Raw genomic sequence first — 139,646 nt, forward strand, 5'->3', positions numbered from 1 at the left:
GACAAGGGGTCATGACCTGTTGAACTTGCACTAGTATACTGATTTGTTTATGTCCTGTTTAACCGACTACACCCATACCACAAACACAAATGAGTGGATTCCTGCAGAAAGGAAGTACCAGATGACTCACTTGACAGCTGATCACACACCTGGTGTCGTTTATATGCTGTGATCAACTTTTAGAGTCATGTACCTGTTCTTGATGCGTAGCTGGACTCCTCCTGTTGAGCATGGTCTGCTGCGGTGGGTAGTTTTTTGTTGTTGTTGACGCGGTGGCTGTGATGTGGAAGGAAGCGGAGGAGGTGATGGAGCACAGAAAGAAGGATATGAGGGAGGCGAAGAGCCAAATTCCTCAATGTATCCGGGATCAAACTCCCTGAGGGTGGGAAAGGAAAATTGTTGATATTCGCTGCTTTTGTTTGTTTGTTGTTGTTTTTTACAATGGTATCTGCTTCCATTAGCAAGGAAATGCAAGTGCCATTTATTCATTTAAGGTGTTTTGTTACCAAACAACAAACAACAAACAAACCCACTTATTGTGTTAACATCCTTCTGCACCGGGCATGATGTCTTGCTTTGTTCCCTTTCCTATTTCATTTTTTTTTTTTGTCATCAGTTGAAGGACCCAGACACTCATGTACGGTAAATCATTTTCTCATACAGTATCACACACTCAGCCACTAATTGTCAATTAGTGCGGCGATTACAGTCTAAAAACAGTTGTGTCAAAAGTAACCCAATTGTGGATCAAAAATGAACCGATCCACTTTATTTGACCCAACTTTCTGGGTTGTTTTATACAAAATGACCCTATTGTCCATTCATTTACTTGGTTTGACTTATTTGACAGCAGGTCGATACTGAATGACCATGGGGTAAAATGATAATCTTTCTACTGTTTTCTTTAGATCCATTGTGAGAGATAAGATACAAGTATATTTACACTTGTCTTCATAAACTGCTGATTTAAAGACAGATAAGCCTGCTTTTTTGGTGTCTTGTTATAGACTTTCACCCAGAAAATAATCCAAGCAATTCTGTTGGATCCTAGCAACATTATTATTTTAGCTGCAAAGTTTTTCAATGACAAGTACATTATGTAAAATATTGCCCTTGGGGGGAGAAAAAGAAATAGAAAGCAGCAACATTACGAGTATTGTAGCTTATCAAAATGTTGGTTCTGCTTCCAATTTAAACTAAATGATATATTGTGACACAATTATCAGTTAGTTTGTGAAATAATTTATGCACAAAACATTATCTTATTGTTCGAATATCAGATTTATTTAGTTCTATTCAGTTGAATTGCTATTGACTAGTTATAAAATAAACATTATTGTTATGTGACAACAACGATATCTGTCATTAATTCCAAAGTCAGATAATTTGTGTTCCTCCATCCACGGAGGGCTTTGAATCAACAATTCTTTAAAATGGAAATAAATAATGAACAAAAAGGAGGTGCACGGGAGAAGAGCCTCAACATGAAACCTGTTCAACTGGTGTCAGGAATGTGGAACACCCTGAAATCCTCAACAGGAGGCACCATGTTGTCACATTCCACTCACCATCATGCATAGACACTCATGCACGCACATCCAGAGGTTAAAAGCAGCGTACAGCAGTGCTGTCCACTTTTGATTTGTCAAAATGCTCATGAAAGGCCAAGCAATCTTTACAACAGGAAAATCAGGTCCATTTTAAGAATGTCCTCTTAATGTGTTGTGGAAAATGTTTTGTGATTTATTAATGCGGGATATGTTTTTGCCATAATGTTGAATTAGTTTCAGTCTGCCCTGCGAGAGCATTTGGCAAGCCTTTTCCAACAAGAATGCCAGAAAATTGTGAAGTTGAGCAAGGCTGCAAGAGAAATGGCACAGGAAGGCAAGCTGTGAAATTGCTGTGAGCAATAGTTGAATAAAAAAACAAAACAAAAAAACACCTCTGCACATGTGAACAGTACGTGGCTATTGCTATTTTTATTTTTAAATTAGAATAGGGCGAGAGTTAACCTTTTTTTTTAACAGTTAAACATTAAATACTTAACAACAAGAGAAAAATAAGGCATGAATGAAAAATAAACTATTCATGATCAATTTACCAATTAACGGACTATTAATAACTAATGTCCCTAATCAGTTCACCAAGCCTCATGTACACAAAGACTCGTGTCAGTTGTGTGCCAAGACAACAGGTGAGAAAATGGACAAACAAATTCTGTCAAGCGAGGAGACACACATCAGATAAGATCTCAGATTAGTGCCATACAGTAAAATCATTTGCATCTGCCAAATCAAAACAAATAAAACATTAAAAAAAAAAAAAACACCTTATGCAATCTAAACTACACAAAAGCAGAGACCATTAAGTGCTAAATATGGTAGAGTATGGTATGGTTTCTGTTCTATGTACAGCACTCTCTATACAGCAATGCTTGTTTTAAAGTGCTTTATAATATATAAAATTGAGTTGAGTTGAGTTGAGTCGAGTCACTATGTGTTGGTCATAACATAAGGAAACAAACAGCAACATGCAGAGCAAGGCCAACATTAACTTCAACTAAACAACAATATGAAACATTCATTTGAAAAAAAGAAGTGTATTCTTTATCATTGATCATCCATGCACTTAATAGTGTTGTTAAATGCTCTATAGCCATGCCAAATCTTAGGTTAGTCTAGGATTTCCCTTACCAAAAAGTAGTATAGTTTAAGTACTTAATATAGAGTATACTTAAGTATACTTTAAATTTGCTTTCAATTATACTTATTTTTGTACTAAAAGTAAACTTTAAGTAAACTCCTTGGGACTAAATTGGCCAAATTTAGTACACTATAAGTATACTTAAGTATATCATAAAGTATATTAATAAGTATACTTAACAGTGGTGGGTAGAGTAGCCAAAAATTGTACTCAAGTAAGAGTAGCATTACTTCAAAATAATATTACTCAAGTACAAGTAAAGAAAAAAAAGTATTTGCTGAAAAGAATACTCAAGTACTGGGGGTTTCGGAGGTTTAAACGACTCTCACATTGAAGAGCCGTTCAAAAGACTTGATACGTTCACACTAGGGATGTTAGAAAAAATCGATTCAGCAATATATCGCAATTCTCGAATCGATTCGATATGCGGCCTAATCGATTTTTAAACATACATTTTTTTATGGGAATATTCAACAAAACGTCTTACTTAGGGTTAAGATTCACACGATAAGCATGGAAGAATGTTATATTAATGGAACATTAAGCCTTAATATTTTATTTCAGTCCTGTTCAAACATGAAACAGACTGTAACCTGTTTGGTAAATGCAGTGGCTCAGTTATAAGCCTGAATTTTCAGATAAATAAATACATTTTCATACAAATCTTACAGTGTACATGTAGAAGTTTACTAATTAGTATTTTCAAAAATTGAGTTTAAAAAAATCGCAATAATTAATTTATAGATTTGCATCGGGATTAATCGGTATCGAATCGAATCGTGACCTATGAATCGTGATACGAATCGAATCGCCAGGTACTAGGCAATTCACACCCCTAGTTCACACAGTCAGTCAAGTGAGCGCTTACGTGAAAATACGTTAAATCTGATGTATGAATGGGGCGGCGGGTAACGACTCTAGTGAGCCCAATGTAGCGGAGTAAAAGTAAAAAGTATTGTGTCGTAAAACTACTCTTAGAAGTAATTTTTTTCCAAATACTTACTCAAGTAAAAGTAACTACCCACCTCTGACACTTAAGCATACTTTCAAGTATACTTTAAGTACACTATTAGGTATACTTAAAGTATACTTATGTCCGCAGTAAGCAAACCCAATGGTGAATTGACAGGGACCGAACCAGGGAACTTAGGTATCAAAGGTAACAACCATAATCACTAGGCTTTCCAGCCACTTGGTGCTTTGGGCTTTACAATTCATTTTGGTGGGTAGTCATAAATATTTATTAGCCAATTTGGCTGGTAATGCAGTGCTGCTTCCAGTGGACTGGTTCCACACCGAGTCGGCTTTGGTTGGCCTTCAAAGTTAGCGTTTCAATGTGGCAAGAGCGCGTCGCCGTTCTTCGCCAAAGTCCTAAAAATACAGCATATACAATAAATATAATAATGTTTTACAACAACGCTGAACTATATTTACAATTTATTATGTACTTGTGGATGGATTATTAATGATTGTGGTAAAAAAAATAATAATAATTGCGAGTGCACACCGCTCGCCCGATCATGTGTTCTGAGGTGGCCAGTTTAATGAATGAGGCTGAGCTTTCCATTCAGCTGAACGAGCGCTGGGTGTGGGAATAAGTAAATTAACTTTACAATATGTTTCAGAATCAGTGTATTTAATACGATGCTGCCATATAGACATACTGTTGTTACTTTATGTTTAGAGGCTTCAAAAAGAAAAAAAAAACGGGGAAAATTAGTGTTTGGCTAGTAAAAAAATAATTTAGAGCCCTGCTTACAAGTACACTTAACATTTACTTGAAAAGTAAGTACAAGAAAAGTAAACCAGAAGTATACTTTCCTAATTTGGAGTATACATCAGGTATACTTAAATCTACTTTTTGGGGGTAAGGGTTAGCATGGCTTTTCTGTCTTTTCTCGTCATCCCTTCGTGACTATGACACTTTTTAGAAATGTAGCTTATTCGCCGGCACGCAGGCGGTGATTATTGACGAAGCAGTGAGTCTGAGTGACCTTGCACTGTTTTTAGGCGCTACTAGTAGCCAGCCGAAGCTGTTGCTAGAGAGCTGCTTCTGCCTAAACAGCACAGAGCTTTCCTTGACCTCTGGCCACCCGGGGAAGGTGGTGATGTGAGCGAAATGAAAGTTTTCAGGCCTGTCTCAGTGGTTCTTCTTCTTCTATTTTCTTTTGACAGTTGCCAAGGCATTTGATTCTCATGTGGTAAAATGTATTACAAAATGTGAAACAGCCTATTTCAAGCCTTACTCTAAAACTGTAAAACTTTGCTGTAAACAACCAAGCCAAATTCTGACAGTAATGTATAGTTTTCTACTAAAACACTAAAACACGATGCATTCTGGGAAACATTGTGGGGAGCTTACTGTTTTTCATTAAATACAGTAACATATATATCCTTTTCTTTGTTTAACTATTTACTATTAATATTTCCCATTTATTATTTAGATTTTTAGATGAATCAAAGTCAACATAGTGACTGTATTTCCAGCTTCATTCATTGATGCCTTGGATACACGCCACTCGTCAAAAGTGCTGAAAACAACAATGTCACGCCCTCAGAGGGAATGGGAATTTTAATTTTCCCACAATGCATTTTTTGTGTGCGTGCGATTTTAGTGAGTACTATTGTGTTAGGAATCAAGCTTTAGTTTTACAATACAGACTGAGATGGGCTTTTGTATTGTTTATTAAGTGGTGTCAATTCTGGACTTTTTCATCTCTTCCTCTTTCTATATCTCAGTTGATATCCGCATTTCGGAGCAAGCATGGTCTACAAAGTAACTTAAAGTGCTATTGGAGGAGTGACTGTAGTCAGATTACTCAAGTGGAAAAAGTAAAGCATTACCATTATGATAACTGTTAACTATGGTGATACTGTACAGTATACCATAAATCAAACAGCATTCTGGTTATTAATTTATTGATTTAAATTTTATTTACTTGTATACTTACTTACAATGTTTGGTTTGTTGTTCTTGTTTTACTTATCTTTACTGCATGACTGATTTCTGTTCCCTGTACAGCACTTTGTATACAGCAATGCTTGTTTTAAAGTGCTTTATAAATAAAGTTGAAGCAATGCTTGTTTTAAAGTGATTTATAGTGATAAAATTAGGGGAAAAAACAGTAAAATGCTCAGAAGTAGCTTACAAAAAAAAGCTAAATGTAAATGTGGAGCAGCATAACTCAGTGGTAGAGTCATCGTCTCCGAACCCGACATGTTGTTAGACATGATAGTTGTTGCTGGTAAACTGAGGAATCAGTTTGAAAGCGCTTTGAGTGCCTTATGTAGAAAAGTAAAACATAACACACAGTACAAGTGAAAGTCCATAAAATAATAGTGAAATGTGTGGCAACTCTGGTGACAGTATTTTATTGTAAAAAAAAAATAAAAATACCGCAATATACTGTAATTAGGTAAATAACAGTAATCTATTGTTGAGTTAATAACAGCTAACCTTGCTCTGTAAGGTAAATTCTCGCAGTATTTGTGAGTTCACAAACTCCCGAGAATACCTCTTGTACCGAGCCCGCTGATTTTCATCGATCCGTACACTTTTTGTACGGATCAATCACAAAGCGGTATTGTTTGGGGGTGGGATATGCAGCTATGACAAAACCATGAAGCGGCGACCCCGGGGAAAACAAACAAACCTAAATTAGACGCTGCAAATTAATTCTGTTCTTGCAGAATTACTCGTTTCCTTGTTGAATGTTGAACAACGAGAGGCGCGTCGAGCACTTTTAGCTGGTAACGATGTTCATGCTTTTTTTCCCCCTACGACAATAACAAGAAGATGACATTTTCTTCCATTGCCGTGATTGTTCAAGACAAAGGTGTACAAGATGCCGCATTGACCAATCAACTCGAAATATTGTACAGAATTTCCCGCCTTTAACAAGCAAATCAACGTAGAGTAGTCCCAGATTGATAATGTGGAGAACTCCCTTGAGTGAATCACAATTATCAATCTGGCTATTGCCAGGTTAGATAACAGTCTAAATCAGTTATTACAGTAATTTACTGTCAAGTTAATAACAGTTCCTTGTTTGTAAAGTAAGAGTACCAAGCTGGCAACCCAGCTGTTATTTTACCCTACAGAGTTTTGCAGTGTATGCCTTACTTATTTGTAGGGATGCTCGGTAATAGTGTTTATTTTATCCGCCATTTTAAAAATTTGTGTCAGTTTTAGTCTAGTTTCAATCATTCTTGGTAGTTTTTAACATAATCAGTCAACCTCATCCCGTTTTTATTTAGTCCTTTTTTAGTCGACTATAAATCTAGCATTTTAGTCTTCATTTTAGTCCAAGAAAATATCATTTTATTTGTCCAGTTTTAGTCAACAACAACTGTCAAAGTTCTAGTCTAATTTTCATCAGGACAATCATTTTACCCCTGTATATTTTTTGCCAGCAGATATTGTTGAATACTTCAGATCTAAAACTATTTCACATAAAATTGTCTCACATCTTTTTGATGAAAAACCACTTCACACACAATTACAGTACGGTATATCAACAAGTGGCTACTTATGGCTCCATGCTACAAGCTAGCCAGCATTCGTTAGCGGTCGGATTAACAATATTGTTGGAACATTGCAGCCGTTGGATTAATGCTACGTTATCTTATAAATTGAATTTCCTTTTTTTTTTTTTACCTTTCACCCTGAATCCACCTCATGTCTGTCCCATGTGTTTGTGCATGTCGCACTCGCTAGTTGCAGATTTGAAAGGGGGTGTGTCACTGTGTGTCACATGACAGCGTCACAGTGAGAGATTAGCACAGACAAGATTTTACAAAACCATATAATTTTCGTCTCATTTTTGTTCATGAACTAAAATGTCCAGAGATTTTAGTCCAGTTTTTATTAAGTGAAGTACATTTTCCTCTCGCCTTCATTAGTCGATGAAAATGCATCCTGATTTAGTCCCAGTTATTGTTTATTAATGAGGGCTTTAGTCCAATCTAGTCTAGTTTTAGTGCTGTGAAAAATGTGTGTTGACAAAATTATTTTGTTTATTTTTCATTGACGACTACTTTTTTTCAGACCGATACCAATGCCGATACTCAACTATTGAGTAGTCACAAATAATGATGCCGAATACCAATACCACTACTACATAAAATTCCCCTCCAAAAATGAAAGAAAAAAAACCCTATATATTTCAATTTCCAATATAGTATTTTTCCTTAAAAAGGGTAATTAATGGCAATTTTCTATTCTTTTAATTACTAATTTCTAGTTCCTGATCATAAAGGTACTGGTATCGGCCACCGTCATGAGAATTGATACCTTAAAATAAGGCTGGTATCGATACAGGTACTGATACCTGGTATCGGTACTCGCCCATCCCTACAGTTGTGACTATTGGTGCTGTCCAGTGTTATTCACGTGGATTTGATCTGTGACATCTCTGCTGGTGGGGGCTAAGACTGGACATGCAATGTTCCAGCAGTCCGGGCATTTGGATTACCCAACACACTGGACAACGGGAAGTAGAATGAGCACAGTTCGGATGTCAGACAACACAGGAATGTCTCTTAGTGACACTTCTAAAAATGAATGAATTCAAATAAATGTGCTTAAGTGACAACACATTATTGGGGAGCAATGTTACTTTTCCATTTTATATTCACAAACATATCAAGAACCACAAAGGCCGACAATTGCGGTAAATCTACAAAAAAAAAAAGTGTAATTCTTTTGTTTTTTTGTCACACACTAAAAAGAAAGTTGTCTCTGAACCTAATTAGAGGTTTAACAGAACAGTCCAACAGAAAAGCTCCCTCTGTGAACTGCCTGTCTCCAGAATCTTATTAAAGAACACCCACGGATACACACCCGTGCAGAGTGGTTGTCCTGGAAACGGTTTTGTTGCAGTTGTCCCTGGACTGACTTCTTCCTGTTCGTTTTTGGACCAGAGAAAGTCAAACATTCATTCAGCTTGATTACGACAAGCTGGCACAAAGGAAGGGAGTCAGCGAAAATGATTGAATGCAAGAAGACAAAGAGACTGTCTGAGTGAGGACACAGCTTGGACTTCAAACCTCCAGGAATCAAAGTATCCATTCACCATTTGTTCGTATTTGAGTATGGAGTACTCTCATTTAAAAAAAAAAATATACAGTTTAACCTGTACAGAATGTCAAAAGGGTTTACTCTGACTTGCTATAATTAGACAGTATCACTAGTAATTGACATTAAAAAATAAGGATTTATTTAGAAAATCCAAACTAACTAATATTACAGCCAAAGCAAGAGTTCAGAGTAGTTCAAGCATTTATATTACTTTATTTGTTTTAAACTAATGTAGAACTGTAGATGATTAACTTCATTTATGTTAGTAAACGAGGACTTTCATCTGAATTATCTGATCAAATCTACAGTTAAAAAAAGTTTTAAAACACACCTCAAATCCAATTAAAGCTAATCAAAGCTGAGGTTAGATTAATGACTTAAAATCCTTTAAAGTTTAGAATTTTGACCCAAACCATAACATTTATTTTAGTAAACAAGTTCCATTATGTCATGTTTGGATTGTGGAAGAATTTGCACTGACCCCTATTCTCAAGCCCATCAAATAACTTTGGGATGAGCTACAACAAAGCTTGTGAGGCAGGCCCTCACAAATCTCACACAAACAAAACTCTCAACACAAAATGAACTAAATAGAAGCAGTTTTTGGAATAGCAAATGCAGATGTAAGCATTGTTTTTGAGCATGAGTGGATCACCTCAAACTCCCACTGTGACACACTCCAAGACAATGCCAAAACACACACAAACTCTACTAACATGGTGCACATGTGATGGAGACTGTATCTCAGGCAAAGGCTTGCCGAGTTCATTGTTGGGGGTGCTCAAGCACCCTTAAATCTAATTCTAACTTCTTAATTCTAAATCAACATTTGAGAGTTCTTTGGATTTTAGTACTTGTTTCAGAGCCACATTTTTTCTGCTTTTGTATTTATTTATTTTTTCTGATTTTGATTTCTTTCCCACATAAGAACAACATGGATTTTTATGGGGAGGTTATCTCATGTTTTTATTTGCTATAGTGGACGCCAGGATAATAACACTGTAACGTGTTGTAAACTTACCAAGCGTATATGTAACATTTTTAACAGGAACATCATGCAAATCAACTTGCAATTGTGATTGGTTAGCTAGGATCCAATCATAAACCACAACACACAACACATCATCACAAAAATAAGTTTATTGCAGCTAGAATATGTTGGAACCATCCAATTTATTTTAGCTACAGAAAACTATTATATGATCACTTAAATTTTGACTTCAGTGATGTTTACATTTTTTTTCCGCAGAAAGAATGTTGACATAATTAAATGGTCTTCCCTAAGCATTAAACAATTGTATTGGTCTATTTTAATGTGCTTAATGTGCAACATCATTTATATTGGTTAATGTTTTTTTCATCTACACTAGTGTAAAAAGAGAATAGTTGACCAACTTAATTGAATTGCCTCAATTGGTAACACACACTTGAATTAAGTTAATCCAAAGTTAACATTCAATTGTTCACTGAACTCATAATTAATTAAACCCAGCCACTTAATTCAATTGTGTGTTACCAATTGAAACAATTCAATTAAGTTGGTAACAATTCTCTTTTTACAGTGTACAGAAAAATATGCTCACTTTATATTTTGACTTTACTGATGTCTACATTTATCTACTGTATCTCTTATTGTGCTGGTCCTCACTGAAAATGAAAAAAAAAAAAACAATTTCAATGAAATGAAAATGACAAAAATATTGTTTTCTTAAACCATTAACAATTGTATTGGCCTATTTTAATGTTAGGGTTAGATCAACATAATTTATTGTGGTTAATGGTACTAAATTACTCGGATTGGGTCCAACTTAATTTACTTGGGTTCAATAAACTTAATTTATCCAGGGTAATGCAGTATTTTTAAATACAGGTTTGGTCTATTAAAACTAACCCAGGTAAAATTCACACTTACATACAAATTAGAGTCAAGAAATCTAGAGCATTTTTGGAATGCACTCGGAAAAGCATATTGGCTGCCTGTGTCATTTACTTAGATCTATCATGTAATTGGTGATCAATAACTGATTATTGAAATGATTAAGTCATGTAAAATTAGCATGAAACCTGTTTAATTTCTTATTAGACTCATTCATGCTGAAAAAAACGCAAGGCAATCATGTTTCCATGACGAAATGTCACCGCAACTGTGGGTTGGTGTTGCTTGTGGGATAGTGCATAAGTGGTTTGCACATCTGCCTCACAGTTCTGAGGTCATAGATTCAAATTCAGGCTCTGGCCTTTCTCTGTAGAGATAGCATGTTCTCCCTGTGCCTTTGTGGGTACTCTGGAGCTTGAACATATCCGCAGCAGACTTTGGGAAAGTATTTTCTCCTGTATATGATGCTATGCAGCAGAACAATAATGATAATAATGATATAGGAGTGCTACTAAGTCATTGTATGAGATACAGTTGATTACATTTCACACAGTCAACAAAATTGTTAATAATCATCCAATACGTACTCCGACCTAAACATCGCAGTACTTATACATGTTTGGCTATTAGCTATAATTACACAGGTAAGATTACGATGATGGACTTGGTCAAACCTGCTTAACCTCCTCACATTCCAGTGACTTAATTTGTGTTTTCATATGAACAAACATCCTCACAAATAGAGCTTGTGCTGTGTTTAATATTTTGGTTTAGTAAAGTGCTAAAATATATGCCCATAGACTGCATGTTGTTGTTACACAGGCAGCTACATCGTTACGGCAAACAACAAGCAGATGCCACATATGAAGTTTCTTTCCTTTCTTTTATCTAAAGGGGAAACAAAAGTCAAGTGCAATATAACACCAGTTCAGTGCAGACTGCTTCTAAGGGGGGTATTAAATGACAAAACATCTGCAGAATGTGGAGCAAGGAGCAATACAGGTGACACGCACGCTCAAACACACGCAGACTTCGCAAAGACTGACTGATACTTCCAGACGAATTGACAAATCATCGAACACAAACATGCTCAAGAGACCAAGGAAAGTCTTATCTCACACAAACAGCTATCAAGTGTCGGGTAAAGTTTAATAGAAGGTTCTTGCTACACATTAGCCTCATTTCTGACTTAAGTAAGGTGTAGCGTAATACACTTCATTTTCACACATAAATGTCCCATAGCACAGCAAACATGTTGAATTCGATTAAGGCTGCTATGCAAAAGCAAAACTAAATTAACTTGTTTAATCAAATACATATAAACTATGGATTACACCTGTAGAAGACCATTAGCAGTTAGCAGCATACAGTCGATTTTACTTTCACTTAGGTTTCCATTGTTTGAGTCAAATCTACGTTTGTGTATGAGAATACATACAGCACGCCAAAGACCAAAATAGCACACTTACAACGCTGATGTGAAGATCCTCGGAAAATATGATGCTTTGTTTTAAAGAAGGTGCTAACGGCATACTTGCAGGTGTATGCCTGTCTCTCCCACTCTGGCTTTTCACTTTGCTCTCGTTTTTTTAACCAACCAGGTTTCACTGGAATGCACCAATCAGAAAGGGAGTGTGGCAGGAATGGAGGAGAGACAGGGTGTTGGACAGACAGGTATGGCGAGTGACGTAGCATTTAACAGGTGCGCTCTGAGTTACACACCTTTTGTCTAGAGATAGAGGATGAAGGATTTACTCAAACACCCACGTTGCATTTAAACCACCTGTCAAAATAATGCAGCATGTGTACATACATACGGTACACATGTGCATGCGCTAAGCGCATTATAGTTAACGAAAATTAACAAAATTGGGGGGGATTCTTAGCAAAATAAAATATACATTATATGTTTATATAACTTACTAAAATTACAAAAATGTGTTAATTAATTTCATACGTGAACTTTCTGGATTTATTTAAAGTGTATTCATTTATACAGAATAAAGAAAGCCAACAGTTGTTTGAGAATCATAGTTTAATTTATGTTTTTATACAATACTTTTACTTTTGTTTACAAATGCGTATGTATTTACTTTTATTTTACAATACTTTTTTTTATTATCTTACTCTCTTAAAACTTCTGGGTCAAAAATAATCCAATTTGGTCAAAAATTGGACCGACCTGTTACTTGGGTTAATTTGACCTAACTTGGGGTTGAATTTAGGTCAAATTGACCAATTTCTCTTTGTATAAAAATATCAAAACAACCCAAAGTTGGGCCAAATTGATTTGATAAGTATTTGTCGAGTGTACACCGTTAAAACTGCTAAGTCAAAAATAAATCAATTTTGGTCAAAAATTAGACCGACCCGCTACTTTAGGTAAATTTATTGAAGTATTTGTCATGTATAAACCCTTAAAACTGATGGGTCAAAACTAACCCAATTTAGGTAAAAAAATTGAACCGACCCGCTACTTGGGTCAATTTGACCTAATTTAGGGTTGAATTTGGGTCAAATTGACCAATTTCACTTTGTATAAAAACTGCAAAATAACCCAAAGTTGGGTCAAATTGACCCACGTAGCAGGTCGGTTACGTCAACGTCCATCTCATCCGTGAATAGAAAATGGCTTTATGGATAATATCAGTCTCAGTTGTAGTTTGTATAAAGTTAACAAACAGGCGGGGGGGGGGGAATCCACATGATCCTCAGGTCAGATAATTTCTTTCAGTGAAGTGGTCAGCCACATGGGACAGTACAATAATTAGAGTTTTAGGATTAGGGGCTTCCTAGCATCGTCACCCAATTTATTTTCTAGATATCCTATTGATAAAATAGTGAGTGAACAAGTAAGACAATATAGTCCAAAGGTGAAGGCCGGACAAAGATGAAGCCATAAAGTTTGACCTACTTCACAAGTCTGCTACACTGTACAAAGCGGAAATGCATACCAGAAAGGTCTTGTTCTGAAGACAAACATGTTCCCTAAACTACTGCATGTTTGATATTTATATCACCAAAAGTTATTATTTCACAAAAAACAGACTAATCTACAGGAACCCTACAGTAAGTTCATCAGACACACGCACACTTGAACAGTGATTGTGTGGAGGAAGAGTTCTCGGGAGATTCCTGACACACCTTAACACAATGCCATGTGTGCTACGACATCTGTCGGACTGTGTGTGTGATCTTGTTTTTGTTACATAGTGGGGCCAACATTTCGGGATTTCACAGAGTTGTGGGGCAATGGCGGTTAGCAGTGTTGTAGTCATTTTGCGCAGGCTCCTTAGCTTGCTTGTGCTTTTGCTGCAAAATATTTTGCTTCTTTATTCCCACGTTCAACAAGCGGTGTTTTGATACATGCAAAGCCATGTTTGTTCTGTAGATTGCAATAAAGTTTTTTTTTTAAAGTGTCCGTCTTCTTCGCTGATTCTTCTATGCTTTCCGTTAACTCCTTGTGGCTGCGCTACAGCGCCACTCCAGACTCGGCATATACATTACAGCCATTAAACGTCCTCAGCGTCTTCTTTTGGACACACGCAAGTCTGGAAATGCTTCTGTATGTACGAGATTTGTTTGAGGAACAAAGCTGGCCTCAGACACATATTGTTGGTCTATCTAACCCCACGCATTTCTGTCCTTCTAAACACAACCACACATGCATGAATCCTTACCTGCGGACGGTGATCTGTAGAGTCTTATATGATCCTTTGACAAGGGCGATGGCTTCCTGACGATAACCTGTCAGATCGATGTCATTTATGATGATAATCTCATCCCCCACCTGTAGTGGGCACTCCAAACTGTCTGCCTTACCGCCCTCTTCCACCTGCAAAGACACGTATTTTGTCACTCTTACATCCATGTACAACTCGGAGATTTTAAAGGGCATTGACATTTCATTCTTTTTTCAATGGGAGTCAATAGCTGAGGTTGCACTGCCCTCTGAAATGCGCAAACTACAAATTGCATAATAGCAAACTGGCAATGAAAACACTGAAATTTTGAAAAATACATTTCCACTAGTCATGTGACCCCGTCTGGCCACGTGCGTGGGAAGTAAAGGAAGTCAAGGGCCAATCCATAGCCACTCACTTTCGTGTCGTAACTTCCTCCTGGGGGGATAATAAGTCTTTTTAACCACAAAGTGATATAGCTATAGCGCTATATGAGGATCAGACAACATACACGAGTTGTAAGCGCACGCACACACACACACACACACACGCACACACACACACACACACACACACACACACGCGCACACACACACACACACACACACACACACCACCAACGCCAAATGTCCGTCCCACCCAATCAGGGGAGAGACGTTTTTACAAAAACTCTGGGCGTCCATCTTCCGTAAACAAACCTCTCGTGAGAACATTTCCTGATATTTTACGAAAGTTATGAGATCCAGCCAAAAGGTCTTCAATGGAAACACCTCCAAGTCGAAATTGTACTTTATTAAAAATTTAAGAAATATTGCTTTTATTTTGTTTAAAAAAAAAAAAACTGTAATGGAAACCCAAATAATTATCCATATATCTATCCACCGTGAATTGTGATGGTCCACTGTATAGTTTTAAATTGTAATAACACCATTCACAACTTGATGGCAGACATCACTTAGTTGCACTTGTTGTACTATACTACCATATGAGTAAGCCAAACAATTTGGGGATGTGGAATGCAGGACAAACAAAGTACCGTAATAATATTTTTTATGGATTTTTAGTGAGTTGACTTTTGAGGGAAAAATGCAGCAAATTAGTTTTTTGCGCATAGTGTTGGTTTTCTGTTCAGCAGTTTTTTGCCTCAAATAAGAATTTTTATGCACGAGAGCCTTTTGTCTTAGAGAAGAAGAAAAAATCACAGTGGGCACTATGTGCATTTTTATTGTTCAAACTATTTGTTGTTGAAGGCTGGATCCTTTATACATGCATCAAGCATGAAATATATTATTAAAATACTGTGATTTACATTGGCTGAATAAAAAAATGGATATATTATGTCCCTATTTAAAATGGCTTTTTTTTTTTTAATCATACATTTGGCCAGGAAGTGTGTGGTGCTATGAGGTTGCCAGTAGTGCTGATGAAAAAATTATGGCCTTCTCCATCATTTACGTTGCCCATCAGTGTTCTCGAATATTTAAACCTTGCAGGGCTTCACTTGGTAAACTATGTTAGCTCTAATCAAATATTTCATGAAATATGCAACAGAGACATGAATGACACTTTTGCGGTGATTCATCACACACACGTTACTGTATCAGGATCGCTCCAACGCTTTATCAGCCCTACTGATGACGGCTCTTAGCTGCCTGTGAGTGAGTGAGTGAGCCAGCGGACATCAACATGTGTCGGTCGAGTATGTGTTATGCCATGTCAAGGTCACATTGTTTTGTTTTCTCTGCTTCCCTGTGAGATAAGTGTACTCACACTTTGCCTTGGCCTTCCAAATGTCTGCACATAAGCAATCCAGTCAATTACATTGATGTTAATAGAAATATGTATCGTTAAGTCTGACATTTTCAGACGGAGACAATTCATTGTTCTAATACGATCAAATTCATATTCGTAAAATTTACAGTTCTGTGTAGAAAAGATTTTTTTGTAAAAAAAGAAAGAAAAAAAATCATAATTGATTGACAGTATTTTGGACAAGAACTGCATGAGAAGTCGTGCCGTGCTGATGTCATTGAAGTGCAATGCGTATTATTTAAACAATCCAGACTTAAGTTGTCAAGCATGCAGAAGCACAATTTGGATAGATTTATACGAGTGTGTCACATCATTCAATGGAATGGCATCAATGCAACCACCTAAAATGTTCAGATTGCCAAGTAGCACAACGTATTTTTGTAACATCTTATGTAATTCTCCATTTTTTGCCTTACATTAAAATACCTGTAAAGGGAAATGAACCATGAATTAATATGATAGACAATTTAGCTACTTTAAAAAAAAAAAAATTATTAAGTTAATAGAACCTGTGTTGAACAATACTTGACACAAAGCATTTTCTTCAACACTTTAGTAGTCATGCATGCACTCCACTGTTCATTCAGCTTTAGTTGGTGGAATTGATTTCTTACACTTTACAGTTACAGTCTTTCTGAATACGCAGCACGTATCTCTGATGTCCCTTTGTTGTATTTTCCATGGATAGTCCCAATACAGAGGAGTCATAGGGATGTCAATGTGCAATAGCTTCACAATCTCCTCTTTAACTCATGCCAAAATACTGCATGTGCGCAATCCCCAATCTTTCCACAATATGTTCAACAAAGTAGGAATATTGGATCTTTACAAAATGTCAAAATGACCAAAGGGGTCCTAAAAAACAATTGAATTATTGTTTTCTATTCAATTTATTTCCATAATATACGAGTGATATCTCAATGACAATTCAAATGCGTATTCATATATTCTGTCCTCTATTATCATTATTACATTTTGCTTTGAGTGTGAATTACCAGATATATCACCTGTTAAAATACTTACTAGTTCTTGATTGGTACATTATTTCCAGTTACCATAATGTAGTATTTTTCCACACTTGTAGGGTCTCTTTTAAGCTCCACCCACTCTCTGTGAGTCTGAATATAGTGCCTAATTCTGGGAGAAGGATTTCATTGAGATTCCTCCAAATAAATCATCAGTTGTTCATCACACAATTGCATTCCCGCTGTTTCACCGGCCACCATTTTACATTGCCACCCGCTAACGCCACCTATCTTCAACACATTGATTTCTCTGTGACGTTTTCAAGTTATTTTCTGTGTCTACGGCAAAAATGGTACTGATGAAGCTGGGAAAAGCACTACTTGCACATTTGATCAGTAAGCATGCAATTACACGATGTCGGTTAAATTTGTTCGCCAACTAAAACAACAACACTAGGCCAAAATTCGTAGGAAGTTCCCAAAAGATGTAACTTCTGCTCTTGGCTGATTGGTTCTTTCCACTGTCTGTTTGGGTTGATTTTGCTCCGCCTCAGAAATGCGATTGGTAGCGATTGTGTCGTGGTACAGCAATGAGTCTGGTTTCCAGGCTGTGATTGCGCACCTGCGCATTGCTTTTGTCCAGCTCTGTGTTTAATCATTTAGAATAGAATTTGGCAGCAGCCTGACAACATATTGAAATTTGAAATAGTAATCTCTTCAAGTCGTCACGAGCATTTAAAACAGTGACAGGCGCAAGTCATTTCTCTTGTATATGCTCGTGACTTAAGTTATTGAGCACTGCTTGGAAACAACAGACTCCACCCATCTGGTCCTCTTCACATGTTAAAACAACTGCCAAGAATCTCTCACAAAGCACATCAGACCCCTCGTCTGACTCAAAACACATTTTGCACCTCACACTTGAGATCCTTTAGTTTTAAAGGTCTCAAAATGTGATGCTTTCATACCGTCAAGTGTTGTACGTAAAAGACAAAAACACACACACACAACGGAGGGTGAGATAAAACAACAGTGAGGGTTTCAAAAGGCACATCAGGCAAATATGGGATGTAGTATTGCCACTAATGATAGCATGTACTTTTGACAATTAAAGAAATTAAAATTACAACTGCATCGTAGGAGTTTCACTAACTCAACGGAAATTTAAATTCTGTAAAGGAACACCCTTGAAATGTAAACCATTTCACAACCTGAAAACAAAATGTGCCTGTGTGTGTGTGTGTGTGTGTTGGGGTGGGAGGGTAGATCGCTATGATATTCCAGCTGATATTCATTATCATGCAGACAGCAGATCAGCTCAATATGTTCTCACTGTGACCAAACTAACAAACTTTATCTAATTAATATAGACTGTGATTTAAGAAAACATCTTCAGACAGCAGGAGGATCCTTGGCTGAAATAAACGAGTGATTTATATATATATATCTATATATATATTTACACACACACACACACACACATATATTGCCCAACCAGGTGTCGTTTGATCTTTTACGATAAAAGGAAATATTTTGTAGAGCCTTTTGGAGGCCTGTGCAGTTTTAGCTTGTCAATCTGGTTCACCGGAGGGATTTCAGTAGCACAACTGCAATACATTTTAATTGAATTTAATTCCTTATTAATTGATCCTCAATGTACTGATGACGCTATGCCATAATAAACTGAAATCATGTTTCTCATGCCACTAGGTCAAGGCTGGAAATATTACCCATATTTTTGTGCAAACCACATAAGTATTTATTTTTGTTTGTAATCTTAGTGCTAACTGCCCTACTCATTTGTCCTTGTATCTCCTGAGTCCTTTTTTGCTACGTCACAGTACTGTGACTTTTATCTGATACACAGTACGATCTGCACTGTGCTAATCATTTTTTGTTATTGAAAATAATTAGTTTCAAATTGTCACAATGCTGTTGCCACATTATGCATCAAAGGCTCATTTATCCCTAATTATCAGCCAAAATACGAAATTAGCATCTATGCTACCAAGAGCACAATTTTATGAGTCCGCTCAATTTTATGAGTCCATACATGGCAGCTTTCATCCTATTGATAAAGGATAAATGCACTGTATATGTATCTTGACAATTTGGCTGTGTACAATTGAGGCTTCATGAATCAGTGCTAGAGTGGTCGTCTCCCAACCGTGAGGTTGTGGGTTCGATCCACAGCCCTTGTGACCATGTCGAAGTGTCCTTGAGCAAGACACTGGACACTGATTTGCTCCCAGTGGACCTGCTAACAGCCGACCAATGGTGTATGTGTTTGTGTAAATGGGTGAATGCGAGGCATTGTAAAGTGCTTTGGGCACCATATGGTGTAGATAAAGCGCTACATAGAAAACAGTCCATTTACCAATCACACAGTTCTCGCAGCGATTCATTTGATAAACCAATTAAAAAGTTATTTAACCTTTAAATTCTCATCCCAAGTAATCGCTAGCAGGCGTGATTTGTCGTTGCAGAACTAATACTACTTTTGCTTCCTCTTTAAGAATCATGGGAACTGTAGTCCTATTAGCCTAATGCAAGCTGATCTTTTCTGGCAGCGTATTTCCAATGTTACAACGTGGGGTAAACGCCACAGCCAGCTTCCAATAGCTGCTGGGGCCAAGCAAAAAAACTGTCAATCAATATAATATTTATTTAGCAATAAATCACTTTTTCTCGTGAAGCCCCTTCCCTTCTTTCTTTTTTTTAAATAAGAGCCCCTCGAACGCTTCCACTTTTTCACAGGCATCACAGTGGCTGTGCTAAAGACTTAAGCTAACGCTAGCACTATTGCTATCAACAGTTTTAAACACGGAAACACTTACCGCTATCTCCGGGTGGCGGCAGACCTGTACAGGGCTGTGTGTGACTTTGCAGTCCGTTCCCGAAGCCCATTAGCTGGTGCGAACAATTTTTTTATTTGATTTTTAAACGTTGGTGAATATGTGAATGTGCCGATTTGAAGTGCGCCGCACCTTGTCCTGCGGGACGCATCCGTGCCCGCCTGTCAACTACATTGACTATAAAGTGCAATCGCACCGCCAGAAAATGCTCAACTCTTGTTTGGTGTTTAATGTACCATTATCCAACAAGTCTGCGCTTTGGGCACATTTCAATATATATTGTGCTTTGTTAAAATGTCAATTAATTTTCATTTCGGTGCATCTCTACTTCATATGTGTTAATTTTTTCAACATTTAATGTTGTGAGGACGTCTTCAACATTTTTTGATCCACTGCACATGCTCATCCTCCTCTTTTTCTAAAAAAAAATGACACCAATATTTTGACATAAACAAATATTCTGAATGTCATACTCAAACATTTATTAAATGTTTTACTTTAATGCATGTAGTTATGTTTATTGCTCAAACACAACCTGCACTACCTTTAACGTAACCATCCGCTGTCAGCTAAAGGATCATCTACGGTCAAAATGAATAGTGTGATCAATCCGCGTTAATACATGATTATTGCGATAATTTTCTGTGATTAAGCGATTCCAGTCGTTTAAATTTTAAACTGTTCAGCTCATTTACAAAGTCAAATGTGTGTGCGTGAAAGTGCATTTTTCTTAAAGGGACACTGAGATATTTTTAGTTGATGTTGATTGTGGTTAACTTCCACATTTCTTCACCGATTCCAGTGGTTTAAATTTTACACTGTTCAGCTCATTTACAAGAGTCAGCAGTCCCATTCAAAATTTCCGCGGGAATTTTTCTAGTTAATTAGTTAACGCTTTGACAGAACTAGTAATAACACAACCACTGGTCACCAGATTGACTAGCAATTGAATAGTTCCTGATGAGAATATATTGTATATTTAGTTTTCAGTGAAATTGTAGTGTCTCACCCAATTTTAAATTTTGAAAATCTGGTCACCCTATCTGAAAATGATCGAATTGGATTCAATGATCTGCAAAGGTTGTAACTCAAAAGATAAGACACAATAAATACGTCATCAAAGACATGCAAGTTGTGATAACTTCACAGTTAAGCTTACTAATAGCTAGCCAAACATTAACTAAGCTTCATGCCAGTTATGTATTTAATCGAAAAGACAATTAAGTTATAGACAAATACTGAACAAAGGTTGGTGGGGCACCATTTAAAAACAGTGATTAGGAATGTATTAGTACAGCTTCTGTAAAGAAGATAAGTACTGTACAGACACTGAATGTAAAGTGACTCAACTTGTTTTAATAAATAAATAAATAAATGCCGTGTCACTCTTCAGTCTAGTTAGTTCCATGCAGGTCACAACCTCCAGATTAAAGTCATTAAGACTATTTAGCCTGAGCTGAAATGTGTGGAATAGGTGAACCTGGCGAAGACTAAGAAATGTGCTGATGGTTAACAATTGAGGATAAAAAGTGAAATAAAAGCAGCTTAACGAGAACCAATGTAGATGGGGAATGATTGAATTAGACAGACTTGAGGTTATGTTGGAGTCACACAAAAAGGTCTAGAATTTGACAAACCAGACCCAGGATGCATCACAAAATAAAAGTGTGTTGTTCATTTCTCCACCCCCCCCAAAAAAAGAAAAAACACATAATCCACATTCTTGTTTTATTATACGGCCTTTTGGCTTTCGTCCCAGGAAAACACCCTCGCACATATAATAGCAAGCTTGCCTGCTGATTTGCATTTTAGTAAAATGGGGCCATGGCAGCTCTCAGGGAAATAATTACTTATTAATTCCAATTAAGTTAGGCTGGTGCGTAAAAAGTAAATAAAAACAGAATACAGCAATTTGCAAAACCCATATTCAATTAGGTACAATACAAAGACACATTAATTAATGATCAATTTGATTAACTTGATTGCCTTTTTTTGCCGATATTCATTCATTTAGTATTTAATAACTACAACACATTACAAAAAATCTGGGATACGGGCATGTTTACCACTGTGTTACATACTCTTCCTTTTAACAACAATCAGTGTTTGGGAAGTGGAATTATTTCCCATTCTTGCTAGATGTACACACTTCAATTGCTCAAAGGTCCGGAGTGTCTGTCGTCGTATTTTGCACTTTGTAACGCACCGCATCTTTTTCAATAGGAGACAGGTCTGGACTGCTGGCGGGCCAGTCTAGAACACACACGCTTTTACTACCAAGCTGCACTGTTTAACACATACATGTAATATTCATTGCTCTATGGGTAATTGTTTACCATTGAGTCTTAAGGATGTAGTGGCACAGTATCTAATATTGTCATTTGATTGGAAGATGGGAGTGGGATTAAATACGTTTTCTTCTTCCCACTCCCAATTGGACTTTTGCTGCCAATTTGCTTTTTTTTTGCTTTTGCTATTGTCTGAAACAAATAAAAGTGAAATTAATTCACACATATACAAAAGATGAACTTTTAAAGGAGGCCAATGTTGTGTGGCTAATAAAACGGGTTATCCTTCCTCCCACTGAGCCATTTTTTGTTGGCAGAGAAGAACCACTTGGATAGTGCAATACAGCAATTATAAACATCTCTTTAATAACGCCATTTAATGTGGAACTCTGACCAAACCTTAGGCACAAATGTGCCTAAAAAGCCCCACTAAATTCTGAGATTTCAACATCTTAAACTCTGAGTTTACCTTTCAATCAGCTTGTGGGTGTTAGTCTCATATGCCAATTTTTGCCAAAGAAGGCAGTTATGATTGGGACCCATGAACTCTGCCTAAATACAACAGACATAACACTATTTGAAATAAAGAATCTGAATAACTCTGTTGACATATAACGGTAGTAGCTGCACTTGTTAGATTTTTTTTTTTTACTATATTATTTATTCGTTATGTTTTATAATAAAATAGTTGTGTCTGTACAGTTGCTGTTTCCACTGAAAAAGATATATGAATTAAAAAAGTACACCAGACAGAGTACAAGTAACCTGCAGTGAAAACTACGATCAAATGAATTCTATACTATGACAAGCTATGCTAAATAAATTAACCAAATGCTATGCTAATAAATCACTATCCTAAAAATCGATACAAAGATGTTCACAAACACTACTACTCCAACTCCAACTCTCTAAGAAGGAGTGTGAGGAGGCATATACGAGACTGAGTCGGTGGGTGGCAGAGCAACTACATGAGTTTTACGCAAGTGACATCAGTAGCCCGTGCTCGTCCAATAAGAGGACAAACAGCCAAATTGTGTTTATCCCAGTGTTTAACCTGAAGATGGCGCCACTCAAGCGGGTTTTGCCCCAAATTCAAGATTTCAACAAACATGCACTAAAATGTCAAAATAATGACTAGCATATGTAGACAGTGTTAACAGACACCTGTTTCCACAGTTTATCACCCAAAAAGTTGAGTTACTATTTAAATAGCATTCCATTTTGCCATTTTAATAATTGCTCCCACAGATAATACTGTATATGCATGTACGTTTTGTATGCTCTGTTTCCATGTGCTGATTGCATGTGTTAAAGTAACAGTTGTTTGAAGGTTATAATTAAGTTTACGTCACAAGTCAAAACGGCAGTGTAATGCTGCATTCAAGGACAAGAGCAAGGTGGAAAGTCGGAAAAGCTCAACTTCCCACGCCCCTTTGAACTCAGAGATCCAAGTTGCAAAGTGACATTGGATAAAAAAGGACCCCGACATCACTGACCGGCTTCAATTTGACGTCACTCGACAATAGAGACATATGCTGCATTCGATGAAAGTGGGAAGTTGGGCTTTTCTGACTTCACATCAAGAAGTGAGCACGGGAATGCCCATTTGAATTCATGCATCTAAATTGTGAAGTCAAGAAAAAAAGGAGACCGATTTCACTGATCAACTTCAATCTGACATCTTTTGACAATGGCGAGCCCATGGAGAGACAGACCATGAATGGAAAAACATAATTTACACGATTTTAAACAGATATTTATTTATATTTGTGTATTACTTTAATCATTTGAAATAGGGTCACGTAACACAACATAATTTTGACTGATTGTGTTAAATAGAACAACAAACAATTTAGTAATCGGACATCTTTGTTATTCGCCTCAAATGCATTGAGGTCAGAATTAAGTGGGATGATCAGAGCAGGATCATTATGACTTCCCACCGTCCTCGAATGCAGCATTAACTTGGTGAAAAAAAGGTCTCCCCTCATTGAAAAACATTGGACTTTGGATCGTTGTAATTTGATTTGTGAGGATTATTTTGATTTCCAAATGCGATGAAATGTTGTTTGACTACTATAACAATCTATCTGGTCTGTATGCTAGTCACAGTCATAATCAATACAATACCGTTTGTTTTCACCGTGTAAGGTGCGGAAATAGCAGAAATGCCCGGATGTTCGTTATTACCAATACTGTTAGCTCAACCATGACATACAACATTAGTGTTAAGGCAGTGAACGAAATTACATGGTTCCATAAAATATTTTGTTTACGTTTAAATCTCTTTTGCTTTACATTCGTTTTAATTATAATACTTTCAAATATGTTAAACGTAATGGGGGGAGTTGACTTTTAAAAGTTATTTGGTTTCACTATCCTGAAACGTAGGCAATCTTGCGTGATGAGGGAGCGCTTCACTGTCTGTACTGTAGTTTTGCTCTTATGTTGCCTACAAAAACATGACCCTAACGGTACTTTTGCCATTGGGAAAGACATATTTAAAGCGTACACTGCATTTAGTCTTTCACATATTTCAAATTGTTATACCGGAAGGGTTGCTGCAAAATGAACATTTTCAACATTGTTTGAGGTAATTGACATTATTATACCTTGGAGATGATGAGGGGCTCCCCATGCTCCAGGCCACCCTTAAGTGTAAATCCCCAGGGCGCTCCACCCTGCAGCTGGGCCTCCACAAGCGCCCACCCGCCTCTTCTTCCTCCGCCCGCCGCCTGCTGGAGCCCCGCCCGGTCACCGTCCATGCCCGTAAAGGAAGCGCTCCTACCGGGCTGGCCAGTCCTCAGTCCGGCTGCGACCGGGCGGACCGCGGGGGGGACCAGGCTGACGAAAAGAGTATGTCCTTCACGAGCACATGACCGTCGATCATTTAAAACTCCTGGTCGATGAAAAGCAAAGCAGGAGGTATCCGGGCACCGAGTTGCAAAGTGCACAGTGCATTCCTGAAGCGCAAAGAGTGGCGAAAGGTCCGGTAAAACAACACCAGGACACTCACTGGAAATAGTTTGTAACACTTTGGAAAACGTTTGGAAGCTCACTGAATGGAGAAAGGGATCACACTCCAAGATAAACGGCGGTCAGATCAGATTTGTCCAAACAGAAATCCAAGCCGCTCTTCCTCCCTCTCTCACTGTGTCTGTCCCTCTCTTCCGAAAGTTTAGCATCACAATAGAATTTGGTGCGGCTCACTGAGTAAAGAGAAAGGGAGAGAGAGAGGGGGGGGGGGGGAGACGGAGAGAGACTGAGTGAAAGGACACGGGAAAGTATGAAGTGACGTAAGGAGAAAGGATGGGAAGTGATTGATTCTGACGTCTATATGATTTGGATTTAAATCACATATTAAAGCCAGTGAAGGCTCCACTTTAGCATTTTTCTCGGGTTTTTTTCTTCCAGTTTGATTTAAAAAGTATTCATGTCAGGCATTTTGCAACCTCTGGACACATTCTGGGCCAATTGCACACAAAAACCGACAATGATTTGTGATTATGATTTCTACGTGTGTCAGAAAGATGTCCAACTGGTAGTGAATTTGCAATAATATGAATCCCCAAGTGTGGTTTTATGCTTAAGTAAAATTAAATACAGGTGTAGAGACAGCCTAACACAATGAATATGAATGAGAACATTTAAGATTTAAGAACATTTAATTTAGCTCGTAACCACACCGGCTATATATCTTGTGGTCATACTTTGCAATATTTTTGAAGCAGCAGTTGCTCTGTTCACACTGGACAATTTGAATATTGAGAGCGGTATAAAGCACAGTCACACACAAGAGGCCGATTTTAATTAGTCAATTTTCTTACTGACCATAGCTTTTGATTGATAACATTTGACAGTCTGCTCAAGACAATTACTGTTATTGAACAGTGATGAGTGCAGATTTGGTCAACTGCCTTTTCCTGAAAACTTCCTCTCTGATTTACTGAGAGAAATGCAATACAGTACAGGCCAGTGTATGTAAATATCCCCATCTAGAGGCAGAAAATGTCATATAACCTACACAGTCATCATGTTTTTAAAATAGCGGCACAATTCTGACCATTGAATACATTAAGACTAACAATTTAATTTAAAATGTGAAACATTTAATGCTCTTTTAGATATTTGTACAGTACTGTATACATTTACAAGACCCAGTCGACACAACCTCACACAAAACAGATCCTCATGCAGACTAATAAGCCAACAAGAAAGAACAAGTTCTGATGGCCCAAGTCAAACAAAGTAAAGGATACAGACCTGACCGTGATCCTACAGGAAAGGTTGGATGGAGGTGTTGAAGTCCAGCTGAACCGGTTCGGGGACATCAACAAGACCTGCTGCAGGGATAATTTCAGTGAAGTGCAAAGACTCCAACAATGCTGTAAGAACTGGAAGAAGGCAAGTGAGCCAGAAAGAGAAAGTTTTAAAGCTCTGTGGTAGCAGAAAAACCAAGCCGGCTTCTTCAATGATCCCTTCAAGCATGCCAAACGGCTGGAGGAGAAAAAGTCGGGGAAGCTCAAAACCACCAGGGAGCAAATGTTTGTTGGAAGACAGTACAGCGACCCACTAAGAAACACCTCGTAGGCGCACCCATTATGGAGTGTTTCTTAGGAACACCACGGTATGTGCCTGCACTACCAACAGTTGAGTTCAACATTATGTCCCCATAGCTCAGCGAAATCAAGCAAGCCGTGAAGAGGGGAAGGTTATCAATCAGGCTCCAATGGAGTCCCCTACAAACTCTACAATAACTGCCCCAAGGAACTAGTTTTGCCCTGGCACCTAATGAGAACATCCTGGAAAAAGCAACTGAGTCTTCATTCCCAAGGAGGCAAACTCCAAAGACATTGATCAATTGAGGAGCATCTGCTAGAGAATCCCTATACAGATACCAACTACCAGAAAGCAGGAGTTTCAGTCTTCACAGGATGCCTTGAACCTTCTACAATGATCTGGGACCAGATACAGAAGACCAAGGGATAGAAGACTGACTTACACGCCGACTGGCTCAACCTCACTAACGCTTATGGTTCAGTTTCACACCAGCGGATCAATTACGACTTGGGAGTTTTTCCACATTCCTCCTTGCATTAAGAACATGGTAGTGAGTTACTTAAGTGATTTGCAAATGTCCTTTGCTCTCCAGGACTTCACCACTCGTTGCAAGACGAATGGTTGGAGGAATCAAAACATCTGACCAGAGGTTAACTCCACTGAGAAGCTCCTTCAGACAGTAGCATGTACATGACGACTCCTGAAATGAGTGGACGTGACGATGTCATGGGCCAGAATGAAGGTGAAACCCTTTAAATTCCATAGCTTGTCACTCAGAAAAGGAGTCATTTCTGTCATTGGGGGTGGGAAAATTCCCCTGCTGTCAGACCAACCCATCTGAAGCTGTCTGTCAAACAGATGGGGAGGAGTCAGGACCATCATGAAACCGCTTATGGACAGCGTGGCAAGGACCGATCAGAGCCAGGCTCTCTGGGAAGTATCAGATCTGGTGTAATCAGTGCATACTCTACAGGAGGTTGACGTGACCCTTAAAAGTGAGCAAGATCCCATCTTCCAGTGTGAGTAAGATGGATGGGAAAGCCAACGCATCCATCAAAAAGTAGCTGGGAATGCCACGGTGCCTTTCAAAAACAGACCTCTTTAGGAAGAATGTACTCTACATCCACCGCTGCAGTCCATCAGTCGGGGCTACATACTAGAAGAGTCCAGGCTGGTGTTGGATCTGAGAGATTCTACAGGCTAGTCAATAAGGATCTCCAGTGATAAGGTCCCCACTCCCCACTAGCCGGGGTGGAATGCCCAAACTGAAGTCAACCGTGCAGTCAGCAGGCTGAAGCACCAAGCCATCATGGGCAGGTTGAGTTCAGGCAGGAAGAGCAGGGCTAGGATGGGACAAAGCACCAAGGTTTTGGTCTAAGGCAAGAAGAGGAAGGAGATGGTGGTGGCAGAGATGACGAGGATGGAGGAAGCGCGCTACCGCAAGATCAAGGCTGTGTTGCAAGGCCAACAAGGAAACTGGGCAACTTGGGAGGGAGTGTTCAACCAGAACATACGTTTGGCTGAGCTGTGGTAGAGTCCACGGACAAGGATCAGCTTCCTCATTCATGCAATGTGTGACATGCTTCCCTGTCCCCGTAAATGCCACCAATGGTTCAGGAATGAGGAATTCTGCTCGCCCTGTAAATCTCCGGCACATCTCATTAGGCTGCAAAATTGCACTCTCCAGTCTCGAAAGGACGTATTTACAGGACATGAGTGGGACAAATGGACACCAGGCCAAGAGACATCAAGGTTATTTTCACCTGATTAGGAGTGGAAGATAAAGGGTAGACCTCAACAGGCAGCTCCAGTTGGTCATAAAGAAGTTGGCAGAGGAGGCTGAGAAAGGCAAGGACAGATCCTTGGGAAAGGAAAACTAACCCCCGACAACCTTTGCAGGGTTGAAATGTATCAGCTGCAGGGGGTGACAGGGAAAAATCCCTTCCCTGTCACTGCTCTGCCACGAGTAGACGCTCCAGGATTAAAGGAGCAAAACATCAGTGGATGGCGGTTCCTGGCTGACAATCCTACAGTTAACCCATGGGCACTGGAAGAGGTGCGACAGGCAGCTCAATTCATTTCTGTAAAACATCTGAGTTTGGTAACAAGTCAAATAAAGTATTAAAATCCCTCTGGCCACAAGTGTCAGTGGTCCAAAGTAAAGAGTGAAAGAAAACGTCTCAGGCAAGAATAAACATATCAATAACACACTTGAGCCACTGATCACATGTTTATACAAGCACAGTATATTTGATGTAACTGCCCTTCCCACAAAATTCAAAGTCAGAAATTGAGATCTGCTAAAATGTAGTCCACGTAATTATTATAAGGCACTGAGGTTAATTTTAAACATGTGCAAATACAAAAATGTCTTAACTAAATGAGCAAATTAAACAAATTATAAAAATGCAATGCCACCCTGGAGTTGGTAAACATTAATTACTGAAAATAATTCAATAAAAGCCTATTTGTGCCTTGCGTAGAACTCTTTACACAGACATTTACAGTATTAGTTTTTCGATCTCTGAACAAAGCAGATCCAAATCAGTGTTTCACAACGGGTTTAAACATACAGCTTTTACAATGTAATGCCTTGCAAAAGTAACAGCCCCCCTGGAATTTTTTTTACCTTTTGCTACATTTCAGGATTCAAACATAATTATATAAAATTGTATTTTGGGGGGAGAGGGGTGGGCAAATCAACACCAAGTAGGAAAGAATTGTGAAGTGGAACGAAATTTATATAGAATAGAATAAATCTTTATTGTCCACCAGAGAGATGGAAGTTTGTCTTCGGCTCACCAAACACAGTAATAATAAACTTTCTTCTTTTTTTTAAACGAAGAATAAAAATGCACAGATAATAAGCAGTTCATGCCATAGTTGTGGTTTGCATCCTATCAGTCACTTTGCAGAGTTGAGAAATCTCATGGCCCTAGGGACAAAGGATTTCTTAAATACATACTTCATTGCCAGACTTTGTAACAATATGATATATTGTTGTTATCAGTTACGCCAATAGGGGGCGATCTTGTACCACGAGAGGCAGGTTGAAGCCTGAGTGTAACAAGTGTTGATGTGGAGACGCTGCATGTTGAATAAAAACCGACAGAGTTGAGCAAGAGCAAATAAGATGGACGTGTATTTATTATAAAGATCCACACTTTAACAGAATTGAGAGTCTAACCACAGTTTCAACATGTCGACCATCAGGCGAAACTGTTTCCGTCTTCAATTCTTGTTTAGTACAGATAACTAGCTCCTTTGTTTTAGCCACGTTAATTTCTAGACAACTAGTATGACACCATGTTTGAAGTGTCTGAGTATAGGCTGCTTCACCTACAGAATCAAAATTTTGAAGAAGGCGAACTTGGGCCATGCCATCCACATACTTAAACAATTTAAAATGAGTGTCATTGATCATTAATTCATTTGTAAAAAGTGAGAATAGTACCAGGGAAAGAACACACCCTTGTGGGCTTACAGTGAGCACATCTGACGTGCTGTCCTCAACAGAGAACATTTCTGATCCAAAGCACTAAGGATGAGGTAATACATTTTAAACTTTTTTTTCCCACAAATAAAAATATATATATACTGACACTATACAGTATTACTCATAGGTGGAGTCTATTTATCATTATCAGACATATAGGTCAACATTGGATAATTCAGAAATCATCAGGTAACCTCTGGGTTTAGTTGGCTGCACTGAGAGAAAAGGGGGTGCATGATTTTACAATTTCAGTTATTTATTTGTAAAAATAAATAAATAAATAAAAAATATTGTATAAATTTCATTCCACTTGTTGATTAATTACCCCCCCCCCCCCAAAAAAAAAATCTAATTTTATATCTTTATGTTTTAAGCCTGAAATGTGGCAAAAGGTAAAAAAAATAAAATAAAATAAATCGGGGGGGGGGGGGGATAATACTATCACAAGGCACTGTATATTACCTTCAAGAAGCTACCATGCACAAGAGATGCTCTTCTCCTGCTTGTAAATCACGACCACAGCATTATTATACAGTAGCAGGAAAGATTGACGTTAAATGCTTTCTTGGTCCAACTAAACGTCCTCTGACATGTTGTGGATTGTCTCAATAATTTTCATCTTCATTCGCTTCACTTTGTCCGGAGGTGTCTCATTAAGACATTCCTCCACATACTTGAGGAAACCAGCATGTGGCGACATTATCTGACTTTGATAGAATTTCTTCATGAAGTTCAGCACCTCAATGGTGGCATGTGGCGGCTGTTGGTTTACACGTTTTTGCCCCAACATGCCGCCGTCAGGGTGAGATGAGGATATTGAGGATGAGGACATTGAGTGCTGGGTGTCCAGTGGATGAGGTGAGGATGGGGATTCAAGTGTCTTAATTTTGTTCGATGTTTGATCTGTAGTTTTAAGTAAGTCGTGGCACTGTAAGTCGTGGCACTGTTGTGAGGAGGAGGTGGTGAGAGGGACTTGTTTGTCGGGAGAATGGAGGCTGACGTCCTCCGGTTGTTGAAAGAGGACATCTTCAGGCTGCTGCTCCTCGTCACAAGATTCACACAAAAACATTAGCTCGCGGTAGTGTTTCCACTTGGGCACATAAAAGTCTTCGGAACCACAAGTTTTGTTAGAGTTCACCGCCTTTTGTTCACGTTGGAAAATGGTTCGCAGGTTCCTAAATTTGGTCTTTATGTCTTCCACTATAGAAAGGATAACAAATCACATTGCTCACATTAGATACATCCAAAGCTGTGCATGCATCAGAAGTATTTTATAGTGGAACATCTAAATTAGCACGATCAAGTCAAATCAACTTATTCACAAATTAACAACACACCAAAGCCAAACAAAGCCAGATCTCAGCATATAACGCAAGACCGCAGCAAAACTTGCTGTTGCTTAACGTGAAGTGTATCCGTGATGGCAAAAGTGATAAAAGTGCTTTATGGTTGCCTATAATGTTACCTGTAAATGGGACCTGCTCATTGCATGAGAGTAAGACGCTCAATGTCGCCAACAGACTCTGTCTCATTAGCTTGTTCTTGTACCTCTCTGATTTATAGTTCCACAAACAGTCGTGCTCTGGCGATAAGGGGAAAACAAACAAATGAGAAATTATTGTGATTGTTTTTTTTTTAATTAACTGTTTTCAAACCAAAAAATTCCACATACCCCTCTCATAGTGTAATGACATCAGTTTATAAAATATTACAAAACTCCCCTAAATGCCAGATGATAATACTGTATATTCATTTGTCCCAATATTAGGTACACTTGCACACTATATTACTATGTAATTATGTAAAAAAATCCGCCATGCTCAGTTTTGACTGATAACCTCAGAAACATTATTTAAACATTAAATGCACTTTATACAGTTGTGCTCATAAATTTACATTCCCTAGTGGTATGTAACCAGCACAACTGTATGTCAGCCATCTAGTGATGAATGGTCATATATACAGTTGTGCTCTTAAGTTTATATACCCTCAGGCCAGGCTTCCCCAATCATGGTCCTTGACCGGCAGGTTTGAGATGTTTCTGTCCTCCAACATACAGTACCAGATTCTAAAGATCAGGATTTTTATCAGGCTTCTGCAGACCTTGCTAATGAGCTGATTATATGAATCACGTGTGTTGGAGGACGGAAACATCTAAAACCTGTAACATTCCAGCCCTCGAAAACCAGGGTTGGGGAAGCCTGCCCCAGGCTTTGTAAATTTATGAGCACAACTTTATGTCTGCCCACTAATAGTTAATGGTGATATATATTATATACAGTTGTGCTCATAAGTTTACATACATATATTGCAAACGAGCACAAACACCACTGAGTGGGATGCAGCTCTGTGCAATTAAATACAATGTAAATTACAACCACAAATGCTAAACTGATAATGTAAGAGTGAAAATGTGAAATTTTTGCAAAAAATTCTGCATTTGATCAACTATAGTGTATGATGAGTATAGCTGTCTCTCAGTTACAGAGGCACTCATGGAAGCGCTCAAGTTTTCACCTTTTTCGGTAGCAGGTAGTTTGCTAAGTCGTCAGTTATTCACAGTTTACAACTGATCATAATCACAAACGCGCTATTTTGATGTATGTGCAAGAGAAGTGTCATTCACCCTATCAGATGACAGAAAAAATTGAAACCAAACTAAAACTGCATGAGTATACAGTACACAAGTAAAACTTCCAAGACTGAAAACATCAACATAGGCCATAAATCAATGACATCTTCCACTGTGATGTACATACCGGAGTAAAATGATATGAGCTGGTGAACTTTGGTCTCATTCCACTGACAGCGGGAGTCAGAAATGGGCCCACATTCTAGTTGAACTGGACTGGATAGAAATACTTTTACGGTGGGTTGGTTTGAACAAATGTTGCTATGCAGTGGCGAACTGGATCGTGAATTGGGGCATGTGGAAGCAGTTTTTTGGTTCTGCGGTTGAAGGTCATCTGGAGCGGCAGTGACCATGTGGAAGCGTGCAGAGGTATTGGTGTAGGCATCCGTCTGTTCAATAGTGGAGGCATTGTTAGTTTGGGTGGAGCATGAGGAGCTGCTCGGGGTGGAGAATGCTAATTGGTTTCCAAGTTCCAGCACTTGAGCTTCCTGTGGCATCAAATTCTGCTGCTTGTCTGGGCTCTCTTCATCTTTGCACCACTCGCATAGGAAGAGCAGCCGTTGGTAATGCTTCCATTTGGAGTGGTAGTGCTTATCAGATGTCCTGCTCACTTGGACCACTTTGTATTCACGGTTAAAAACGGTTCGAAGATTCTTGAACTTGCATTTTATATCTTCAACTGCAAGACAAAACACATATAAACATATATGGAGTGTATGTTATATTGTACAGGTTAAAATTGTTTTCTTTCACTAACTTGAAAGGCACTGAGTAGGTACCCTACTGCTGCAAATATTGAAAAATAATGCAAAAAAAAAAAGAAGCATAGATTTCTCCCTCATCAAAATACTGACTTGAGAAAGACGAAGAGTGGTCGGACAACCGTCTCCTCAGAATCTTCAGAAGCTTCAATCTCAGTGGACGATTGTTGTGGTTTTTAGACTTCTTGTTCCACAGACAGCTGTGTTCTGCATAAACACATACAAAGCCAGAAAACATTGTGTGAAGGCTGCAAGTGACATTTATGCATTTGCATACTACTGATACATTGCAGTGGTACCGGGGGGGTTGTCTTTTTCTGCAATTTTGATAAAAACAAGAAGTACTCATAGACACATACACTGGCAGACCTTGATTTATAAGGTCACTCTTGGCATCATTTTGTATAGATCTGAATTGGGGAAGAGAGCATTCAGATTTGATGCCCGCACAGCCTGGAATTCTTTACAGGATGAACTGAAGCTCTCAGAGCTTATTACACTTGGAGCTTTTCGATCTATGCTGATTTATATTCAGTATGAGACCACTGCATAGTGTTTATGATTTGTTATTTAAGCTAAAATGTTTATGCACTCTTTAAGGCCATATGCAATTGCAAAGATTTTACTCCTTAGAACAAAAAAGGGGTTCATTCTATAAAATTAACCAAAATGTTCCCTCTTAATCTCTCAGATGTTCTTCAAATTTTGAGGTGCGGTTAGATAATGGAAAGGGAAAGACAAGAACACAAAACAGTTTTGTTGTTAAACTCTCGATACAACAGTTAAAGGATAACCAACTTTTAGCTAACATCTAAGTATACTCAACAAAAAAATAAACGCAACAATTTGTTTTTGCTTCCATTGTTTATGAGATGAACTCAAAGATCCAAAACCTTTTCCACATACACAATATCACCATTTCTCTCAAATATTGTTGACAAACCAGTCTAAATCTGTGACAGTGAGTACTTCTCCTTTGCCGAGATAATCCATCCCACCTCACAGGTGTACCATATCCAGATGCTGATTAGACACTATGATTAGTGCACAGGTGTGCCTTAGACTGCCCACAATAAAAGGGCACTCTGAACGGTGCAGTTATGTTTTATTGGTGTGGGGGTGAGGGAGGGTGGTGGTGGTGAGGGGTACTGACTGACTGACTGACAGTCAGCACTGAGTTTTCTGAAGCCACTGGACCCCACCCCCAAATAAAACAAAACTGCACCTTTCAGAGTGGCCTTTATTGTGAGCAGTCTAAGGCACACCTGTGCACTAATCATAGTGTCTAATCAGCATCTTGATATGCTGTGAGGTGGGATGGATTATCTTGGCAAAGGAGAAGTGCTCACCATCACAGATTTAGACTGGCTTGTGAACAATATTTGAGAGAAATGGTTAAGAAAATGGATGGGTGGATGGTGATATTGTGTATGTGGAAGAAGCTTTAGATTTTTGAGTTAATCTAATAAAAAATTGGAGCAAAAACAAAAATGTTGTGACTATATTTTTGTTGAGTATATACATTGAAACTTCAAGGCTCTAAATATATATTTTTTTAAATCTTTTTCTTTGTGGAGCAGTTTTGTGAATCGATGACTTCATCTGAGGAACAACTTTCTAATTTTGCTTGTTGCCAGCCTTGGAAGTTTTTATTTATTTATTTTTTGTACATTAATCCAAGGGCCCTGAAGCAAGAGTTTACAGTAAGAATACTTTATGACATTATAACGAATGAACAATTGTTTTATTTATATATATATATAAAACAAACACTATTACTCATATTATAAATATTTGATAGTACGTATATGTCATTCATTCATTCATTTTTTAAACCGCTCATTAGTATACTTTTAAGCTTTTGAGGCCCATTTTGGTTCTGTTTAGCGAGTAGACTTTCTCTCCGGAATGCAAACACTTAATTTGCCTGCTATTTTGCTGTTCAAAGTTGGATGTTCTCCACTTTAATGTGGTTCCAGCCAGAAGTCTGTAAAAAGTGGACTCGATCAATCCAATCACTTATTTTCAGTGTTAAAATGCGCTTTCCGTGTCAGTCTTAGGTTAGCGTAGCAATTAGTATGGCTTCTCCGTCTTTCCTCATCACCACTTTGTGAGAGCAGTAATTGTCAGATGTGTAACTTATTCACCCCCATGGAGGTGATGATTGACTGACTCAGTAATATAAATAAATTAAATAAAATACTCTATCAATCTGTTTCTTCAGCATTTCTTTCATAAGCTCTATGACAATCTCTTAGAATGTATAAGTTGATTAACTCAGACCAAATTGTTTATTACAGTAAATGTGAAATGATTTTGCCTACCTGCGTAGAAATCAATAAGTGCACGTTCCTTCTCTTCAGTCCAAAACGATTTGGCTACCATGTTTGAGAGGATGTAGGATGACGACGAGTTGGTTGTGGTGGAAGATTCAGGAGGAAGGATGGAGATGATGAGCCCTGGGGTGGTGACAACGTGTTGGCTCTCCTCCTGTGAAACAATTAAAGAGGACTGCAGTGGGGCATCGTTGCAGTCATCCAGGCCTGCCGTCTGCAGGAACATCAGCTGCTGATAGTACTTCCACTGCGGCACAAACACATCTGAACCGACCACCTCGCTCGCCTTCACCGCTTTGTACTGCCGTTGGAAGGTGGTACGGAGGTTCTTGAACTTGCTCTTGATGTCTTCCACTGAAGAGAGAAAACAGATCAGTGTAAGATTGGAAGGGTTGGCGGGGAGGCTGATAAGGTCCTTCTGCTACAGAAAACGCAGTGCAATCAGAAGTTTTAACACATACCCGTGAAAGGGGATGGTGGAGGTTGAGCAGACAGAAGAATTCTCAAATGTTCCAGCATTTTCCATCTCAGCTGTCGATTTTTGTAGCTTTCCAATTTATGGTTCCACAGGCAGCTGTTCTCTTAAAAACAAAAACAAAACACACACATTTTGGTCTCACTAGTCATAATCTCCACTAGTACAGAATTGAATTTTTTGTAATCTCAAGTACCCAATTACTTAAAAAAAATGTGTGTGACCTCAGGGAACTTTTTTTTTTTGTTATTGTTGTTGCAGTACTAGAATAAAATCAGGGTTTTTCCTGTGTACAAAATTCTGAGGTGGCCACCTACAGCCTAAGTGACTGATAATGAATGAATGCTTTAACATGATAATAGTCATATTCTTATTGGAACTATTATTCTTATTATTGAAACAAGGAATTATTATATGTTGCCAGTAAAAATGAAAGTTAGTCAGTTGAATTTACAGAATAAATGCGCGTCATGGCGCATTGTCAGGATTAGGTATGTTCGGTACCACTTTTTTTCCCAACCGATACGCAACTCTTGAGTAGTCACCGCGACTGATACCAAATACCGATACCACTAGTGAATAAAATTCTAGTGATGCACCGAATATTCGGCCACCGAAATAAAATTAAAGCCGAAAGAATAAGGCCGAAATAGGTTGTGTTGACGCAAGCGAAAAAACGCTGCAAGCAAGCGTCTGTTTGAATTAAACAGCGAACGCGTGGTGAGTGTCCGCCTCTCTTCTCGCTGGCTTTTCACCGTGTGAGTTTGTGCCGGTCGGTCGCAGCAGCTCCCGTCGCTTAGTGTACAACATTTAAGTGGGTCAAAAAAAGACAGAACTGCCGTGTACAGGTGAGCCCCTCTTTCTCCCGCAGCGCCTTCCCTTCTTTCATCCGTGCCCGCCTGTGCGAACTGCATTCACTATAAGGTGCAATCGCACCGCCAGAAAATGCTCAACCCTCGTTTGGTGCTGAATGTTACCACTAGCCAACATGTCTGCCGTGTGGGCACATTTCAATTTATATTGTGCTTGGTTAAAATGCCAGTGCTAAATAAATATCTTATTATAATATTATAATTTTAATTAATTATAATAAATGCAATGATAGTAAAAATTAGCTTTTTTTTTTTTTCATTTTCGGTTTTGGCCAACCATTTTCATTTCGGTGCACAACTATAAAATTCCCCATCCATAAATGACACTTGATTTTAAAGAAAGACCTATATATCCCAATATATAATTTTTCCTTAAAATTGCATGAAGTTAATGGCAACTTTGTATTCATAAATTTTCTCATTTCTTGTCCCTGATCGTAAAACGGCCCAAGACTGTATTGGCACATATACCAATACCTGGTATCGGTAGTCACCCATACCCATCTTAGTCAGTTATAAGCCTGAATTTTCAGATAAATAAATACATTTTCATACAAATCTTACAGTGTACATGTACAAGTTTACTGATTAGTATTTTCTAAATTTGAGTTAAAAAAAATTGCAATAATCAATTTATAGATTTCTATCGGGATTAATCGGTATCAAATCGTGATACGTATTGAATCGCCAGGTACTAGGCAATTCACACCCCTACTATTTATTGTCTATTTATTTTTTTCTTCCTTTTGGGGGGTAACAAAATATAAAGACATACTGATTTATACGCTATTCACACCTATTTTTTTTTTGTCTTGTTTAAATTTACCCAATAAAAGTACAAGTTTGGTAACCATGACAACTGTGGGTGTCACTCACCCAAATCTAAAATACAAAAAAAAAATCCAACTGCAAACACCATGTAAGTCCATAGAAAGCGAGCATGAATTCTGTTTTCTCTTGTGGAGGCAGCACTTCATCACGCCACCAAATTTCTCATACATTTTTTTTTTTTTTACAAATTAGTGTGTGATGCAGTGTACACTTTAAGCCAATACAATAAAACTGAATCTTACCTTGTCCTTACCTTTTGACTATGGCATGGTATTTCAGAGTTGGTTAAGAGCAATAGTATATTAATTAAAAATAAATAAATGCATACATTCCCTCATAGGCTGCTGAGGTAATTCTGTAGAAATGTATTCTCGACCATCTTTCAAATTCCACAGCATTGTGAAATCCATCTCAATTCGCTATGGTATGACTCGGATTTTTGAATTTCAGTTAACTGTTAATATTTCTTTTCCATATTTGAAGCGGGGTCACATCAAATCAAATGTTTGCAGTTAATTCCGAAACCTAAGAAATTGAAATCACTTCACGTGTTTTTCACAGCAGTCAATTAGTTACAGGTGTAGCCCAAAACTTCCACTTTCAAGACAAGCATTATCCTGTAGTTAAAGGATTGTATACAATAACTATTGAGGGCTAAAATAATTTTGCAACATTTGCTCCTTGTTCCCATTACAATTTCCACCATTAAAAAAAAACAAGAACAAAAAAAACCTCACTATGTCGGCCATTTCAATTCAGCCACGTTATTTCAGAATTCAGTTGTAAAGTCTTCTGTAGCCCGCACGTCATGATAATCTGCCTGGAGTTGCTAGTCGCCATTGCTGTGATCTGCCAGTTGATCATTTCATTCTATGAATTCATACGCAACAATCGGCCGAATCGAGCAACGGTTGCCAAATGCAGCACACTGTCAACGTCGAGGGATTCATTCAAAACTTTGAGAAAAGTACACTTGGTGTAGTGAAGAGGTTTTAATTCATGGCCATATTCACTTACTGGAAAAAAAGGAAATGAGTGTCCTTTCTTTCTCCTCTGTCCAGTATCTCTCTGGCGTGAAGCTCATTGGAGAGTCCTCCATATTCGTTGTTGCTGTTTGGTTCCCTTCCTGCTTGACTCTATGATCACGTGATCGACAATCCAGGCTCTGATTGGACGCCGGTTACACGCGGTTTACCGATAGTACTGCACGTTGCCCAGTAGAAGTCGCCATTTAACGTAAATATATTGTTAAATTAGCTGCATTTCTGTTTAGGATGATACCCTTTATATTTAGTAGTAGTCCCATAATGGGAGATATCTAGAACTAAGGTCTTAATCTTAGAATTACTTGAGTGACAACCAAAGTTAATTTTCTGCACAAAATCATACAGTGCTCTACATATACGCCTGTAAGCACACAGACTATGTTTAAGCAAGGCGCTAATGGATTGGTTTCCCTAGATAATGGCATTTCAATATACATAGCTAAATAATACACCACCTTGTGAATTGCTGAATAGAAATAATTCAAAGAAACAATAACATCTTTAATAGCACAAGAGCAAAAACACAAAACAAACAGAGGGACATAGGACGTGTCAAGTTATGTTCCGTTTTCATTTGTACTGATCAACAATATGGCTGAGCACAGTCAGAACAGACATTTTATTTACAGTCAATTCCATGTACAGTTAATTTAATCACAAACATTTAAATCCAAGGACAGTATTTACAGTACTGAGACATTTTCACCGCTGTAGAATTCTTATTAAAGAGGTTAACAATCAAATGACACTGTGTACATGTGCATCTATACTGGTGATATGGGTTTGGATAATTTTGAGATAAAACACAAACAGCTGTCTTATTTTTTAAATGCCACACTAAATGTATGATATGATAAAATGTCAGTGGTAAGGGTATTGTAATTGTAACATGATGGTCTTTCAAAGGAGGTTTTCACAAGAACGTAATGTTGATGATGAAAACATGACTGTATAAGCCATGAATTTCATTGACCAATGACTTCTGAAAACGTGCACACGTAAATTTCAGTTTCTTCATTAAAAATCCAAACATCAGATTATGGATTTCCTGTAGTATTATTAACCTTTCAGTGTCCGTGGCAGTTGTATAGTCCCAGTTCATATTGTGCCGGTGAGATCCACAGAACACAAAATCTTTAAAATAACCATTTAACCACATCATCATTCACATCTTCATTTACATTAAGTCATAAAGCAAACACTTATGCACACTGTGCCACTTATCTACAGTTAAAACTCTTGGACATCCCTTCCTCAATCTTCTCTCTAAAGCTTTCATCAAGTACACACATACTGTAACAATTGAAGAAATTTGGGTCATGAGAGGCACAAAGTTGCATCTTAAAGTGACAAATAGATTGCTTCTCTGTGAAGCAGATTTTATATATACTGTATAATACAGTATGTAGATAGTAGAACACTGGTGAGGAAAAAGTGTGAGCACATCCAGTGATGATACCGAAATTGGTGTTGAGAATACATTTGTAACATGACGGTAATACAGTATATTGTATGAGTAAGAGTATAATGTTCAGAATATGTCATCTACTGTTGAATTAGCACCAGAATGTATGCAACAATTATGGTCTTTTAAATACAAGTACTCAGAAGTACTTTCACAACTGCGACTTTAAATACATTATAAAACTAATTTCATTGATAAGTAAATAGGTTGAGTGTTATCCGAGGTAGTGTAATGAACATTACATATTCATGTAATGTAATGAACATAAAAACAGACTGAAATTATAGGCAGCTGCTGTTATTACCTATATTAAATCTTATTTAGCTTTTCAATAATTTGTAAAGATAAATATTAATTGAATGCTGGCTTCCTCACAGATTCCAAAAACATGTATTTTAGGATTAGGGCAGTGATTCTTAACCTGGGTTTGGTGAGTCTGTTTCAGGGGTTCGGCCAAGGTTAAGACACACATCAGACTTGCTTGGCCTATTTGTGTTGCAGGGAATTTGGTGCGCTCAGTAGTCGGCTTTTGACTGTTGTGATGGTATGTCGTGTAATTTTTTTTCAATTATTGTAATCCTGCTATGTCGAGCAAAAAAGAAAGTGGTCGGATGAATATGTGCAATATGAATTCACATGTACGGAACATATGGTGTTCCACAGGGTTCAATCCTGGGGCCTCTGCTGCTTTCATTGTATTTGCTGCCCCTGGGTTCTACCTTCAGAATACAACAGTAGTTGTTTTAAAGTGCTCTATAAACAGAGTTGAGTGATTGGAGTCAGCGTCCTAACTGCATGATCTGCAATGTCAAGTTGAGCAATTCTCATCAGTGTTTATTGTTTAAATACTGTACTGTACTATAAATGTAAAAAAACAAACAAATAGAAATTAAAACGGGACTTTTCTGTTTTTGGAGCTTGGGAACAGATTGATTGCATTTGCATTATTTCCTATGGGTAAAAATGTTTTGGAGGTTGAACACTTCGGACTTTAAACACATCGCAGGAACGAATTATGTTCAAACTCTGAGGTACCAGTGTTTATTTTTAATAAATTTTCTTGAAAACTTCTTGGGTGGTGGCCAATTTACTTGGGTGGCCCGCCCAAGTATTAACATTGTACAATTAGCACAATTAAATACCTAGCAAATCTAAAGGGACACTTACTTCAAAATATGGTTTATGAATTCATGGTGAAGAGCCAGATTTGATGAAAAGGTTCCCTGTTCATTTTGTTCACCAGTAAACCCTATTCCTATGTCTTGAATTTGGGGAAAAAAAGTACATTTTATTTTTCAATCAAGAAGAGTTTGGTGAATACACATAGGAAACTGGTGGGGCTCAGTACATCCAACAAGGTTATGAAAAAACACTGTATTTGCAGGGTCAACCAGGCAAACATAGCCGAGGTGATCGACATGACAAAGCACCGCTCAGAAACCCCGTGATGACTAGCCAAAGGTGGCAAATCCAGGTCCCAGTAAGTAAAAACCCTTCCACAGGTACCTTTGAAGCATCTGTGGCTAAAGCCAAACTGTAACAGGGTTTTTATTTCCTGAAACTGGATTTGCCACTTCCGTTGATGACTAACAAAACTGGCCTTTTCCTTGACAGGGCAAGGGGAAACGCATGTTTGTGGCAGAACTTTGATCATGTTTGATTGAGTCCGTGGCTATGTTCTGTGCCTCCATTTTGAAGGCGGCTGACAGGAGGCCATAATCCCTAAATGGGAGTTTGCTCAACCAGACTGTCCTGAGGGAGAAATTCCGAGGGCTGTTCAGTCCCTGTATAATGGACCGCTTTCAAAGTTTGGTCCACATTGCTGGCAGTAAACCAGATTTGTTTCTGGTGAGGGTTGGACTCTGCCAAGGCTGGTCTTTGTCACTGAAGCAGCGGAGTTGAACTCTCCCTTTGATATACAGTAGGGTGAGAACTCTATCACCCAGGAGGCGCTCAGAGTTGAGAGCAGTCAGATGTAGTGGTTCACACAGCTGGTTAGGATGCCTCCCCTGTGAGGTATAATCAGTTACACCCCATCAAAAGGAGGAACTCCCTAGGAGACAATGTCTCTGAGCTGCCCTGGGAGAGCTGGATGAAGTGGCTGGGGAGGAGTCACGTCTGAGCTTCACTACTCAGGATGCTGCTAAGATGAATGTATGGATTGATGGACATTTGATATTGTGTGGCTCATTCATCTTCCAGGATATTATATAGGCTTTGCATATCTTATTCTTGTTCACCAAGTAGAAATTTACAAATCAACACTGATGCTTCATCAGTTGTAAATGTTGCAGACATGTTTCAATTATACTGTACCCATTAAAAAACTTAACATTAGTACAAATTCAGCTTTAAAATGATACGCTGAATATGATGACTTCCTTATATTAAAAAAAAAAAAATCTTACACTTTAAGCATAAAGACAGCAATCCCACCCTGAAAACTTTGCCTTTCAGTTGAGCTTGTTAATCACCAGAAACGTGACACTACTTTTAAAACTCTTGGGAAACAAAAATGTCTTTCCCCTTTCAATCAAATCCAAAGCTGGTGTCGTCATTAACGTGGTCAGTGTTGCTCACGACTTCATTTTTGTCTTTCTTCAGTTGAACACTGGCTTCACAGCTGGCGCACTTTGCACCTGCCACTCTGTTAAACCAACTGCTGGCTCGGCTGCTCAGTCCAGTAAAATGCTTGTACCGCCCTCTGGCAAAGCATCAATGTGATTGAAGCGTCTCGCTGTCAATCACAAACCTCAGACAATCAAGTTACTTTAATTTTACTCACCCAGCAGCAATGGAAATGTGCTCTTCTTTGAAACAAAACGCCAATCAATCAAATGACAATGTTAGTCCCACACGTTGTGGTCCTTCCACTGGTCCGTCAAACGATACTGTCCTGCAGCAGAGGCTCAAAATCCTCATCACTGGTGGTGGGAGGAGTTTCTTCATCACTGCCTGGGAGAGGTGTGTTAATGTGGATGCCTGCCAGTGAGGACAGCGACTCTTTGCTCGCTGGGCGGGGCTTGTCACCGAGAGGCAGCTGAGAGGATAAAGTGGTGGAGGATGGTTTCTCTGGGATGAAGAGAGCAACGAGGAAGGCGACAACCACGGTACATGCCCCCAAGAGGAAAGGGGGGCCAGGGATGAGTGTTTGCTAAAAGAATCAGGAAAAACGATTAAAATGAGAAATATTAATCCTGTGTCTTTAATTTATATATGTGTATGTACCTCAGTGGGACTGTGAAGAGGCAGGGGGTCAAAGTCTCCCTGGATGGGGTCCATGGTGTTGAGCTCCACGTTGAAGAGGAAAAAGATAAACCCATACAGAGCTGGACCTAAACCATTACACAGACCTCGGATCCCTGTTATCATTCCCTGAGCCACTCCTGTGGGGACAGACAAACTCAAGTCAACAATTCGTTAAGCACATAATAGACCGCTCTTAACACATTCCTACTGGCGCAATGACCTATTGTTGTGATGGAGATGACATCACAGCAGAAAAGGGGAGAAATGCTTTTTTTGTCACCTTGTTTATCAGGATCAGCAGACTGCGACACCAGAGCTGAGACGGCAGGGAAGGTTATGGAGGACATGGCTGCAACAGCACCAGCTGCCCACATCATCCTGTTCACAAAACACACAAACAAATGCATAATACAAAATGTGATTATGTGGTTGGGTGGGGGAACTTTCTTAACAGACAGTATGGACAGTGGAGATACAGTTCATGCAAAGAAAAAAGAAGACGAATGAGAGCTCTTACCAAGGCTCTGATCCAAAGCCATACCAGGCCAGCTGAAGAATCTGGAAGCCCAGACCCAACAGTACAGTGTTTTTATTACCCAGAGTCCTCATTAGAAGTGTGAGGACAAGAGTCTGAAGTGGAAAAACAGAGAGACGACTTTAGGTCCCGATGCATTTTGAATGAGGTTTAGAACAAGCTGCATAAAAAAAATATATATTATGCCTGGCTGCACTACCACCAACAGCAACAAAATAGAATATTAATGTGTTGTATGACACTAGTTGAGTTTTCTTATAATTAGGGCTACAGCTAACATTTTTTTAAATAATCGATTAATCGGTTGATTAATTGGATTAAAAACAATTTCCATCCCTTTATTTAAAAAAAAATACATTGTTCAAAACTGGCAGTGCAGGATATGCACAAACATAATTAAATTATGATTCCGTTACTGGTTTGGTTTGTAACATATCAAAAAATTGTATTAACAAATGTTTTATTTTCATTCAACAGAATAATAGATAATCAGTCCGCTTTCATGGAGGAGTACAGAAATCAGATATTACAATTTATATTTACTATTGAGAAGATGAACTTCTTAGCATTTGGACAATTTAAACTAAAAAAGGCATCGCAATGATTAATTTATTATCAAATTAAAATGATCAAATGATTTGATTAATCAAATAATCTTAGCACCTCTACTCATAATTTGGTTTCTTTATATATAGTGGTGTTCCGATCAGGGTTTTATGCTGCCGATTTAAATACCTATCATCCATGAGTGAGATCAGCCGATAAATCACACAGATTAGCTTCACATTTTTCAATTTTAAAGCTGCTCATTAACTCATTCACTCCCAGCCATTTTCATTGAAGAAACCCCCTTCACTCCCGTCTGTTTTACTGGTTTTTGACCGATTTTGCAAGGCCTACAGAATATTGTGTTCTATTGATAGAAAAACTACCAAAAGAAAGATTAGAGTCTCTTCTTTCATCAGGGAAAAAAAACATATATTTCTATCTCTTTCCGTTTTGCAGCAATTAGCATTAAAATAAAGCAAAGTTTCATCAGTATTCACAAGACTGTTTAGAACAGCGGAGAAATTAGCTTTTTTCAATGGCCCTGGCTGATCTCTTATACTCTGCTGCCACCTGCTGGCCGTTTTTGTAATAACTACCATTGCTTCAACCGTTCGCTACAGTTCAGAGACGAGATCAAAGCCTTCTGTATGCAGGAGCATAAAAAAAAAAATATATATATATATATATATATATATATATATATATATATATGCCTTTGGGAGCATAGTAATATTTAAAATAGAACATATTTATACATTTTTGGGAGCAAATGAGTTAACGATTAATTTAATAATCGACTAATTGGTAGCCGATCAATAGGCGCACCATACTTATTTCACTTCATGAACTGTAATGCAAATATCTTCTTGAGTGTTTTTTTTTTTACCTGTGCAACAATGGACAGAATTCCTACAACTCCAATAAAAACTGCAATTGTTGTAGAGGAGAAATTGACGACCTGCGGGGATATTACAAAAGAGAATATGATTAAACATAATGATGAAATAAGGCAAAGGCTTTACAACAAAAATATAGTTATTTTCCCAAAATAATTTTTTCTTTTCAAGTTAACAATTGGGTTAAGTGTTACATTAAAATATCTGAGAAGGAACCTACATTCAGTCCCCTCGATATTTAGTGCAAAACTAATTGATCGGTGTCTCTCAATACTTTTGTTCCTATCGCGTACATGCATATCGGTGCCCACGACCATCAAACTGAATTGTAACAAGTTCTACTGAGGCCATGTCATGACCCCTGAAATCCTCTTGAGGGTGTCATGTCCCTGGCTGAGTGAGACTGCCTTAATTGGGTTGATACGGAACACCTGAGTCCACTTGACATGTGTGGAGCACATTTCCCGCTGTGCTTTTCTCCTCAACGGTCTATGCCTACAAGACAGCCCATCAAGCTGCACTTAGTGCACTGCCTTCATTTGGACCTGGGTTTGATTACCATTTGTTATACTTAGAAAATGTTCACACTTGACAAAGCCCAGGTATACATCTTCCACTCATCCACCAATCCAATACACAACAGACTGTATTGATGATTCACAATCATATATGTATGTGTAAGTACTTTACTTAGACATCCTAATTTGGTTGAATTGCATACCGATTTGATTTATTTATTTGAATAAACCTTTTATTTTATAACCATTTTTGAACAAACATTGTGTGTCCTCGTTTTTGCTGCAGCCTTTGACTGAGGTCATACCAGGCCAATTATTGTATCTTTACTGTAGACTTTTGGGTAGAACATAAGATAAATATGAGACAAGATCAACAGTTCAGCTTTTTTTCCCGACTTCACCGACCTGTTTAAGTCGACAATGGCAAACCCCATAGAGAAAAAGATTGTTAATAGCAAAACATAATTTACACGAATATAAACATACTGTATGTATCTATTGAGTTATAACATTCATTTAGTTATTCGAAAAAAAAGTAACTTTACGCAACCCAACGTGATTTCGACCGACTGTGTTAACCAGAACAACAAACAATTTAGCGGACTCAGCCATCATGGTTGTTTACATTTGCTTTAAAGTCTGGAAGATTCCAAGTGGGATGTGTCCAACAACAGCATTATCTCCATCCTCCTTTTAAAAGTGTCAGATCCTGGTTTCTGTCCAGTCTGTAATACTGTGTGTGTGGTCTCCACCCACAGTCTATCCTGTTTAAGCGGTGTGCGGAGTCCCTGATCTGCAGCACCTGCAATCAACCAGCTGCACCTGTTTGTAATGAGCAGTGTCAGTATTTAAACTCAGCTCCAAATGAAGGATGGTGCCTGAGTATTTCCCTGTATGCTGGCCATTTCTGTGTTGTTCCTGATGCTACAAGTCACGTTGTTCCAGTAGTACTTAAGGTTTGTTTAGTTAAATACTACTGTGATTTTTTTTAAGTATTTAAGTTTTAAGTATTTCAAGTAGTTACTTTTGGGATTTTCTGGGGTTGGGTTGGTTGTGTGTGTGTAAACAAATAATGATGTCACCCTCGAAGCAGTAGCTCAAGAAGTATCACAATAAGTTGTTTTGATGTCTCACTGTATCCAGGGGTAGAATATTCTGACTGCGGAAACAAAGCTTTATGTCACCCTGCAGTGCGTGATTTGTGGATGGTCCCTAACTTGGTCGTTAAACATCCAGCCATCTTTTAATCACTCTGCCAGCTACATTCTGTTGTGCTTACCCCTACGTTGGGAGAATAAGTCATACCCGTGACATAACAGGTAATCTCTGTTCATATTATCAGTGCTTGTATATGGATTTATAAAAGAGATGTATGTCTATTTCCATTTTTTTCCCGTCTGCAATACAGGAAGCCCCTGGACCCTCAACCTAAGAGGCTGACACTGATCATCGGTGAGCTCTTTTTAATTACTGCATTCTTAGAGTGGCTGTACTGACAGATATTGTCATGGTTATTATATATAAATATATATTTGGCCACTGGATGTTTGGGTTTTATTTTATTTTTATTAATCTTTTTAAAATTATTAATATGTGGTCTCTATAAAACATTTTTTGTTTTTTAAATAAAAGATCCTTGAATATATGCCATAAATTTCATGCATTTTTAAGGGGATCCATTTCAGGATCTACATTTTTGTTCATAACACCTACAGAAGGGAGTGTATTTTCAAACAGCAGATATGTTAGTGGACATATTATAGAGAAGTGGTGTGTGCGTGCGTGTCTTACCTGACGCAGGTAGAGGAAGAAGCTGGAGTACTGTCCAGCCTCTGGTAAGTATGAGAGGAACACCGTGATACAAATGAGTAGGACTGTGGGGTCCTGACCCACCTTCCTCAGAGACTGAAAGAGAGACCGGAGAAAAAATTACAAAGGCAGAAAATAGAACAGCAAAGTAGTTAAAAAGTACAGCCACTTGGACGCTGAATGTTAGCAGCCTGTTTCAGCAGCTGACTTACTTTCTCTTTTTTCCTCTTTCTACTTTATTGTATCCCCCCCACACCCATTTTTCATTAATACGCTTCCAAAGTGAGAGAAGCAGATGCAAAAGGAAAGTACCCGTGAAGATGTACACTTTTGATAGTTAAAATTGGCATTTTTAGTTACAGTACTTACAGCGAAGGGGTCAGCTTGCTCCCAAGATATCGGCGCTCCCCAGGTGTTGAGCCTCATTTTGTCCGGCAGAGACTCGGGCACAGCAAGCAGGATGAAACAAATGTCGACGAGGGCAATCAGTGTAGCCACCAGAACAACCAGGTTGTCTCCATACCATGCTGACAAATACGCCCCGATTGCCGGGCTGGTGACCAGGCTAGCTGCGAACGTAGCAGACACCTGGAACGAATAGATGATAGTAAGAATGGAATGTTGAAGGAACGTTCCAAGTATCATCATAAGTATACTGTATTGCACATCAGCAAAGACTTTGTTGCTTTCTATTGTTAATCCAGACCATTAGTAGTATCTCAGGTCATTTAGTTGAAACTGAAGATGTAAAACTGCTCCATAATATCTTGTGTCCCAATGTGGAGTGTAGAATATTGGACTACGATGGGAGCTTTCAAAATATTTATATAGCGGCTATTAAAGGCCATTAGCTGCACTTTTTCATTTTAAGATTCCCTCGCTCAGTATGACTACTTCAACTATACAACAAGTTACGGCTGTGTCTATGTATCACTTTTTATTGTCTTGTCAAAATGGCTATCCTAATGCTAATCCAATAGCCACTACCACAAATACCATACCGAACAGTAAGTTATCAATTTTGGACACTTAATTTCATTTTATTACGATTATTTTTTTTTTTGCTTTAAAAAAATATATACAATTTAACAATAATAATTGCTGCCCATGATGTTCCACGCAAACTTTTCTGAGGACAGATGAAATCAAAATTACAGTTGTCTAGAAAGAACACACAATCTTATGTGTGGAGGGGAAAAAGGCACAGCAATGCACACATCAACAGAACTTAAAGCTCACTATGAAGTGTGGCGTGTCCTCATTTTTAGACCCACCACAACAGGAGATTCTGAGGGGTGAGAATTTTATATTTGCACTCTTTTGCTCCCCCTCAACTTTCACAGTATGGGTCAAAATCCTGCCTAGGCCCACCTTTGTTCTCCTTTTATTGGTTCTCCCTAACTTACCAAAGCTGCATTCAGAAATAGAATCAATTTAAATGATTAATTTGACGTTTCATTCATCGAGCTACTCTGTTGATACAACAGCTCTGCCTCACCCTTAGCAACTATAGTTGATGTCATACACTAAAAGTCATTGGGGAGTAGTACATATATACACATACATAATACAGTATTTTGCTAGGGACCAGGCATCGGCCCTTATTTCACACTGCGGCCGATAAATGAGGAAAAAAAATCACTAGAATCATTGCAATTAAATGAAGAGCGCTTTGAATTACACATGCCAGGTTTGCAAGCAGCCAGATAACCCAGGCCATGATGTTGCGGTGACTCACCGGCTGCCATTTAAAGGAATGACAAATTGCAGCAATGAATCATTCAAACTGAATGTTTTGACAAAAGTCAAGGGTTTGCTGACTTTTAGTGTGTTCTTATGCTCTCATGAAGCCTTAAAAGATTATGCGCTAACAACATGAATTGCAACCTGTTTTTTTCCCTGTAAATGCCACCAGTTCTTACAAAAGCGGTGTGGAAAAAGTAATTCAAATACTTATTACACTACATTTGAGGCACATAACCCAAGTTATTTTTCCAGCCATAGTAATGTATTAAAAAGAAAGAGATTAGCATGCATTTAACAAAACACACTAATTTAAAAAGAAAGGACAATGACATTCCAGTACTTACCAGACCATAAGCTGTACTCCTCTCTCTTTCATCTGTCACATCTGCAACATAGGCAAAGATGACAGAGAAGGTGACAGAGAACGCACCTGACATGGAGATCATGGCAAAGTACCACCTGTGAAAGGAGAGGAAAAAGTCAACTCATCTTTATATAAGTCTCTTAACGATACATTACAAGTTGCGTCATGTATAAAAGTAATACCAATCTTCTCCTTAATCTTTTTTTTTTTAAAGCTTTTTCATCAAAGGTATGATTACTAAAGATTTCAGAAAAACGTTTGACTTTTGTTGTTTTTCAGCAATTGCCATCTGACCAGTTAAATAAAGAATAATTGATGCTTGTCACAGTGTGAGACAGACTTGAAAGTCTTCAAGGAATAGTGGCTAATATGCAGGTACTCTTAATGGAAGCGATGAAAAGTTGGCCATGCGCTTGTGGTTATGGAATGAGCAATGCTGCTTGTTTGATTGCTTAACACAAACTCTTAAACACGCAACACAGAGCCATAAAAACCACATCATAAATCTGATTTAGAGATTTAGCTTAATAGAAATGTACTGTATATACCAGGGGTCAGCAACCTTTGCTGTCAAAGAGCCATTTTAGGCCAAATAAATGTCCAAAAATCTTTCTGGGGCCGCAAAACGTTTGAACATTGTGATGAACAAAACTGAAAGCCCAAGAGTTAATTATTGCTGCACAAAAACAGAAAAATATGCAGCATCCAATACTTTGACGTTCATTTTCTTCTACCCTTCGTCTTCTGTTTATGAATTTCCCCCCAGACTTTGTTTTCATAAGTTTTGAGACTTTTCTGCCTTTCTGTCAAATTTCTGACATTTTTGGCAATGTTATGGCTATTGTTTGACTTTTTTTTTCTGCCTTTTTTTTTTATATATATATAAATTGTCTAATATTTTTGGCAATTTTCTGGACATTTTATTGTAATTTTCTTTGTTTTGGGACATTCAATGGTTACTTTTTTTAACATTTCTCTTTCTGCCTTTTTAAATACTATAATAATTTTGAATACGGTTTATGGTAATTTGGGGGATTTCTTCTTTTGTTTTTGGACATATAACGTTTTCTTTTCTGTTTTTTTTTTAAATTCAATTTTCTGACATTTTTTTCAATTTCATGGACATTTTATTGTAGTTTTCTGCTTTCTTTTTTGTACAGTTTATGGTCACTTTTTGGACATTTTAGGTCATTTTAAAAACACTTTTTTTCTCTTTCTGACAATTTAGAAATTTGGACTGACATATTTTAAATATTTAATTATTCATTTTTTTTAAAAATCCAAATCATTACTTCATATAAAGAATATTTTATGTATGTACATGTAAATATATGATTTAAAAAAAATCTTTTTTTTAGATCAAAAGGCAGAAGGACTAAAGAGTCACGGGTTGCAAACCCCTACTGTATACTGTACAGCATACAAGAGATCCAGTGCAAATTCAAACTGTAATGAACACTGTGAAAAAACAGTAATAGATTAGTTGTTATCCACACCATGACCTACCAGGGGCTGAGTCTCATAAGGGGTATTGGGGCGCAGGTAAAGAAGACAGTGACCAAAAGGAATGAGCGCCTCCCCCACACGTCTGACAACGCACCAATCAGAGGGGCAGACATGAACGACAAAAGACCCTTGACAGGAAGAGAAAAAGCCAGTGATTTTCATGACATTCAGAACAAATGAATTGATATTCATTGAGCGTTGAATAGCAGAACATTTTTAAAACACATTTTTACCTTCACGCCTTGAATGAGTCCATTCATAAGGAACGTGTGCTGTGGAAAGGTTTCATGTAACACCTACGCAGAAAGACAATGAAGATAAATCATATTTTTATGTTTCAATATACATTCACTACAATTGTATCCTATAAATAGTGTGCCACAGCCATTGGTATTTACCAATATATTGTTTTAATTACCAAATCATGCAGCCTTAAATACTCAAACAGCCATTTACTACAGAAGAGAAAACATGGGAGTCACAAAACCCTCTTGACCGCTAAAATGAAAATTGTTTTTCTTTTCCCTGTGTACTATTTTTTTTTTAAATTAAATTATTATTTCCACATTCAACAAAAACATTTATAACTCTGGGGAAAAAAGACACTAGGTTGAAGCTTACTATATAATAATGAATACTCAATGTTTGAGTTTTCATCATATTTATGAAATAAATATCTGAACTTAAAACATCCGCCTGCAGCAAAATAAAAATGCAGTCTGCTCTTGTATACGTCACCATTTGATCACTTTTTGTGGAGTGGGTACCTCAGCGTCTGCACAACTGGGCTGTAAAATGCTTACAAAAATATATATAGATAAGCAGGGTGACCATCTGCGCATCGGCCATACTGATTGTGGCCATAGTATTAGCCATAAAATCTGCAAATTATATCCAGAAAATTGTGTTAATGTTAAATCATGATTCAGTCTTAAACCCAACCTCCTCATTTAAAATCATGTAATCAACATTTTAGCCATCAAGGTTCAAATGGCTCTCATGCTGTGACCTACTCTAAAGTGAAGAGGTGTTCCCGACAGCAGTTAATAAACTGGGCCACAGATGCTGTCACTGTGACGTGTTGATGTGACAGATCTTTAATCATGTCTTTCACCTTCCCTCAGACATAATTTTGTTACTCACCGTGAGCATTGGTGTAGTCAGCAAACCCCAGGCGAAGAACTCCAGGAAAATGACCACAACTGCATGGTACACACTGGGTCGGCCTATACCCTGTTGAAGCTAATTACACACATCATATACAGTACACATTAAAATCACTACTATAGTTCCATGAAGTATACAATACAATTTTGTCACCACAGTTGATTGTGCTCAGTTTCTGACAAGTTGTATAACTTTTTTTGAAAACCTGTGAATCGTGCATTTGGGTCTTTTTTTTTTCCAATCACAATTTAAAGCTACTGGAGGCAGAAATTTTTATTTCGCATCGCTACTGCCGCCTGTTGATGAAAAATGGAACTGCACACACCTTTCTTCGCATACACAATGAACAAATGACATCACAGAGGGCTTGAACCGGAATCCAGTCTGTCGAAGATGTTTCCGTAATAAATGGTCAAATAAAAAGACTATTGCAAAGATATTTTTGGCCAAATTGTTACAGAGAAAGAAAAATTGCACTTAGTTTATTTTTCAAAATGGTTCAACCCTGGTGGTCATAAGACTGTATTGTGGATGGCACACAATTTTTGGGCCAACTTTGTAGAAACGTAGGGCTTACAAGTTATAATCATTATTTTTCAATATTAAAAAAGGTTTTTTTTGTAGGTAGTAATGAAAAACGCAAAATTGTTTATCAATGTTTTTTGAAGAACTTTATGGTTAAAAAATAGAGACAGATAAGACAGAGGCCCAGCCTCTATACTCCTGCGAATAACAAATATATTTAAGTGATAATGTTGCTGTTATTGTAAAGTATGATTTATGGTATTACTATTGCTTTGTAATCAAACAAGGAAAGGGTGCTGGTTTGCCCTATTAAAATGGAATAACCTCTAAATTAGAGCAGCACTCATGAGGACTTAGTAACACAGTTTCTCATGATTAAGGAGGTGACAATGGACGTTCATTTGGATTTCTTGGATAATGAGTTAGATGAGGTGTGTCAGAAAAGTTTCATGATTAGTGCCATCAAATATTTAAAACCCTAACTTAACTACAAACTAAATACCCTGCAAACATCTAAGATCTTCTCAAGCCATCTCTGTCACATCTTCATACACTCCTGGATGATTTCTTCCAGGATACTCCACAGCAACATGATGTCATCTCGGCCATCTTGATGTCATCTACACCTACAAATCAGGTCCCCTTGATGACTCCCTTGAGCTTGGCAAAGAGGGGTGGGGGATCACTCAGAGCAGGTGCATTGTCATTGTGATGTATCCCCTCATTGTCCTGCCATAACATCTTGCCTCCACTCACACGCTAACAAAAGACCACAGGATCTTTTTGTTGACTTGCAGGTTGATCATCTGGTCCACATTACAAGGAAAACTCATAGTGGTGCCAGTCCTTGAACTTTTCTGACAAACCTCATATTCTGTCCTACTCTTCAGTCCTATTAACTTTTACACCAGCAGGAAAGATTCATTTCTGGTGTGATATGTATTCCAGTATGGTGACAGACCTCTTTCAATATGTTCAGAACATGTGTCTCTACTTCTAACACTCATTGTATTGCCCCAATTGTATTTTTTCTAATTACCTGCAAGTCTTTAACCCTATAACCCCTAACGTATCATATTAAATACAAGACATTTTGAGCCCTCTATTTCAGGAGCAGCGTTTCCCACACCATGTTAATACTTGGGCGGGCCACCCAAGTAAATTGGCAACCACTCAAGAAGTTTTCCAGAAAATATATTACAATTATATTTAAAAAGACAAAAAAACAGTGTCGCAATAGGATATACCGCATGTAATTTAGTTCGCCATCACTCACTTGTGTATAGTGAGGCTAGAAGAGAGATAGTAACAGGACTGAGACCCACCTCTCATCCCCCCTTTGATGCCACTACTGTATATCACTGTCACTTTAATCATCCAGTAATGATTCACACATACAGAACAGTACAGTACAATACAGTACAGTATGTTGCTATGGAAACAAATCTAAATTTATTCACATACTAAGCTTAAATAGACACTAGCAGGAGTGTGCTGAAAAAATGTATGCGAGAATATATTGTTGTGGGCCTCTTTACAATACATATATCGATACAAAGTTATCAGAATCAATAATCGGCGTGTCTCTGAAAGCTGCTCCTTGCTGTGCAGTGCACACACATTTCAACCAGGCACGACGCTGGCGGTAAACCGAAAGCACAGTAAAAGAATTTTTTTTTTTGCCATGGTCCAGCATAATAAAAATATAACTTGGGTATACATATGATTGTTTAAAGAAAAATTAGTATGTTATATAAAAAATAGGTATATGTATTGCCTTGAAGGCCATGTATTGTGATACCAATCGTATAATGACACCCGTATCACGGTATGCATTGTATCGTGAGGTTGCTGGCAACACAACATATACGCACTTAACAACGCACGGTTAACAAATAAAGAGCTGAATACCCAGATGACTCTAATAATACCTCAATGGCCATACACCAAAAAGGTTGGACAAAAACCTTGAAGATAAACGTTAGAATATGCGATGTTAGAATATGGCCCAAGCTTTCAGCTCAGAATAAAATAATTATCTGTGAGTGTTTTTTCTTTTTCTTTGGGTTTTTATGTTGGGAGTATAATAGGGCTGCGTATTGCCAACAACCTCACGATACAATGCATATCACAATACAGGGGTCACAATACGATATGTATCCCGATACATGGCCTTCAAGTCGATATGTATCCTGATATTTTATATGACTTACATACATTTTTATGAAAACAGTCATATGTATACCCAAATGATATTTTTATTATGCTGGATGGCAAAAATGCTTTCTTCATTACCGCCAGCAACCCGTGCCTGAGCAAAATGTGTGCACACTGCATAGCAAAGAGAAGCTTAAGAGACGCGCCGGGAAACATTACGAATGAAAGTGCATTATCCACTAATACATTTATCCAATATTATTGTTATTATTATTATTATTATTAATAAAAATAATACATTATTATTATTATTATTATTATTATACACATCTGTATCGATATGTGTATTTTAAAGAGACCCACAACGATATATTTCCATATCGATTTTTTGAGCACACCCTTAGAGTTAACCTGACCAGCAAGCTGAATTCTTGCGGTATTTGTTGACAAACACTACAAGAAATACATCTTGTACCGCTCCCGCTGATACTTTTGCAACCGACCTTTTTTAGGCCATTACAACAATAATTTAAATTTATTTCCAACCATGAGTGTACCGTGAGAGATCATCAGATGGGCTGCAAGCGTATGATATGATGATATGGATTATACAGTATAATTTTCTTATCCAACCAGCTCCACACAAAATTATTTTATACAATCACTCAAGGGACAAGTCAAATACAAAAAGATTTATTTAGCAAGCAAGCAAGCGTTTGCTACTGTAAATGCAATGGTGTGTCAGTGTTTAGAAATTCCAGTGCGGTAGGCTGAGTTCAGTGGAGATGTTAAAATGGACGCTTGAGCATGCAAAGGGTGCAGACTGTGCAGTCAGACTGCCGCTGAACACTGTGTGTTCCAGGCAGCGCTGTTATGTAACAGATAATGGCTCCATCCTCAGCACATCACCATTGCTCTGATCTCAGCCGACTGATCGATTACAACACACACAAATATGGGCCTATCTATAAGCTTTCGTTTGTTTGTTTGTTTATTTTAAATAACGCGCACTATGATATTATTTGATTTTATATTGTATTCAAACTTACGATCAGAAACTCTAATTGAATGCTTCTTTAAGAAGCTATAGAGGACATATTTTTTTTGTACACAGTGAAAAACAAATATCTCATATAACGTTCAATCACAAATCCTTTAATACACGTGAATGTTAAACGTTGATCTGCTTTAGCCCAGATAATCACATTTACAATATAACACGTGCAGGGTGACTTAAGGACATTATTAATCAGCTTGTTGTTGCAAAATGATGTAAAAATGGCGGTTCATCTACCCACCGCGGTTCCGTCCTTCATGATGATCTTCTTGACAAGAACCACGCGGCCGGTGCCCGCCGGCGGCTCCCCCGCCATCTCTTCACACCTGCCGCCGGTGACGAAGCATCCTTGCCGCGTTGATATCCGCGGTTCTCCGGGTGCTTCCAGGATGTCACCTTAACGAGAGCCCCGAAGAGGCTAGACCGAGCAAGCGAATGGATTAATAGCAGAATATAAGCAGTAATGAGACAATCTCTCCACAACGTCTCAGTGCGGATAGTTATCTATCAGATCAGTCAGCACTCAGCAGTTCACTACGATGAGGATGGCGCATTCACGGACACAGACAAGTTGGACATAGGGAGCACATGACTTCCGGTTTGGTTTTCCTTTCGTTTTGGCACAAAAGCGAAAGCAATCATTAACTTTGCTGTATTTATTGATTGCAGTTGTTGTTCAGTTCACGTACCTCTGTTACTCATTGTGTAAACACATACTATGACACATTTAACCGGCTTAAACATCTAAACAAAACTGATTAATAATAGGTCTTCTCTGTTTCTGTATTTTGTTCAATCAATAAACCAATTAAACTGATCAAATTGAATTCATGTTGTTGCTAAGTTTCCAGTTTCAAACGAAAGATTTCGATCGTGAACCAATGTGTGTCACGCGCATTTGGTATAGAGATTCTTTTACTTTGGAATTAAACTTACATTCTGGTTGGTAGGGCAGTAACAGACGGAGACACACTGGCGGTCTTTAATCTGATCACGTGTAAATGGCAGTGGTCGTGTGCCTTCTAGTGAGCAGGAAAACGTGACCGCCTCTTATCAATCAGCAGAGAGAATGGAGGAGGCAATTTTCAGCAATGCGCTAACTAAATCATATGAGTCACAGTCATTACCATTAATAATGCTAGTCCCGTACCCTTCACCAAATTGCCACCGTTGTCTGAAGTGATCACCATACTGGAAAAGTAATTAACCAGTAGCAGGACAGAGTTTAATTTCTACCTTTCTTTTTTTTTTTCCTGTATATCAATTAATTGATATGTATGGATATGAACAAATTTCCAACCACATTTTTATGGTAAACATCTTCTTTTCTACTTGTTCTTATCCATGTGTCTGTGGAATTGACTCCTATAAAAAAATTTTATGTGACATTTTTACTGATTTCGATGAGATTAGTTGACAAAGTGTACACAGCAAAAATTGGAGAGTTAAAACTGTAGTTATATTTGTGTTCATTTTAACTCCCAAAGTGTAATTTTCATATTTTCAGAGTTAAATGGTGTTCAGAATAGGTGTTATTTCACAGAGTTGATCACCTAGAGCATAGGTGTCAAACTCCGGTCCTGGAGGGCCGTAGTCCTGCAGGTTTTGGAGGTTTTCCTCTTCCAACACAAGCTGATTTCAATCAGCAGGATCATTATCAGGCTTATGTAGAACTTGCTGATGAGCTGATCATATATCAGCTGTGTTGGAGAACGGAAACATCCAAAACCTGCAGGACTGCAGCCCTCCAGGACCGGAGTTTGACTCCTATGACCTAGAGTTAGATCAACTCAAAAGAATGTTAAACTAAGTCCGCCATGCACCTGCGCGTCTCTAGTTTGAAAGACAAGTCAGCGCCATTCCTCGTCCTCCTTTCCTCTTTGCTTATCACTGACAAACAGTTAGTGGCCATGTTTACATGGAGACTTTTTTGTCATTCCGATTGAAGATCTTTGGTCACCTGTTTACATGAGACATGATCCATTCCGATCTGCCGTTGATATGTTCTGCTCTGTTAGTAATTTCAGCCCTGCTGCAGCTGTGAAACACGTTGACATGAATTCAATTTAAAAAACAAACAAACATATATCTGTAATTTGTCATTTAAAGCTGGTACCTTTCCATCATATATGAAAACTGCTTAAGTCATTCCCATTTATAAAAACGGAGATAGACATTTATTCACTAACTATAGACCAATATCACTTTTGCCACAGTTCTCAAAAATGTTACAGAAACTTTTTTTCACATAGACTGGACACTTTCATCAAGAAACACAAGCTCTAAAAGAATCCGTTAAAAGTAAAGGACGGGAGCTTAGAGGGACCTCATTTGGAATGAACGACCAATTCCCGAGAGAGATTAATGAGCGGCGAAAGGTACTGTTTCCTATAATGAAACAAAATAGGCAGGAGGGTAAACGGACTGCGATGGTCGTCGATAAGTTATACATCGATGGCCAACTATTCCGGAACCCCAACTCCACTCCCTGGCTGTTCTAAATGGCATTGGTGGAACTAAACTTTGTTTGATTATTAGATGTATACATATACTGTATATGTGGTTATAAAACCTAAAATATGAATACTCATTATGTTTAGGCTATATTATAAATATATTATTAAATACATAACTATATCTAAAGTATATTTAAACAAAAAATCTCGCTTAGGTTACCAGTTACTGGTGTATTTTTATGTTTAATCCCCCGCTAACTTCCTTCACTTTCACCTCCCTACCCGTTTTTTCACTGTTATATTTACTTACACGTCACCTCATATTTTACACAAATTACATAAACCACCTAACCACTTTGATTCTATCCTATAACATGCCAATATTGACAAATGGCCTATGCAGATATATACACAGGACTGAGTCCATATTGTTTGTATGCATAAATTAGTTCTGGTTTCCTGGAATGTTTGTGGCGCTCGCTCACAAGCAAAAAGAATAAAAACTTTAGACCATCTCTTAAAATTAAAAGCAGATATTTGCCTCCTACAAGAAACCCACCTACAAAAATCTGAAGAAAAATTACTTATTGATAAGAATTTTAGCCAAGCGTACTCTGCCCCTTATAACAGTAGACAAAGAGGAGTCTGTATACTCATACATAAGAATTTACTCTTTATTCTAAATAATACAATAACAGACCCAGAGGGCCGATACATTATTATTCAGGTGACTATATTTAATAAAATATATACACTTGGTAATTTATATGCCCCTAATAATGATGATCCGGCCTTTTTCCATGAATTTTTCTCTCAGCTGTTTGATTTAGCAGTGAACTCTACTATTATTATTGGAGGAGACTTGAACATAGTCTTAAATTCATTAATTGACCGTTCTAATAATACAACATGTATAAGGCGATTACAATCTACTAAAGTAATAGGGGAATATATGGATGATTTTGGCCTCGTCGACAGCTGGAGACTTAAAAATCCAAATAAGAAGGAATTTACCTTATTTTCCGCTGTGCACAGGTCTTTTTCAAGAATCGATTATTTTCTTACAAATAACTCTATTGCTGATAAAACTGTTACAAAAATAAATCCTATTATTATTAGTGACCATGCACCAGTCTCCCTTTGCCTACAAGTTGATTATACCTTTAAACCACCACCGACATGGCATTTTAACATCTCACTGCTAAACGACGCAGAGTTTGATAAAATTATAAGAAAAGAATGGGCAGACTTTTTGGAAATAAATGATTCTCCAGACCTATCCCCATCTCTTCTCTGGGAAGCTGGGAAAGCAGTAATTAGAGGTAAAATTATATCATATTCATCTTATAAAAAGAAACAGGAGCAAAAATTAGAAAAAGACTTGGAAGATAAAATTAAACAACTGATGGATGAGTACGCAATAAACCCAAATAACCAAATATGGACTGACTTACATAATACAAAAACTACAATTAGACGATATGCTAACTAAAAAGACAGAATTTATAATACAACAATTGAGATACAACAACTTTGAATATAATAACAAATCAGGTAAATTTCTTGCAAACCAACTTCAACGCAATCGGAAAAAATCTCTTATAACGGCTATTAAAGGGACAACTGGTGAATGCACACAATCACCAGAAGAAATTAATCAATTTTTTTATAACTATTATCGCAACCTATACTCAGAAACTAATAAGCCTAACCCTGAGCATATTGAGGCATTCCTCAGTAGCTTAAATATACCTCAGTTAACTACTGAATATAAAGACATGTTAGATGCGCCACTTACTATAAACGAGTTGTACAGTGCTCTAGATAGTATGCCTAATGGCAAAGCACCTGGCCCGGATGGTTATCCGACTATATTTTTTAAGCACTTCTGGTTAATGCTTGTTCCACTATTCTTAAGAGTAGTAACAGAAATCAAAACTAATGGTTACATACGCCCACACATGAATACAGCAGCAATTAAACTTTTATTAAAGCCAGAAAAAGACCCCACCCTTCCATCAAGTTACCGTCCGATTTCACTAATTAACACTGATATTAAAATTATCACTAAGGCTTTCACATCTAGACTAGAAACAGTAATCTCGACAATCATTCATAGCGACCAAACAGGCTTTATTAAAGATCGTCACTCTACTTAATAATATTAGGAGACTCTTTAACCTTATTAGCATGTCACAGCAGCATGATAAAAAGGCAGTTATTATATCATTGGATGCAGAAAAAGCTTTCGACAAAGTTAACTGGTCCTTCCTCTTTGCTGTTTTAAATAAATTTGGCTTTGGGAAATCATTTATCCACTGGGTATCAGTATTATATGATTCTCCTAAAGATACAGTTACTACTAATGGGATTATATCTCAGAGCTTTATTTTACAGAGAGGCACAAGACAGGGATGCCCACTATCCCCTTTATTATTTGCAATATTTATTGAGCCACTTGCATTAGCCATACGCCAGGAAAGAAGGATTCAAGGAATTCACTCTGGGTAACAGAACATAAAATTAATCTATATGCCGATGATATCTTACTTTATTTAGAAAAGCCGGCTACTTCGTTAGGGGAAGTATTTAACTTAATAATTAAATTCTCACAGTATCAGATTATTCTATTAACTGGACAAAATCAACACTTCTACCTATTACAGAAAATTCATGGAACCCTGCAAGCCAGGACCCACACTGCTCATTTCCTATAGGTAATTTAAAATACTTAGGCATAAAAATCTCACCTAAATTAACTGATTTAATTCATTTAAACTTTTCTCCACTTCTGGATAACATTTATAGTGACTTGGAGCGCTGGAATAATCTTCCTATTTCTCTAATAGGACGAATAGCCACCATTAAAATGAAAATTTTACCCAAAATAAAGTATTTTTTTCTCAATGATTCCATTTAAACCTACGGCTAAATGGTTCCAGTTGTTGGACTCAGCCGTTACAAAATTTTACTGGAATAAAAAAAAAAGCAAAGATTAGTCTATCTACTCTTCAGGAAAATAAATCCAAAGGTGGTCTAGAGGCACCAAATTTGATGTACTACTATATAGCTAACCAGCTACAATATATTGTTCTATGGGCACAACCCAACAGAGACACTAACTGTTGGCTGGACCTAGAACAGCAGGATTGTAATAACCTCAGACTTCTAGATTTACTCTTTATTACTACATCGATTAAGTGACATAATTGTTTTAAAAACCCAATGATTTCCGCCACCCTGACTGCCTGGTGGAAGGCACTAGAAATTACAAAAGCCCAAGTGGAGCCCTGTGGGCTTTCTCCCCTTTGGCATAACCCCGACTTTCAACTTAACAACCAACCGTTTTATTTAGGTGTGTGGGAGCAGAAAGGAATTACACATCTCCACCATCTCTTCTTAGATAATATGTTTATATCATATACATCCTTGCTCCAAAAATACAAAACAAAAAACTGAATTTTTTTTACATTATCTACAAGTTAAAAATATGATAAAGAAAAAAATTCCAACACTTCGGGGTACGCTCCAACCGCCTGTTTTAGCTAAAGATATTAACAAGCTTTCTCCGACAACAACAAAAAAACTTTCAAAAATATATAAGTTCCTTTCATATACTGATAAAATGTCTTTACCCATCTCGAAATGGGAGACAGACTTGTCTATAGCACCGGAATCTGACTTTTGGATTCAAGTTTGTGAAAACGCATTTAAAATGACAAAACACACAAATTTACAACTTATCCAATATAAAATTATTCACAGAACATACATTACTCAATATATGATGAAGAAAATGGGACTCTCAGACTCCGACATTTGTCTCCAATGTTTACAAAACACTACAGACACTTATGTTCATGCTTTATGGTTATGTACTCCGGTTATGTATTTTTGGACTAAAGTCTTACAAAAACTTTCCGCTATTTTGGACTGTAGGATACCTTTATCTCCAAACTTGTGTTTGCTAGGTGACCTAACAACAATTGACTTACCACATAAACAATTTCAATCTACACTTGTAGCCCTTACTATCGCAAAAAAAACAATTGTTGTTAACTGGAAAAATAAACAAACTCTGAATATCGACCAATGGTCTAACCTCCTCATAAATCACATTTTAATGGAAAAAATATCTGCCTCAAATAAAAACCAAATATCAAAATTTATAGAAACATGGTCTACGTATATAGAATTTTTTAACCTAATTCTGGTTACTTAATTCTGTCTGTTAGCGAGAGCCACCTCATCGTGATAACTTACATTGATGTTTCTGCATTTGGCAATTTATTATTATATTATATTATTAGTATGGGATTTTTTTTTAATAGGCTTTAGGTGAACTGATGAATACACACACGCTCGCACGCACGCACACACACACGCACATACACATACTCATCCACATACAAAAAAAAAATATATATATATATATATATATATATATATATGTATAAAAAAAAAATTTAAATGTATTTTTTTTATTATTATTATTTTTTATTATTATTTTTTTTAATTAAAAAAAAAAAGGAGAGCAATGATGATGTCAAATCGAATGAACAATACTGAGCTTTCCTGAAAGAAAAAAAGAAAAAAGAAAAAAAAGAAAAAAAAAGAAACACAAGCTCTTAAGTGAAAATCAATATGGATTCAGAGAAAAACGATCAACCTCGACAGTCATGGAACTTATAGAAGCTATAGCTACAAGTATAGATAATAAATCATTTACTATTTTATATATTTAAAAAAAAAACATTGGATACTATAGATCATAGTATATTATTGGATAAATTAGAGAGATACGGCATAAGAGGCTTAGCATGTAAATTGATTCAAAGTTACCTAGATAACAGACAACAACATACAATCAAAACAATTGATGATCTCTCACGGCGTTCCCCAAGGGTCAATGCTTGGCCCTAAGTTATTTATATAATATATAAACAATATCTGCTGTGTCTCCAAAATACTTAAAAGTGTTTTGTTTGCTGATGACACAACTCTCTATTGCTCTGGAGAAAATCTGAAACAACTTGTGATTACGGTGGAAAATGAATTAAAAGCATTAAAAAAATCGGTTTGACACCAACAAAGTATCTCTAAATTTAAACAAAACAAAGTTTATATTTTTTGGCACGAGACAGGTCAAGCACCAAGTCACAATTAGAGTAGATTCTAATGAAAAAGAAAGAGTGTATGAAAATAAATGTCTTGGTGTAGTTATCGATGAAAGATTAAGCTGGAAGTCCCACATAGACAATGTCAAAAGGAAAGTGTCCAAAATTATAGGGATCCTTTACAAAACAAAGGATGTTTTGAATAAGAAGTCATTATATACATTTTATTGCTCATTATTATTACCATTTCTAACCTATTGTGTGGAAATATGGGGAAATGCTTACAAAACAAATACTTACCCTCTTTTCAAAAAAAGAGCAATAAGAATTATTAACAAAATGTACACAGCCAACAAATTCACCATTTTTCAAATTAGACACAATTAAATTTTATGATCTAGTTGATTTTAAAATTGCTCTAATAATGTACAAGGACACAACGAACTACTTTGCCACAATATTCAGAAGCTGTTTGAAATTAGAGACAGTGACTATGATTTGAGGGGTATAAGTGTCTATAAAAAAATTCAAAACAAGAACAAATATTAAGCAAAGGTGTGTTACAATTATAGGTGTAAATTTGTGGAATAATTTTGGAATTAACCTGAAAAGGTGTGAATTACTGGTTGTGTTTAAAAGGATGTATAAAAACAAAGTACAACAACAAATGTAGAAAATAGTTTGCAATAAAAATGTATGTGTAAGCCTTTGTGCTGATTTATATATGTGTAAAAATATTTGCTTATCAACTAAATATACAATATTGTTGGCATATCTATGCACGTACAAGTGCAGCTGTTCATGTGTAAGTTTGTGTTTGTTGTTGTTTTTTCTTTTGTAAGGGGGTAGAACTCGATACGTTTTTAAGTAAGTAAGTAGTATTGTATTTTCTGCAATTATATGTTTTTGATTAGTAGGACTGTTTTGAACAAAGATGGCTGATTCAGATTGTTTTTTCCTGCAGATGACTGAAAAAAAGGTTTCTTGTGCACTCCAATTATGCCATAATAGCTTCAAGACAAATTAATAAATACATTTGTAATCAATGCCACATAATCAAAAATAAAATTAATTTATTATTTGATTAATACACCCAGTCCTAAGATAAGTGACCATTGCTAATCAAAAGTGATATGTGTAGTTTCTCCAGATGATGTAACATGGGAGGAGATTCCTCAGAGTGGAGACGTACCCCCAGCCAGACAAGGGCACACTCTCTGGTAAACTACATTTACACATCAAAGTCATTGATGAAATTAGTTGACTGTGAGTTTATATTTACTTTTTTTTTTTTACGTGTGCTAATGTAGGCTAGCAGGCTACTTGTGATAATGATGTGAACCCCCCCCCCCTAACTCATCTTACTGATTTTCATTGTCAGTGTTGTTAAAGGGAAGGTGTATGTGTTTGGAGGAGTTTCAAATCCCAAGGCTGCTGAATGTCTCCCAGGAATGTTCAATTTTGACATAGGTGAGGGCTTATGTATGTATGGACCGGCTCAGATTATGGAAACGAGCCACATCCTTGTATGCAAGTTGCTGATGCTTTGCTGTCTTTATTTTGAAGAGTAGAACCAACATTTTCATTGTCTATCAGTGTCTCTGACCTGGGATTGCCTAACAGTCGGAAGTGTGACACTCCGAACCCTGGGACACAGCTCTATTGCCGTCAAAGATAACATCTATGTATATGGAGGAACTCTCGGGGGTACACCAACTGATGACCTCATGGTCTTCAACACAGGTGTAGATTGTGGAAGTACTGTTGCGGTCATCTTTTCTTTTTTTCATGTGCGATGACTTTCTCATTATCATGATTCAGTGTCTTATACCTGGACACCAGTTAAGACAAGCGGTTCATCACCTCCTGCCATGTGAGATGTTCTCCTCAGTTCAGTTGTATTTTTTATTTGTATTTTTTGCTGAGGTAAATGTACATTCAAATGCATTTTTGTGTGTGTAGGTTTGGACAGGGTTTTGGTCTGGTTGGTGACCAGCTTTTCATGTTTGGGGGTTATGGAGCCAGTAGAGAATTCTGTAAGGACCTTCATGTCCTTAATATTGGTAAGTAAGTTGATTTGAATAAAACTGATTATGTAATCAAAACATACATAAAGAAAAACATTTTGTGTGTTGGAACTTGCGATGTGAATGAAGTGTATCTACCTATCCATTTATCCATCCATCCATCCATCCATTTACTACCGCTTATTTGAGGTTGGGACACAGGGGCAGCAGCTTTAGCAGGGAAGCCAAGATTTCCCTCTCCCCAGCCACCTCGTCTAGCTCCTCCGGCGGGAATCCCCAGGCTTTCCCAGGTCAGCCAAACACCTTACCAGGGAGGCGTCAAGGAGGCACCTAACCAGATGCCCGAGCCACCTCTCAACATGGAGGAGGAGTGGCTCGACTCTGAGTCCCTACCAGATGTCCAAGCTTTTCACCCTATCTCTAAGGGAGAGCCCGGACGCCCTGCAGAGGAAACTCATTTCGGCTCGTGAATTTGCGACCATAGGTGACATGCTGGCAAACAGGGCCTAGGTGAGGGACCAGACAAAGCATGGATCTTGGACCCTTTACGATGTATAAAAACTTTGGATCTTGATTTCCCTTGCCTGGACGCGGGTCACCGGGGCCCCCCTCTGAAGACAGGCCTGGAGGTAGGTTTCATTGGCGAGTACCTTGTGGCCGGGCACAGCCCCAAGAGGCAATGTGGATCCCCCTTCCCATGGGCTCAATAGCTGTACGAGGGGCCAAAGGAGTCGGGTGCATAGAGAGCTGGGCGACTGCCAAGGGCGGGGACCTTGGTGATTTTTGGTACATGAACAACGTGTATGTACCTGGGATTAAAAGTTACATTCATGTGGGGCCACATGGTGTGATAGTGGTTAGAACACCTGCTTTACGGTGGAGTGGTACATTCGAACAAATCAATTAACCGAAAAAAGTATGGGCTGAAGCACCAGATTTATTATTGTCTATCCTATACAGTCTCATGAGTCCAGCTTTAGCAGGGAAGCTAAGATGTCCCTCATTCACAGTGCATACAGTATGTATGCCTCCCACTCGCTTAAAGTCAGCTGAGATTGGCTCCATCTCACCCACGGCCCTATTGAGGACAAGCAGTGTAAAAGAAACAGAAGAAATTAATTTCATATAATATTTAATTAACAACCGTCTCCTTTTTTTTAAAATAGAAAATCTGGTATGGCAGAAATGGGAGTCAAAGGGAGAGTTTCCTGCTGCGTGCAGTGGACATACCTTGACTGCACACCATGACAAAGTAAACATGCAGACACACACAAAAACACACTGGTTTTATAATTTAAAAATTACCAATCATATATTATTTACTATTTTACATAAACTACTTCTATAACAAAATTGTAAAAGCATTATTATTTGTGTTTAATAATACAGCTTTATTGCAATATGTTTGTTACATGAATGGATTTTATGTTCCTCCACATATTAGGATATTTACCTGTTTGGAGGCAAAATCACTAATGATGACCACACAGTTATATCATCTAATGAGATTCACAAATTCAGTATTGGTGAGTGAAGATTCCAAATGAAACAACAGATACAGTATATATCCTTCAACATAGTTACTTTGTAGCTTGCTGTTTGTGTCCTTAGCCAAGATGAAGTGGAAAGTCCCTTTGTATGTTGGCCTTCCTCCAGCCCGACGAAATGGACACACTGCCTTTATCGTTCACAGCCATGTGAGTGTGCTGTACACTAATCAGGATGATAATAGTATGGGATTTTTCATTATAGTTACTTTTTTTATTTTGTTCTGATTCTTGTGTTTTAAATTCGGTTTGTTTTAGTTTGTTTTTATAGTGGGTTTGTTAGTTTAAATTTTTTCCAAAATACATACTATTATTAGGGGTGGGAATCTTTGAATGTCTCACGATTCGATTCGATTATGATTTTTGGGTGTGCGATTCAATTCAGAATCGATTTTCAATTAAGAACGCTTTTTGATTCAAAATGATTTTTGCTTCAATTTATAGATGTTCAAGAAATCGTAATGATCTACTCCAGTCTGACTTGCTAATGCTAATTAGTGCTCTACTCGCGGCACTTTTATCACTCAAAAGAACGGCTCCACGCAATAAAGGCACACACAAACACAGGGAAGACAGTATAAAATAATTTAAATAAAATCAATTTTGGGACATTTAAAATAGATTCTGAATCTAACTAAATGAGAATCGTGATTCTTATGAGAATCGATTTTTTGGCACACCCCTAACTATTATAGTTTTATTTATTTATTTATTTTTATACATGCAATATTTCTGGAGTGCAAGAAAAAAATGGCCAGAAAAGTACTGTGGAATAAAGTAATGTAAATTATAATTCCCAAGCAATTTATTTCTTCTTTACAGCTGAAAAATACAAACCCAATTCCAATGAAGTTGGGACAACCTTTATTTAAATGAATACACTGCAAAAACAAAATAGTTCAAAGTTCAAACTGAATAACTTTATTGTTTTTAGCATATATTCATTAACTTGGAATTTTATAGTTGAAACATGTTCCAAAAAAGCTGGGACGGGGGTCATGTTTACCACTGTGTTTCATCACCTTTTCTTTTAACATTCAATAGACGTTTGGGAACTGAGGACCCGAATTGTTGAAGCTTTGTAGGTGGAATTCTTTCCCATCCTTGCTTGATGAACAACAGGCTTCCCCAATCCTGGTCCTCAAGGGCTGGAGTCCTGCAGGTTTTTAGATGTTTCCAATATGCCTGATTCCTATAATTAGCTCATCAGCAAGCTCTACAGAAGCTTGATCCGGATCCGGGGTCTCCGTTGTCGTATTTTACGCTTCATAATGCGCCACACAATTTCAATGGGAGCTAGGTCTGGACTGCAGGCAGACTATCTTCATGTTGGTGATGTGGACCCAAGCGCAGGGAAGCAGGGCGTGGAGGCAGAGGTGCTCAAAAAAGTTTGAACATATAATCTGGACATTTTCACTATTATCATAGTCAATTTTAATATGTTTAATGTTTTATTAACTTTCCCCCCTCAATTTTAGTGTTAGTTAACCCAGATTTGTCAGGAAATGTCATCATATCATCATGAAAATCACTTGTAGGCCAAATATGCTAAACAATCGAACAAAAAAATAGTAGAGTAAAGTATAGTAGTACAGTCAACAGTAACTCAATGTGCCTTCAGCAACTTATTTTTCTGTTTTTAACCTTGAAATGTAATACGTGGGGATTATTGTAAACTGAAGACAGTGAGTTTGTGGTATGTTTGTATGCTCATTAAAGTGGTGTTTGTGTGGTTGACAGTTGTACATATTTGGAGGAAAGAATGAAGAACAAGAATTTAATGACCTGAAAGTGATGAAACTTGTCAACCCCTCAGAGAGGCAACCAGGTACTACCCACCAATCTATCTTAACACATCGGGCTTTATTTTTATACAGAGGTGGGTTAGACCTGCTGTTGGTAATTTTGCAGATATCTCGGAGAAGGAGGGCTGCGCCGCTGTAGGAGTGATCAATTTCAAATATGTCCAATCAAAGTGGCTTATTTCATTCCCTACAAATGTGGCATGCACTAGAAGCACATCTGTGCCATGAAGTGGGCACTTTGAAACTTCCTCAATCCCCCAATGCGTCATGTGTGCCCCCCCCCCCCCATCCCTCATAGCTGTTCTGCCCAGTGGGATGATTAAAACGTATATATATATATATATATATATATATATACTATATCCCTAATTCTGAAGGTTAGATGCCTGCTGTCAACATATTTATGAAGAAATATGTCATCTTGTAAACCTTGAAGACACTTGCTGCTCCGACCGGTCTGCCAAATTGGCAAACACATCCAGTGATCCTTGCGTTGATTCAAAAATCAGGATCCTCCAGCATTTGCGCAGATGCACTGTCTACAGAAATCGAGTCCAATATGGGATGTGAAATTGGTGTGTCAAAGCTGAATCATAACTTCTCACCCGCAGTTATGAAGGAGATTCTGTCTGAGTTTGGTCTTCAAGCAATCAGTCACAGGTGTGTTTGCTTGTGTGGGTACAATTGATATTCTCTGCATGATGCTCATACTTCACTTTTTTTCACTTTCCATTCTGGTTTGATCAACCAACAGTTTTACTCCCACAAAAATTCCCAATGTTCGCTACGATGTGAGTGAATTTTCTCCAGCCAACCAGTCCAAGAGTACAACACATGGACAGGTAATCAACACATACAGTTTTAAGAAGAAAAAAAAATACAATTTATTTTCCAAAATTGTTCATCCCTAATATTCACATTTCACAATAAGTACTATACTATAAGTAATTTAGGAATAGGGACATGAAAGAATGAAAGGGTCCAGATATTTATAAGAATGTACAAACCCAATTATACAAACTGTACAAATTGTGAATAAAAACTGAATGCAATTATGTAGAAGTGCAAAATTTTAATATTTTATTCAGAATAGAACATAGAGAACAGGTCAAAAGTTTAAACTGAGAAAATGTATCATTTTAAGGGAAAACTATGTTGATTTTAAATTCCATGGTGCCAACAAATCTCAAAAAAGTTGGGACAAGGCCATGTTCACCACTGTGAGGCATCCTCTCTTCTTCTTACAACAGTCTGCAAACGTCTGGGGATCGAGGAGACATGTTTCTCAAGTTTATAAATAGGAATGCTGTCCCATTCTTATCTAACGCGTCTCTCTAACTGTTCAACTGTATTGGGCTTTCTTTGTTGCACCTTCCCCTTTATGATGCGCCAAATGTGCTCTATGAGTGAAAGAAGTGGACTGCAGGCTGGCCATTTCACTACCCGGCCGGATCCTTTTCCTACGCAGCCATGATGTTGTAGTTGGTGCTGCATGTGGTCTGGCATTATTGTGTTGAGAAATGCAAGATCTTCTCTGAAAGTGATGATGCCTGAGGTTGTCCTTGTCCTCTTTAGTCAGTATGATACAGCGCCCCAGTTTTCCACAAGGAACTTCGACAGGTTTCCACTTTGCCACACTCCATTTTAAATAACCCCTGGCTCAGAGAAACGCTTGCGCTTCGTGGTCTGCTTTAGAAAGGGCTTTTTCTTTGTACTGTCGAGTTTCATCTGGCAACGGCGGCCGGCATGGTGGATTGTGTTCATCCACAAAGTTGTCTGGAAGTATTGCTGAGCCCCTTCTGTGATTTCCCTTACAGTAAGCATTCCTGTTTGCGATCATGGGGCATCCAGTATGATTTTTCGGCCTTGACCCTTACACACAGAGATTGTTCCAGATTCTCTGAATCTTTGGATGATTTTATGCACTGTAGATGATGATTACTTCAACCTTTTTGCAATTTTTCGCTGGTAAACACCTTTCTGATATTTCTCCACTATCTTTCTGCGCAACATTGGAGGAATTAGTGATTCTCTACCCATCTTTGCTTCTGAGAGACACTGCCATTCCGAGAAGCTCTTTTTATACTCCAATCAAGTTGCCAATGGACCTCATTAGTGGTAGCTGGTCTTCCAGTTTCTGTTTTTTTATAAGTCCAGTTGACTTTTCCAGCCTCTTATTGCTACCTGTCCCAACTTTTTTGAGATTTGTTGGCACCATAAAATTTACAATCAACATATTTTTCCCTTAAAATTATTCATTTTCTCAGTTTAAACTTTTGACCTGTCATCTATGTTCTATTCTGAACAAAATATTGAAATTTGGCACTTCCACATAATTGCATTCAGTTTTTATTCACAATTTGTATAGTGTCCCAACTTTTTGGGAATTGGGTTTGTATTTGTTATCCAATTGTCCTCACATTTAGTAGATCCATAACCACTCAGAAAATGTTCTCACGCTGATATTCAGTGGGAGTACCTAAGGTTTCAAAGTAAAAATAAAAATTAACATACAACATGTCAAGTCATATCTCATTCAAAAATCCTTTGTATGGCTCTTCCAGATTTGTAATTATGCTATTGATATATCCTGATTTTAAGATGACTTAAGTGTTATTATGGGGGCCACAATTATCAATAAATTACACAGTACTGACTTTGCTCGATATTTTTGATGCTACTGTACTCTATTGACACAGCACTTAGCGCGCTCCCAATCCGTAGTCTTGAATGGCACCCTTAGCGAATTTTCATTTGTGATGAACACGATTGGGGAATCTAGGTCCAAAAAGTAAAAACCCTGCCACAGATTGGCTTTAACCACAGGTGCTTCTACTCAACTGACATGCAAAAGAGCTCATCTCCACCTGTTGAGTATTAATTTGAATTATTTTAGGGTTTTTACTTTCTGGACCTGGCTTCCTCAACCCTGGTGATCAGTTTGTAACATGTATAATCCAGTTTCTGGTTAAGCCACAGGGGTAGGGAATCCTGGTCCCCAAGAGCTGCTGTCCCGCCTGGTTTCCATTTCTCCCTCCTCCAACACGGCTGACTCATATTATCAGCTCATCAGCAAGCTCTGTAGAAGCCCGATAATGATCCTGTTCATCAAATCAGCTGTGTTGGTGGAGGTAGACATGGAAGACAGGCTCTCGAGGATATCAGGTTACCTACCCTTGAAGTAAGCCATTTTAAGATGAAAAAGAAAGACTTCAGCAGCAGATCGGTTTTTAATCTACATTATGCATGATAAAAGTTAAGTTAATTAAGTGTAACAACACACAAGCACACATATGTGATTAATACAGAACCACTATATATATTTTTTATGTTAATGTACCTCAATTTTACAAATAGCCTACCATTTGACTTGAGGGCTAATACAATGGCCACACCCAATATGGCTGACATGCTGAAATACCCCTCAGAACGTACCACCTGACTCAAGGTGGTGTCTGCAGAAGAAATAAAAAGGAAAAAAATAAATTTGATTTTCACTTTCGATGTCCAAAGGATTTGTGGCCCCCGTGATTTATTTTATGAAACGAGTTCAAATAGCTCTTTAGTTGTTGTCGCCAATATAATATGTCCCTCCTTACTTGCTGTACTGTGATTATGCCAGGGATTTAGGGTCCTGAATGCGTAATATATTAAAGCGTTACATTGCTTAATGTCAAAAAGCTGTGATCAATTGCTACCAATATTTTTTCATTTATTAATTTATGCTGACATTACTGATGCTTACAGAATTATCATTGCTTCTTCAAATCATGTCCAGCTTAATGAGACAACAAAGAAAAAGTAAATTGATTATTTAATACAGACATGACAGTGACAATGTGGGCTGAAAACCCATTCCTACGAATCCTACATATAAGGTGATGTTAATAGTATGTTTTTGAATGGTTAAAAATGCATGTCAGGGAGCGAGCAAAGACTGATGTAAATGATCACCTCACCCCACCCAACTTAACCTAACCTTATGTCACATGTAAGTTTCATTCATGCATTATGTGTCGCGTAGCTATTATTAAGGCTCTATATTCTGCTGCAGATATTTGTCCACAGAGACTTCAGTGCAGTACGAGACAAGGCCATGTCAATGATCCAGACAGCATTCACTCTACTGGAACAGGAGTTCCAGAAAATGGATCAGTATGTTTGTTAAGCATTAAAATGGAGGGAAAAAGTCACAAGTTATGTGAAAACAAATCATTGAGTTTAACTTGCATAACTTGTTTAATGTGTAGCCTAAATTATACGGTGAATTGTAAATTTTCTTGGACTTGTAAACAATGCACATCTTTTCATTCTCTTTTTTCCCTTTTCACAATGAAAACACCTTTCCATTAACTATAATTTTCAGTGGCTGAAGTTAATAAGTTTTCTTATATTCTATATTGTCCAAATGCATTTAATTCTGACAGACCCATATCCTTATTTTTGCTAGCTGTCATTTTGCAATTTGCATTGTATTGCATTGCATTAGAATGTTTAATGCTTCATGATCAATGGTTGACAATAGTCCAACAGTTTTGCATACAGTATTTTCCCAGTACAATTTCTTTGCTCTGCATAAATATTAGCATTAGATAGTGTATGCAGAGCAGCCCTGCAGGCACCTCTGCGCCATTAATATTAAATGTTTTAACTGTGCTTTTTGTAGGTAATACAAGTGAAAGCCATTTATTAAACAGGCTTTTTCTTTACCAACTATTTTCTGACCCACCTTCCCTGTAACTGAGTCTATGCCTGCCATACATAACCTAATTTCAGAGAGAAGAAAGAGTTGTCAAAATCTGCTGCTGCTCTGCAAATAGCGAGAGAAGACCATGAGGCCCTGAAGCAACAACACAAACAGGTTCATTATTTCAAAGCGCTGTTTTAATCCAACCATCAGTGTTTGCTATGCTTCAGAATCCAACGCTTGTTGTTACTCATATTACTGTGTGTGATATATTGTGGTTATATGTGTGTGTGTATCAGGAGCTGCAGGAGATGCTGGACAGACATCGTTCTCAAAATGAGGCATGGCTTCGAGCCAGAGCTGAGGAGAATGACCGAGAAAGGAGGGAGCTCTGCAGACTGAGGGTCTGCAAAACTCACACGCGCACACACACACACACACACACACAAACTGCCATTTCACAGGACTCGTTGAGTCCTCAGTGAGATTGGTCCAAATATGGATTATTGTATTGCGCCACTCCTTTGTTCTCTGGCATTATGTTTTGGGTCGTTGACGATTAATGGAAATGCTCAGCTCTGATTAAAAGCATATTCCTGTATATGTGCACTACAGTATATATACCAGCAGTAATGATTGCAGATCAAAGGGTGGCAGTAATGCACTATTATCCATCCATTTTCAGTTAAACACAACAAAGATGAATCTTTACCGTTTAATATCTCAAGGACTTCCGTCAGCGTCACTCACTAACTCCCCGTCAGCGTCACTCACTAACTCCCCATCTCTGATGTTCTAACACAAACCTAACTAACTGGGGAAAAAGAAACACACCATGTGGGAGAGACCCTTTGCCATTGCTGCCCCATCCCTTCTGGAACTTTTTTTTTTCCCCACAGAGTTTGCCGCTCTAATTCTCTCCATTCATTTAAAATCCAATGAAAAACACCTCTCTTTATAAAAACCTGATTGTAAATGTATTCTTTCTTAACTTGTTGTAAAAGCCCAATAAAATAACCCTCTTTATTATTTCAGGAGGAGGTGCTGCAAGATCAAGACAGACTGAAGGAGGAACACAGCAGCATCCAGAAACGTAGTGAACATCTTCTCTCAATTATGCAGCAGTTTAAAGGGATGTAAATGTTTAGACAGACATGCGGGGGCATAGGTTATTTGGTAACTATAAGACTTACATGACACACATTTCTAAACACATTTTGACACCTCTGTCGATAATAGTGGTCACCACCCTTGTTGAAACTGAGCGCCTCCTTGGGTACTGATTAATGTGAAGTGCTAATAATTAAATGGATGTTTTTCATTTATATTAACACACTGATCATGTTAATAATTTCTCACAATACAGTAATTAGGGGAGAGATAAATATTAATATGCAAAATTTTATTTCAATAACTCACTGCCATTGTTTACATTTTCAAATGATCACTTCTACGACATTGTTAGACAAATCACAATTTTACATCATTGGTGGGTTATTTTGAGAACAGAGGACTTTACCTTGGTGACCTCTGGTCTACACAACGCTTTAACTGGCACAAACAACACTGAGAATATACATGCAGATTAAACAGACAAGTAACACATACATATGCTAAATTATCATATTGTGTTTTAATCATTCAATACATGTATTATAACAGTATTTACTTTTAGGCTCTAATACTCCCGCAACCCTAACGAGGATAAGCAGTGGATGGATATTTACTTTTAACTTGTTTTCATTATATTGTTCGCTAGCTTAGTCATCCATATTAATATATATTTTTGGAAATTAAAAATTGCAACAAAGAGAAATGAATAAATCTAATAAAACTACCCCCCGGCATACACACATCCATGCACATGTGCACACTTACACACACATGCGAGTCATTGTAAAATCAATGTTTTTTTGATGTTGGATGACAGAAGATTCATGTATGGATTTAATGCCGTTTGAACTCATATACAATAAAATGATGTCTTCAATAATTATAAATAACTACTTAACTACCAGAAATGTTATTGTTTATTTAAATGGGCTCTTCTCTTCCATTCGTCTCATTTATCAGACTCACGAGCACTCACCGTCTTTCCTCCTTCTTCACCTCCGCCTCTTCTCCGCATTCTCCAGAAGGCTGGAACACAATTTGGCAAGAAGAAAAGCGTTATGCGCCATGCTTTTCTTCTAGGTTGCACTATTTGGCAGAGTGAGACCTGGGTGGGGAGAGAAAGTGAATATGATGAAGCCGCGACTCTACAGCCGGAACAGAGTCTGTAAAGAAAATAAAAGCTTGTTTGGGCGACATTAAAATGTTTGTTTTTTTTGTTCGTTTATCTGATATTTCAATAAAGCTTTTAATTTTTTATTTCAAAATTTCAATTATATTTCAATGTTATGGCGTAGGCCACTAATCACACCAAACTCACAGACATGTATACTAAATGTTATTAGGCAATAATTAGTAAGATGAACAAAAAACAACAACATAGCTGTTATTCGTAGAGGTGGTCAAAGGTCAAATAAGTAATGGAATTATTAATGTGCTTAAGTAAAACTAAAGTAGAAAATTAAAAATAAGGATTTTTAAATTTATTTATTTTTTACTGTCAATTATATTTAAAAATGCTCTTGATCACTTAACTTAATGGCACAAAACTATTTATTACAATAACCCAATCAATTAATCAATCAAACTCACATGTTTTTGTTTTACATTATGCCATAATCTGTGGAGGTTGAAAAAAAAAAAAACAATACTATTTGAGAAGGTAAAGACTAGCAAGTACAAATAGCTGCTTTTAAAAAGTCATCAGAAAGACTCAAGTTAAGGGATGCAGATACTTGAAAAATGTACTTCAGTTCAGAATTTGTACTTGTTTGGTTATTTACTTACTTCCCACCGCTGATGGTCTTTAGTTCTGTAACTCAGATTTTGACAGATTGAAACAAAAGTATCATCAAAAGTATTTCAGTGAAATAGAAAATAACCCAAAATTGACATAAAATACAATATTCTTTTCAATCAATTTTAGGTTCAATTTCATAAACATAAGTCACATTTCCTCGTCTTCCATCGTGTTGTACGCATTATTTTATTTTGAAAGGCTTTGACGGAACTTTCCCTTAACTTTCCATAGTGAGATGGCCGTGCAGTAGCTGCGCGTTCCCGTGAATTCGAAACGGATTCTGTGGACGGGCAGCCAAAGGCGAGACAACTTACTGCAGTCCTATTCCGGACCCCCTGGTGAAAAATAAGAACGGTAAGACAGAATCGAACACGCACCTGGCGCTCTACTAGCGTGTCATGCTGCGCGTAATCCGCCAAAAACAAAAACAGTGCGTTCGATTTGTCAAGAAGCGTCCTCGCGCAGTCGGTTGGTGTGGCGGCTGGCGGGGGAGGGGCCGTGGGCAGCAGCAGCAGCAGCGGCAGCAACAGCAGCAGCAGCAGCAGCAGCAGGAGCAGGCAGCCAGAGACAGAAACCCGTCAGCTGCTTTCTTTCTTCATGCAGTATTTATGCCTTCCCCCATTTGGACAGCCCCTCTGTCCTGCCACCCCTTTTATCTGGTTGGTATATGTGTGTCTAAACAATCGAGAGTAAATCAAGCGAGCAACATGGCTGACGCTGGCCCCGCAGAACCTGCTTGCTCGTTTCTCAGTCACTGGGGATGATGATGTCTGTATATTTATCATTTTCTCAGCCTCGTTGCTTTGCATTGGTAAATTTCACCCAAGGGGTAAAAAAAAAGAAGAAGAAAAAAGAAACTTTGCCTTAAAACAGAACAAGATGTTTACTGCATGGGCGTTATGTTATTGTCTGAGCAAAACGTGCTGTTGTATTTTGTTTTTGATAAAAGCATTGCAAACCTCCAATGTTGTTCAGTATGTTTGCTCATAGCCATCTTTCAAACTAATTTGAAGGAAAGATCAACTACTTGAAATGGGGTCCTGCAGTACACCAATTCCAGCTGCTGCCCAACAAGCACACCAGTAAAAACAGACATTATCGCCTCAGTATTTTGTCATACCAACTGACCATATTGTAAATCACAACACACTCTTCATCTTCATCCATTTATTTCAAGATTAGTCTTTGTTTTTGCTGAGTTTTTCTTTTTATAATCATCCATTGTTTTTATATTCTGGGTTATTGTCATAGTCTTCAGCAAGGTCATAACAAAGAAGCAGCCATTGATAGAACAGTTTGCAGAATTATTGTATTTTAATTTAAGTAAAGAAAAAGTGGGTTGAAATAACCTGTATTAGTAATTCTACCCATCAGTTGGACTTTGGATGTCACAGTCTGAAAATCCTGAGCAGCCATAATGACATAGCTTCAGTATCAATGGTTAATAAGTCGAATGTTAAATCATTTTTATAATAAGGTTTTTTTCATGCAACCTTACCTGTTTCACTCTCATGCTATGTCAGAAGGCTAAACTGTTCACCAAGATAGATTTGGATTCAGTATTTGGAGTATTTTTGTTAGTGTGTTGTCTAGCATTGTGAACTGTGGACCAGAAGTTCTTTAGTGAACAAGGGCTATAGAAATAAACTTGATTTGACTTAATTTGCAGATAACATAATTCATGAATTGTTGTGGATTCTCTAAAGTCATACACATTCTATTTTGTGATGCTGGTTAACGTTTACATCTTATTTGTAATTGCAAACAATTTTCTTCGCAGGAACTACAATGAATGACTTTGTTGTAGTAAGGCTGTAACTGTCATCATTGTAAAATATCTATTAACCACACAGGAAATGATTAAAATAAGATAAGCTCTAGTCTGTATATTAAAACAAGAACTACTTAACCCCTGTCAGCCATGTAATAGAGAGAGAAAATGATGGTATTTACAGAGTGATACTGTCACCTTGTGGCGTCTTATACACACTGCTGGACATGGAATTCCTGGATGCTTTGTACAGTACGATATTGTTCTGTAATATGTGTATTTTGTTATATATATACACACACAATATATATGTATGCATATATATATATATATATATATACACACACAGTATATATGTATGTATATATATATATATATATATATATATATATATATACACACAGTATATATGTGTGTGTGTATATATATATATATATATATATATATATATATATATATATATATATATACGGGGGGGGGGGAAGTAGATTCGGCAATATATCACGATATTACAGCGCGTAATTCTCGAATCGATTCGATATGCAGCCGAATCGCTTTTTAAACATACATTTTTTATGGGAATATATAACAAAACGTCTTACTTAGGATTAGGATTCACACATTAAGCATGGAAGAATGTTATATTAATGCAACATTAAGCCTTAATATTTAATTTCAGTGCTGTTCAAACATGAAACAGACTGCAACTTGTTTGTTAAATGCAGTGGCTCAGTTATAAGCCTGAATTTTCAGATAAATAAATACATTTTCATACAAATCTTACAGTGTACATGTACAAGTTTACTGATTAGTATTTTCTAAATTTGAGTAAAATAAAAAATCAATTATCAATTTATAGATTTGCATCCGGATTAATCGGTATTGAATCGAATCGTGACCTATGAATTGTGATACGAATCAAATCGCCAGGTACTAGGCAATTCACACCCCTAATATATACATATATATATATATATATATATATATATATATATATATATAATATATGTATGTATGTGTGTGTGTGTGTGTGTGTGTGCACCCAAACACGTGTGATTATTGAGGTTTGCTCTATGTTAGAATGCCCCCCCCCCTCCTTTCTAGTTTCAATGCTGCCCAGGATGGCACTGACCCGTTTCTGTCCAAAACAACTATGCCCCATGACAACAGATGACTAATCGCGCGTTGCCTGGGGCAACAGGAGAGAAATCGCCATCAGTTGCAGCCAAACTGCAAAATGTCTTTTGCCTTTCTCGAAGGTTGGTTGCCTCTACAGGTAACCAGCTGAAAAAAGCATGCTTCAGTCTAAAATGTCTGCTAATGCTAATGGCAAGTTTCTGCTTCACTGCTGCTACTGCTGTTGTCTGGTTATGAGTCAAGACTCATAAGGTCTTTATGACACCATGTCACCTAGTTCAAAGTCATATCCTGTTTTTGTTTTCCTGTCCCAATTTACATCCCCCTTGGCAGAAAAACAACTTTGAGGAATTAATACATGTGTAATGTAATCGTACTTGTTTGTGGTGATGTTTTAGTCTTCCAGCTTGCCATATAAGCACTGGGACATTCTAATAACAACTTTAACAAACTAATGCTTTCCATGTGACATTTGCCCCTTGAATGGCTTTGCAAATCCCCTAAATCTTCTGGGGACACCTGAGAAAAAGGCATACCAATATTTCTTGTCTACTTGATTTGACTGTCACTGCACTTGTACGTCTCCTGGTCACTCTAATCAACCACTTTCATCATGTTTCTTTTCTCTTTTAGCTCATTTTAAGTGTTAGATATGTTACGTAAGACCCTGCCTGTATATAAATAATACACAGGGGACTCCCTCTCTGGCTTAAGTCTCATATTCCAGACGTGGAAACTTTATGAAGCAGTTGCAGGCTCTAACTAGAATAGTTCTTTCCACCACTTTTGCCACTCATCCTTGATGATGTTCATACCAGGCAGGGCACAGCAGACTTTTTGGTTGAGTTATGTTTGATACACACATTTAAGCAAAGCTAGCTAGCGTTTGTAATTGTTTGCCATTCAAGTTGTAAATTAAGGTAAAAGTAGGTCAAAAGGTCATTTTGCCGCTAGTCATTGACTCTCTGTATTTTGTTTTACTGTCGCATTTCTGTTGTTCTCAACTTCTGGTTTATGGGCTAGCAATTTGTTTTACTGTCACAGGTCTGGTCCGGATTTATGTGCAGTTGAAGAGCAGCCTGAATCCTGGAAACCCAGAACACGGCTTAACATCTAATGACAGAAGAATGTAAGTACTGCCAAATCGTTTAGAACAATTTAATCAATCATTTTACTCTGTGCAGTTTGATGGTGGAACAGGATCCCTTTTCACACTGCCTATTAAAAGTTTGGAATTTTTCACTCTCCATCCATCCATCCATTTTCTTTACCGCTTAGTCCTCACAAGGGTCGCGGGGGGCGCTGGAGCCTATCCCAGCTGGCTTTGGGCAGTAGGCAGGGTACACCCTGAACTGGTTGCCAGCCAATCGCAGGGCATTTTTCACTTTGCTATCTAATCTGGCACGTATTGTATTCACCTTATTCCTCGACCCCATGACCCTTTATGTAAATTATAGGTGCGATGTCGGGTATGAACGATTTGGTAATAATGGTAACTGGTCCATTTTCTATGGCAGTTACGCCCGTATCCTGTCGAGGGACAAACATTTGCAACGCTACTGAATGTTGATTTGATGTCAGGGTTTGTTCAAGGTCGCAAACGTTCGCTAAACGTTCGCTAAACCTTCACTTAGAGTTTTAATGGCTGTTTGCGAACTTGAACGACTTTATACTTCCTACAATCTCATCATAAGTCACGTTTTCAGCACGTTGACATCTTACAAGTACATAGCAAAGAAGGGAAGGAGCGATGTTTGAAGAAGCATTTGGAGTCGCGGCACGGTACATTAAAGCTTACAAAGTCCCAACGACTTGTGTGAAGCACAGCGAGTAGAAGGTTCCAGAATTTTCTAGTTGTCTACAAAATTCTAGTAGAAGTGAAGTTTTCTTTCTTTCTTTCCTTCTTTCTTTCTTTCTTTCTTTCTTTCTTTCTTTCTTTCTTTCTTTCTTTCTTTCTTTCTTTCTTTCTTTCTTTTTTAATAAAACCAAACAGGCCATTTATGTTCAGTGAAATTTTTTTTTTAATAAAAAACTTTTTTTTTCTTTTAATTGTTTTAGTAAAATCCTTATCCCTAAACATTTACTGTTAAAAATGCACTTCCGATAAAAGTATTTGCAAAACCAGTTGTCATTTTTATTACGTGAAGTCTGTGTCTGCTGAAAGTGACTAATAAATGAACATGTAATCTAACTTGGTTACTTTGAAATTGAAAATCAAGTAATCAGTAAAGTAGGTAAATTACTTTTCAAGGTAACGGCGGCAAAACTGCTTGTGACACGTCTCGATTTTTAAGTGACACCTGGTGAATCCTATCCTGCTGTTGTAACACAAGCACAACGTTGATAACAAGTTTCCCAAGCTGTTGCACCCATAATTGTTTCTACATGAGAGCTCTCAGGAATACGGTTAAACACGACACTGGCGGCAGGGCTTTTTTGATACCATGTGAACGCGCTGGCAACATGGCAATGTGGCTTTTCTTTGAATTCTCTGTGAAAGACACTGGTGAATAATTGCCAACTCTACTGTTATAACAACAATGAATGAATTGGTTCTTCAAAGTAACTTTTTTGTGTGTGAGACGAAGAAACCCCAATAAAAGTGGATTTATAGGAGCATTTCTTTTATTGCTTAAAATAAATATTTTCCTTTTATAATTAGATTTTTTTTCTGTAGGTCATATTTTTACATTAGGGAAAAACAGATTTATGCATACCGTAATACTTTGCAGACTGTCCTTTTCATTTCCCTTTCACGTCCCGGCTTTTTTGTGATGTATAATGCTACATATTGTTCCAGAATATGTATTTGGCTATGTTTTACTATTAGCTATAATAAATTGTACTACCTGAAAGCTGCAATGACTGCTGAATTTTTAAATACTGTTCCTTTGATGTTTTCTAAAAAATATTGTGATACAATATAATTTTGAGGCTTTATAATATCGCCCACCGCTAGTAAGAAAGATTGACATTTAAAATTGTTGTAAAATGCAAAATCACATTTGTGATATTTTGTTTGTGGAGCCAGCTCGCACTCTAGAGGCCCTGTATATGTGGAACAAGCTTAGTAGGAAGACTACTGGTTGGTAGGCAGTCGTGTGCTAATTTGTTCTGTTCAGGTCACCAACATTCCAGATTTTATCTTCGATGCTCGTATTGTGATAAATAGAGCTATTAACATGTATGTTTTGTTTTGCTTTTTTTGTTTTCCAGCCTTGAAGAGTTTAGCGTTGTAGCTGCGTAGCTTGGGCAGCCTGGCTGCCTCCCTGCCTCCAGATGAATGAAGAGCACTCCGGATCACAGAGACACTGCTGATACAGGTCCTATCTTATTCCAATTTTCCTTTTGTGCCACGGTATCTATACTATTCAATCATTTATGATGCTAACAATTATGGCGTATATATGATTGTTTTGCACACCAAACAACCACCGTGATGGTAACTTCCCTGTAATTCTATTATTTTGTTTTGCTTGTTGACTCTGATGTGATGTTGCTTCCCCTCAGGGCATGCAGGTGTTTCTGCAAATATGATGAAGAAAAAAAATCCCAATAAGTGAGTCACCAGGCTTTTATTCCTACTTGAGGGTATTTAAATGACTGATATTGACAGTGAGTTTTGCTTCTTATCTCCCTGAAGGAAACATAAGAGCAATCTGGGCCCAACCACCAAAGTTCTGTCCCAGCCACGACGCAACATTGTCGGCTGCAGGATCCAACACATCTGGAAGGATGGAAGTGGGCATGTAGTATGGAAAGGGACAGTGCTTGACCAGGTAAGAAATTCTGCTTCAACTAGTGTGACTAGTGAGGTTTTTGGTGACTATTTCTAATAGTACAACTTCTGAATGATATGTCTGCAACCAGTGTGAATAGAGGGAACATCACTTGTAATGCTTGTAGGGTGCTCACTTTTGATTTAACTAGTACAGATACTGAGCATTTGGCACTCAAATTTCCAGTAAGTCCATCAAATAAAATTAGTCAATTAGGCATGAGACGATTACCGTTTTGATGATTTGCCGTAGTTTTAAAAAGTTAGGGTTTCAATAACCCCTAATACTTGCTGTCACCAGTAATAAGCTCTTCTTTTGTTTTTATTTTGGGTTGGCGTCCATTGCCTTCCAAAAATCAAAAATAGAAATGGCGGTAGTTAGCACCAAGGACAACATGAGTAGCCCACAGATATGTTCTAAAAAGTTGCTCAAGTATGCGTATTAAGAAGAAATTATTATTTTTAATATCTGCGCTGTCGTCCTGACTTGAGCTATTATTGAAGTGTGTTACATCTTTTTCAACCAACCAGGTGCCTGTGAATCCATCTCTTTATTTGATCAAATATGATGGCTTTGACTGCGTGTATGGTTTGGAGCTCCACAAGGATGAGAGAGTTCAAGGATTGGAGGTGCTCCCTGACCGACTGGGTAAGTGTGAGATGAGATCAGGCATGCAGTCTATTGCTACATCTAAAACTTTTACCCTCCACATACAGTAACTCCCTGTGAAACATGTCATGTCTTATTTTTGTTTTTCATTTGATGCAGCCAAATCCCGCCTGACCGACGTCAATCTAGCTGATACAATGATCGGCAAAGCGGTGGAACATATGTTTGAAACGGAGGAAGGTCCAAAGGAGGAATGGCGGGGAATGGTGCTGGCCCGGGCTCCCATCATGACCACTTGGTTTTATATCACCTATGAGAAAGACCCTGTATTGTACATGTACCAACTGCTGGATGACTTTAAAGAAGGAGACCTGCGCATCATGCCTGACTCAAGTGAGTGCAATTTAGTGTGTGTGGGGTGTGTGTGTGTGGGGGGGGGGGGGCAAGTTGGTTAATGTTCACTGCAGGCGTACAGATGGAATGCCAGCAGTTGCTTGAGCTCAGTAAATTGCGTAATGTCATAGAAGCAGGGAAATCAAGTCAAAAATATATTTACAGTCTTAAGTTAATAGACAAGAAACACAACACTCTTACTAATTTATGTTGTACTCTAGTGCATAAAGAAAAATCAAGGAAATATCCATCCATCTTTTAAGGTGGATCGACTGGGGCTTATCCGAGCTGACTTTAAGTTAAAAGTGGGGTTACACTATGGCATGATGATTCCCCCCTATTATCTTGTTGAAATTAGTCCGTTTTAAATGAATCGGCTATTTGTCATGCATGTGAGACCAACTACATGCACAGTGAATGTGTGTGTGTGTATGTGGGGGGGGGGGGGGGGGGGGGGCATTGTTACTGTGATAACTTCATTATTTTTCATGAACAAACTAATTTTGTCTTTTACTGTCGACTGAAGATGACATCACCTGTGCTGAGGAAACCGGTAACAACCAATCATGGCTCACCTGTTTTCTGGAGTTGGTCAGTAAACTGAGCCATTATTGGTCGTGTGGAGCTCCAACCCTCTGTACAGGTGTTGTCATCTTCAGTCGACAGCAAGTGGCAAAATTAGCTTTTAAAGGTATTAATTGTTCATGAAAAATAATGTCACAGTAATTATGGACAAAAGTTTATCTTCTCACTGTTGAAAATGGCTCAATGAGCCAAGTATCCCTTTAACTTTGCATTCCATGCCCATTAGGAAGGACACCGTTGTTGACTGGTTGACTGACACTCACTTGGCAAATGGACCGTGTTAATTTGAAATTAAAACTGGATTTTGTCGGATTTTGAGTAAACAGTTTCTTAGCGCTCTTTTACACAAATAGGAAAAATGTTGTCACTCCCTGCCAGATGATTGTGAGGACGTTTGGAGTCTGTCTTAACAATTTTCCTTCTTTTTTTTTTTTTTTTAAATAGATGACACTGTCCCAGCTGAGAGGGAACCAGGTGAAGTGGTGGACAGCCTGGTGGGCAAACAGGTGGAGTATGCCAAAGAGGACGGAGGCAAACGAACAGGCATGGTCATCCACCAGGTGGAGGCCAAGCCTTCCGTATACTTCATCAAGTTCGACGACGACCACCTCATTTATGTCTACGACTTGGTGAAAACTTCATAAGACTTTGCAGACATCCTGACGCCCTTCTCCCTGGACACAAACCAAATGGGACATACACATTGACACATCTGAAACACGCCTGATCCTGTACATACTCTGCAGATCTTTAGCGACTAAAGCCCCGGGGGATCTTTTAAAGGCACAAAGTCATTGTTTGGAAACTAGATAAAAAGACAGCAAAGCAAGTCGTCAGTTATGTCAACATGTAAATCAGATCGAAAAACTATTTGATTGAGAAACAAAGTCATAGAACTCAATTGATATCCATATGGTTAGGTAGCAATGTAGCAACATGGTAAAGTCATTTTTTGTCAATTTACAAGAACACAAAATGATATTGCTTGTTGGTATGAAAGTCATTAAAAAATAGACTACACACTCTGAATACGAGCACACGAAGCTTGTATGATTTCAGAATCTTGACACAAAGAGACATCCTTTCATCCTTTTCTGTCACAGACTTGTATTATGACCATATGGGCGGCCATTTTCTAATTTGAAGGCCATGAAAAGAACACAAACGGTGTGTTACACCAAAACATTGACAATTGATAACATGCGTTATCAAGGTCCATGTTCTCATTTTCACCATTTTGAAAGCACTTAATTGAATGAAGAAGCATTTGTACAGACGCTCCCCACCTTACGAACGAGTTACGTTCGTAAGGTGAATTTGTTCGTAAGTTGCTTCAGTGCTATATTTTGTATTATAATTTATGTTTAAAGCCTATATAAGTATATTGAAGGTTTATATAAGTATGTTTAAGGCTTGTACAAGTAACCTGCATTGGTTTGTACTGAAAAAAACTTTTAATAAAATGGAGAGAATATGTACAGTACTGTACTGTACTACGTATGTTAGAGAGAGAGAGCGAAAGACACACACACAGTATGTACATGTACGTAATAAGATAAATAAAATGAAGTTTAACTTACTTTTGGAAGATGTACTCGATGCTTAAGGAGATGATGGAGGAGGAGGAAGAGGAGGATTTTATATCATGAGAGATTCTTCGTCGTCGCTGGAATCGGCTTCAAAAGTTATTTCCTGCTTCATGGGGACCGGCGTTTCTTCCTCCTCCTCCTCGCCACGTTGCTCAGCCTCCAATGAGCTCTCACAGCGCCAATCGTCGGTATTAGCGGCGGAAAGAAGCACTACGCGCAATACAAAATCTAACTTACAGCATTTCTTTCCGAACATTTTTCGACATACTGTACGCGCAGAAATGTTCGTATGTACCGTTGTTTGTAACTCGAATGTTCGTAAGTAGGGGAGCGTCTGTACATTGACAATTGTGCCACCTAATGGTGGAACAATCACTGTTCATTGTTGTCATTTTATTTTTTTCTTATAGAATCTTTATTTGTACCCACCATTCCATAATTTCAGGATGTCCTTAGACTTTCAAGCATATTTTACATTTGATCAAAAAAGTAATTTGGATATACGTATCACATTGCATTTTCCTAGCAACCCAAAAATGTTCTTTACTATATGTTCTATTCAACCCCACTAGTATAAACACAGTATTGATTAATTTTGTGTCTGTGGAAATGAGTTAGGCCGCAAAATCCAACCGTTTTTATCGCCATTTTGTAACCTGCTGTCGACACAATCACAGTTGCTCAGGGCTCAGGAAATGACCAATCACGGCTCACCTGTATGCAGAAGCTGAGTTGTGATTGGTTACCTGAGCCATGACATGGATAAGAACGGGTGGATTTTGCTGCTTAATTCATGTCCCGCGAGAGCAATACTAATCAGAATGCCGTGTCTAGACTAGTTGGGGCGTAATACAACATATTGTAAATCATTTTTTTGGATTGACTTCTACCTGAGGTTCAGTAGTTACACACACAAGGGGACAGGAACTTATTTTAACTGGAAAACTCTCAGACAACAAAGCAGGGTTTTGTATAGAACAAGCAAAGAGGCATTGTATTACATCTGACTAAAAAAAACCAACTTAATTTCACAACTGAAGGTTTATTCAAGAAATGAAACTCTCAAGATGTCTGCATATGAAAACTGTGATTTAAAAAAAAACATGGGAATTTTTTTCCTGATTTTATATTGCCAAACTGCTTCTTGATGTGGATTCTTTTCAAGTGTTGCAGACAGTGTTTATGATTTCACTTAAGATTTTGCATAATGCTTTTGTGTACTTGCTGAAACTTCGATGGACTTTAACAACAGAAACAAAAGCAAGAAGTTGTATTTGTGTAGGATAGTTTGTGACTTACACACACCTATTATGACACTATGATTATTGTTATATCTGCGCTTCCTCCAGTTAATCTTGTTTGAAAACAGTTATGCATTCTCGGTGGTGAAATGCAAGGAAAACAATTGTGTTGTAGTTTAAATCTGAAAGAAGGGGTTAAGAAGATGAGACAGCTAATATTCTCTGCAGGGACAATTCTTGTCAGAAGTTGAGTGGTGCAAGAAGAAAACTGACATCCAGTTGAGTGTAAATGTGAAAATTTTTTGAGTACATTAATTGAAACCGGATTCCACCTCATGTCCATGTCTGCTTTTGAACTGTCTTTCAGTTTGTTTTTATTTGCAACATGGAAAATGAGACTTTCAGTGATGTTGGTGTGATGTTGTGTTGGTCAGCTCCACAGCATGGATACATGGTTGCTTGTATGTACAGTATGTTTGTGACATGATCCTCCAGGAAATGTTTCTTTACATTTCATTTTGCTGTGTTTACTCACAACTGAAGATTTCCATTAAAACTGGACGACAGTTTTTGTACTTCAGTCCATCATTTCTACTACCAATAATGTTGTATAGCTGAAAGTCTCAAGAAGTCTGAATAGTTGTTTGCATCTGTAATTACTAAACAAGGCAACCTAACATTCTACTGTAGATACAGTAAGGTTGTGGGATATGTTTTGTTGTCTTTCTGATCCAAAATGTATACTGGATATTGGAGAATCAAATGAGAGGCAAAGGAAATAATGTTGGATGCCATTTGGGATGTTTTGGTTGAATGCATGTAGAAATGAGATGCAAATGTCAAACTTTTCAGTTTGTGTACTTCGTGTGATGTAGATGGTTGTCAAAGCAGATTAGATGACAGCTATTATTCATAATTGCACAACAAAAGAGACTCACCCAGACATTTCTGTGCATACAAGTATGTTTTTCAATACAGAGAAGTACGATCATCTCAACACGCACTGTTTAAGTTGGTGACTGTGGCGACAACACAATTTGTCCGCAAAGTTGTGTCCATAACAGTCGGTTATTTCATTTGGCAGTTACTGATTATTGTTGTTGATGGAATGACATGGCTTTTTCTATCATCCTGCCTTGTATATTGTTTTTTTATTATTAAACATGTATGTTAATTTTTATTGTTCATGAAAGGCTGTGATTTGTGTTCTTTCCAGTGTGATGCACTGTGGAATGTTAACCTTATCTCTGTTTCCTGGAGTAGAGCCCTTAACTTTATATTCTTGTTTTTTTCCTTCACCAATCATTACGTTGCCATCAATGACATTGGTGGCGGTTAAATGGAACAAATTATAGACTGAAATAAATAGAAATTGCATTTCCTTTTTTGCATGTGAACGATATGCTTTGAGGACTTAATGCAAATATGTCACAGCATATCTAGCAATCCCCATATCATGCAAATGTACCAGGGACTGAAGTATGGGGAGAGCAATCTGATTGGATGCTTTGTAACCTCACGTGACATCATGTCTGAATTCATGTATCGTCATAACAATGTTAAGTTTTAATTGACACACTTTCAAGTATGAATTATACCTGTAGCTGTATTAATTAGGGCCTGAGCAGAGGCGGCAGTGGTGCCATTTTTGTCTGTGTGCGTGAATTATTATTATTTTTAAATGACAAAGTGACACGCGCCGCAAAATAGTGCAAATCTTAGCATCAGACCAAAAACAATTTCAAGCTGCCATGGCCCCAAACGGCCTTTGAATCTCTTCAGCCTGAAATGGAAAACTTCCTGGGAATTTTCAAGATCGTGAGACATTTTCATGGGTCATATTAAAAAATCTGTTTAGGGGCACGAAAAAAATCCACGGTACAAGGATCAGCGGAAATAATATCTAAAATGGCCACTTTGCAACAAAACAGCACCTGTTTCTTTTTGGGCTCGACTTCTTGAGACGACATGGGTACCAAATTTTATGCTGCCAAATCAAAGTGGCCTCAGGGACTGAATTTTCTAATCCTACCAGTGCACTATAGTTTGCATACAGGTGAAGGAGGGGGCGGGCTTTGAGTGTCAGCCAATCATGTTGCTGCTAATCCGGGAGCAGGGAACTCAGTGGATCCGCTTCATCTTCCTGGCGGGGATCGCAGGTGACAGTACAGCAACCGCAGTGCGTTAAGCTGTTAACTGTCAGACGGTCGCCTAGGGCGCCAGCTAGTGGAGGGGGCGCCAAATTGCAGGGCAAAAAAAAAAGATAAAAAATATTTTCTCCCCTCAGGTCATCTAAAAAAATATATGTAAATGACCCTGCTATTATTTTTGTTTTTGCATTTTTGTATTGCAGAATTGTGTTGTTTTATTGTGCTATTATAATATAGTTGATACTTTTATTTTGAAGGATACAGGAAAAGGTCTTATAAACCGGTATAGTGCAGAGAGAACGTGTGCGCGCCACAGGAAATCAGAGAAAACTGAAGTTTCCAACTAATTCAGTGAACAATTCTTTAGCACCTGGCTGAGAAGGGAACGAGGTTCGTATTGGAGCAATAATTCATTGTTTAACTAATGTTGCTATATTTCATGTTCATTTTGTAATTTACTGTATCGTAAAACGTTACCGTTTTCGTCCACTGGAGTGTGCTAACGCTCCTTGGTAAATATTTAGCAATGCTATTGCTCAAGTTTCTGTTTTATTGACTAAGAATCTGTATTTCTGTATGGTTTATTTTGGTTTCAAGGTATTTATAAAGGCATCAGGCAAGGTTAAAATGTTTATTTACAATATAAAATGTACTCAAGAGATTGTCAAGACTATAAAAGGTAATAATTTAAGGCAATTCATTTATAGTATATGGTAGGGTGACCAAATGTGTCAAATTTTGGGAGGACAGACCATTTTCTTACGTCGTGTTGGGGCGTCCGGGGTTTTTATAAATTCATGAAAATGTCCTAAATTCATGAAAATGTCCGGTTGGCATTGCGTGACTAATAGGAGGTGAAGTACACTGTGTAAGTGCGACTGGTACCACAATTTCAAGGCCAGAGACACAGATAATGCTGTTCTTGTTCATCCCTACTGGACCTCTGATAGACCCAGAGCGAGATTATGCTGTTCTTGTTTATCCCTACTGGACCTCTGATAGACCCAGAGCGAGATTAGGTGGCGGTGGTAAAGATGCCCACTTGATGCCCTTGAGTCCGTCCAGATCAAGCCTCCAGATTGTCTCTTTTGCCTCCTCAAATATCTATTCAGTAAAGTGTTTGCCCCAATTTGCTGCCACCATGTCATCGATCTTCTGAATCAGCTTCACCACCTGAGCTCTGTTGCAGGTTTCCTTGTTATTGAGGACACGGAAGCGGACCCAACATCTGTTGATGACCTCTTGGAGGTTTGAGTAGCCATTTGTAATATATTTCTGTATTTTTATTCCCTGTTGTTTGTCGCCATGGGTAAATAAAACAATCATGTGGCGGGGTGCCTCAAGACCAAACAGTTTCTCCAAAGCTTCTACGCTCTTTTCCTCTTCCTCCGTAAACCTTCCTATCTGCACGACCAGCAGGAAGACGTGGGGGCCGGGAGAAGTCATCTGGATGCATTTCGCAATCTCTCTTTTGATACTCTCATGATCACTAAACGTGTTCAGAACCCCGGGGGTATCCATGACATGAATCTTTCGCATGCACTTGATCCGCTCCACCTCACAATATATTTTATCGGACTGTGCACCAGTTGAAGAAGAGAAGACATTTTCGCCAATAATGGTGTTGCCCACAGCACTTATTCTAGCTCCTGTTTTACCAATCAACATGATCCTCAGGGGATCACCTGCTGACAGAAATATACTCAGTTACATTGTGAGAATAACACAAATGAGAGAAAAATGCAGAAAGTCTTGAAAATGGTCAACTTCACCATCAAGGATTGAGTACATGTTCCCCATCTTGCTCTGAAAGCTCTGACAGAGAAGCTGACTTTTATATTCTTTAAAACAACTTGCTAAACAGGCTCTTCACACCCACAAACAACAACAACCTGTTTCAGTCTTATTTTAGCAAGCTAGTTATATCACTCTTCACCCCTGAAATAACAGCATCGGCACATGTTTGTTGTTACAGCTCTTTATAATGTCACATGAAATGACAGATGACTAGAGTGAGTGTGTATGTGTGAGTGGCTAAGCATATGATCTATGGCCATTATAACTGGAGGTCAGGCAGTTATCATCCAGCTGACAGCTTTTCCAGCGACCTTGCATGATGGCCGTAATTGAGAAACCACAACCCATTTGGATATTAAACACACACGCGCGCGCACACACACACACACACACACACACACACACACACACACACACACACACACACACACAAAAAACTAAACACACACTGATCAAAATCTTAAAAGGATTACATCACGGTATTTTAAGCCCTTCCGCAGTTAACTATAGGCATATAATGATTAAATCTTACCTTTGACACCATGGCGATGTAATTTATTTTATGAAATATTAGGTGTTTTGCTGCAGTAAGAGGTCCGGTTTGGTAAAACCCCGCCTCTCCCCGTCATACCGTTTGAGTTATTACTGGCAATTTTTGTTTATTTGTATTGCAGCTCTTACAGTGTGTTCACACAAAGGAAGGTTTAATAAAAGTTGTGAACCATCAGTTGGAGAGACCACCTTTATTTTAACCGAGGATGCTACAAAATGTTATTATATATATATATATATATATATAATATATTATATATACACTATATACATATATATATATATAGTGTGTGTGTGTATGTATATATATATATATAGAGTGTGTATATATATATATATATATATATATATATATATATATATATAGAGTGTGTGTATATATATATATATATTTATATATTCAAAATGTTATTTAAATCAGTTGCCAATGCTGTTGTTTCACCGAATTTTACATGATCGCGTTTGGATTTGTGCCCCCCCTTCATGTCCAGATAGTCCTTGAAAAAGAAAACTTCATCTCATGTTTTTTGCAGTTTTTAAAGTTCTGGTTAAAGGGGTACTTGACTCATTGAGCCATTTTCAGCAGTAAAAAGTGAATATTTTGTCTATAATTAATGTGATAACTTTATCATTTTTCATGTACAGTACAAGTAATACCTTTAAAAACTATTTTTCCATTTGCTGTTGACTGAAGATGACATCTGTATTCAGGAAACAGGTAATGACCAATCATGGCTCAGTGAGTCGTGATTGGTCGTTACCCATTTCCTCAGCACGGGTGATCTCATCTTCAGTCTAGTGGAAAAAAGTTTTTTTTAAATTGTTCATGAAAAATGAACGTATCAAATTAAAAATATATTATCTTCTTGCTTCTTAAAACTAAAATCTAAAACTACCGTAAAAAAAAAAGAAAAGAAAAAAAGTTTGAGTCATCAGTCTTGATCCAAGATCATTACGGATTATCCACCAAATTTCTTGGAATGGCTGCCCTTGCAGAAACTATAGCATATTGTGCCTCCTCTTCCCTAAATTTATTAAAGTTCACGTGTCTTAAAATAATTTCTTATAATCTTCAGTCAAAACTTGACACTTTGCATCCTGTTGTAATGGTCCTCTTGAAATTAGTTGGTGTGTGGAATTGATTCAATATCCCCTTGCATTCTTTTTTTACTGTAAGGATTGGGGTTGAAGCTAAGGTGTTACAATAAGTAATCAGGAACTTGTGAACTTGCTGTCAAACAGCCCAGTCTGATAATTAAGATGAGTCGACACAAAAGAACAAAGACTTACATATGATAAGAGTATTTATATTGAACTCTAGATTCATGTTTTGGAATGTGGGAGGCTGCCATAGTATCTGGAGAAAATGCATGCAAGCACGATTACTCCGGACAGAAAGGCCAGAGACGAGTTTCAAACCCTAAACCTTAAGAACTGTGGGACAAAAGTACTCGCACACGCACGTTTGGAAGATATGGATGAGAATTAAAACCACGTCAAAACTTTATTTGAAAAATGCAAAATACATCATAAAAATTTTCAATTTAAAAATCTGAGTAAAGGTGGTGGTATATTCTACAAATACAGATAAATCATTGAAATGCTGATTACAGTGTGACTTGCTGCCTATCATTCATAGTAAAAAGGAAAAGTTCTTCTGAGCAGACAGCAAAAACAGTTTGATGAGAACTGCCAGTCGCTATTTATAGAAATTTGCAAAGATGACTTTGGCTTATCATGTAAACAATATCTGAAGAGGCCTAAGCCTTTACCATTTAACTCGTTTGTTTTGGTGTTGGGCTTGTGCAAAAATATATATATACGGATTTAATGCTCTTGCAAAGACAAACTTGTAACATTGTTCATTTTAAAAGTAAACCCTCAACAGTTCAGGTGTTTAGCGTGCACTGGAGAATGAAAGACTGTGTGTAAGAAGGATGCAGTTCACTGGCAGCTGTGTCACACTTCAACTTCCTATGTGACATTTATTTCAGATCATGTATGCTTTTGACTTGGATAAAAAAAAAATGGACGCGTATAGCACATAACGACGGAAGCGTGTAACTGCCAATGTGGAGTAAACATTTTGGACTGGCAAATACATTCAAATGTACTTGGGCTAAATGCTAAAGAGATAGCATCCCCCCCATAGTGACACATTGTATTGGCAAGTAATAAAAAAAATATATATATATATATATATATATATATATATATATATATATATATATATATATATATGTATATAGATAATTTGGCCTACATTATACCAATACATTCATAAGTTCAATACATAAACATTGTTTATTCATAATTTAAAAAAACATATATGTCTGCAGTGCATGATTTCCATTTGGCAGGTTTTCCCTAATGCGACAGGAACAGGGTATACTTAAATGGATTTGCCAGTCAAAAAAGTATACTCCACATTGGCAGTGCCACCCTTCCGTATAGAACACTGAAGTTAAATTACTTATATTGAAAGAAAATGTAAACATTGCCTCTGTAGCTCGCTGTTTATTCCATTTTGTTGCCCTCTTGCATGAGGCCTCATTCCTATGAAAATATTTCTCACAACAGTTTGTATATATGTCCACACATGTCACTTGCATGTGATCCATGCGTGTTGGCACTGAGGCACGTGTGCACGTCACAACTTGTGGTTGCTGTCAGTCGTCGATGAACGTCAGCCGACCCGGTCCTTCGTTCTTCCGCCAGCGTCTGTACCTCTTCATCTTCGGGTCGGTGGCCATTTTCACCTTCATCTCCTCTTCCTGTTCTGCTCTGTAAAGCTGAAGGAGGCACAAGAGGAATGTTTACGTTTATTGCAGGCGATGCGTTTCAGTATTGATGGCAGTTTGACACTGAAGCTTCAGCACTGCTTCGAAGCATGTGACATTTTGACGTATGAAGCAGAAACTGCTTCATTTCCCGACCGAGTGAACCACCTGACGGGTTTGCGGTCCAATCAGATGAAAAAGTGGTGTCATTAACAGAGCTAGCAACTTGTTTTGATTTACAATTGGTGTACAGTATATCAGAGAAAACTTAACAGATTTTGGCTAGCTCAGTAGGTCAAAAATTCGGCTTGAGTATCCCAAGTCCTAGTTTTCAATACCCCGACGACACTTGTTTTTTTTTGTTACTCATATTTACATTTATACTGGGTTAGGATAACCACCGTAATTCACCCATCCATTCTCTGAACCACTTTTCCTCATTCGTCTCATTTCAAATTGCAAACATTTTCATGCACTACATTACAGCATAATTTGTTCCTTGTGTTGAAGACAATTTTTTACTAATGTGGAGAAGTTAAGATAAAAAAAGAAAAAAAAAAGACTCAATTCGGAGTGTCGGGGAAAAAAATTATTCTTCATTCGAGTGTTCCCCACCCCACATAATGGCCATAGTCACACAGTCAGGCACACAAACAAAACACACGTTCATCACTATTTGCTTGTTTAAAAAATAAAAAATTGTATTTTGATTTTATGTTGAGAGAGAGAGAGAGAGAGAGAGAGAGAGGGGGGGGGGGTGCGTGGTCATCAAAAGTTACAAGCATTTAAAATTTCAGTGCAGTCTTGCTTTTCGCCAGGAGAGGGCACTATCACTCAAGCTTCAAGAGCTGAACCCATTTTCAAACCAATAGTCCAACTGGTTCAATGTGTCACAAAAGCTTCATTTGATCAGCACTACGATTCTAACAAATCCATTATAGGATATATTAAAAAAAAGAAGAAAAAAAAAAATATATATATATAAATACATTTTGCAATATGGAACTCATGAGGATACTGGGCCACGTCATTTTTTCTATTTTTTTTCAATCAGAAAAAAAAACAACTAAATACTGAATCATCCGTCCATCCATATGAAAATATATTCATGAACAATGTTGATCATTTTTGATGAGCTGTTCAACTGTTGGCAATTTTAGCACAGGTGGCCAGCATCATGAGATGATAAAGGCTAAAACAATAAAAAACTGACATAAGCCATTATTTTAGCAAGATATCGAACCCCTCCCACACACTTTAAACACATTTTGACTCATCAAAACACTTAAAATTATTAAAACACACTTTTTAACATTACTTGATGCCGTTCTCGCTCTCGCTAACACAGTTGTCCAAATAAGAAGCAAAGAATTGCTTCAAGCTGTTTAGTTGTCACTCTCACTTGAATTTTACGATAAACCCTACACGCACACACACAGAACTAATCATTTCATATTTAAACACCAAATTGCTCAACCAAACCATATAATTTTATCTAATGAAAGTCAGCTATCTTAATGCTACCATATAATGTGAAACACCATAGTTGGGCTTACGGAAATGAGGATGATGTCACGTAGCTCTAAACGTTCAAACAACTGCTATTCTTAACATACAACAAAAGAAAATTCACCATTCTATATTGAAAATACCAAAACGCCAACCAAACTCTATAATTTCATGTAATGAAAGTCCATTAGCTTAATGATAACATAGCATATAATGTGAACCATTATTGACAGGCTAACATACATTTGCATTAATGTTACTGCATGTTGAACCGCAAGTATGCAGGTGTTATGGAAAAATTCCTAAAAGATATTTACTTGTCATAAACTAAGTTGAGCTCGAAGGCGATTTGATTTGTCACAAACCTCGTAATTTTCTTTGATCCAGAGCCGTTTTTCCAGGAAGGAATGCCTGGTGACTTCGTCCAGACTGTCAAATTGAGACTGCGAGATCTTCATGTACCTCCTGAGGTTGACAAAAATAGACACGGGCATAAAAACAGAAGTTGGTTGTCTTGTTCATTTACATTAGTGATGACCTTCCATAAGCAACTGACCTGATTATGTAAAGCTTCTCCTGGTCACCGTACTCCTCCCTGCAGATGGTGAATTGGTAAACCCAGGACACGTACCAGACCACGTAGTTGATCAGGTAGCAGGGAAACAACACTATCTGGCACAGCAGGATGTCTGACAGGTTGGGCTTCTGGTAGCCACCTTTGATGTCGATCTTGGTTTTGATGATGTCACGGATCACCTCCTCCTCCTGCTCCCGGATCTCCTCTTTGGAGCGCCGGTTCTTGCCCTTCTCCTTGGTGCGGTTCAGGAGGCCCTGCTCCTTGGCGATCAGAGTGGCCTGGATCCGGTATTTGGGCACGTTGGCCAGGCAGTTTATAGCTTCGTTGTAGCTGCTGTGCCAACTGTAATACTGGAGACGGGAGAGCAGGACATCACGTTGTGTATCTCACTAGAGGGCCAGTTTACCAAATGCTACGATTATTGCATGTTTCGGCAGAAGCGGACAATCTAATTCCTTGGAAATTCATCGCTACACAGTACCTGGAAAAGAGAAATGGCACATATGGTGACGAGGATCACGATCCTGACGTCCACTTTGGGGGTGAGCTGTCGGCGGTAGTAGGTGTAGTAGTGCTGGTAGTACTCCTCGGGGTGGTCCAGCATGTAGTCATAATCCCTTCGAGTGTCCTCATCCTGCACACATTTTAGGTTTGCTTTAGTGCAGGTTGTAAAAGCTCGGCCAAAACAAGTGTCAACCCTCCCACCCGAGAAAAGAATATAGGGATGGGCGAATACCGATACCAGCCATATTTCAAGGTATCGGTACTTGTAACGGTGGATGAAGCAGTATCGACAGCCCCCTATTAAGGATTTTTTTTTTTTAAGAATACAGCATTTTTTAAGGAAAATAATATATTGTAATATAGTGGTATTTCTGTGAAATTAGGGAAGAAATTTCATGTAGCAAACTAGTTAGTTAGTATTATTTCTATTTTTTTTGTGAAATGGCAAAACACCCAGGGTTGGAGTGAAAGTACTCCAAAATTGTAAGTTCTATAGTGGGCTTTCTCTACTGAATTTTCAATTTTATTATTGTGCTGCAAATATGGCTAAAATTACATTTTGGCTCAGGATGATTGATGTATCTTGGTGTCACTTGGAGGCGCAGTCATGTTCCCCATTTTCTCCTGTTGCTTTGTTGACTGGTCCAGGTACCACGAACCCCTCTGGCCTTACCAGCAACCCCGTGGTTGTCGCAACCCATAAGATATGGTTTCAACTTTGTTAAATTTTTTGGCTCCCACGGTGTTGACTCCACTGTTAAAGAATCTAGTGTGTAAACCCGCACTTACTGACATCATCTTTGTCACGTGGCAAGAGACGGACGGGACTTACCGGTAAATGTTTCAAAGATCTTTATAAGGATGGGGCCTTTCAGTCTTTCACTGACCTGGTTACTGAGTTTGACCTTCTATTCTCTCATCTTTTTCAATATTTTCAGGTGAGGAAATGTGCTAAGCTTTTGTTTCCTAACTTCCCTCAACTTCCACCTGAACAACCGTGGGGTGAACTTTTACAACATGCCCCATCACGAAAAGCTTTAATTTCTAAAATGTATGATTCTATCCAATCTTTTAATCGGAAGCATTACAACATGAATTGGGTTTGTTTTTTGATGAGCACTGGTAGGACTGTGCACTGAGGGTTATTCATACAACTTCTACCTGTGCTCGTTTGACACTGATTCAATTTAAAGTTGTAGATGTCATTATTCTTATCCAGACCAGGCTGTCACGATTTTTCCTATTACAGATGTTGGTGATAAGGACACCTCCTCCTCAACTGGAAATCTACAACTGCCCCCTCACACACCCAGTGGGTCAACGATGTCATATCCTTTTTGAACGTTGAGAAAATAAGATATTCAAAAAGTGGTACTTTGACCAAATTCTTTAACAAGTGGCAACCTTTTATGGACTTCTTCAAGGCAGGTTAATCCTCAACCACCCCCTCCCCATTTATGTTGTACTTATTTAAAATGTGTGTGTAGTTACAGTTTTATTATTATTGTTGTATTTTTTTTGTTTAATTGGTAAATTAGCAAGTTAAAAAAATGTTAAGTGTATATGACTGTTGTATTGTAAGCCTTTACATATGTCTGGAATGTTTTGCTTTTGATACACACGCCAATAAAAATATTTAAAAAGGAAAAGTACTAGTGGTATCAGTAGTAGGGATCGATACCAGCGACTATTCAAGAGTTCAGTATTCGTATAGGTATCGGTGTGTGTGTGTGTGTGTGTGGGGGGGGGGGGTGCAGTATCAAACATCCTTACTCTTAACAGTAAATATTATCAGATTTTGTATAACCAAAATAAGACATTTGCAAACATTGTCTTTTACTTTGGAAAACAAGAATCAACATTTTTGCCTATTTACTGACATGTTGCAGACCAAACCACTATCTCAATCCTAATCAATTAATATTTTAAAATTTAATATAATTGTCTGCACCCATACACTATTAGACATAATGACCTGTCTTTGAATTAACGGGTGGAAATTAAAAAGTTGTATTTATCCAATTCATCGAAAAATATATATTGACAGTGTAATTAATTATTAAAATAATATATATTTGCAGCCCTATTAATGTGTCTCATTACATATGCCGGAGGTAGAAATAATGTGGCTGGTGTCTACCAGAGATTAAAAACTATATATTAAAAAAAATCCACATCATGATTAGTGACCAGTTCTCACAGTTATTGGTAGAATTACTATTATCATAATATTGCTGAAAGCATCCTGATGCACGTTTCACTCATTATTAGTTGCAAGAACGATCGAACTACAATGAATTCAATTTTCATGCACGCAAGATCCAAAACTGTCACAACAAACCACCTGACAATGAGCTATTTTCTCATTGGTCACAAGACTGTAAACAGGAAGTAGGTTGGCTATACAGACTCATGATAAAATAGCGCAGCACAAATAACATAAAAATGAGCAAAGTTGCCATTTGTTCATAATTGTAACAATTACTTTGATGCTAAACACATCAGCAACTGGCTATGTATCAGTAAACTGCTTCATCCCTAGTGTTAAGTATAATGTAGTGTAGACACGTATACATTTGGTCTAGACACTTTGATTTGAGTAATTTAACAACAGGTAATAAAAAAATAAAATGTTACTTTATTTGACGATTTGTGATATAACAAGTGTTTCTGTTGACCAACTTAGAATAATTGATGGTGACATCTTGGTACAAAATTAAAACAAATCAGGGAGGAAGATAGTTCACATTGTGTTACGTTTGCAAAGGGAATTTATTTCAAATAGTGTATGTAGTAGTAGTAATGTTATGTTCAGGTCCCTGCCACATGTACTGTAAGCTAGTCTGCCCATCTGGCACTTTCCTACTGGACAGGCATCGAACTGAATCCAGTTTTGCAACTACTGTGTTGCCAAACAAACACACATCTACGATCAACTGACTGTTTGATTCTAGATTGCCTTTTTCACATCATTCATCTTTTTCTTTGCAAATAACACGTGACTATTGTTATACATTATTAACATTTTTAATACTTTATTTCATATATTAACCATTGTTATACATGATTAACATTTTAATTCTTTATATTAACCATGTTGAAATGTTTTATAGATGTGAAGTAGGTAAAGTAGTTTTGAACTCAGTATAATTTGACCTTAAGGTGGGACACATTGTTTGGTCTAGAAGTTCCTTCTCTGTGCGAAAACACATTTCTGTTCGTGAGAGAGAGCGCACACTCATATAACTATGTTACATTAGGAGCTGTTGAGTTCAACTTGTTTGTGAGATTTTGTTATGGGAGAAAGTACTGAAAAGTGCCTTGAAAGTATATTTTGACTAGAGACGAATACAGCTGTATCTGTGTGCTGAGAATTCTGTTTTTCAACCTGTATTTTTCCATTATATAACACATTTACTTATTCATGAGGGGCGGAGTTGGAGACACTGTTCTTGCAATTTGATTGTAATAAAGTGTGGGCTCTTCGAAAGAGGAGTGGCATTATTGATCTGAAACTGTTGGAGTTTGATTCAGTGATGTAACGGAGATCTCCGGAATAAATCATCCTGCGCAGGAACTCTGTTCATTTCTTATCCCATAATTTGATTTATTGGACACGCAAAAGTATGGATTTTTAATATACCTTCTTCACTATCTTCCTGTTCCCACGTTAAAATATTTAAACAAATCACAGCTGCTTACAGTCACTAAACTTTCAGTCAACGTTTCACTTGTACACCAACGAGATCCAACATAGATAATGACAAACAAAACAATGGCAATGCAAACCAAACTAACTAACTGAGCATTGCTATTTTAATATATTATTCGGAAGAAGCATCCCATATTATGACACGTGTTGCGGTTGAGCCAAACTACAGCTAAAAAAAAAAAATCAAACCAATTGTAATATCTCTGAAAACATGTCGGCCGAGGCGAAGTGAGGCGACTGAACATGTGTTGCAAAATAACGGAAGAAATGAACCGACCTTTAAAGTCTCGTACGCTGTAGCAACGAGCAGGAACTTCTGATGGATTGACTCCAGAGTCTCTCCCTCCGACCCTGGATCTCCAGGTCTGAACCGGTCCGGGTGGTAGCGACGGGCCAGCTGCCGGTAAGCCCGAGCGATCTCGGTCTTGGAGGCCTCCCGTGTGACCCCGAGCACATCATAGCAGACCTCCGTGCCGCAGTACAGACCCTCTACAAGCGCCCAGGCCGCCGGCAGTGAGGACGTGGACAACAATAGCGCAGAGAGCCACCACCAACACCGCACTGCGGACCCACCACCACTTTCACGGTAGAGCTCCGCTGGCGTAGCCATCTCCACGACCACCAGTGGCTGTCAAGGCACTATCTGCGGTGCATGCGCACGGCGCATGCGCAACAGGTCAGCCATATTTGATAGTTAGCTACGGCAACTACACTAGGACAACCATAGATAGTTATGCCTCGGACGATATACGTAGGGTGCCAGCGCGCAGATTGTACAGTACGTCAGTGGTACTCAGTTTGATTCTGCAATTATTTATGTCAAGTCTCAAACAACTACTGTATATAAAAAAGTAGCGAATTATACTGGGCATTTACCAGTGTTTGCTTTTTTACACTCATATAGAAAATAGTAGCCACAAAAGCAAACATTTTAATTTTTAATCATGATATTTTATTGGTGTACATTGTTTTCACATACATACAGCAAATCACAGATTAGTTGAAACGTTAACCTTATCTAAAATGTCCATCAGTTCTTAGCGGTGACTGTTTACCATTCACTGGAATCTAGCTGGCTCCAAATATAGATGACATCATTTACCAAATACTGTATAACCTTTCAGGACATATTTAAACTATTGATTATAAAGCAGTCTGGCACATTCAACTGATGCCTTTCTAGACTTCACTGAACTACTATACAGTTTAAAAATCATTTGTAAAATAAAAAGTGTCTTTTTTTTGGTACTGTGTTTAATGTACATTGCTCATAACATATAACGATTACATTTGGGGACATTCTGCAGTCAAACAATCTGGTGTGACTTTAAATGCGTATTGTGTACTCTCCCTACAAATATAAAGCAACGGCATGTTGGTACGCACATGAAAATTACATCTACCAACCTGCATCTATTAAATGCTAAACAGGTTTGTACGAATACTGTAGCTGGCCAAAGCTGACACTCTAGAGGAAGGCTTGCCATTGCATACTGTATAAACCAAGTTTAGCTCATCAAAAGTGCACTACCAGGTTTTTGCCAATGATACACCTTAACAAATAGCTTGTCTTCAGAATACAGATGAATAAATGAATTTATTTTACCCTCAGCTACTCTCTCAAGTAAAACAGTGGATAGTGTTTGTTAAGAGCAATTAATTTATTCCATCTCTATGCTAAAGTCGAGGGCTGCAGTCCGGCTTAATTCAGAGGTTTCCCTCTCCTAACACATCTGAATAAAATAATCTGGATCATTATCAGATTTGTGCAGTTTACTAATGAGCTGATCATTTGAATCAGGAGTAGTGGATGTGGGGAAGCTTGTGTTGGAACAGGATAACCTTCAAAACCTGCAGGATTACGGAGCTCGAGGACCGGAGTTTGAGACCTATGCTTCTAAACCCTGGTACACGCGGCAAGATTTTAAAATTGTCGGCCGACTTCCAAACTCTGAGACACACCACACGTGAAGAGACACACCACACGTGAAGAGAAAAAATTACGGGAATAACTATGGAGGTAAATATGGTGCAAAACTGATTTGTACTTGTAGAGCGCGGTGATTTGTACTCTTAGAAGAAGAGGGCGGGCTCTAGAAGATTTGGGCGGGCTAAAGCTCAACCTCATTGGTTGAGCGAACGACAGTGGGTTGAACTCAAATGACGCCCATGCACAAGTCCGCAATTCCAAACAAACAGAATAGCCACACCAGTTTACGCGTCATTTTGGAAGAAGAGGACATCCCAGGCGTGAAAATTTCAACATTGTTCAATATACAAACATCGTGTGGAACAGCCTAAACGTTGGTTGACATGCAGAGCACTCCAAGTGGGCAGAAAGAAAGAAGTTTTAGTATGAAGGTAAGATTTATTGTACGAACAAAGCTCGTAATCCGGTGCTAGCTAGCTAGCTCATCTCATGTTGCTGTCACGAAAACTGAACACATTGAAGTCACAATTTTTATTTCAAGATTTGAAGCCTACCAGTGTAAACATACGGTAAAAAAAAAAAAATTCTAAAAAAAATACCTCATCAACTGCTGCTTAGTGCTTAGATGTGAAAATTACTATAGAGCTACAGAACCCTATATAATGTTTTACAAGATAACCTAAACTTATAACCAAAAGTGGACAGTACTCAGCTACTTGTATTTAAGCATCTGTACTCTTACTATCATAATAAAATGAAAACAAAATGTTTTTACTGCGAGTGAATCTTTAAGCCGCTACAGGTATTTTAACCTCAACCCTTTAGCCTCTGTATTTAATCATTTTATTTTAAATATTACAATTTCTTGATAAATGTCAGTATTTTGTGGAAAACACTACTTCACCTTTATATTTTTATGCAGGAACGTGAGTGGTCGGCGGCAACAATGAATACACAGAGACTTGATATGCTTTGCTAGAATAACCGTGTCTTTTATTCCCTGCAAACAGCAATCAACATTTATACTGTGCTAGGATAATCGTACGTTTTATCCCCTGCAAACAGTAATCAACACCTGCGCTATGCTAGAATGATTATCCCTTTCATTCCCCGCAAACAGCAACAGTCACAACACGATTTGCTAGAATTTACCTTTTATTCCCCGCAAACAGAAATACTCACAACTTGCTTTGCTAGAATTATTGTACATTTTATTCCCCGCAAACAGCAATCAATACACTACAACGTTAAGCAGCATAATATGATGATCATCAGCGCTTACCTTGACACTAGACCGGAGAGCCTACGGTCCGGGTAGAACGAACTGCAAAACGGCTGGGCAATCGTACGCGTTCCGCAGCTGACTCTGTCCGGACCGCATGCTGCTCCGTCTTTTAACTAGTTAGCGTGGGAAACCGGGCTAGCCAAGCCCTTTCTCAGACACTTTCAAAATCATGTTTTGCAAAGCAGGGAAAATTGTAGTATAAACAAGGAAGAGTTCCCAGGCTGATCCCGCCCTTTATTTACAAATTGTTGGGCACCTGGATTCACACAACAGTTCAGGACAACAACATATCCTTATATAAGAGGTTACATGAGGACATATCAAACCATGTTTTTTTTCCCCTTCAGAGGGCTTTCTTTTTCTTGGGAGGTGGTCCCAAGAAACCTGAACCATACCACACACAACTAATGCTTAGTTGAAATAAAGCAATTTGCATGCCTAGTTTTTGTTTTATTTTGTTTAACTTCTTTATATTTGACAAAGTGTCAGGTCAGGTTTCTCTCTTCCTCAATTATGGCCATCTTGCAAGGTTGCTGTCAGCTGGATGATAACTGCCTGACCTCCAGTTATAATGGCCATAGACCATATGCTTAGCCACTCACACATACACACTCACTCTAGTCATCTGTCATTTCATGTGACATTATAAAGAGCTGTTACAAACGTGCTAAAATGAGACTGAAACCGGTTGAATAAGGATACAAACCATGCAAACGTACCCTTGTTGTTGTTTGTGGGTTTAAATGTGGTTTCATTTTGAAGAGCCTGTTTAGCAGGTTGTTTTAAAGAATATAAAAGTCAGCTTCTCTGTCAGAGCTTTCAGAGCAAGATGGGGAACCTGTACTCAATCCCTGATGGTGATAGATAGAATATTTTAGTCCAGAAATACATAACCGGAGTACATAACCATAAAGCATGAAAATAAGTGTCTGTAGTGTTTTGTAAACACTGGAGACAAATGTCGGAGTCTGAGAGTCCCATTTTCTTCATCATATATTGAGTAATGTATGTTCTATGAATAATTTTATAATGGATAAGTTGTAAATTTGTGTGTTTTGTCATTTTAAATGTGTTTTCACGAACTTGAATCCAAAAGTCAGACCATATGTTTAGCCACTCACACATACACACTCTCACATGTGCCGTTGCTGTTATTTCAGGGGGTGAAGACTGATAGAACAAGTTTGCTAAAAAAAACAAAAAACAATGCAAACGTATCCTTGTTGTTGTTTGTGGGTTTAAATGTGGTTTCATTTTCAAGAGCCTGTTAAGCAGTTTTTTTTCACGAACTTGAATCCAAAAGTCAGACCATATGTTTAGCCACTCACACATACACACTCTCACATGTGCCATTGCTGTTATTTCAGGGGGTGAAGACTGATAGAACTAGTTTGCTAAAAAACAATGCAAACGTATCCTTGTTGTTGTTTGTGGGTTTAAATGTGGTTTCATTTTCAAGAGCCTGTTTAGCAGGTTTTTTTTCACGAACTTGAATCCAAAAGTCAGACGATCTGTTTAGCCACTCACACATACACACTCTCACATGTGCCGTTGCTGTTATTTCAGGGGGTGAAGACTGATAGAACTAGTTAGCTAAAAAACAAAAAAACAATGCAAACGTATCCTTGTTGTTGTTTGTGGGTTGAAATGTGGTTTCATTTTCAAGAGCCTGTTTAGCAGGTTTTTTTCACGAACTTGAATCCAAAAGTCAGACCATATGTTTAGCCACTCACACATACACACTCTCACATGTGCCGTTGCTGTTATTTCAGGGGGTGAAGACTGATAGAACAAGTTTGCTAAAAAAAACAAAAAACAATGCAAACGTATCCTTGTTGTTGTTTGTGGGTTTAAATGTGGTTTCATTTTCAAGAGCCTGTTAAGCAGGTTTTTTTCACGAACTTGAATCCAAAAGTCAGACCATATGTTTAGCCACTCACACATACACACTCTCACATGTGCCATTGCTGTTATTTCAGGGGGTGAAGACTGATAGAACTAGTTTGCTAAAAAACAATGCAAACGTATCCTTGTTGTTGTTTGTGGGTTTAAATGTGGTTTCATTTTCAAGAGCTTGTTTAGCAGGTTTTTTTTCACGAACTTGAATCCAAAAGTCAGACGATATGTTTAGCCACTCACACATACACACTCTCACATGTGCCGTTGCTGTTATTTCAGGGGGTGAAGACTGATAGAACTAGTTTGCTAAAAAACAAAAAAACAATGCAAACGTATCCTTGTTGTTGTTTGTGGGTTTAAATGTGGTTTCATTTTCAAGAGCCTGTTTAGCAGTTTTTTTTTTTAAAGAATATAAAAGTCAGCTTCTCTGTCAGAGATTTCAGAGCAAGATGGGGCACCTGTACTCAATCCCTGATGGTGCAGGCTGCAGCCGCCTCGCTGGGGGCATGGCAGCCACACGGGGAGAGGCGGGGTTTTACCGAACTGGACCTCTTACTTCCGCGTAAAAAAAGAGAGTGATAGAACTAGTTTGTTAAAATGAGACAGAAACAGGTTGAATAAGGATACAAACAATGCAAACGTGCCCTTATTGTTGTTTGTGGGTTTAAATGTGGTTTAATTTTGAAGAGCCTGTTTAGCAGGTTGTTTTAAAGAATATAAAAGTCAGCTTCTCTGTCAGAGATTTCAGAGCAAAATGGGGCACCTATACTCAATCCCTGATGGTGAAGTTGACCATTTTCAAGACTTTCTGAACTTTTCTCTTTTGTGTTCTTCTCACAGCGTAACAAGTGTATTTCTGTCAGCAGGTGGTCCCCTGAGGATCGTGATGATTGGAAGAACTGGAGTTGGAAAGAGCGCGGTCGGGAACACCATCGTGGGGAAAAAAGTCTTCCGCTCCTGAAGACATTTAACATTTTCAACTTGATGTTTTACTGTTTTTGAGTTTTCTTATAGACATAACAATGTGATATAATCATGAGTGTTTAAAATAATACAGTGGAATAATGATTTTGTGAACTTTATTTTATCCTTGTGTCTTTAGAGGCCTCTAAATAAATTCTTGCAAGAAAACTTCTTCATCAGATCCTGAATACAATTATTTTGGACACGCAAAGATTACACTTAATATAGTAATCAAAATATTCCTTCAAAATGGTGACGCCGACGTGGACTTATTGAGACGTTTTTCAACAGCTGTGATTGATCCTGAACACCGGATTTCTAAAGCGCAAAAATATTAACAAGGTGAGTGGACATTTTATCCACGTAGAGAAATTCTGGTTGTTTAGGATCAATGCAGTTGCATTTCGTCTGTGCTAAGTTGTATTTGGGATCTGTGAACAAGTTAGGGGGGTTGTAGTAGTATTTTTTACGGTGGGACGGAAAGTCCTCGATTTTGAAAATTACTACGACATTGAACCATGCATGGGAGTTTTTTCCGCGGTGGAATAGGTTGTGTTTTTTATTTTTTCGTATGAATAAGCCGTCAGTAAATTTCTACTGGGCGTGCGGAGTGGATTAGCCGCCTGTGTGGTATCAAGGTGTGTGCTGTGTGGAATTACTAAACCGAGGGACATAATTCCTCGGTGTGTGTGTGTTGTGTTAAATAAGAAGCCGCGAAAATATTAAGTCGCGCAAAAGGTATTTCCGGGAAAATATTAAGTCGCGCATAAAAATGCCCCGTGTTTACGGAAGTGACGTCAAGTCGGAGCGCTCCGCCGTTTGAAACGGCATAAGACATTGAGTACCACGGAGGAATAGGCTGTTGCTGATGTGTGTTGTGAAATAAGCAGCTCGCGTTGATCACGCGTAGTGTTTGCTGAGTTAAACGCCCGTATGTCGCGTAGATCGCTACGGTGCGTGGAGTGATATAAAAGGAAGCCTGCCGTTTTTTCGGTTCAGAGCTGTGTGATATAAGCCGCCCGTGAAGATCCTGGATATATTTGTTGAAGTCGCGCAAAAGGTATTTAATATCTGTTTCATTTTCGTCTTGTTTGTGTTTGTCTGAAAAAAAAAAAAAAAAAAATTTGGGGGGGGGGATTAGTGAGAATAGTTTTGATCTGTTATATCGTAGTATCATACGTGAGACGTCACTGACTTTATAAATATTAAAAACGACTAATTACTACATATTATGGACGAAAAAATTCGACCGTAACTAAGGAGGTTCGATTTGCATAGACTTCCGGTCGTGAGTCAGAATTGGTCGCTAAGCGAACAGTGAGTTCATGATGCTGGACGCATTTCCACCACAGCGTCAACGTAAGTATGAAACTCTTTTAAATGTATGAATGCGCACTAATTGTGATAGTGGTTGGTTCTCACCGTTGTAAAATGTGGTGTGTTTGTGGAATTTGATTGTGTAAACAGCGCCAGACGCTGATTACCTCCGTGAAAAACACTTCTATAAGTTTCTTCGAATGGAAGAAAAGTTAGACGGTGTGGGGTCGTGGGCCAAACGTTGGTTTGTGCTAGAATGTTAGCGTTGGGTAGCTCTGTGAAAGTTGCGCGGATGGCGGTGTTAAGTGATTTTGAGAATGAGGAGGCTGATGCTAAGCTAGCGGCTCTGCCAGTGTACAGTTGCCATGCACGGGAGATTCGTTTTTGGTAAGACGCTACCGCACAAATCTGTTTTTAAGGCTAAGGATGAGGTAGCTGCGGGCAGCCGCATCTGTTAAGAAATTGGAACATAAATTGGATGAAGTGTTGACTGTGAAAGATGACCCGCGGGGAAAATTTGAACCAAGCGAGAGCTCTTGGCTTAGAAATGAATTGTTGAGTGTACGCGTTTGTTTGTTTGTTAAGCTCCATGGTGTGTTGTGGCCACGCGTTTTTTTCGTTGTTTGTCTTACAATGTGCGCGACGTGTCTGTGTTGCAGCCGTAACGTTGCGATGGATTGTGCGCGAATAAGTCGACATTTGAGCTATAAGTACGTGGTGAAGTTATTATTAGACGAATAAACGGTGTATTTTACAAATGAGTGCGCACTTCGGAGAGGTTTGTGTTCGTCTGTGGTTCAACAACTGAGACGCCACTGAATTAAGTTTAAGGAGTTTGTGTTGTGTTGTTTGTGTTGTGTGTGAGTGTTTGTTGAGCCCAGTTGGTGAAATGTTTGGAGCATGTGTGGATTGTGTGATTTTTTCCTTGTTTGTGTGCCTGCAGGGAGTTTGTGACTGTTTGTGTGACTCTGACAATGGGAAAGGTGTGTTGTGTGATGTTCTAGCGAGATTTTAGAAATCAAAATGGCCGTTTGGTCTGTTTCTCCTCACTGCCTTTGTGGAGATGAGAAAAGTGCAGAAGTTAAGTGAATGGAAGTATAAGTTTGTTTGAGACAGTGATTTTTTAAGTGTAGGAAAGAAAGAAAAGACGGGTGGGAAGTAATTTTTTCCCTCCAAAATCCTTTGTCCTCAAAAAAAGGGTGAAAAAGAATGATAAGCAGGAAATCTGCATATTTTGAAAGTAGGGGAGAAGTCTGCCTTTGTCTGTCTCCATTTGGGAGACTTGTAGTCTGTTGTGTGTGTGAATAGCAGAGGTCTTCTAATGCTAATCTGTTAAAATCAAATTGTTCCTGTTATGCGGAAGGATATAGAGGTCTAGGTGTTAACTACAGGCCGCTATCATATTATTTTTAAAATCAGATCTGTGTTTTTTTATAGTTGAATGAGTAATAAAACCAAATTTTAATATAGTTAAATAAGTAATAAAACCAAATTTTAAATGAAATAGACTTTTCATTTTTGATTTTTTATATTTCCCCTGCATCTCTGATAATTTATTCGTAGGTGCGAAAATGATTTAACCTTTGTCCTTATCTGAGTCCCATTCTAGAAGTCTGGAGAGGACTTTCCTCCAAGTGGCCAGGGTGACTGACAGCTGTCACATTTTCTTAAATTTGAGGTAACACGTAATGAAGATGTCTATGGTAGACATATGCGTAAATATAGTACTACTACTTGCTATAGTGTAGTGATCAAATTCAAATAAAACCACAAAATAAATAAATGAATAAATTAAAAATAGTTTGAAAAACAAAAGATTTGGGGGGAATTTTTTATTTATTTTTTCTTGGAAATTGAATGACAACAAGCAGTGTTCTCTTGCTATGATCTCATCTTCCTCTGTCTGTTCCGAGTGTATAAATGTTTCAGGCAGGTTCAATCTTTGACTGAAAGGTGTTTCACTTGGGTGACTCAACCAAAAAGTGCTGGAAATGGAATGAACAGCATTCTCCTGCTATGCTTGATGTTCAGAGTGGACGGCGAACTGAACAATGGTCACTTTCGGGGGGGAAGTGACCACACGGACTGCAAAAAGGATGGTACACTGTAAATCCGCTCGTCCTGTGACTGTTCAATGACTCTTATGCATTGTTTGAGCATAATGTCCAGCAACCTTTTGAGCAGACAGGATTATCATCGATTCTGCCATGATGAACTTTTCCTGAGAACTCCAGTGCACAAAGCCCAGTGCCCGCTTTGAACTTTGCCCTGCATAAACTGCTATCGACAAGGACAGGAAGGAATATGAACTCCAGTTGTGGACTCAAAGTTCTGGAATCATCTGAGTTTGGTGCCTGAGGTCGTATGTTGTATTCTGTTTGTAGACATTTGCACTCTGTACTATGTCAGAAAGGAGATGTGATCTATAGCAACGCAGTTTCGGAAATTGAGAACACCTTATGTGAATTAGGGTAGTATAAAATTTATTTTAATCTGTAATACTATATTTTCCATTGTTTGATGCTTGTTGAATTTGGCCTTCTATTTTTTTCCCATTTCTCTTTTATAACTTTGGCTTCTCAGAGTGGATTCAGATATGGAACACTTACGGCGAATTTGCTGGTTAAAGTTTTAATTTTTGATTTAGGTCGCAGCACTGATTTAATTGGGTCATGATCTGCAAAGTTCCCTGCTGTGTTTTTACAAGCCCCCACTACTCTGTAGAAGAGGTGAGGTTAGTTAGCATTTTAAGAATACTTTTTGGTTGGTTTAAAGTAGGGATTTTGTTTTGTTTTTCTGATTATAACTCGTTTCTTTTATTAGTTGAGATGGCAGATATTTGGAAGAGTCGTGACTTGCAATAGATTAATGGGGTTATTTTAAATCTTTTTCTCTTCTCTTCCTGACCCTAAAAGTCCTCCGCTGCAGTATCTTAATTTACATCTTCTTAAGTTGTTTGTTTTTCTCACTTTAAGTTGCCTGAACAGGATTCAAATTTACATTACAAACTATTGCCTCAAAGGCTTTTGTTTTGATGGCTCATGGCTAGCTCAGCTGGAGATCTTTTTATAGTTCTGGTGTTGGCCAAATTGTCACAATTTGGTTGTTTTTTAATCTACAGGACACAAGGTGTCTGTTTTTCCTCTTTGAAGCAGCAATTTGGAAGCGGCTGCAGTTTTCACATTCAGGTCTGAAATGATCAAAATTGATCTTTATCAGATGGGGGAATGATTGGTCTGTCTGAGTTTGTTGAAAAGGAAGTCTGATGTGAGAATGATTGGTCTGTCTGATGTGAGAATGACTGGTCTGTCTGTGTATCAAAAGGAAGTCTGATGTGAGAATGAAGTTTGGTGTGAGGAATTTACAGGCGAAGAATGGAGCGGAGAATGGAGAGGATTTGACTTGGAGGAAAGTAAGTTCTACAAAGATGACAAAAGACGACCCTTATAGCAGAAATACGGTAAGTATGTTCCATCTCAGAAACAATTGAAAAGTATAATTTCTAGAGCCCATGGAATATGCCATTTAGGTGTGGAAGGAACATTGACACACCTGGGTGACATTTTTTCATGAGACAAGTTGTTAAAAATGAACTGCAGTGTTTATTTAAGGTATAAGTATAAATCTCTTCTCAGACTGTTCATGGCCCGGCCGGACATGAATAGTTCTGAGTTAAGATGATGTTGTTTTTAAATGATTTACACTGCTATAATAAGAAACCAGCGTTAAAAATACAGAAATTTGATGTACGACAAAGAGCACATTTATGCTAAATCTACAACAGTAAATATCATGGTAAAATATTTTATTAATCATTATCTACCATCATAAGGGTTTCCTAGGAACACTTCATAAGATATAGAAACAATTAACATTTGCTAACAAAAAAAACAGGTGCTCTTTTCAAAGTAAAGAATGAAGACTATATGTTATAAGTGACTAATTGATAATGATTTTGCTTTCAGATATGGTGAAAAAATGGTCGATCTGGTTTGCTGATCATAATAGTGGGAGCCACACGAGGTCCCAGGCTCATCAAATCACATCAATTGAAACCAATCGAGGGGGTTGACTAAGCTGCTGATCTGCACCCACACCAATTGGAGCCATCTAACGGATCCCACCACACCCGGTTCCAGTGTCTACCTGACAAGCTGCCCAAGGACGCGGAGGAAAGAAGATTCATTGGAGTGCCTTTTCCCTGGGCACGGATTGAGTCACACTGGGAATGAAGTCCCGTGACCTTTCCTGTGATCTCTGGCTGTGAGCCAGGGTTCGTAAAGAGGCTGACAAACTGCTCTTTTTAAAAAAAAAATTTTGACCAACTGTCGAACGCACTTTTCATCTTCGAGGGACGGACACATCTGCTATTGCGTCGTGACACTTAACCACTTAACCACATCACATAGTGTTATGCCTCACATTTATTATGCCCCTTCCACCGAATTTTTTAATGAATCAAACTGAATTTTGACTGCTAAGCCCATCTATCTTTCTCTCTCTCTCTCTCTCTCTTTCTCTCTCTCTCTCTCTCTCTCTCTCTCTCTCTCTCTCTCTCTCACCTGCTATTCTTATTTTCTGAACTCCACACATAAACATTGCTTCATTTTTGCGACGATCAAGATTCGCGCTGGACTTTCTCCCTAGACTATTGTGGGATTAAATGTCCAGTTTTTGAATTTATAGAAGTTCAATGGTAGGACTGAAGACATTTAACATTTTCAACTTGATGTTTTACTGTTTTTGAGTTTTCTTATAGACATAACAATGTGATATAATCATGAGTGTTTAAAATAATACAGTGGAATAATGATTTTGTGAACTTTATTTTATCCTCTCACCCTCAAAGCTATTGAAGATAGGAATGTGCATGATGTTATTTAGAGCCTTTTGGCATTGGAGTCTAAAAGTCTGGGGTTAGATCCTAATTGCATTTTTCCCCCAGTCAAGAAGGGGAACTGTATGTAAATGTCTGTTTACTAATAAGATTACACCTTTGTTCAACCTGGAATCAACATGTCTGTATGTAAACTTCTGCTTACTAATAACATCACGTCTGCTTACTAATAACATCACACATTTGGTCACTAGGAGTCGACATGTCTGTCCTTTAATCAACTTAGGAGGGGAAGAGGAACCTCTTATCTTTTTTGTATAAATGAGTCGATGTTCTGTAAATTGTCACACACTTGGGGTCATCACGTTGCATTCTGAAGTGGTGTCCTGACTGTGTCTTTAGAGGCCTCTAAATAAATTCTTGCAAGAAAACTTCTTCATCAGATCCTGAATACAATTATTTTGGACACGCAAAGATTACACTTAATATAGTAATCAAAATATTCCTTCACTCCTCAAAAGGAACACAGTCAGTGACAAAACACTGTGAGGTGGAGCGGGTTCAGTGTCGGCGAAAGATTCATATTGTGGATACTCCCGGGATTCTGGACACATCTAAAGATCCTGAAAATGTTGGGAGAGAGATTGCCAAATGCATCCAGATGACTTCTCCCGGCCCCCACGTCTTCCTGCTGGTCGTGCAGATAGGAAGGTTTACAAAAGAAGAAGAAAAGAGCGTAGAAGCTTTGGAGAAATTATTTGGTCCTAAGGCATCCTGCTACATGATCGTTTTATTCACACGTGGCGACGAGCTGAAAAGAAAAACCATAGAGCAATATGTGACAAATGCCCATCCAAAACTCCAAGAGGTGATCTACAGATGTGGTGGCCGCTACCATGTCTTCAACAACAAGGAAAAATGCAAGACAGATCAGGTGGTGCAGCTGATTCAGAAGATTGATGACATGGTGACAGCTAACGGAGGTCGACACTTTACTGAAGAGATGTTTGAGGACGCAGAAGAGACAATCAAGAGGCTGAATCTAGACAGAGATGTTGCAGGTGGGCAACCTTACAAGTTCGCTTTCATGGGGCAACTGTTGCAGAGAATCAACGAGATGCAACACTTGCTCATCTTGCTACGAAAAGCAACCTTATGCCTGGACCAGGGTTCTATATTACAAGATCGTTACAATGTGTTGGGTAAAATGCTCATGTGGGGGATTGGGGGGGGGGGGGGTACTATAAAAAACAAGTAAATAATTTGTGGACAGCAAATCAATAATTTGTAGTCATGAGTTAGCTGTGGCTCCCTACTGGATAATTGTATGAGTAAATTCTCCAGAAACGGTAAGGTGGTGGTCAGCTAATAAAAATTGACAGATAGTATGATTGAATTTGTTTTTGGGCCGGAGAAAAGCAGGAAAGACATTCTGGAAAGTGATGAGCCTAACTGAACATATAGTCTAGTGGTTAGTGTTAGAAAACAATCCTCAAGTTTTCCGCTTGTTCATTATGTTGATTTTCTGAATACAGACTGGAGATCGGTGAACAGTTCCTTCGAAGGATTTATTTTACAGAAATTTCTGGACACAGACAAGATACAGACAAAATCGCTGTGGTTCAACATTCCCCTTGTGTGTGTCCCTATTCCTCCCACTTGTAGTTGTCTTATACTCTCAGCATAGCGGCCCCCCAAAAAAACCCTCCACTTGCTCTTCCTCCTTTGCTGCCCTTAAGCCCCGCTCCTCTCCAGTGCTGCCCCTAAGTCCCAAGATAGACAGTACTCAATACACATGGACAGATGGCCGATTGATGTGGAAATATAGTAGGTCAGACAACCTGGCACCCCGACAGCTGGCCAACCGGGCGGAAACACAGTAGGCCAGACAACCTGGCACCCCCAAAGCAAACACAACTTTACAAAGGGATACTTTTTAACACATTTTCTCCCCCAAAACAGATGGCTAATGTGGTAAATGGCAGGATTTTTACCATTTGCGTGTTCATGCCGTTGATTAATAAACATACATGAGATCAGTGAATTCAGGCATTATCTTCACATTTATTCACGACATAGCCGGACAGGAGATGAGATGAGCCTCCTTTGCGTCATCTTGTCCCTCTCACTGTAAAGTTCCTTTTCCCCGCTCGTAGCTAATATCCTTTGTCCTTCAAAATGTCACCTCCCAAAGTCACATGACTGCACCCCCAATCGTCACACTGTCTCAATACATTTGGTCAACCATGCTCCCCCCTCTCTGACCCACGATGGAAAAACACAGTTTTCAGCCTTTCCGAACAAAGGGTCTAATTAACACACATTCACCTCCCCCCATCTCATCTGTCCTGTTGGAGACTCACCCTCTAAACATTTGAATTGTCACATCAAAACTATACTGAGTAAATTAAAGCAATTTTGTCCAATTCTAAATAGTCATATCTAAATCAAAACAGTTATAATTAAATAGAAATAAATATTCTGTTTCAATTCCCTAATTTGGGCTCTTGAAAAAAAGAGTCCAACACAGAAGATAAACATTAAAAAACACTTCAGAGAGAAAGTCCAGCGTGGATCTTGATTGTCGCAAAATTAAGCAATGTTTGTGTGTGGAGTTCAGAAATAAGAATAGCAGAGAGAGAGAGAGAGGGGGAGAAAGAGAGTGAGAGAAGTTTAGCAGTCATATGGCATTAAAGAACAATTTGATTCATTAAGAAATTTTCAGTGTAAGGGGCATATCATAGATAATGCATAACCCGTTGTGACGTGGTTATATTCAACAAAATGTGTCACGACGCAATAGCAGATGTGTTTGTGCAGCGAAGTCATCTCCTGATGAAGGTCTTTTATGGAACAGTGCCTCGGAAAGCACTTCGCATCATCCCCCTGGAATAGACAGCCGGGGCATCTGGGTCAGCAGCTTGGTTAACCCCCGGTCGGGGTCAATTGATGTGATTGATGAGCCTGGGACCACATGTGGACCACATGTGGAGGATGTGCTCCCCCATTTATGAGCAGCAAACCAGATCGACCTCTCCTTCACCAATCTGTATGCAAAACCATTTTCATTTAATCACTTATAACATACATATTCTCCATTCTTTACTTTGGAAAGAGCACCTGGTAGTTTTTGTTAGTTGGGAGTTAGTAAATGTTAATTGTTTAAGTTGTAGGACTTGGAACGTGCTGTTGGACCAGGAAAAAGTTCTGTTTGTTGTGGCATTCAAACAGAATCCGTTTAATGACATTTGCACATTCAATGATACAACAATGAAAATCTTGTAGCCAATTAAAACTTTATGAGGCCAATTGTTTAATATTTCTATTTTTCTTTAATCTGTCCTTGTGATCAGAGATAATATACTATAGCAAATATGTTTTAATCTCAATGCCTTTTCTATATCTTATAAAGTTTTGTTTTTAAAATGGGTTCATCTAATCCAATATTCCTAGGAAACCCTTATGATGGTAGATAATGATTAATCAAATATTTTACCATGATATTTACTGTTGTAGATTTAGCATAAATGTGCTTTTAGTCGTAACCAGCAAATTTCTGTATTTTTGATGCTGGTTTTTATTATCAGTGTAAACCATATAAAAAACAATCTCTCTGAGGAGTGCCCACGTCCGGCCGGGGCCATGAACACTCCAGGAAGAGATCTATACATATATATGCTTATACCTTTAATAAACACTGCAGTCCTGCAGTTCATTTTTAACAACTTGTCTCATGAAATAATGTCACCCAGGTGTGTCTCAATGTTCCTTCCACACCTAAATGGCATATTCAATGGGCTCTAGAAATTATACTTTTCAATTGTTTCTGAAATTGAATATACTTACCTTATTTTCGCCATGAGTGTCATCTTTGCAGCACTTACTTTCCTCCATGGTCAAAGTCCGATCACCTCAATTCTCCTCCTATGAATTCATTCATTCTCACAGACTGTAGAATTATCACATTCAGACTAACTTATAGTTCTACATTTATTTAATTCAACATGAACTGTTTGTGTGCATATCTTCCTTCTTGACAATACACACAGACAGACCAGTGACTGACTCCCCCATCTGATAAAGATCAACTTTGATCATTTCAGACCAGTATGTAAAAACTACAGCAGCGAACAAATTGCTGCTTCAAAGAGGGAAAAAACAGACACCTTGTGTCCTGTAGATAAGAAAAACCAAATTGGGGCAATTTGGCCAACACCAAAATTACAGGGGCAGATCCGGCTTAACTTGCAACAACAAGTCATAAAAACAAAAGCCTTTGAGGCAAGCGTTTGAGATGTAAATTTGAATCCTGTTCAGGCAACACAAAGTGACTGAGTAAAACTGTAAATTAGGATAAAAGATCAGAGGGAAAACAAGGCAAAATTCCTACTTTAAACAAACCAAAAAGTAATCTTAAAATGCTAATTAACCTCACCTCTTCTACAGAATAGTGGGGCTTGTAAAACACAGCAGGGAACTTTGCAGAGAGTATCCCCCGTAGGATCCAAAGATCACAGTGCTGTGAGCTTAATTAAAAATAAAAAAATTAACCAGCAAATTCGCCGTAAGTATTCCACATCTGAGTCCAAATTCAGAAGCTAAAGTTATATAAAAAAAAGGGAAAAATATTAGAAGACCAGATTCAACAAGCATCAAATAACGGAAATTAGAGTAATCAAGATTGAAATAAATTTTATCCTACCCTTATTCACATAAGCCGTTTTCAATTTCCAAAACTGCGTTGCTATAGATCACATCTCCTGTTCCGACATAGTACAGAGTGCAAATGTACACAAACAGACCAAAATATGACCCAAGGAGCTAATCTCAGATGATTCGAGAGCTTTGAGTCTACAACTGGAGTCCATATTCCTTCCTATCCAGCAGATGGCAGCAGCTGTGCAGGGCAAAGTTCAAAGCAGATCTGGGCTTTCACTGGAGACCCCTGACAGGTCATCGAGACGGCTGTGATGAGAGTTTGAGATGTCTGCTCAAAAAGTTGATGGACATTATGCTCAGACAATGCATAAGAGTCATTGAACAGTCATATGGCGAGCGGATATACAGTGTACCATCCTTGTCGCAGTCTGTGTGGCCACTTCCCTCCCGAAAGTGGCCTTCTGTGCAGCTTGCCGTTCATTCTGTACACCAAGCAGAGCAGGAGAACGCTGTCCATATTCGTAGCTCAACAGCCAGGTTATTCCAGCACGTTTTTTGAATCACCCAAGAGAAACACCTCTCGTCAAAGATTGAACCCGCCTGAAACATTGTACACTCGGAACAGACAGAGGGAGATGAGAACGTAGCAAGAGAGCACTATCTGCTTGTTGTAATTCATTTTTTAAAATTTATTCCAAAAATTTATTTTGTAGTTTTATTTAAATTTGTTCACTACACTATAGCAAGTAGTATTACTATATTTACGCATATGTCCACCATAGACTTCTTCTTCATTACATGTGTTATACATTATTAACATTTTTACTACTTTATTTCATATATTAACCATTGTTATACATTATTAACATTTTAATTCTTTATATTAACCATGTTGAAATGTTTTATAGATGTGAAGTAGTTAAAGTAGTGTTGAACTCAGTATAATTTGACCTTAAGCTGGTACACATTGTTTGGTCTAGAAGTTCCTTCTCTGTGCGAAAACACATTTCTGTTCGTGAGAGAGTGCGCGCACTTATACCACTATACTACATTAGGAGCTGTCGAGTTCAACTTGTTTGTGAGATTTTTGTTATGGGAGAAAGTACGAGAAGTGCCTTGAAAGTATATTTTGTCTAGAGACGAATACAGCTGTAATTGTGTGCTGAGAATTCTGTTTTTCAATCAGTTTTTTTCCATTATATAACATATTTACTTATTCATGAGGGGAGGAGTAGGAGGCATTGTTCTTTCAAATTTGATTGTAATAAAAACCTGGCTCTTCGAAAGAGGAGGCGCATTATTGATCTGAAACTGTTTGAGTTTTTATTCAATGATGTGACTGGAGATCTCCGGAATAAATCATCCTGCACAGGGACTCTGTTCATGTCTTATCTCTCTTTTATTTATTGGACACGCAAAAGTATGGATTTTTAACATACCTCCTTCACGTTACCTCAAATTATGCTTAAAATGTGACAACTCCCAGTCGTTGCCCTCATGGGAAGTTCTCTCAAGTCTCAGGACATGCATGCAAAATGGCCGACTTCAAATTCTGAAATGGGGCTCAGAGACAGAACAAAGGTTAAATCATTTTTACACCTACGAATGAGTCATCAGAGATGCAGGGAAATTTTTTTAAAAAAAAGTGAAAATTTCTTTATCAAAACAAAACAAAAACAAAACAATTATTACTCATTCAACTATAAAAGCAGATCTGATTAATAAAATAATACGGATAGTGGCTTGTAGTTATAATCTAGACCTCTATATCCTTCCTTTTAACAAGAACAATTTGATCTAACAGATTAGCATCAGAAGATCCCTGCTATTCACACACACACACACACAAAGGATTGCAACCAGATGTTGCTTGTCCCAAAAAATTACACCTCTACCTCCTAAAACAATAGTAGACTCCCCCATCCGCACAGACATGTCTTTAAACAAGCATGGGGGAAGGGCTTTAAAAATTGTCACAGACAAAGGAGGAATTCTCCCCCACCTTCAAAATATGCAGAACTCCTGCCACCTACCAATTTCACCCTGTTTTCATTGAAACCTGCTCTTTTACCACTTTCTGCAAACCCCATTCATATACATCGTATCTTATCTGCCTCATTTTTGGAGACACAAAATACCTGTCTCCAACAAACTGTGTCCTCCTTTCACTTAACTTCTGTTCTCCTCAATTTTCATAAAGGCATTGAGGAGAAAAAACACAAAAACTGCCCTCCTACTTCAACACTCCCCCAGGATATTACGCAATCCACTTTTCCATTGTCAGGGTCACACAAACAAGAAAAATCAAATCCCCCCTTTAAACACACAATTCACACATGCTCCACACATATCTCACACAGTCTCATCTCACCAAACTAGGCCCAGCATACACTCAAACGCAACACAAACTCCGCAAATTAATTCAGTGACGTCTCACTTGTTGAACCAATCCAGAAGCCATAATTCTCACTACAACATTGCTCAATTCTCCTCCAAAAAATAAAATCACCACAGACGAACACAAATATCTCCAAAGTGCACGGACCCACAAAATAAAATACACCGTTACTTCGTCGAATAATAACTTACATCTAGATCTATCGCGAAATGGCTAAATACACATAATTTAGCCGTTCACTTCTATCTGTCCATGCTGGCTTAAATCACAGCAGCGCCGAATCCAATGTGACGGTAAACAAGACCGTCACCACGTACGTATAGTTCAAATGTCGACATATCCGCGCACAATCCATCGTAACGTTACGTTCCAAACTCAACCTAGGGAGCCGCGACAGACACGTCGCGCACATTGTAGAAGACAAACAACGAAAAACCGCGTGGCCAACACCACCACCACGGAGCTTAACTAACAAACGTGTACACTCAACAATTCAATCCTAAGCCAAGAGCTCTCGCTTGGTTAAATTTTTCCTGCGGGTCATCTCTCATAGTCGCGCGGTAGCGTCTTATCAAGATCGCCTCCGTCCCACTGAACATCGAGATTACCTGAATTTACAGTCAATATAGGTGCCTGCAAATCGTGCAGCATCTGAACAGCAGTACTATATGGAGATTCAGTAAACGGGTTCATAGGGGCAACTCATCTCCAGCGCGTGGCAACTCGTACGCCGGCAGAGCCGCTAGCTTAGCATCAGCCTCCTTGTTCTCAAAATCACTTAACACCGCCATCCGGGCAACTTTCACAGAGCTACCCAACGCTAACATTCTAGCATAAACCATCAGACAATACCTTTTCACTCAGATCTCACGTACAACGTAGCTAAATTTAACCGACGAAACCCGTCGCAGAGTCCACGACAAACAGAATTCATCTAACAACAAGACTAAAAAGTCCTCTTACCATATTAACTCGGCGCCATGGAATTCTGTTCGCCCGGACCCCGCCACGAAACACGTAAAACGGCAGAGCTCGAACGTCGAGGGTCACCAATTGTTGTAAATGGCAGGATTCTTACCATTTGCGTGTTCATGCCGTTGATTAATAAACATACATGAGATCAGTGAATTCAGGCATTATCTTCACATTTATTCACGACATGAGCCTCCTTGCGTCATCTTGTCCCTCTCACTGTAAAGTTCCTTTTCCCCGCCCGTAGCTAATATCCTTTGTCCTTCAAAATGTCACCTCCCAAAGTCACTTGACTGCACCCCCATTCGTCACACTGTCTCAATACATTTGGTCAACCATGCGCCCCCCTCTCTGACCCACGATGGAAAAACACAGTTTTCAGCCTTTCCGAACAAAGGGTCTAATTAACACACATTCACCTCCCCCCATCTCATCTGTAGGAGACTCACCCTCTAAACATTTGAATTGTCACATCAAAACTATACTGAGTAAATTAAAGCAATTTTGTCCAATTCTAAATAGTCATATCTAAATCAAAACAGTTATAATTAAATAGAAAGAAATATTCAGTTTCACTAATTACGTGGGAAAAGGAAGAAAGAATCTTCAAACGTTCCGTCACATTATTACACTCATCAAGCTTTACTGAGGAAATGAAAACAGTTATGACTAAATCTAAACAGTTATAACTAAAATCAAAACAGTTACAATTAAATTGAAACAGCACAATGTCAACATTCCCTCATTCGGACTCAAAAGAGTCCGACATAAGCAGATAAACATTTCAGGGAAAAATCCCAGCGGGATCTTCGTCCTCTTCGTCGGATGCCGCAACAGTTGGCTCCTTTGGGGGAGCGATAGACTTAATCATCATATAAGAAGACTTATTTTGTATGTCCTGTTTTTCAATAGCAGTGGTAATAATTATTTGGCTAAGGGAACGAATACATGGAATACAGCAACACCCGCATATGGTTAGCAAAGCAGCAAATACAGCGATAGATATCAAAATAGAGGAAACTAAAGTTTTATAGTGCCCAAACACATCCATCCAATTATCCCATACAGAAGTATCCACACCTGAATGTTCTTTCATTTTCTTATTGAGTGTACGCAGCCCTTCAATTCCAATAGTCGAACTTCCATCGGGTGCAGTGTTGTTAGAAATGAAGGTGCAACACTGATCTCCAAACATTGAGCAGACTCCGCCCTTCTCTGCCAGCAACATATCTAGTGCAATTCGGTTTTGGAATGCAATCAAAGATGTGGCAGCCAGCTGGCCGTGTACAGCCTCAAAACCACTTTGAGTCCAATTTCCCAGCCTCTGTACATTATAATGTACATAATTAATTCTGTCTACATTTTTGTTAATGGTGCACCACCAGCAAATTGTAGATTCGACCCCTGAGAGTACTTGATAAACTAATTTGTGCTCATCTGGCACACCTCTTGGTACTCCAATTGCATCAATGTAAGTGGGAACATTCTGCTCTTGCCAAGAGGACCGTTTGGTTTTTCGAAAAGAAGGAGGAAATTTGGGTTCCCAATTATCAATCAGTTTTAGAAGGTTATCAACAGAGGTGGGGTAGATTTGTACTGGCAGTAGGAGGGTGATGAGAGCACAATATCCTGTTTTATTCAAAGGCAACGTATCAAATATTCTGTTATCGCCACACCACCACCATATGTCCCCTCTAGATTGAGGTTGGAACATTTGTCCCACGTCTATTGCCGAAATGCAGTGAGTGATGTGATTTAGTTCTCCCAATTGTTCTCCTGTTCCTGACATTTTAATACATGACAAATTACCATCCGCAACTTTGTTTGAAAATATTGGTTTGTTTTTCTGCCATTTTACGAGGGGATACACTTATCCAATTTAGAGCAATTGACATCGGGGACAGTTTTATTCATGAATTCATTACACATTGATCCTGTATTTAAGCCGGGATTACTCGTATTAGAGGTCGTGGTCCTACGCATATCACACAGTTTTCGTTAGTGGCACGGGCCACTTCATTAACAAGCAGTAGCCAATTGTTACTGCTGCCGGACAACCCTGTCGTAACACGGAACCACTCATCTACACCATCGAGCGGTACGCTAACAGCTCTCATCCCGGTCACCTTCATGTAATTAGTCATCTTTGGTTGTTGTAAGTTACCCATAGTCTTATTGACACAAACTACAATGGGAAAATAGGGGTCCGCTCCGGTGAACCATGCCCATAGTAATAATCCCCAACATTAAAAAAATAAAAAAGTAATAATCCCCAACAGGAGGTGTTATATAGAGTTGCATTAGGCGGCCGTATTTTTCCATCGGGAAGAGCAAAGGTCAATTCGAGTTGACCTCCCAATTTACTCAGTGTTACCCTTTTGCTAAAGAAAATAGCCTCCTCACTAGTTCCCGGTGGACAGTGACTTCCGTCCTGGGTAGTTATAAAAGTACTCCAGTCTATCTGAAAAACATGTCCTGTCAAATACCACCAGTATTCTACCCAGTCTTCCCCTTTAGTCTGCATAGTGTTCCTAAATCTCTTCAAAGACCTAATGGGAATTCTAACAGAGGTGTTCGTGTTTGGGGCCACTGTCACTGTTATTGAGTTATTATAAGTCCAGGATATGAGCCAGGTAGTGGGTGGAGAATCAATACTTCGCTTAATACGATGTGTTGTGGTTACGTTCAAGGTTGTACTGAGGGGCTTCCAGAGATACCAGATTGGCATAAAAATCAATATGAGAAAGAGTGTCGCGATGTAGCAGCAGATGGAGATGCATTCCCACTTTGAAGCCATCTCGAGATGATGTTCTTTGTTGAATGAAAAAAGGGCGTTGTCAGCTTCTTTAGGACCCCAGGGTTGACTACCCGAGGCCCTAGGATTGGTCACCGGGATTATTCTGCCCGTATATGTGACTCAACCTTAATGGAATGATGTCCTCAATAGGGAGCAGCTGACTCAATCTTTGTTGAATGATGTCCTAAATGGGGGCAGCTGGACACTGGATCAGTAGACGTGGTTTTCCGGTCAGGTCATCAGGTGGTGGGATTGCTGAGCCTGGGTTTTCCGGTGGTGGGATCGCTGAGCCTGAGGCGGATCTGGCGGGCCATGTAGACGAGATGTGGAACCACGTGCAGGCGAACTGCACAAGATGTCCTCTCCGTCACCTTGTGGGGTCCAGTCCACCTGGGTGCAGACAATTTTTGTTTAGTCACTTTTAACCATACATATTCACAATCATTTATTTTTGAAGGAGCATCTGGTTGTTTTTTTGTTAGCTTGGAGAACGTAGATGCTAGCTGTTTGAGTTCTGGAGGTCCTGCAAGGTGCGTCTCTTCCAGTGGTGCCGCTGGAGCCGGAAATGGTCTGTTGGTGTGACATTCAAATGGAGTCTAGGCTTTGGCTGAGTTTAGTGACATTCGCACATTCATTAATGCAACAGGAAGAGCTTGTAGCCAATTCAAATTTGATGAAGCCAGTGCTTTAGACAATTTTTCTTTAATATTTCTATTCATTCGCTCAACCTGTCTTTGGGATTGGGGATGATACACTGAACCAAATGTATGTTTTAGCCCCAATGCTTTTTCTACTGCTTGTAGATGTTTGTTTTTGAAATGGGTTCCATTGTCTGATCTAATTTTTCTGGGAAACCCATGTGATGGTATGTAATGATTAATCAAATGTTTTACCACGACATTTGCTGTTTCAGATTTGCAGTGATATGCCTCAGGCCATCTTGAAAAGGAATCCACTATTACCAACAAATATCTGTATCCTGCCACTGGTTTTATCATGTCAGTGAAATCCATTGAAACCACCTGTCCTGGAGCTGTCACGTACGGATCGTGAGTGCCCTGGGGAGGTTTAGATGTAGGAATACTATTATATCTGTTGCAAACACTGCAGTCCTGCAGTTCACTTTTAACAATTTGGTTCATGAAAGGGTGCCAGCAGGTGTGTACTCTTCTTACTGTTTCCTCTACACCAACATGGCATATTCCATGGGCTTCAGAAATTCGATTTTTCAATTGTTTCTGAGATGGAATTGTTGGAATGAAGGATTCTTACCATTTGCGTGTTCATGCCGTTGATTAATAAACATAAAATGATTGGCTACAATGATGTCGCAATACATTTGGTCAACAACGCTCCCCCCTCTGTCCTGCAGGAGAATCAACACCCTTTAAACATTTGAATTGTCACATCAAAACTATACTGAGTAAATCAAAGCAATTTTGTCCAATTCTAAATGGTCATAACTAAATCAAAACAGTTATAATCAAATTGAAACAGAATATTTCTTTCAGAATACATTTACCTTCTTTTTGCCATATACCTACTTCATCTTTTTGTCCCCCTTTAGACATCCACACACTTTTTTCTTCTGGACTTGCCTTTTCCTGCCACAGCTTAATTGTTTCTGTGGTTATTTCTTGTCCTTCTCCTAATTCACCTTGGCTCACCATCAATTGTAGTGTTGGGCTGTAGCCCGCCGCTTCCTTTGCCGCCTTCTTTGCCGAATCATTTCCTACTGACACAAAATCATTATTTCTTGAATGTCCTTTACATTTTATCACAGCTACTGCTTTATGCAGTAGTAAGGCGTCTTTCAAAGCAAAGATGTCTTGATTGTGTTTAATAGGTGTCCCTGTTACAGTCATGAAGTTATTTCTTTGCCATTCTGCCATGGCGGTGTGCACAACCACGTGCATACGCAGAGTCAGTGTACATGTGTAGTCTTTCCTTGTGCTATCTTTAGTGCAGCTGTTACAGCCACTATTTCTGCTCGTTGAGCTGACTGTGGCACTGTGAGTCTCTCTGCCACTATCAGGTCAAAAGTTGTTCCTATCATTTGTGTTACAGCAAAACCTGATTGGAGTCCTTTATTGCCTTCAAAACAACAGCCGTCCGTAAATAACGTCAAGTCGGGGTCGTCCAGTGGGGTGTCGTAAAGGTCATTTCTCAGTGAGTTCTCTTCCAAAATTCGCTGAGTGCAGCAGTGGGGTTTTTCCTCCAACATGCCCTCTGCCATGTTAATTCCTTCATGTATTAACAAAATGTGACGTTGTGTCAGGACTGATTCAATCTTTCTCTGTCGACCCCCTGTCATAGTAAATGCTTGGCTGGTGTCAGGTTCAGATGTAGACATTTATCAAATAAAGAGAGAGAAAGCATCTGGTTCCAATTTATTACTCATGATTACTCATGAGGAAGAGAAAACTGCAGCCTTAGTTTGATCGGTACAGAGTCTCTCTTGGTTCATCATTCAAACAGTCCCCTTATATGTACTAATCGGGGCATCTGATTACATGACAGAAAGAGAAAAACAACTCCTATCTCACTTCACACTCTCTAGGTACGGCATGCAAGTCCAGGGGGCCCTGGCGTTCACGTGCGTCACGTCTTCTTATCAGTTGTCCCCACTCGGCAGCTGAGTCGTCCACTTGCAACTTCACCAAATACAATAACACTCCTTTGCAATACATAGCAATCATAAACAGAAATTACTACACTATTACGTTGACTTGTGTTTCCCAAGAGGCAATTCACTTCAACACGGAAAATGTATAATAATCCTCCAAAATAATTCCTACATGTCCCTCTTGTTTATTCTACATTTGCCTCCAAAAATTTTGTCATCAAAAGAACTTTCATAAAGGCTTTATTCAGTTGAATCATTTACTGGATGACAAACTTAAACATTCCATCATGTCCCCTTTTTATGTTTTAAGTTTTAAGGTGTGTAAAATAGGACGGCAGGAGAAATTATCTCATCATTGGTTTGGTCATTAGTGTCCCCTCCATCACCATTATTTGCAGAAATAAGCAAAGGGTACATCTCTTGTAATTTAGAATTTGTGGGAGCGACGACGGTTGAGATAAGTCGGACGAGTAATGCGCGAATGCAGGGAATACAACAACATCCACACAGCACAAGAATTGAGGTGAACAGAGTCACAGAAATCATGACAGAAAATACCAAACTTTTATATTTTCCAAACGTTTTTTCCCCACCACTCGTCCCATGCTGAGGTGGACACACCTGAGTGTTCTTTCATCTTTCGATTCAGGGTGCGCAGGCCTTCAATGGCTCTAGTGAGGGACCCATCCGGAGATGTGTTGTTTGGTATAAATGTACAACACTGGTCCCCAAACATAGCGCAAACGCCACCTCACTCTGCCAGTAGCATGTCGACCGCAATGCGGTTCTGGAACGCCATAAGTGATGTTGCAGCCAATTGTTCTCTGACAGCTATAAATCCTTCTTCAGTATAATTCCCCAATTTTTGTACATTGTAATGGATGTAGTTGATTCGGTCTACATTTTTATTGGGTGTTACCCATATGAAAATCCTCTATTATTGTTTATCAGTGCGTGATTTGGTGAATGAATAGCCTTCACGGTCACAAAGACCACACAACATAGTACCGCAAATCTTATCCACGCAATAGCCATGTCGACCGAGAACCCCTAATTATGTTAGGCGTCTTGGAAAACTTCACTGACCGCAGGTATTTTCAGATTCTATATATCTGCTCCCACCTTTGAATCAGACTTTCGCTCACCCTCCCTGTTGGGTTTGTCGGTTGAGATGACCTTTTTACAATGCGTAAGATGTATCCAAGTGCTCCTTGCTTCAATCTTTATGGCCGTCGGCGTGGTCAGCAGCACTTGATGAGGGCCTTCCCACTTTGGAGAATTCCAGTGCTTCTTTTTGAGGCTTCGGATCAGTACCCAGTCTCCTGGAGCTACTAGTTCTTCCTGTTGGAGAGAAGCACAATCGCCTTCTGGTAGTTTCAATTCATCTCTTTTCTCTAATGTTTTTCGCATGTAATCGGCCAAACTGGCTTCGTTGCCACTGTTAATGATAATAAATAATAATAATAATAAAAATTTTGAGAATAAATTAAAGCCATATCTCGTATACATTCTGTGTATCCGTCCTACCATTCCCCCTGTTGACACATGGGTCACACCATGTGTCAATATAGCGGCCCACTTATAAAGATTTTTATTTAATTTAATGTCACATTTTCTTCGATGGCTTTTTGTTTGTCATCCTGTTGGGAAGCTGATTTTTCTAGTCGTGCATTATTCCTATTGTGGGGACAGTGCCTCAAAAAATGCCCTGTCTCCCCACAACACCAACAGGCGACTTCTTTTGGGCCTGTGGCGTAGCCGCGCCCCTTGCCGGCGGGTCCTATTTTAAATTGAGGTCTACCCCTTCCTCGGCCCCTGTTCTGGTAAAAACCTTTTCCTCGTCTTTGAAAGTAGAATTCGTTCCCCTCGTTCTCAATAATAAATGTGTCTGTCTTTATTTTATCTTGCAAGTTAAATATTTTTTGTATATTAAGCTGGCCAGCAAATTCATATTTCGTTATCCACAAATTTAAATGTTTTGTTTTAGAAGGACATTGGTTTTCTACAAACTTGCAGTCCTTACATGTTAACTGTTGTTTCGGGTCTTTCTTGTTGGCTTTTTTGCTATTTGTTTTCTCCATGTTGGAGTCAGCGATTCTCTTAAGGAGATTAAACTGACTTTAAATCCCCGAACAAACAATAATGAGGTAGCGAACCTCCACTCACACCAAGGTAGCGAACCTCCACTCACACCCCCTCTTTATTTACGCGCGTAGGACACCGTTGCCCTCTTTTATAGACTCTCTCTGTCTCTCTTTTATAGACTCTCTGTCTCTTTACGCAACATTGACTAGTATTCTTACGGTTTTGATTCACCCCACTTTTATAGACTCCCTCTGTCTATTTCTCAGTCCCCTCTTCCCAGTTTCATAGACTCCCTCTGTCTATTTTTCAGTCCCCTCTTCCCAGTTTCATAGACTCCCTCTGTCTATTTTTCAGTCCCCTCTTCCCAGTTTCCCCTCTTTCTTTTCCTCAGTTTTATAGACTCACTCTGTCTGCTTCCCTGTTTTATAGACTCTCTCGCTGTCTTTTCTGTTTTATAGACTCACTCTGTCTTTTTTAGTTTTAAGTACGTACAGGACACCGTCGCCCTCTTCTCCACGGAGTTTAAACGCGCGTAGGACACCGTCGCCCTTAACTTTAAACGGACACTTATTTACCAAAAATCCGCCAATGAAAATATAAGTGTCCTACCAGTGTTGCCTTCTCTCTTCCTGGCTTGCTTCAACCTTTATTCCCCAGAAACAGGGCCGAGGTCCAGTCCCCTAAAATGGGACAGCTGCCGTGGCCACGGTCTTTCTTGGTCGTCGGCTCTGCCTCTGGGCACCTACGGTATGTTGCAATCCGGCTACGAAGGACCAATTTAAATGTCAGGTTCAGATGTAGACATTTATCAAATAAAGAGAGAGAAAGCATCTGGTTCCAATTTATTACTCATGATTACTCATGAGGAAGAGAAAACTGCAGCCTTAGTTTGATCGGTACAGAGTCTCTCTTGGTTCATCATTCAAACAGTCCCCTTATATGTACTAATCGGGGCATCTGATTACATGACAGAAAGAGAAAAACAACTCCTATCTCACTTCACACTCTCTAGATACGGCATGCAAGTCCACGGGGCCCTGGCGTTCACGTGCGTCACGTCTTCTTATCAGTTGTCCCCACTCGGCAGCTGAGTCGTCCACTTGCAACTTCACCAAATACAATAACACTCCTTTGCAATACATAGCAATCATAAACAGAAATTACTACACTATTACGTTGACTTGTGTTTCCCAAGAGGCAATTCACTTCAACACGGCAAATGTATAATAATCCTCCAAAATAATTCCTACAGCTGGTTACGTACTGCACTGTACTATGCGATGTACGTACTGTCAGCGGGTGATTAACACAATTTGAGATGTTTTCTGAATCAGGCGAGCTAATGCTGAAGCAAAGGCTGCACAAAGAGGATGACGTTGTTCATATTTTTCAAGAGGCGTTGATGCATAAAGGCATGTCTCTTACCATTTTCCCCTTTCTGATAAAGAACAGCAGACACACTGATGTTTTTTTCAGAAACATCCAGAAAGAACATTTTGTTGTAATCAGGGATGACAAGAGCCGCAGCTGATGACAAGAACTGTTTAAGCAGAACAAAAGAGTTTTCTGCAGCTGGAGTCCAAAAAAGAATATGTGATAGGTTTCTCATCCCTTTTTTATTCACTAATTGTCTGAGAGAATGAGTCAGTTCCGCAAAACCCGGAACATGATGTCTGGAGTAGGTGCAAAGACCCAGAAAAGCCAACATTTGTTTGACATTTGTCGGTTTGGGATGGTGCAAGATGTCATCTTTGTGTGACGGAGACATACCTGTACCATGTCTCGAGACCAGATGACCCAAGAAAGAAACCTGATGTCGGGCAATTTGGGGTTTGCCTTTGGAGCACTTCAAACCCACCAAAGCCAGATGGCTCAAACGGAGCTGTGTAGCTTGAAGGCAGGGCGCCTTGGATGGTGCAGCTAGGAGTAGATCGTCCACATACTGCACCAAAAGAACATCCAGAGGAAGTTGGAGAGGTGACAGCAACTGTCGAAGGGAAGCATTGAAAAGTCCAGGAGACAACACAAAACCTTGAGGAAGCCTGGTGTAGGAGTAACACTCATTATTCCACGTAAATGCAAAATACTTATGCATAGACAGATCAAGAGGGATACAAAAGAATGCATTAGCAGGATCAATGCAGGTAAAATGAGTGTGTAATGGAGTGATCTGCGACAGAGTCGAGTGAGGATTGGGCACCGGCAGTGTAGGGGTCAAAATTACAGCATTAATGGCTCTCAGATCATGTACCATTCAAAATGTACCATTATTTTTCTTTTCAACCGGGAGAATAGGAGTATTGTAGTTAGACCTATCAATTTTGCAAAGAACCCCCGCTTTTAGCAAACCATCAATTGTTACTGAGATGCCAAGTCGTCCTTCCTCCTTCATGGGGTACTGTGGTACCCAAATGGAGTCGGGTTTCAATTTAAAAGTTACTGGAGTAACATTACATAGGCCCACATCAGTCGGGTCAGTAGACCACAGTGCAGCAGGCAAGGATTGTAACATGTCACCAGCAAGCTCGCTGTCAGATGTCTCTCTTCCATGATGTCGGTCTAAAAGTTGATGATCTAAAACAGACATAGATACAAACAAATCAGATTTAATCCAATAGGCATCAAGAGATTTGGAATACAGTAAGTCTGTATGTAAAGAGTGTTGCCAATCAGTTGCTTTTGTGCAGGCCAGGACAAAAGGACCCAAATCTTTCGCTGTGTGCTGGGATGACACCATCAGTGAAACACGAGAATGGCACGGAGGCATAGATAATCAGGTGGATTCGCCATCCTATACCATCGTGATTGTTCTTCAGTCAGAGTAACAGAATAAGCCACACCGGGTTTGCCTGCAAACAGATCACCCACACGCAACTCCCAGGCGTTGCCATCAATTGTTCGGAACGCTTCACTGTATATCTCATCACCACATCTGTCATAGAAAAGAGTGCAATGCATACAGTCAGATACCATATCATATGACCTGAGAGTACGAACCCAAGACGACCAAAGTGTCCAAAAAGTTTCAGCATCCCTTCAGCCGGAGGAATCAGTGTCAATCTTTGCCCAGTAGATGTCAGCAGGGGTGCATGTCATGGCGTGTTGAGGCACCACTGGAAATTGGGTGGAGACGTTGGAGGCGGAGTCACCAGAGCAGTAATAAGTATGTCCATCTGGAAACTGAAGAGTGAGCCCGTCTGGCCCAGACTGGATCAATGCAGCAGTTCTTATGAGAAGATCCCTTCCCAAAAGATTCACTGGACAGTTCGATGCGAACACAAAGGAGTGCAACAAAGTTTGTGTGAAACACTGGGTGTGTATAGGAGTCGTCATATGCAGGATCGTTTCATCTCCCTTGAATCCAACCAACGAAATGCCTTCGGCGGTGAGGGAACTTTCAGGTGGCAATGTCATAATGGTAGAGTGACGAGCTCCAGTGTCGACCATAAATGATAAAGAAGTTCCTCCTACCGTCAGTTCAATCATAGGTTCCTGCAGACCTTGGCATGTGAATTCAGGGTCCAATCATTGCGGAAACTGTCCACCAGGGGGTGGCAGGAACTGCTGGTTTGGCACAGGCGGATACTGCTGCTGGGGTGGAGCCGGGCGGGGTGGAGCGTTCTGTGACTCACGTCCCCTCGGCTGGTTGTAGCCGCGCCCTCTCTGTTGACACCTGCCCCCTCTGCTTCTCCAGCCTTGTGGGCATTGACGACAGTCATTAGCCCAATGTCCAGTGCGGCCACAGTTGTAGCACTGGTCCCGGCCCATGAATGGACCTGACTAATACATAATACACTCAGACATAACAGTAGGTGATGAGTCAACAGTAGAAGCCGGGGGAGCAATATTTTCCTCTTTTTTCTTCAAAGTTTGTAATTTGCTTAATTGCTAATTGTAATTCAGTATTCCTATGTTTTTCAGTTTTTGACTCTATATCTTTAGCATACCTCCTTGGGTGGTGTTTCAGATGAGATAGCCATCTGGTGTGGTCTGCACCAGGAAGATCAGGATTCACTTCCATGGCCTGCACAACAGACTTAGGGACACCTTTCAGCACCGCTGCTCTAAAAACTTGCGAATATAATGCAGAGTCAGTCCGCAAGTGTCCAGTTTTCAACAAATATTCCACAAGGGCACGGTCAATGAATGCCGCAGCCTCCTCGTCAGCTTTTGGAGCGAACACCAAGTCAGAAATGACAACCTCAGGAATAGGAAACAGTCCGCCAAGCACTGAAAACAGTGTCTGATAATTATCACGTGATAGAGCTTCTTTTTTTTTTTTTTTTTTTTTTCTTACTTAGAGCTCAGTATTGTTCATTCGATTTGACATCATCATTGCTCTCCTTTTTTTTATTTTTATTTTTTAAAAACCCAACAAATCAATTAAAAAAAATTTAATAAATGTTTTTTTTTTTTTTTTTCTTCATTAGTTTCATTAGTCATTTCTCGCTCTCGTTGTCTAAACAATTCATCTTGTTCAGCCTTCAATATACGGTTTTGTTCTGTCAGTTCATTGTCTGCAGCTTTTTCAAAGCGGGCAAGAATTGTACGCCATTTGCTGCAAATTAGCTGGGGCACTTCAGAGTGTCTAGTCAGTTCCAAGCTGAAAGCTTTGACTTGGGTCAGTTTCTCCTGCGGCCCATCATTCATATGCAACACTTTGCCCAATTTTTCCTCCAATTGTCTCACAGAGGCGGTTACGCCAGCTGCCAAACCGTCAGCCGCGGCTTGCACTACAGATTCACGCAGCCGAGGGTTACTGTCAGCACTTTCACCATTCCAGTCAACATTGAGACTTTCCCCATTCACAGTTAACAGGGGAGCTTGCAAATTTTGCAGCATCTGAATAGCATTAGCATAGCATAATCAATAAACAGGTTAATGGGCTCAAACACATTTTCCGTGGGCGGCTCAGCATGTCGTGGCGGCACAGTTGGCGACACAAACACATTCAAATTAGCCCCTTTCTCATTCCTCGCTTCTATCAAACTCATCCTAGAAAGTTTCAATGAACTACCCTTAGCCAACATTCTAGCATTAACCATCATCTGATCCACTTTTCTACAGTTTTGTCTGACTTTTGTCCTTCTCGGAGACAACCCATATGTCCCCCGTACTTCTTTGTCTAACAACTGTCGTTTCTTCACACATGCTAGCTCTACCTCTTTAATCAAAGATACCAAACAAACAGCGGTTGATAACGACGGAAACCATCCTTCCTCACAACAAGTTCTCATCCAATCATTCAACAATACTTTCATTCCATCTCTATCTTTTGCAAGCATAATTCCCACACAAACTTCACACGCATTTTTAACCTGAGTACTCAACAACAAGCTCCGACCATGGTTTGGAAGAACACGTAGGTCAAACCATTCAGTATTGCGGTCAAATTCACCCTCCATTTCTATATTATTTACTCACTCCCTTATTTATTATTATATTCAATTCTTATTCATTTTTAATTCAGTGACGTCTCACCTGTGGTACCACAGTTCAATAGGTTATATGTAGTCAAAAACGTTACTCATTACCCCTCCAAGAAATAAAATAATAATAACAAACAAGCATGTAATGCCTCAGAAATGCAAGGACTTACTATTCCTTCAGATTCCAAAACGGAACGGAAATGCCATGTGTTTTCGTCGAATAAATATGTCCGGACCTCTCGATTCCTTCACAGTGGCCGAAACTCTAACTTCTTATCCCAAAAATAAATGCCTCAGAAATGCAAGGACTTACGTTTTCTTCAGATTCCGTCACGGAATGAAAATGCCATGTGTTTTCCTCGAACAAATATGTAATACCTTAGAAATGCAAGGGTTTACGGTCCCTCAGATTCAAACAAGAACGGGACTGCCATGTGATGTCCGTAATTTAATAAAACCACTGCTTCAATCTGTACTCACATATATCTCTCATTGCTTCTTCACTCAGCTGCGCACAATCCAACGTAACGTCACTTCCGTAAACAAAGACCTAGGTTCCCACAATACAAAACCGTCGTGTATAGTTCAATGTCGTAGTAAAATCCAAAATCAAGGACTTCGTGCCTCTGAAATTCCGCAATGGAATGAAACAAACTTGTATTTTAAACTTTACTGATACCTGTTCACGTAGATCTCATGTACAATTTAGTCAAAATTTAGATGACGTGAAAACTGGTCGCAGAGTTCACAACAGACAGAATTTCCTTACGAGGAAAATTGTCCTCTTACCGCACAATTAATCTGGCGCCAGAAGTTCCGTCTGTTGAAAACCCTTCAACCAGCAACGTCGGACTTCGGGAGTCACCAATTTGTTGGAAAACGTTCCTTGTTTACCGCGTTTTCGGCCAAACACCGTGGATTTTCCCCTGTGTGTGTCCTTACAGCGGACTCACAGCATTCTTATACTATCTTGAAAAAGTATTACAAAGCCTCCTTCGCTCCCCTCACAGGAAACAGCCCCCACTTTCTTAAGCCCCTCAGTCAATACACATGGCGACAAAGGAAGCAGATAAGACTTTTTACACTGCATATCATCAAATGCACATTTAGTTCAAACCCAGATACTGGCCCATTGATGTGAAACCAGACAAAGTCCTTTAGACCTGATGAGCAGAAATTCTGACAGCACTTAAACAGACACATCCACAGATCAAACACAGGAAACCTTTTTAACACATTCTCTTCCCAGATAAGAGGAAGGAAGAATCTTCAAACGTTTTCGTCACATTAGTACACTCATCAAGCTTAACTGAGTGAGTTAAAACAGTTATATCTAAATCTAAACAGCTATAACTAAAATCAAAACAGTTATAATTAAATTGAAAATGTCAACATTCCCCTTGTGTGTGTCCCTATTCCTCCCACTCGTAGTTGTCTTATACTCTTAGCATAGCGGTCCCCCCAAAAAACCATCCCCTTGCTCTTCCTCCTTTGCTGCCCTTAAGCCCCGCCCCTCTCCAGTGCCGCCCCTAATTCCCAAGACAGACAGTACTCAATACACATGGATAGATGGCCGATTGATGTGGAAATATAGTAGGTCAGACAACCTGGCACCCCGACAGCTGGCCAACCGGGCGGAAACACAGTAGGCCAGACAACCTGGCACCCCCAAAGCAAACACAACTTTACAAAGGGATACTTTTTAACACATTTGCTCCCCCAAAACAGATGGCTAATTACGTGGGAAAAGGAAGGAAGAATCTTCAAATGTTCTGTCACATTATTACACTCATCAAGCTTTACTGAGGAAATTAAAACAGTTATGACTAAATCTATAGTTAATATAGTAATTATATATAGTTATTAAATCAAAACAGTTATAATTAAATTGAAACAACAGAATGTCAACATTAGTGAGTTCGCCCTGAGAGCAGCAGGTCCCCTGTTCAGTACCGGCCTTAGGTGATTTTGTGCCCTAGGCGAAAGTGTAGATTGTAGCCCCTCCCGACAACTACAAGTAATACAAATAAATAGCACAAGTACAGTGCAATACAATTGTTTAGTGCAATTTGTGCTGACATTAACTACACAATGTTTTCAAACTATGTACAATATATTTGTGTAAGATGCATATGAAAAGTAATAATAATTAGGTCAATGACGGACGCCCATTTTGTTAACAATTGATGGGAAACTTTGAAAAATTGACGACTGCAACCACACGGGGAGAGGCGGGGTTTTACCGAACCGGACCTCTTACTTCCGCGTTAAAAAAAAACAACAACCATACTTCCGCGTTAAAAAACCCCAACAAGGACTGAGCCTATACAGGACTGAGCCTATACAGGACTGAGCCTATATTGTTTGTATGCATAAATTAGTTCTGGTTTCCTGGAATGTTTGTGGCGCTCGCTCACAGGCAAAAAGAATAAAAACTTTAGACCATCTCTTAAAATTAAAAGCAAATATTTGCCTCCTGCAAGAAACCCACCTACAAAAATCTGAAGAAAAATTACTTATTGATAAGAATTTTAGCCAAGCATACTCTGCCCCTTATAACAGTAGACAAAGAGGAGTCTGTATACTCATAAATAAGAATTTACTCTTTACTCTAAATAATACAATAACAGACCCAGAGGGCCGATACATTATTATTCAGGTAACTATATTTAATAAAATATATACATTTGGCAATTTATATGCCCCTAATAATGATGATCCGGCCTTTTTCCATGAATTTTTCTCTCAGCTGTTTGATTTAGCAGCGAACTCTACTATTATTATTGGAGGAGACTTTAACACAGTCTTAAATCCATTAATAGACCGTTCTAATAACACAACATATATAAGGTGATTACAATCTACTAAAGTAATAGGGGAATATATGGATGATTTTGGCCTCGTCGACAGCTGGAGACTTAAAAACCCAAATAAGAAGGAATTTACTTTCTTTTCCGCTGTGCACCGATCTTTTTCAAGAATTGATTATTTTCTTACAAATAACTCTATTGCTGATAAAACTGTTACAAAAATACATCCTATTATTATTAGCGACCATACACCAGTCTCCCTTTCCCTACAAGTTGATTATACCTTTAAACCACCACCAACATGGCGTTTTAACGTCTCACTGCTAAACGATGCAGAGTTTGATAAAATTATAAGGAAAGAGTGGGCAGACTTTTTGGAAATAAATGACTCTCCAGGTCTATCGCCATCTCTTCTCTGGGAAGCTGGGAAAGCAGTAATTAGAGGTAAAATTATATCATATTCATCTTATAAAAAGAAACAGGATCAAAAATTAGAAAATGACTTGGAAGATAAAATTAAACAACTGACGGATGAGTACGTAATAAACCCAAATGACCAAATATGGACTGACTTACAAAATACAAAAATACAGTTAGACGATATGCTAACTAAAAAGACAGAGTTTATAATACAACAATTGAGATACAACAACTTGAATATAATAACAAATCAGGTAAATTTCTTGCAAACCAACTTCAACGCAATCGGGAAAAATCTCTTATAACGGCTATCAAAGGGACAACTGGTGAATGTACACAGTCACCAGAAGAAATTAATCAAATTTTTTATAACTATTATCGCAACAGAAACTAACAAGCCTAACCCTGAGCATATTGAGGCATTCCTCAGTAGCTTAAATATGCCTCAGTTAACTACTGAATATAAAGATATGTTAGAGGCACCACTTACTATAAACGAGTTGTACAGTGCTCTAGATAGTATGCCTAATGGCAAGGCACCTGGCCCAGATGGCTATCCGGCTATATTTTTTAAGCACTACTGGTTAATGCTTGCTCCGCTATTCTTAAGAGTAGTAACAGAAATTAAAACTAATGGTTACATACGTCCACACATGAATACAGCAGTAATTAAACTTTTATTAAAGCCAGAAAAAGACCCCACCCTTCCATCAAGTTACCGTCCGATTTCACAAATTAACACTGATATTAAAATTATTACTAAGGCTTTCACATCTAGACTAGAAACAGTAATCTTGACAATTATTCATAGCGACCAAACAGGCTTTATTAAAGATCGTCACTCAACTAATAATATTAGGAGGCTCTTTAACCTTATTAGCATGTCACAGCGGCATGATAAGAAGGCAGTTATTATATCGTTGGATGCAGAAAAAGCTTTCGACAAAGTTAACTGGTCCTTCCTCTTTGCTGTTTTAAATAAATTTGGCTTTGGGAAATCATTTATCCACTGGGTGTCAGTATTATATGATTCTCCCAAAGCTACAGTTACTACTAATGGGATTATATCTCAGAGCTTTATTTTACAGAGAGGCACAAGACAGGGATGCCCACTATCCCCTTTATTATTTGCAATATTTATTGAGCCACTTGCAATAGCCATACGCCAGGA

The 139,646-nt window shown here is 38.5% G+C and overlaps 7 protein-coding genes, 1 long non-coding RNA gene and 1 pseudogene across 12 annotated transcripts in view; 4 read left to right on the forward strand and 5 right to left on the reverse strand.

The window, feature by feature from the left end:
* Positions 1 to 25,339, reverse strand: part of shroom3 (shroom family member 3) — a 61,471-nt gene extending 36,132 nt beyond the window's left edge. Inside the window, 4 exon segments of the mRNA XM_077542771.1 lie at positions 194 to 376; positions 14,339 to 14,493; positions 24,874 to 25,103; positions 25,106 to 25,339. Of these exon segments, the coding sequence (XP_077398897.1) occupies positions 194 to 376; positions 14,339 to 14,493; positions 24,874 to 25,103; positions 25,106 to 25,151 (614 nt within the window). The 5' untranslated portion in view covers positions 25,152 to 25,339.
* Positions 25,340 to 29,044: 3,705 nt separating this feature from the next.
* On the reverse strand, positions 29,045 to 39,371 carry LOC144063594 (uncharacterized). Of its 2 annotated transcripts, none has more exons than XM_077585300.1 (7): positions 39,242 to 39,371; positions 36,508 to 36,627; positions 36,035 to 36,400; positions 33,804 to 33,917; positions 33,077 to 33,628; positions 31,783 to 31,899; positions 29,045 to 31,517 (listed from the first exon to the last, which is right to left on the reverse strand). In XM_077585300.1, the coding sequence occupies exons 1-7, from the start codon at positions 39,321 to 39,323 to the stop codon at positions 30,892 to 30,894; spliced, it is 1,977 nt and encodes a 658-aa protein (XP_077441426.1). In that variant the 5' UTR covers positions 39,324 to 39,371; the 3' UTR covers positions 29,045 to 30,891. The 2 variants fall into 2 exon arrangements, with proteins under 2 accessions (XP_077441426.1, XP_077441427.1); XM_077585301.1 differs by lacking the exon at positions 39,242 to 39,371 and adding an exon at positions 38,962 to 39,219.
* A 451-nt stretch (positions 39,372 to 39,822) lies between these two features.
* On the reverse strand, positions 39,823 to 57,378 carry slc71a2a (solute carrier family 71 member 2a). Of its 2 annotated transcripts, XM_077542569.1 has the most exons (13): positions 57,055 to 57,378; positions 53,051 to 53,149; positions 52,141 to 52,203; positions 51,908 to 52,035; positions 50,382 to 50,496; positions 48,661 to 48,879; positions 48,274 to 48,387; positions 45,955 to 46,026; positions 44,502 to 44,614; positions 44,265 to 44,362; positions 43,964 to 44,121; positions 43,766 to 43,889; positions 39,823 to 43,690 (listed from the first exon to the last, which is right to left on the reverse strand). In XM_077542569.1, exons 1-13 carry the CDS (start codon positions 57,127 to 57,129, stop codon positions 43,617 to 43,619), a joined length of 1,452 nt encoding a protein of 483 aa, XP_077398695.1. In that variant the 5' UTR covers positions 57,130 to 57,378; the 3' UTR covers positions 39,823 to 43,616. The 2 variants fall into 2 exon arrangements, with proteins under 2 accessions (XP_077398695.1, XP_077398694.1); XM_077542568.1 differs by having other exon boundaries at positions 39,823 to 43,889.
* Positions 47,275 to 50,734, forward strand: LOC144034047 (uncharacterized). The gene is made up of 4 exons (XR_013288136.1): positions 47,275 to 47,438; positions 47,626 to 47,801; positions 47,891 to 47,934; positions 50,434 to 50,734. It is a non-coding gene; the product is annotated as an uncharacterized LOC144034047 (long non-coding RNA).
* On the forward strand, positions 57,277 to 76,715 carry LOC144034211 (uncharacterized). The gene is made up of 18 exons (XM_077542807.1): positions 57,277 to 57,383; positions 57,658 to 57,714; positions 57,764 to 57,810; positions 65,528 to 65,606; positions 65,768 to 65,856; positions 65,983 to 66,129; positions 66,208 to 66,259; positions 66,349 to 66,449; positions 67,580 to 67,665; positions 67,858 to 67,939; positions 68,025 to 68,110; positions 69,701 to 69,788; positions 70,377 to 70,425; positions 70,520 to 70,607; positions 73,820 to 73,920; positions 74,542 to 74,626; positions 74,752 to 74,856; positions 75,488 to 76,715. Exons 1-18 carry the CDS (start codon positions 57,277 to 57,279, stop codon positions 75,590 to 75,592), a joined length of 1,554 nt encoding a protein of 517 aa, XP_077398933.1. The 3' UTR covers positions 75,593 to 76,715.
* Positions 76,716 to 77,592: 877 nt separating this feature from the next.
* On the forward strand, positions 77,593 to 89,659 carry spina (spindlin a). 3 transcript variants are annotated; one of them, XM_077585362.1, is made up of 8 exons: positions 77,593 to 77,717; positions 81,316 to 81,400; positions 83,488 to 83,594; positions 83,782 to 83,830; positions 83,915 to 84,050; positions 84,581 to 84,698; positions 84,819 to 85,052; positions 86,082 to 89,659. In XM_077585362.1, exons 3-8 carry the CDS (start codon positions 83,555 to 83,557, stop codon positions 86,279 to 86,281), a joined length of 777 nt encoding a protein of 258 aa, XP_077441488.1. In that variant the 5' UTR covers positions 77,593 to 77,717; positions 81,316 to 81,400; positions 83,488 to 83,554; the 3' UTR covers positions 86,282 to 89,659. The 3 variants fall into 3 exon arrangements, with proteins under 3 accessions (XP_077441488.1, XP_077441490.1, XP_077441489.1); XM_077585364.1 differs by having other exon boundaries at positions 83,791 to 83,830; XM_077585363.1 differs by lacking the exon at positions 77,593 to 77,717 and adding an exon at positions 77,797 to 78,022.
* A 1,942-nt stretch (positions 89,660 to 91,601) lies between these two features.
* LOC144034212 (GTPase IMAP family member 7-like) lies at positions 91,602 to 92,417 on the reverse strand (annotated as a pseudogene).
* A 2,034-nt stretch (positions 92,418 to 94,451) lies between these two features.
* On the reverse strand, positions 94,452 to 102,715 carry dnajc25 (DnaJ (Hsp40) homolog, subfamily C, member 25). The gene is made up of 5 exons (XM_077585361.1): positions 102,326 to 102,715; positions 98,314 to 98,466; positions 97,812 to 98,182; positions 97,621 to 97,720; positions 94,452 to 95,758 (listed from the first exon to the last, which is right to left on the reverse strand). Exons 1-5 carry the CDS (start codon positions 102,656 to 102,658, stop codon positions 95,636 to 95,638), a joined length of 1,080 nt encoding a protein of 359 aa, XP_077441487.1. The 5' UTR covers positions 102,659 to 102,715; the 3' UTR covers positions 94,452 to 95,635.
* A 3,147-nt stretch (positions 102,716 to 105,862) lies between these two features.
* Positions 105,863 to 115,966, forward strand: LOC144034213 (GTPase IMAP family member 7-like). Its single transcript, XM_077542808.1, has 5 exons — positions 105,863 to 107,944; positions 108,029 to 108,119; positions 109,469 to 109,484; positions 114,809 to 115,481; positions 115,962 to 115,966. The coding sequence occupies exons 1-5, from the start codon at positions 107,917 to 107,919 to the stop codon at positions 115,964 to 115,966; spliced, it is 813 nt and encodes a 270-aa protein (XP_077398934.1). The 5' UTR covers positions 105,863 to 107,916.
* The last annotated feature ends 23,680 nt before the right edge of the window (positions 115,967 to 139,646 follow it).

This window comes from Vanacampus margaritifer, chromosome 14 (genome assembly GCF_051991255.1).
Source record: "Vanacampus margaritifer isolate UIUO_Vmar chromosome 14, RoL_Vmar_1.0, whole genome shotgun sequence".
NCBI lineage: Eukaryota > Metazoa > Chordata > Actinopteri > Syngnathiformes > Syngnathidae > Vanacampus > Vanacampus margaritifer.

Excerpts from the sequence above, each read along its gene's own strand:
- LOC144063594 (XM_077585300.1), bottom strand. The coding sequence starts at position 39,323 with ATGGAGGACTCTCCAATGAGCTTCACGCCAGAGAGATACTGGACAGAG. Across the intron at positions 33,918-36,034 it reads ACTTATTGATTTCTACGCAG|AACACAGCTGTCTGTGGAAC; the intron begins GTAGGCAAAATC and ends GTGTTTATGCAG. Across the intron at positions 31,900-33,076 it reads GCTCATATCATTTTACTCCG|AGCACGACTGTTTGTGGAAC; the intron begins GTATGTACATCA and ends CCTTATCGCCAG.
- slc71a2a (XM_077542568.1), bottom strand. The coding sequence starts at position 57,129 with ATGGCGGGGGAGCCGCCGGCGGGCACCGGCCGCGTGGTTCTTGTCAAG. Across the intron at positions 53,150-57,054 it reads TCATGAAGGACGGAACCGCG|CTTCAACAGGGTATAGGCCG; the intron begins GTGGGTAGATGA and ends GTGTGTAATTAG. Across the intron at positions 44,122-44,264 it reads TGCTGATCCTGATAAACAAG|GAGTGGCTCAGGGAATGATA; the intron begins GTGACAAAAAAA and ends CTGTCCCCACAG.
- LOC144034211 (XM_077542807.1), top strand. The coding sequence starts at position 57,277 with ATGAGACAATCTCTCCACAACGTCTCAGTGCGGATAGTTATCTATCAG. Across the intron at positions 66,130-66,207 it reads CCTCATGGTCTTCAACACAG|TGTCTTATACCTGGACACCA; the intron begins GTGTAGATTGTG and ends ATCATGATTCAG. Across the intron at positions 66,260-66,348 it reads GGTTCATCACCTCCTGCCAT|GTTTGGACAGGGTTTTGGTC; the intron begins GTGAGATGTTCT and ends TTGTGTGTGTAG.
- spina (XM_077585362.1), top strand. The coding sequence starts at position 83,555 with ATGAAGAGCACTCCGGATCACAGAGACACTGCTGATACAG. Across the intron at positions 83,831-83,914 it reads AAGAAAAAAAATCCCAATAA|GAAACATAAGAGCAATCTGG; the intron begins GTGAGTCACCAG and ends ATCTCCCTGAAG. Across the intron at positions 84,051-84,580 it reads AAGGGACAGTGCTTGACCAG|GTGCCTGTGAATCCATCTCT; the intron begins GTAAGAAATTCT and ends TCAACCAACCAG.
- dnajc25 (XM_077585361.1), bottom strand. The coding sequence starts at position 102,658 with ATGGCTACGCCAGCGGAGCTCTACCGTGAAAGTGGTGGTGGGTCCGCA. Across the intron at positions 98,467-102,325 it reads CAGCGTACGAGACTTTAAAG|GATGAGGACACTCGAAGGGA; the intron begins GTCGGTTCATTT and ends AAATGTGTGCAG. Across the intron at positions 98,183-98,313 it reads GTGCCATTTCTCTTTTCCAG|TATTACAGTTGGCACAGCAG; the intron begins GTACTGTGTAGC and ends TCCCGTCTCCAG.
- LOC144034213 (XM_077542808.1), top strand. The coding sequence starts at position 107,917 with ATGGGGCACCTATACTCAATCCCTGATG. Across the intron at positions 107,945-108,028 it reads CCTATACTCAATCCCTGATG|GTGGTCCCCTGAGGATCGTG; the intron begins GTGAAGTTGACC and ends TTCTGTCAGCAG.